This window comes from Pyrus communis, chromosome 1, assembly GCF_963583255.1.
Source record: "Pyrus communis chromosome 1, drPyrComm1.1, whole genome shotgun sequence".
NCBI classification, from domain to species: domain Eukaryota; kingdom Viridiplantae; phylum Streptophyta; class Magnoliopsida; order Rosales; family Rosaceae; genus Pyrus; species Pyrus communis.
Genome location: NC_084803.1, coordinates 8,694,690 through 8,817,559, shown reverse-complemented (window position 1 = coordinate 8,817,559; position 122,870 = coordinate 8,694,690). Strand labels below are relative to the sequence as shown.

The window sequence follows — 122,870 nt, the reverse complement described above, 5'->3', positions numbered from 1 at the left end:
GTCAAGTACTTGTGCCAAAAGCATTTCCTCCCCGCCTGGCGCTTGTCAGTCTATCGGCGAGCTCTATCTTTGCCTCGAGGTTTTCCACACGCTCTTCTTTTTCAGGTATACGATTTTGGCTTATGGCTTTTGGCTTTTCAGTTGCATTCAATCTTCACATATTTTCAGTTATTGAGTTGGGAATTTTGTGGTGGTTTGCGTGCTAAGAAATATGGGGAAACAGAAATGTTTTTAAGATCTTGTAGAGCAGCAAAGAGCGAGTACTCAACTAGGTCGAACCTGTCATAAAATGTTTTTAAGATCTGAGGATGGTCATTACTATGTTCACATCAACGCTCAAATTTATTCTTCATGTTTAACTGCAAATTTATTACCATGAAATATAACTGTATTCTTCATATATAATTAAATTTGTTCCTGCCCTTATTGTGAATTTATTTTTTAGCTCTGTGAGTTTGCAAACATGAAGAAGATAATAGCAAGTGAACTTGATGACAAAGAAAGGGTCAGCGATTCTGGTTAATGGAGAAGCATACGAGAAGCTAAGAGAGTTCGAGAAAGCGCTTGAGTGGTACAGAATGAGTTGGAGAGTACCGGTTAATTGGCGACTTGGAGGTACGTTGGCATTTTCGATAACATTGTACAACACGCCTTGTGTTTTGTTCTTTTTAACAAAGAAATATCATAGGTAGGTTTAACAAAAATGCTTTTATAATTTTCTTAATGTGAATTAACATGAATTGTACTCTTTTCTGTTTGGTAGATGCTTACACTTACGCATAATCGCTAATCCTCAGGGGGCAATCATTAGCTAAAATTAATATAGGTAATGTTCTTGACAACACAGCCAATTGGTGAGGAGCGTTAGAGGTGTACAAAGAAAGCTGCAGGTATGGTTTTTCTAAAGAGTTACTGCATTCATGCTTGTGGCTGTGCATATTTGAAATTGTAAAATACAAGTTGGTGTCTTTCTTTTTTGTATCTGACCTTAGATGTTTATTGTATCAAAAGCTTGTATTTTACACTTTCAAATACGTACAACCACGAGCACGAATGCAGCAGCTCTTTAGAGAAAACATACCTACAACTTTCTTCGTATGCTTCTAACGTTCTTTGCCAATTGTCAGCGTTGTTTAGAACATTACCTGCATCAATTTTAGCTAATGTCTGCCCTAAGAATTAGCGATTATGCATAAGCGTAAGCATCTACCAAACAGAAAATAGTACATATCACGTTAATTTACACTTAAGAAATTATAAAAGCATTTTGTTAATTCTACCTATGCTATTTCTTTGTTAAAAAGAACAAAACACAAGGCGTGTTGTATAATGTTATCGAAAATACCAACGTACCTCCAAGTCATCAATTAACCGGTACTTTCCAACTCCTTGTGTACCAGTCACAGGCTTTCTCGAACTCTGGTAGGTTATCATACATTTCTCTAATAACCAGAATGAATCACTCAACTTTTCTTTGTTGTCAAGTTCACTTGCTATTATCTTCTCTAATGAACAGCTTGATTCAGGCACAATGTCTCCTCTGTCAGATTTCGAACACCAATCCTCTGGCACATTTTCTTTTTGAAGCTCTTTATTTTTTTGCCGTTTCAATTTGTCAATTAGCAGCTTCACTCTCCCACATGGAGTTACTTTCATTAATGGTAACAAATACTTACATCTTATCGAAAATGAGTATTAACCGTTCGTATTTAGTTTCCTTGGAAGTTAGAACATAATTCCGCTTTAATTTATATGATCAAACGCATGCATCAAGGAATCTTCAACTTTATCAAATCTTATCATGTAGCTATGGTGCGTATTATCTAGACTGGTGATGTTGCTGCTGTAACCTGTTGTTGTGGGCACAATGGTCTCTCGACTTCCTTCATTTCCACACTTCATCACATTCACTGTTTTACAGCGAGATGGTGTCTAGATTGGTGACGTTGCAGCCCGTGTTGCAGGGAGATTTGATAGCAGGCTACTGCAATTCAAGTTGGGCTGTTTCTTGCCATCTGTGAGAGCTCTCTCGGGTCATCAACTATGGCGTTCCTTTCTGCTGCTCTGAAAACGATTCTCTTCAAGTCAAGAAGAGAGGTAACATGTGCTTATTGAAACCTCCAGTTAAAGAAGTCACCATACTAGCCGACCTGAAGCTCCACAGTGACGTGTGGATGACAGAGCGAGCTGAGTTTTACCATCACATGATATTTAAATACTTGAGCCTTAAGAATATGCATTTTTTCTCTATATTTTCAACCAGTCTCTGCTCAATTGAAAACGGTGGTCTCTATTCGGAATATGGACTAACAACTTACATGCAAGAACTAAAACGAAATTAAAATAGTGGAAGCGTTGCATGCACTCCACTTTTGGCCAAGCGAGGTGCTTGGCATGTGTTGGCCCAGGAAATCTTGTAACTAGCTCCGAGCAATTGTTACTTTATCTCCATGGATCAATTGAATAATGGAGTAGCCAGCAAGTGGTGTCTACGTATTTAATTCATTTAATGCTAAAGCGGTAAAGGAGATGAAATCTCAGGATTTTTGGAGTTCACTAAGAGGTTACATAAGAGGGATGAGTATCTTATATAAGCGATCAGACACACAAAAGTAAATTTACATCACACTGTTGTGGAGCATTTTTGCAATCCACGTCAAATGTATACAATTGATGCAACTCAATTTTTAAGATGAACCACTTAAACTTTGTTGTTTCTTATTTATTTAACCTTTACCCCGAGTTCCATTGAGGGTTGACTGTACTGGTCTTTTGACTTCCCAATTTTGAGTATTACCAAGAGTACAAAAATTTGTGAATTAACATATTGTATATAGGAAATTTTTTTATAACTATAATCATAGGTTCAATCTAGAATTTCAGAATTTGATCCTAATTTTTGGTAGCAAACATATCAATATGATAGAAGCAAAATCTGTAGACAATGACATTTTAGAATGAACTTACCGGACACTACATAATTTACAAGTAAAATAAAATAAACAACTAAATAAAACACAAATTTATAACACTCACTCAAGAGAAGCAACATTTAGATTTAGTAATTATAAACAAGTTAATTTAGAAGATGATGAGAGTGAATTTCATTAAAGTGTTAGAATGCCTTTTGATAATCTAGACATTAACATGGTTAAGCAAAATTTTGGTCAAAGTTTATAGAAGATATTGATAAACTGTTAGGATTACGTAAAATATCAAATGAAAAAAATAATTTGAACAAAAGTATGGAACATACAGTAGGAGGAGAAAAAGTATAACAATATTTAGAATTAAAAATAGAATATAACACAACACATGAAAGTTTTGTAAACAGTGTCCCGATCTAATGAAACTTGTTAATGAGAACTCTTAAATTAAATTTTTATGAATAACGAGTTCGATAAAACGTTATTAAGGCAAGTTTATAATGTGGAATAGCCTAAATTTCTATACAATTTAGTGTAAAATATCATTATGTGAGAGGAATTACAAAAAAAATCATTAATAGTTGAAAGCGGTACGTCTATGTAGTTACAAATAAGATGTTTTAAGTTTGAACCTAAAGAGAAATGCATTTTGGTTTTATGTTTTACGGAATAAAGATCAATTTGGTGTGTCGTGTGAGCGTTTGGGGTCGGCAATCAAAAGAGGGAGTGGAATTAGAGATTCGCCGAAGCACTATTTCCATGCCCACTTTTTCGGCAGATCAAATAATAAACAACTACAAATATCTCTCTCGCACTCCTTCACGCCTCTACTTCGATCTCACCGATCTCTCTCCCCTCTCCGAAACCTAAACCTCCAACTGAGAAGGAGAAGAAGGAGAAGAAGAAGATGGCGCCGCCAGTGGCAGCGGCAGCGGATGGTCAAGTCCAAGGAGGACAGCAGCAAGGAAGAGGCGGAGGGTTTGGTCAGAGCATCACTGGAATCATACGGATGGCTGTGTTTTGGTACTTCGCTTCCAAATTCTTTTCTCCCAAGAAGGCTCCTTCTGACCCCTCTCAGCTCAGCTCCAATCTCTTCCAAAAGGCTGAACCCCTGGTCTGCATCTCTCTCTCCATCTCTCTTTGTTTTCACCCATCAATTTCAAGTTCCGGCTTTGTTTCCTCAAGAAATTTACAAATTGAAGTTAATATTCATTACTTGCCGGTTGTATCAGATGCATATTTGTAGCAGCTAGAGATATGTGTGTGTGTGTGTGTGTGTGGACGTTGAAGTGGAAAGGAAATGAACACATACGTTATGATTGTAGAACCAAAGTGGATATACAGGGAAAGATATACACCGAATGAAAAGTTTTAGTCTTGGTGATTGGTTATGGAAAAGAGAGCATTTTGGGTTTAAATCTTTGACAGTTAAAAGGGTTAAGTCAATACTGCTGCTAAGTGTTATTCTTTTCTGGAGTATGCCTGATTTTGCCTTAATACTATTGTTACTTTTCTTATTATTAGAATTATATTTATTGTAATTTATGTATTCTCCTCAGGATATGTGGTTGTATATTTCCGAACGCGAAAAGTTCAATGAATTCGGCAGTGAACGTGAACTTGTGTGGCATGAAACTAATATCCCGTATGCTGTCTGGGGGCCAGAGAGTACCCGGACTCTGTCTACGAAGTACTATCCATCTGAGGTATTACTTTTAAACTTCTGTAAATTTGACATGGTCCATGTGTTTTCTCGTGTACTAGTGTTTGGTAGGCTGCCAAATTCAAAGGTATAAGTAGAAATATTTATTCTTTCAGGCCTTAAAGCACAATGGAAGTCTCTATGCTCATGTTTTCTTTGCACGCTCTGGATACCCTCCAGACCCAACTGATCCCGAATATCAGCCTCTTGCTGCATTTGGAAAGACACACTGTAAGATTGTCTCCTAGAGTTCATTTGTTCATTTTCTTTTCAAATTCTTCCATCTCATCATGAATACTGGAGTTAATTTCTCTTTTTGTTGCTGTCAGCTATTGTGACACACCTGCCAAAGTCAAAAGCTGATAAAAAGAGGAGTTTGCTGGGGGGCTCGAAAGATTCTGATGAGAAGGAACCACTTGTTGAGGTACGTTGTATTCTTTTCTATTTGCTATTTACAGAAATTGTTTAGATTACTACGTAGCACCAGTTGCTTCTCTTCTTGACCATTTTTTTATTTTTATTTTTTGCTCCCTCTAGTGCTATTGTTTGTTAGCAATAAAATTGTCTGTATCTCAAATAAAAAGAAACAAAAAGATTACTATTAATAAATGAAATTTGAATACTAGAATCTCTATCTATATGTTTGGTCTTTTTCTTGGGAGAAGAAACAGTAGTTTTATAAAGAATTACACCCTGAACAAGGGGTTGGGTGGGCTAGAAGAGTCCACCTGAAAGGGTCGAAAGTGATATTTGCTGATTTTTAATGGGAACTATGGATACGGATGTAGATATGGACTATTGAGTTCTAGACTTAATGGACCTAGAAAGAGCTTCAACTGTTGGCTTTATCTCATGGTTGGTTGCTAATTTAAAAGTTTTTTGGTATGGGTCACTGTCCGAGTCCTCTTTCTCACTTAAAAGTGGTTATATTGAACTATGGAGATTGGAACATTGTGGACCCAGGGGGTCCCCTGTTGGGGGGGGGGGGGGGGGGGTGGGAGGAATATTTTTTAGTAGTTCAAGGCTAGAAGGTTGGTGATATTCGATCAAGGGAGTCGGATACTGTGGCTGTTGGTGGGGTGATTGGGAGAATGAAGAATAGCCTAATTTGTTTCTGAACTCTTACAATTACTTTAAGTTTGGTGTCGATTGGTCCTTGACCAAGTTCTTTGTATCTTTGTCTTGGTTTTCAATATATTTGTATTTAAAAAAAAAAAAAAGATATAGAGAAGTTAGAACAGCAACTTCAAATTCTCATGATAAGAAACATGAGTTTCCGTCCTTTTTTTATTCTTCTATAGTGCTATGGTTATTTATCCTGATGAAATTTATCTTGGTTACTCTAGGTAGTTGATGATACTCAAGGTGATTCTGAAGATGATGGTCCTGTGGAGTGGGTATCATATTGGAAACCAAATATTACTATTAATTTGGTCGATGATTTTACACGGTATGCTTTCTGAGTATGATGCAACTGTAAGGTTTTGCAAGTTCTTGACAGAATATCTTATTTAGCAGAACTTGCTTCCGAATTCGAAAGTTAAGATATTGTAGGCTAATTTCAATTGTATTTCATTTTGCCAAGTTCCCAAAATAAACTATTTATAAAATTGCAATTGGTGTATTATATTTTAAAGAGAAAATGTGCCTATTTCATATTGCTAGCATTTCTTTCTCCCACGTACAAGCATATTTTTCTCAAATGAATTTTCCATTTTCCATTTTTTGATTCTATTTTTTCTGTTGTAGGTACCCTCATAATGCTGTTCCACCTAATGTTGCCCCTTGTATCCTTCTAATTTGCCATACTGTCTTTCACAGCCATACTTTATGGTCTTTCATGAAATTTGTTTGGCAAAATATCTGTATTGGAATGTTTGTTAATGCAACAGTTCGTTGCATTACATGTTTCTGTGGCGTATACTAATTTGACTGTGAAGTACGTTGTGTTTGTCTATGTGCATGTAAGTACACTCACCAACAAATATTGGCATATTATAGAATCTAGTGCTGTACACTTTTCCCTATTAATTTGGTTGCTGGTGATGGGGATCGATTGGACTACACCATATCATTGAAATTTCTGCATGATTGGTTTCATGATAACACATCTTAGTTCTGGACATTGGCTGAGTAACATGTTTCCCTTATTCATTGTGTCTAACTACATGCTACAACAAAGTTATGCCTGGTGGTTAACAGATACCAGTTAAAAACATCTTAGTTTTCTGCCACTGCACAAAAACTAGACACGTACCAACATTATAATTTTCTTCTGTTTTTTTATTCATTCATTTCTATTTTTGGTTTGCTTTCTGAGTTTCATGTTTTTATGACAAATTACAGCTCCCAATATATATTAAATCCCTGCAGGGGGATGAGGGTTTTAGCTGTGAAATAAAAATTGTATTCTTGGTGGTTGTATGCATAGGTATGGTGCTTTTCAGTATGGAAAAAAATAATTTGGAATTTTTGTTTTTATTGTTAACATCGTCGATTGAAAATATGTGATCTTCATAAGTTCTTTGATTTATGTTTGTCACCTTTGTCTTTTGGTTGTATCAAGCATTAACTTGACTAAAATGTGGGGTGTCTGAGGTAAAACATCCTAAGACTGGAGCTTTGGTTTTCTTAACTTTAGATTGGCAGACTTGAATGTTGAGCCTAGTTCAGGGGACTACTTTCCAACTATTTTCTTCAATGAATTTTGGTTACTTCGAGATAAGTTGATACCAATTAATGAGACGGTGAAAGAATTGCCTCTAAATCTGGAGATAGGTCCCATAAGCATGACCAAATGGCAACTATTCCTGCAGATTGATCAGTCTTTCCAGATTCACCGTAGTTATGGAAGCATGCTCGAGGGTGAGGCTGATGAACTGAAGGTATTGCTTATTTTTGTTACTGTAGGAGATTTCTGGCATTTGCCTTTAATAAATTCAGTTATCATATTTTGATATACTTCCTACAGTGCTTGAAAAATGGTAAATCAGATTATTGTTTTGGTCGATAAAAAAATTGGGGAGTTCAAAAAATAAACAAAAGATATGCAATGTATTGTAATATAAGCATTGTATGAGTCTTCATCCTCTTTCCTATGCACTGATGTGGAATTCTGGGTTTCATATGGATCTTAGTGATGAGGAAATGGGGGAGTTTCCTTTTTTTATTATTTTTATTTTTTATCACAATTAGTGTTAAACTGCGTCCTTCTAGGCAATCTCGGAAGAACTGGAAGTCGGATTTTTCAGGGACATTTCTTGTAAATCTTACTTATGAAGGTTCTTTGCTAAGGGAGGGTGCTGAGAGTGAAGATAATTTGTTTCTGCACTGCCTTGGCTGTTTTGTGCTTATGGTTTAGGCGGTTTTGGTAGCCAAATTTGAGCTGGGTTGTTCCAGGATTGTGTGGCTTTGTAATGCAAGATGCATAAGTTATTTTGGAGGGAGGGGTGTGGTTCTGGGGATATGTGCTGTAGTGTTATTCTTTTTCATGAATCTTGCTGCTTGAGGATGAATTTGTGATATTTATTGGTTTTCTTGTTTTTTTCAAATGCTAATTGATTTATTATGCATTCCAGAGAGTATTCTTGGAAGGAAACCCCTACCTCCTTGTAATCACAATGGTTGTTTCTTTACTTCATTCAGTGTTTGACTTCTTGGCATTCAAGAATGGTAAGTATTGTTCTCTTTTGTTTTTGCTTGCTTAAAAACATATATTGAGGATATGTCATGGATTTTTAGTCTAATTTTTCTTTCTCTGCAGATATTCAATTTTGGAACAAAAATAAATCTATGGAAGGACTATCTGCAAAGTCTGTTATTGTGAGCTTCATATGTCAGCTCATTGTCTTCCTCTATCTACTTGATAATGATACTTCATGGATGATACTTGCAAGTTCTGGAATTGGCTGCTGCATTGAGTTTTGGAAAATTGGGAAGGCCATGCACATAGAGGTATCGGATTAAATTTGCATAATGTCACAGAAATGATTAGGCCAAATAAATCACCTCACTTTGTTTTTTGTATTGTTTCTCCTCATTTTTTGACATTCTAGCTACTCTTTTGGAGTTAGGCTCATGAGTTTGGAATGAGTGTGTAGAACGTTTGTTTGCATCTTCTTTTAAATTTATTCCTGCAAAAGATCAGGAATCCTCTATACGTTTGAAACTCTGCAGATTTGAAACTCAGTGACATAACAAAGCTATTTTAAATAATGATCCTGATCTCTAGCTTATAAGCTTAATATTTGTCTTTTCCATCTCCAGATTGATAGAACCGGGAGGATACCTAAGTTGAGGTTCCGAGACCGTGAGTCATATGCAGGGAATAGAACAAAAGAATATGATGATATGGCAATGAAGTATTTGTCATATGTGCTCTTCTTCCTTGTTGCATGCTCTGCTATTTACTCGCTTAAGTACGAGCGTCACAAGAGCTGGTATTCTTGGATTCTGTCTTCTCTCACAAGCTGTGTCTACATGTTTGGTAAGTTCTCGGTTCCCCCCATTGTTTTTATATGCTAATATTTCTCCTTACTGTAGTCGAAAATTGCACAACTTGGTCATCAGTTTAAACCATTTCAGTACTCTGTATGATTGTATCAAAGACGGTATGAGGGACCTCATATTGAGGCTGCACTAATCACTATAATTTATAACTGTATTTCGGGATAGCTTTATATTTTTCACTCTCCAGTGAGAATTAAGTTAGTACTACCATTTTCATTAACTTTGGTAACCCTGGTTTAATTGACTTTGAAAAGAGTCTGCACTTCATAATAATGAGTTGACGACGTAAATGTCAATCTTCCTATATTGCATATATTGGTCGTTAGTCTTATTTGTGGTTAAAAATTGATGATTGCTGGTGTCACACTTGTTTTTAATACATTGTCACTGCAGGTTTTATTATGATGTGCCCTCAATTGTTCATTAACTATAAGCTGAAGTCAGTGGCTCATATGCCATGGAGGCAGATGACATACAAGTTCCTCAACACCATCATTGATGATCTATTTGCCTTCGTCATAAAAATGCCAATGTTACATCGCCTTTCGGTCTTCCGTGATGGTGAGTTGTGGTTTATTTTCTGCAGTAGTCATATACCATAAAATCTGTGATCTTTTTTGGTCCATAACCTGTGTTTGGGATTAGATTGTTACCTTGTTGAAATTTGAGTGAGCTAGTAAACGTTGGTTGCAGTATCCTGTTTAGGTTACCATCATGTTGATATGTCAATCAGTGTGACGTAGCTCATAAAAAATAGTTCATCCTTAAAAGCTCTGTGTTGGACTGAAAACCCAAACAACCCGTAATCTTCTTGTTTGGGAAGCAGTGTGCAGATGCTTAGTTATGATATTTGAAATGCTGTTAAGATTAATCTTTGGAGGGTAAATTGTCAGTGATTTGCATTTGTGTTCTGGATTCTCCTTTTGTAAAACACTGCTACTAAGCTAGAAATTTGTGTCTAGCTTTTTCTTTCTCAAGTTTGAGTGCCGGGAACACGGTGCGGTAATACCCATTGTAATAATAAAATTAGTTGAACACTTGAAAAAAAAAAAAAAGTTTTCCAACCAATTGTATGATTACACTTGGTGGACCGGGCTGTATTCCCGGCACACTGAAAAATTTCTCCTCAAGTTCGCCCATTCTTGCGCCTAGGTTAGCGTGTTACATTTAAGCGACTATCTTATTCTGAATGCTTATTTGAAAGTAGTACGAGAGTAGCTGATTCTGTGTTTGTTTGAATGCTGGTTGGACTTTGGTTCGTATATTTATCTCCCCGTTTTACTGATTTTCATTCTTGGCTGGCAGATGTCATATTTCTGATATACGTATACCAGAGATGGGTCTACCCAGTCGACAAGAAGCGTGTCAATGAATTTGGTTTCAGTGGTGACGATGAGGTCACGGGTGGTGCAGAGGTCACGGATGGTGCAGATGTCACTGCTGTTAAGGAGGAAGAAGAGAAGAAAACCAAATAAGCTGTGATGTTTTATAGATGATTTCGGTTTTGTACAACGAATTGTAACTCAATTAGGGTAAACATTATTCTCAAAATCTTGTTTTCTCCTTTTTGGTTTACGTATTTAAGTTGGGTCTTGTTTTAGTAAAGGTTTGGTTGCAGGCCTTGGCCGGTAGGGTAAGCTTTTCCGAGTAGGTGATCATATTTTGGTCTGGTTGGAGGGAGTGTTCTAACTTGGTCCTTTGTTTGAGCATGTTCACTTTTCTGTCCTATTGATAATGCCACATTTTGAAATTTCATTTTTTTCTGTAATATTTTTCTTACTGGCTCTGCATAGAGTAGTGGAGCATGAAATATTTCATCAATTGTGTGGCATGACTATTAGGTTGATAGGCAAGTTGAATTATTCGATTTTAGTTGTACTTTTTGCCGTTTAGTACATTAGTCTAGTGATATTCCTCTTAATTTGTAAGTGAAAGGTTTTAGGTTCGATTCTCATTGAAGGTGAATTTGAACCACATTATTGCTAGCTCTATGTGAGGCTAAGCCCACCTTCTCGATAATATTGTTTGTTAAAAAAAAAAAAATATTGTACGTTTCAAATCCTTTAGGGTTGCTTATTTTTATGCCATCTTCAACCAAGGGCTAGTTAGAGGGTTTGTTTTAGCCCTCTGGTCCTATAAGATATTAATATTTTAATAAACAGTATAATGTCATATTTGTCTCCATCTCCAACTGAGGGCCAAAACACCATAGGGTCCGTTTTAGTCCTGTCACAAAAAATCGTATTCAATCGAGGGTCATAGGGCTAAACATAATTTATTATTGAAAAAATATTGAAGGAAATTTTTGAAAATTTGAAAGAAATATTGCAAATGAAGGAAATATTGAAAAAAATATTGAAGGAAATTATTGAAAAATTGATAGAAACATTGTAGATGAAGGAAATATTGCAGATGAAGTGAAGAATTGAAAGAGCTTCACCATATATATAGAAGAAAAAAAAAGGTTTAAATTCAAAAAAAAAAAAAAAAAAAAAGAATAAAACGGCTAGCTGCAGTCAGCTAGCCGTTGTATTCAATTTTTTTCATACTATTTGTGTCGGTTATAACCAACACTATTGCAATTCAAATTACTATTCATGTCGGTTATAATCGACATGAATAGTAATTAATAAAAAATATTCATGTCTAGCCGTAATATTTAAATCACTATTCGTGTTGGTTATAATCGACACTATTGAAATAATCTAAATTATTCTTATCAATTATAACCAACAGGAAATCCGACACATTTAAGGCCATCTCCAATCGAGGACTGGCCAGAGGGCTCGTTTTAGCCATCTGGCCCTCCAAGATTCTCCAAGATATTAATATTTTAATGAACAGTACAGGACCATATTTGCCTTTGTCTCCAACTGAGGCCCAGAGGGCTTGTTTTAGCCATGTCATAAAAAACCGTCTCCAACCAAGGGGCAAAGGGCCACAAGGCCAAACATAGTTTATTATTTAAAAACTACAACTTAAATGTTGTTTAAGTTTCATGTTGTTAAATGTTTTTTTTTTATATTGTATAATTTTTATGTTGGTTAATGTTATTAATATTGTTTAATGTTGTTTCACTTTACTTAATTTAATTTAATGTTGTATAATGGCTTAGGAGGTTATAGAAAAAAATACGAAACAAATTTTGTGAAATGGAAGTTATAGGAAAAAAAATAGAATTTAAAATAAAAAGGAAACAAATTTTGTGAAATAGAAGTTATAGGAAAAAATGAAATTTAAAAAAAAAATGAAACAAATTTGTAAAATAAATGTTATAGGAAAAAAAAATAGAATTTAAAAAAAATATATGAAAAATAGAAGTTATAGGAAAATTTTTGTAAATAAAAAATAATAATAAAACTGTTAAAAAAAATATTCAAAGAATTCCTATCGGTTATAACCGACAGGAAATCCAACATAAGCAAAAAAAAGATAGCCAACCCTCTAGCCCTTTCCGATTCCATGGGGCCCTCTCAGATTCCAGAGCCCTCTGGCCTAGCCCTCGGTTTGAGACGGTTTTCGGGCTATTTTCAACCATTTGGCCTTCTGAACCCTTCGGTTGGAGATGGCCTAAAAAAATTATGGCCAGCCTGGGGCTGGCTGGAAAGGGCCAACCCTCTAGCCCTTGGGCCCTTTCAGATTCCATGGGGCCCGCGAGCCCTCTGCCCTAGCCCTTGGTTGTAGACGGTTTTCAGGCTATTTTTGACCCTCTGACCCTCTAGACCCTTCAGTTGAAGATGACCTTATCTGCTGTCAGACTACCATGTATCGGTTTTTAGAGCATCGTCGGCGTGTCGTGTTGGGAACTCCAATTATTATTTTTATCCAATCTGAAAATTTTGAAAACCATTCCTAGGGGGAAAAAAAAACAATTTTAGACAATTTTGAATGTCCATGAAACCGTTTCTGTAAGTTCTTAATCCAAACTTTCTTTTTCACAGTTGTAATTTATATTTTCCATTTTCAAATTGCTAACAAATATAAATCAAAATTCCCTTTCTTGGAACCTAAAAACCCCTTCATCTTTGGAAAGGTTTCCCGTCGGATCCTTTTCCTGGGGATCCTAAGGATTCTATGATCGTGATCGTTCATCGTACATGGTCAGTTTTCGTTAGGTACTATTTATATTTAACTTTAAATTTTAAATTTTGAAATGATTTTTTACCGTACGATATATGATGAACGATCACGAACCGAACGAAATTCCTTGGATCCACCAAAAACCCCCATCTTTAACCCCTTCATTTCCTACTCCCATCCCATCACTAGTAAATTCCTTGGATCCACCAAAAACCCCCATCCAAAGTACAAGGAAATAACAAGATTATGATTTATATGATGCGTATGCGACACTTATCATATTTTTCATATCGTATTTCTACCTATTCTCTAGTAAGAGTATAACTTACCGACACATATAAATCTCATCTTTACTAGAGAGGTGTGATGCAAACATGGTGTGAAAAATGGGATAAGAGTAGCATTTTTGTTGCACAATTAGACAAGGAAAAAAAAAACAACATAGAGAATAAAAAACGAAACCACAACAAACAAACCTAGTCAATTAACTCATCCAATTCAAATATCCAAATATCACCACAAAGACAAGTTCAATCTACTTAACAAAAGAATAAAGAAGAATTTACATAGGAAGTTACATATTACAAAATAAATTATGTACAACCAAACCCAAACTCGACAAACATTCCAACAGAATCCCTGCCCTCCATCTAAGAGATGCGAATACGAACATCCGAGTATGTGCCAGACGAGCCTTCAGTAGTTATCTTGCATCTCTTCATCAGGCAAAATCATGGTCAGCAGAGAATACTTGACTCGTAGAGATATTTTACCATTCTCAGCGATAAGCCTTGCCCCCGACACAACCCAATACCCAGGTGAATCCTGCGGTCCTCTTGTCATTTCGGTCGTATCCACAAACCTCAATAGTTTAGGTGTCTGTGTTGGCACTGGAGGGCCCCCAGGATACACAGCCGAGTTTATGTTCACATCAGCAGGCTGAGGAGGTGGCTTCTTAGCACTCGAGAAACGGGTGCTAATAAGGGTTGAAATTAATCCAGATTTCTGCGCCAAGCCAGGGGAACCATCCCACTCAGCCTGTCTAACATTAGTCGCACCTATTACTTTAGAAAAATGAAGCCGTAAAAATAAAACTTTCTTCAGGCCAGAGTCTCCAACTTCAAAGTGAGCGCCAGTGACAACGGACAAATCATCATTAGCCTCAACAGGAGCTGTGCAGACATGAGAGAAGCTCTTCCATTGAACCTTTTCGAAGTATCTACGGTCTGATGAAAGTCGAGAGATATTTCCATTCACTGCATCCTGGAGCTGGAAGGTCTTTGGCAGCGTAGAGAGATGCTGCAGATGAATTGCCAAGCAGTTGCTTCTTTTTCCCTCCAAATACAACCGGAGGCCAGTCACCGGCTTCTTACCCACATCAACCTATTATGTAATTCATCAAAAATCAATCACCATGATGCTAACTAAATGCATAATAAACCATAATCTACCAACATAAGAACTCTGCAATGTCATTTCCTGTAAATTATTTAAACACATTTTCCCGTATCATAAGGAGATAGGGAGCGGGGAAGAGACTAACCGCAACACTCAAGTTTTTGGTATTTTAACTATGAATATGCATTGTTGAGAGAGTGAGGGTTTAGGACTAAATAGCTGCTAATAATGTAGAGGAATCACCAGTAAAATATCATAATCAAGCTTATGCTAACAGAAAATAATGATCATACATTCCCTAAATTGTTTGTGAATGCTTAATGCTTAATCTATCATCTTTTCGGTCAACTTTAACTAATGGAAAATCCAGGACAATACATCCATTTTTACATGCATTATTAGGACAAAGATCCAAAGAAAACACAGAAAGCTTTTCTATCTTTAAGAAAACACAATACTAATACCATTACCGGATTTTTGTTAACATAAAGCTTAGGACCCATGAAGCTAAACTGTAAAGATGCACCGCTTTGCTGCTGCCTCTGAGGACCAAGAGCAAGCTCACCAAACACCGGTGCCCATTGCCTTGGAAGTTGAAACTCCAAAAATTGATGCAGCTCTTCAATTGGCGGTTTATCTGTGCTTGATGAAAATTGGAAAAGGTAAAACACTTGTACTACATTTTCCTTTATTTCTCGTAAGTTTGTACAAAAAATTAAACAGAAATTTGAGAGAAATTTGGATTAGTATGAAAATGGTAGATTGTCGATTTGCTACTAAGAACCAGGAGAAAATATAAGATAAAGAATCTACCTCTACAGAATTGGATGTTTATACATTTCTGGGATGGAGTCACTAACATAGGTTTAACCTTTATTCTGAAGAAACTCAGCAAATCACAGGAATAAAAATCCAAACACTCGGACTATTATTTATGTCATTCTCTAGAAAGTGCATTCACTAAGATAGATAGTCTTATGTAAATGCTGTTGACAAAATTATGAATACAAAAGCTATTCTGTTATCACAGCTATCCAAGCTTAAGCTGTCAGGAGGAGAACCCGACAAAGCACATGGAGATTACCACAAAACAGGACACCTACATACTTGCCCTCCAATGAGTGTTGGATTCAGATGTAACTCACAAAAAAGGACACCTTCATCGCCCTCAAATGAGTACTGGATTCAGATACAACTCACAAAAATGGGCATTATAAAAGCTAAGCATAACTAGGAGAATTTTGAAACTGTAGGGCACAAGTAAATTTCATAAAAAGCCTGTTGTGTTGTGTCATATTGGATATTATTTTTAGAGGATATTAGTTCCCTCGGCAAGCAATTAGAACTTTATAAATAAATTAATTTGCTAAGGAAAGTAGGATTCAGCTTACAACGAAGATAGAGATTAATAGCATGGCTCAAAAATCCACTCCCATGTATCCCACTCAGTAAGGATTGGATAGGAACTAATGACATAGAGATCACATCAGGTTCAGTCTGAACTGTTTGACACCAATCATTGTGAGGCAGATTTTTATACAAGCTTCCACCCTTCCGCTTGCACATGAATTTAATATCCTGAAACTGAATCACAAACCCAAGATTTAAGACATTAAACAAATGAGGCTAGAAGGACATCCCCTGCATAACTGCATACAGTTTTAACCTCTGCACGCTCCAAGATTTAAGATGCTGATGGTATTTGAATTTTATGGTTCTATAACCAGAAGCCGTTACCAACTAGAAGCAAGAAATTATATCAAAAAGCTTACAGCAAGAAAAGATAAGGACATATAACATGTTATGGGTAAACCCAATATGAAAAATATGATTTTGGTAAGCACCACAACATGATGACAATGACAGCATTGTTACTGATACAGATGGTTACAGGAGTGTTCAATAACAATCAGAACCTGCAATGTACACTTGGTCTAAGTTGTACCAAGAAGGATCTTTGACCCAACAAAAGTCCAATTTAAAAAGAGATCTTTCTTATCTTTTCTCACCTCTACAGTAGCATAAGAACTGGATGGGATATTATCCATGATAGCCCTTGACTCCTTGACTAACTGAAACAAATTAAAACAGAGATTAAGTAAGCTATAGAATATGACATGATATAAATCTGGCATTATTTTCATTGTATGAAGGCACGGTAGCAAAAGAAATGCATCTGCTAAATCAAACCAATTCCATTATACATTCAATAGTGTTCTATATTGAGTCTCAGTAACATAATATGTTTGAAACTGTACTCAAATTTAAATTAAAACTTTAGTTTTAAGAAAATTATAATGAACCACCATAAAGAACCATCACAAAGTGACAAGAAACGACCTCTATAGTGAAATCACACATGAAAGCTATTAAAAAGAGAAATGGACAAAATTCACGAATGCAATTTGACAGGTTTGAGCAGATATCAACTTAATTAAGTCCAGGCACATAGACATGGTCCAAAATAAATTTCAAGAACCTTCTTACTGTTACAGGTGAAAAAAACAAAGGATGCACAAAACAATAGTCTGCATCTAAATTGATAAACAAAATGTAAATAGTACATCTTCCTCAACAGTGAAACACGAAAACCTGTAGCAATCCAATGATAGGAACAATCCTTTATTCCGGTTCTTCTTCAAGGATCATAGTTTCCACTAGGGTTTCTGACAAAATGGTTTACATGACCTGCAGAAGCATTACTAGTAAAAGTGCTAGGTTTGCTCCTGAGTAAAACCTTCTGGCACAGAAACACTCCCTAAGTGGTTTCTTAGGAAGCACTTCCAAGAGAGTATGTAAAGGCATGTGCGGTTTTAAAAGAAGTTTCTATGTACTACAACCAAAAGCACGTTTGTTTGAATTGAGTGGTATTAACCGTAGCATATGATCAAATTGTTCAAACCTTGTCTCTCTCATTCAACTTTGCGGAAGTGAGACTAGAGTGAGCAGTTGCATCTATATACATTTTATCAGCCATGTCCTTCAATTTTTTCTGAACATCAGCAGGTTGGAGAGGCGAGGAGTGCTGCTGCTTGGCATATATGGTATCCTTTCCACCCATTTTGATCCCAACAATGACATGTGTGCCATACTTGTCAATAAACCTGGAAAGAAAGAAAGAAAGAAAGAATGATGAAATGTTAAATGAGTTTGTTTGTTTGTTTTGTAAAGTCGTGTGGTATGAGCATTCGATGGGAATGGGAGGATTAAGCAATAACCTAGCAAGTGCGGCGGGATCCCAGGAGGAGGGGACAGCGTGTTTGATATGGTCACACAAGGCAACCTGGGATTTATCGAGAGCAACGCTGTAGAGGGTGATGGAGACTCCATCAAAAGCAAGTGTTTTGGTGTTGGCAGCGTCCTTTTGCCATCCTCCTGTAAACTCAAAAGCTGTATTGAACTGCCCTGTTGGTATTTTACCTGACACACCCACTTCCTGGTTGAATTGCTCCGACATCTACAATCAATTAACAACTAATTAATTCTCACAAATTCTTATCAAGGGGGTGTATTTAATTGGATTTATAAATCCATGAATTTTGACGGAGTTTAATTGATTTGTAGAGTCCATGTAAAATTTTAGTAATCTTGGGGGAGATGTGAGATTTGTGAAAGCTTAACCTACACCACAAAATCTCTCCAATTTCCTCAAATTCCTAGACCTTTTAAAATTGAATACACCGGAATGTTATAAATTTCTTCAAAATACTAATGGAATACAGGATTTTAATAAACTATCTTATAATCATGATTGAATACACGTTAAATTTCAGAAAATCACTTAAAATACTAATTGAATACCCCATATTTATTAAAAAAAAAATCACCAAAATTTCTAAGAATTTTAATAAACTGCCTTAAAATCATGATTGAATAACCGTTAAATTTCATAAAATCACTGATTGAGTACCCTTATATTTATTAAAAAAATTAAAACACCTCATAACCCCAACTGAATACACACCCATTTTCGATTTTCAATTTCTAATTAAATCTCAAGTAAAATGGTGAATCAAACCTGTTGGAAGGAGAGGACATCAGAGGCGAACCGCATGCGCTCGCCTTTGTCGCATTTGATGGACTTTGGGACATTGGGTATGCAAACGCCGCCTGCGCCCGGAACCGCAATCTCTCGAACTTGATCATCATCGATGACGATCAACCGACTATCAAGCCCTGACTGCTGCCTCTTGCAGTACTTGAGCTTCAAGTCCACGGTCAAATCATACCCCAACCCTATCGACTGTATTGCAAGCTCCGCCTCCGCCGCCGCCCTTCTCTTCCCACTCGTCCGACCGCTCATCTCTCTCTGTGTATTTTTCCCTCACTTTCTCATCAACCAAACACCTTTAGCAGGATGGATGGATGGATTGCCAAGCGAACCGGCGGCCGTCTTGTTCGTTTTTCTTCTCTTGGTTGCCTTTGTTTTATCAAAGACTGGTCAACACAGATACAAATATTATTACAGCAATATAAAAATGCATTAGTTATTTATTGGTGGTGTTGTGCATTTGTGTTCATGCATACAGGGTGGGCCCGGTGGGGGCCGGGGTGGGTGGCGTTTGATTAGGTGGAGGCTAGACTAGAGACACCGGTGTGGCTTTCGAGAGAGCAAGTCAAATGTTTTGTGCTGGCGTCTGCTTCTGGGAAGATGCTGCTGCAGCCCAATTAGCTGCCTTTGGAGTTTTCGAGCAGGTCTATCGTTTTGGTAGAAGGAAAGACCATTCATATGTCAAATCTTGGTAAATCAAATTTGAAGGTAATCAAATTTCTCAAAAGAGAATAATTGAAGGTAGAAAAAAGTTTCAACTGGTATATCAATCTTACGTGAATTGACATATGAAAGCATCTTTAAAGTAGATGTTAAATTTTTTTTTTAAATTTTTGTCAAACAATAAATTTTGTTAGATTAGGTGTTAGATTAGTCACCGATAAAGTTCAAACCTATGATGTCATGCAAGAGCGCAACACCTTTCCACTATTGTGGTAAAGGGCCACTTGCTAAGTAGATGTCAAATTTAAATATTAATATGATATTTGATGGCTTATGTAGCAATTTAACATTTTTTACAATTTTTTGCTCCACCCGATATATTAAATAATAATGTCATTCTATATTTTATTTTTATCTTTTTTTAGGGTTTAATTATTGAGATAACCAATCAAATACTTATAACACACAAAATTTAGGTCCAAATCATCTCTAATGAATGTATTTTGGGATGAGAAAAATAGAATTTTGGGTTTAGGGTAGGTATTTATGTCTTTTACCCATCCATTTGTTCTCTAATCCATAAAAATTTAATTTTCTCAACAATTTTTTTGTTCAAATTTTGAATTTTTACATCGAAATGTTTGTAAAAATAAAACAAGATAGATTTTACAAAAAAAACTAAATTCAAAATTATTAGAAAAAAAAAATCAACAAAATGCAAAATCTAACAAATTATAAAGTTGAGGGTGGGAATTATAGGTCCCATCCTGTTAGAGGTAAATACAAGACTAAAATTTGGAATTTCCCACTCTTAGCTTCGAGATAGCCTTGTCCTGGACTCTTGTCTTTTTCCTGCCATGCTTCCACCCTTTTCCCCCCATATTTTTCTCATGGCTCCTCACCTGCTTTCTATGCTCTAGGAGACTTATTTGTTATCCCACTTGCGACTAACGAACATTTATCATTTAAATGAAAATTGTTTGTTCTCTTTATCATCAACTAAAATTTTTTGAATTTGGAAGTCATTTAGTCATTTATGTGTGTTAAACCAATAAATTATTTTGGTAACAAGTAGCATTTTCATGATAAACCGTCAATTTGTTTTTATGCATATGAATAGATAAAAGATCTCTAAATTAAATAATTTTTGGATATATGATCTTTATATAATAATAAAGATAATAAATGATTGTTGGGATGGAGGACATAAGCATTATCCTTCACTTAGACCATCTCTAACCTTTGACTTAAAACCTAAAATTTTTAACTCATAAAATTTAGGTTTTAACTCACAAACAGTTTTTATGTTCCAACTCTTTTGGATTAAATTTTTAGCCCAAGATTATTAAATAATGAATTTAGGATAATATTTTTTTTCTTAAAGTAACTTTAAAAAAAAAAAATTATGTAGACCATCCAAATTTAATTTTATGAACATTTTAACCTAAAAATATTTAGATTCCAATAATACCAAAAAAATCATTAAATTGACACCATAAAACTCGTGGAACACAATGAAAGAATATGAAACACATGAAAGATTTTTTTTTATATAATTATTTTAGCAGTTGATTTTAAATTTGGACTGTTAGATCTTTTTTATTACCATTGGATTTGATAATATTAGACCTTAACCGTTGGATTCAGTAAATTTATAAATATAAAAAAAAATACACATATATAATGACCCAACCCACTAATCCAGGGAGAATCTTGGCCTAAATTTGTCCCTAATGAGTTTTAATTTTGGATTAAAACTCATATTTGATCCAATGGTTAACAAATTGAGTAGGTTTACAACCTAAAATTTGAGTTTTACTTCAATGATTAGAGTTAGGTATGACTCAATAAAAAAATGAAGCCCAAGAAAAGTTAAATAGCACCATTATTTTTTAAAACAGAAAAAACATAAACATGTGTTAAATTCCATTGGACAAAATCTAAAAGTGAGTAATCACTAATCAGTGTTCAAGTATTATCATAACTTTCTTTGCAGAAGCATGTTCAAGAAATTTGTATGTGTAAATTGTCTTATTTGCAATGCTAGTAGTTTTTTTTTTTTTGAAGATTTATGAAACTCAAGTGGAGTATCCAGAAGTCTACTCACTTAATCGTAGTGTACTTTTTTCTCAACGATCAGGATTATTTTGTCTCATTAGATTTTTGTTGCCTTCTAGTGCGTTCTAAATACGTTTAGTTTTTATTTGGGTGATGCTTTCCACACACTTATTTTTATCTTACACATACTCCTATCAATTTCTACCCTTCAAATCTAATGAATTCAAGAAGATTAATAGACAAAAATTAACCACTACTCTTTTTACTTAATTCATCTTCTCACTTTTTTCCTTAGTTTATGAGTTTTGTCTTGCCTTGAGTTTTACCACATTCAGGTTTTGTGAAGTTTACTTCTATATGCATTTTTTCGGTTTGTTTTGAGACTCACCTTTACTCAATGTGCTAATTAGATGAGATGACTTCATCAATTGCGTATAAATTATTCAAGAAAATCTGATGCTAAAACTACTTAAGTAATTACACATTCAAAATAAATGTTATGGTATTAGTGCGATCTCTTCCTTCAGCAAAATAGCCCATAGCAGTAATAGTAGTATTACTTTGATAAGATTCTAGGGATCCTCAAATCAAGTTCGTTTATTGTATATCGTACGATTAGTTATTTATATTAAATGTTAAATAAAAAAAATTAACAATAATTTCTAATTTTTCGATATACGATAAACTGACGTGATTGGAGGATGTTCTTTCTTACTTTGACAAGTGAAAGAAGAGTAACTTAAATGACAAGATCGTAATAATAAAATAAGAAGGTGGATAAAACCTTCCACATGGCAATGAACGTGGTCAGCGTTCCAAGTTTGACTATTGACCATTTCTCTGTCTGACCGAAGTTTCACAAGTCTGAGAGCGAGAGAGAGAGAGAGAGGGGACTAGACGGCTGCTGAAATTCGTCTCCTATGATGAATTTGAGTGCGCTGCTGTACCAAATTCTTATGCATTTATTTAATCTTGTTATTTCAAACTCTAAATATAATAAATTAAAACAACAGCCAAGGCTCGGCCTGCTTCTTTGGCTGCAGCCGCTGCTTCTACTTCTGGGCTTCGGCTTCTGCTTTTGCTTTTGCTTCTGCTGGCGGTGGTGGACTTTTTCTGAATTGGGGTTTCATCATCATCAATCACTTGTTCATCTATCAAAGTCCCAATCTCTGTCGTTGCGGTGGTGATCATTAGGAAATTAAGAAGATGGGAGCGGTTTGTTCCAAGAAGTCGAGGAGTACGAGCGTGAAGAGCGCCGGTTGGGATATCAATCGGCAACAAGTTCAAGTTGATCAGCCCAAGTCAAGCTTGAAGACCAGTGGCGGCGTCACACCGTCCTCGCCTCAGACTCCGCGCACGGATGTGCATTTGCAGAAAGACAAAGAGGAACAGTTATCAGACAAGGAAGACAATGAGATTCAGATTGATAGAATTAATCCTCTTGCGTATGAGTCTGACGATGAATTCTACGACGGAATTCCGCGCTATCCCGCCTCCTTGTCTCAGAAATCCAGCTCCTTTCGCTCTAAGCAGGCCGCCACTAAGGTTACTTGTTCTTCCATTTCTCACACTCTGATATAATACTTACTATTTGTACTGTGTGTGCGAGTTGTAATATTGATTGCTTGCGTCTCTGCTGCCCCTTTTTCGGTATATAGTGAGTAGGGGTTAAATTTCCACTTGAAAATGGTGTTAATGCAAAAAATGCTGCAGGTTTCTGAGGTGAGTTCGCGTTTGGGCAGAGCTGGCAGTGCTGGCCTTGGAAAGGCAGTCCAGGTCCTGGACACACTCGGGAGCAGCATGACAAATTTGAATTCCGGCCCTGGTTTCGCTTCCGCAGCACCTGCCAAAGGCAATGAAATTGCAATCATTTCGTTTGAGATTGCCAACACTATTGTTAAGGGTTCCAATCTAATGCAATCCCTTTCCAAGCGATCTATGCGCCAGTTGAAAGAAATGGTGCTTGTTTCACAAGGTGTGCAGCATTTGGTGTCCAAAGATATGGATGAATTATTAAGGATTGTTGCAGCTGACAAAAGGTGGAAGCTCAATCTAGTGCCAAATTCTTACCATCTTTTTTTTTTTCTGCCGATAAGTGAGCTTTATTTTATAACTCATTTGTACAACTTTACCTTTGGTTTATAGGGAAGAACTACAAATTTTTTCGGGGGAGGTTGTTCGTTTTGGAAATCGATGCAAGGAGTCTCAGTGGCACAACTTGGACCGATATTTTGACAAGTACTATAGACTTGCCTTGCATTACTTATTTTAGGAATGCCGTTTTCATTTTTTGTATACCATGTCTTTACTTGGTGACGTCTTATTTTGCTCTACAGAATCAGCAGGGAACTTACCCCTCTGAAGTATCTGAAGGAGGATGCAGGTTCGATGATGCAGCAACTGATGACTTTGGTCGTGTTTACTGCTGTAAGTATCGTCTTGTTTGAATTTGAGTGGAACAGAGTTCTAAGAATATTCAGATTCGTATATTGTTTCTTTGAGTGATCTTTCTTCAACTAGTTAATTGGATCCACGCTTTGACCCATATAAGTTGTTCTGCGAGTTTGGTTCCCCAAATAAAATGCCACTTTTCATCTGGTTGGTGGTTCATGGGAAAATATTTACTTGTGACTTCCTCCATGAGAAGACCTGTTGTATGTTGTCTTCACAATGGTGTGAGTTGTATAAATAGGAGGGGAAGAGCTGTGACCGTACATTTTTACAGTGCAATTTACTAGGAAAATTTGGGCTGCATTCTTGGAGGTTTTGGATTGTTTGGTAGGAAATGCATAAGGATCTTTGAGGAAATGGAGTAACTTTGGGATGTGAATAGGATTAAATATTTTATCTTTGCATTGGCTTAAGCATTTTAAAGACAATCTTTCTGATGCGATTCTTCTTGATTTGGGAGTATTGTACTGAGTCTAATATATTTTCTTGTTTGGGGATCTTAAATTAGATTTGACTAAATTCTTTTCCATCTTACCAGTATATTCTTCTTCTTTTGTTGTACAGTTGCGGTCTTACATGGAAAAATAATTAAATAGATGTTGCCATTTTTTCCTAGAAGTGTTTGTTTCCTTTCTCTTGAAAGATGGTCTTCTTTGATTTAGTTATCTTGTCAGAAACTAGTTCCTCATTACTATTCATCATTTGTAAGAGATCTGTTGTGAGTGTTGACTGCTAATCATCTAATTTTTTAAATTAAGCAATCTGATTATTTGTAATTACTAATTACCAATTAGCATAAAATAACAGAAACCATATTTAGTTGTTTGACTGACTAGTAGTAATATTTAGAGCATCAGCTTTGATTATAGTTGACCCATAAAAGCTTAGGAGAGTCCCTTATGAAAGTTTCTTCCGTTGTGTCCTCAAATACTGTATCCAACACTGAGCTCAGTGTTCAATTTAAAGTGATCTGACTTGAAAATCAAAACATTTATATTCATCTCTCCGCAGGAATTATACAATGAGTTTCATGCGTTGGACCGATTGGAACAAATCTATGCACGCAAGCGTCAGGAAGAAGGTAATTCAGTTTCCACACAAAGAGGGTGATGAAATGATTTGTTTTCTTTTTTAGGACATTTCTTTATACAGGTTGAACTGTAGGCAGAACCAACTAGATATATAGACCATTTGAGGAGTGAACACTATACAGGCATTCCAAAATAATAGAATCCCGAAAATGACAAAATATTGCAAGGCATTATAATTGAACCTTGAAAACTAAGTCCCCAAAATACTAAATAAGAAATGAAATTTTTATCCTTATAATTATATGCATGCCTAAAATAAGTATAAATTTCTGCATGCCTAAAATAAGTATAAATTTCTTTGTTGTGTCCATCACAAATAGGATATTGAACGGACATAAAATCTCCTTTTCACATAATTTATCGTCTTGTAGTTCTGTCTTTCCATTTATTTATTATTTGACCACAAAAGTGACTGTAATAGATTTTTTTTTTTTTTTTGTATTACGTGTATAGTGATGAACCTTGAGACCCTAGAGTCTATCACCATGTGCTACTTTGTGCATTCATGTGAAAAAGTCGTGATTTATGGTCTGATGTAGAGTAGTCATTATTTTTGCATATTCATTAACATTGCATTAAGTAATGCATGTTAAATAAAGGAGCTTTCATGAAAAGGACTTGGGTTAAGTTTAAACTTTAATAAAAAGGACAAAAAACTTAAAATTTTAATGAAAAGGACATAATTTTAATATAAAAAAAAAAAAATGACTCGTGGGACCCGCTCGTCATCACACATACCGTTTATGAAACTTAACGGTACTACACTGTTTATGAAATTTACTACATTGTTTATGAAACTTAACAGTGCTACATTGTTTATAAAACTTAACGATACTGCATTGTTTATGAAACTTAACGGTACTACATTGTTTATGAGACTTAATGTGCGCTGGGCACACATATTTATATTTTATGTTTTTTTCTTTTTGTCTTTATCATTAAATAAAGTTATTAGATGGTTTTTGGTTAAAATGCAAAGTTTTGAAGCCCTTTTCATTCATTTTCCTGGTAAATAATTCAGTGTTGCTGTTCATCTCATAGGTGACAGCCTTGGAAGCTTGAGGTCAGGATTAAAAAGCCAAAGGAAAATAGTTAAATCTTTAAAGAAAAAGTCGCTTTGGTCCAAAAGTATGGAAGAGGTAAGAGGTAACCATAGGAAAACTTCATCAAGTTTTATTTTTAGGCATTTGTCTTTTCCTGTTACTGCATTTATATATGGCTGCTTTCCTATTATGTGCTGTCTACCTTTAAAAGTTTAAGTCTGTGCAATAGGCAAGATAAATGATATTGCTAATCCATCCAGTGCTAATTAATGTGTAATATTACGAAATTTTAAGTTTACTTTGTAAAATATGTTCTTTTGTTTGTCAGAAATTAATAAGTTATTCAGTACTCTAATCCCCAAAATACAGAGGATGAGCTGGGGCGCATTTTGTAAATGAAAACAAAATAATCTTTTGTTTTTGAATTTGGTTTTTAAGTAAATATAGAAGACATTGATGAAGTTGTCCTTGAACAAAAACTAACATGTGAGGTACGTGACTTAGTTAACAAACAGGAAATGATATCCACACTCTCTTTTTATCCCCTTGCATTCCCCCTCTTGTTTCTTGCAACATGATTGAATATATCAACAGTCAACAGTGAATGAAGGGACAAAAACAAGCACAGGAGTGCAGGAGAAGAAAAGAGTAGTGTTAAAATCATTTCCCCTAACAAAAATGTTGATAGGAACGGGAACTAGGTGACATGTTGCAACAAATTTTGGGTCTGACATTGTTATTTTCTTTTCGGTGGGTGGTTGGCAATCACATACCCCTCATATTTCAGGTGGTATACGTGCAACTTTCGCAAAAGAGAGTATTACTTATCTATTAACATTTCTTGTTTTAAACTATGCCCTCTTTTAGGTAAACTCTGATATGTTTTGCACCGTAACTTTAGACTGCTTGTTGCATTCCAGAGCGCAGAAGAAATGTGGAAAAGCTACTAAGGACAGTGAAATAAGTATAAAATTGAAAATCTTAACACATCCAAACAATCTGTCTTCCTGAAAGATCAATTACATGGCCTAGGTTTTTTGTTTCATCTTTTTGGCACTGTATTGTTAATAATATGTTTGCTATATTATGTATCTTTTTTTTGCTATAGATAAATAATTAAATATAAACCTGAAAGTTCCTTAAAAAAGGAAGGGCATTTTGTAATTTGGAAAATTTGACATTTTGGAATACAGGTGATGGAGAAGCTTGTTGATATTGTCCACTTTTTACATCTAGAAATACATTCGGCCTTTGGTGGTGCTGGTACGTATCTGTTATGGTTTTTAAACTATGCATATGCCTGCCTTGGTTAATGATTCATCTTCATCTTTAAAGAGCCTAGTGTTTCAGGCTCAAAAGGTTTTCTAATTAATGAAATTCATGATCACATCTAAAAATCTAGAGTGTGTGAAGCGCCACTACAATTTCTCTTTTATCTTGTTTAGAAAATATATTTCACATCGGGTACTTTGCACCATGATATACACTATCCTGGACCTATCTACCCAATTACAATTAGGCGTGCTGAGAATATAAATGCCACTTCGAGTATGTCAAGTGTTGCACCAAATATGTTATATCTTGGGTGTCCCTACCTATATCCAATTCGTCTGGAGTTGCACAAAGAACTATTAATCACTCTTGCTTTAATAGTTGAGTTTGTGGTTCAACTTAATCTTATTTTGCATATAATTAATCACTTTCTTACTACTTAAAGAGCCATTTTCTTTTTAACTTAAATAAATTAGCTTAAACAGCCTTTAGTTTAGTTAATAGCATTTCATGCTTGGTGTACTTACAAAATAAGAAAGATATTGATACAAAGAATAGATGACTGTTCAACAAGCTTGTTCAGAAGTCTTATTAATAGATTAGTTTGTAGGGTTTAGTCCATTAGCCTATAGATAGGTGCTTAATCCCTTACCCATGCTACTTTTGAAGCTATTTAGAAGGTAGTTTTCTGCCATCCCATAAATTCTCAAATACTCTCTCCCAAATTATTTTCTTCAACTCTGTTCTTTGCCGCTGATAGTCATCGCAGAGATGTTTTATTAAACTGTAGGAATAGTTCTTCAATGAAAGTGAATTTTCTTTAAAGTGTTCTATATAATTCCTCTTCCTTTGAAGAGAGCTGATGGAAACGATGCTTCTTCATTACATATGCAGATAGTCATGAAGCAGTGGAGGGACCTACAAGCAATCATCAAAGACTAGGACCAGCTGGACTTTCTTTACACTATGCAAATATAATCCTCCAAATTGATAGTCTTGTGAGTGTACTACTCTATTCTGTCCTTTTCTTGCATTTCACATGATACTGATGAAAATAAAGAGTTTTACCGTTGCATCATTTACTTGTCTGTTTTTACTCTTTCAGACTTTATCTGGGTGTATTAAACTAATATGAACAATGTTTAGGGTAGCAAATCATAGAGATTGGGGGGATTGTTGATGATTCCACAAAACTCAAGCATGAGATGGCCTGAACTTCCGAATAAAAGGATATGCTTTCAATATGAATGTTGAGGGAGGAAATTATCTTTATTATTGTTTGTTCGGGGGCTTTGGCCCTCCTTAGCAATGAGAGAAAACAAAATGTTTCATCATGTTTTGGAGGGAGGTACGATAATTTGGTGCCATATTACTTAGAAAGGTAGGTTGCTTAATCAAAGTTGGTAAGTTGAACAAGGAGACTTTTCTCTTTCTCGTTCTTTCCTCTTTCTTTCAAAAAAAAAAAATAAAAAAAAAAATTCCATTTTGGTCCTTTTTGTGCATGAAATTTGATGGAGTACATTTAGAAACTTGCTTCAGCTTTTCAAAGGCATGTGGAAACATAGAATGGTGGTGCCTGTTACAAACAAAATGGTAGATACCCAGTAGTCTTGACTTTGTCTTTGTCATCAAATTTGGTACATACACCAAGGTCATTAGGTCTATACCATTTTGTCTGTATAACTTTTGTCAAAACTTATGCATGACTCTCTAACATATAGAAACATTATCGGTCTAACAGAATATATAATACATTGTAAAGTCAAGATAATATGAAGAGATACTCTGAAGTTCAAACCATAATGTAGATGTTGTTTTTGTTGTTAAAATTTAAATATAGTACACCATAAAGTCAAAATAATATAAAGAGGTACTCTGAAGTTCAAACCATAATATCGACGGCATTTTTTTTTTGTTACGCCTTATATAGTTGTCTTTACGGACCATTATTGGAGATATTTGGTGCAGTCCTAACTCAGCATTCACGCTCCAAGTGGCTTCTTTATCAGGGGTCGAGCGTTGCACTTTCTCATGGTGACCCTAGATGTTTCTCATTGCACTAATGACATATGCATAATCAAACAAATAGATTATGGGGGTTTTATAATCAAGTTATTTAGTTTGGCACGCACTGACATTACGCAATTTATGTAGATTAAATTATGGTATTCTAACAGGTAACTTCAGATCTTTGGGCTCAGCTGCTCAGGGATAAAATTATGGGTATTATCTATTGCAAAAGATATGTATGTTTTTCTGAGTCTGCTTCGGTGTATATAGGTAGCCAAGTCAAGTTCTATGCCTCAAAATACAAAGGATACATTATACCAGAACTTGCCGCCTAATATAAAATCATCCTTGCGCTCCAAATTACAGTCTTTTCATGTTAAAGAAGAGGTAATATCTCATTTCTTTATCTTTAGCTATAAAATATATTCCTAGGCCAATGTTCTCTTGCCTATCAGGTTGGTTCTTGTTTGAATGTGCGGTTCAAATTCAGTTAGGTAAATATGTAATTGTATGGCAAGAGAACTTTACTCTATTTCTATATATATAATTATAATAATGCACCTTGAATATGCATAACATAACTTTTGACTGCTTTTGGTGGACAGCGTTTTGGTACTTTGGTTCTTTTGTTGTTGCAAATCATTCTTGGGAGAGATTTGTGTCCACTAAATTGTTCGACTGAATTTTCTTCTGCAGCTTAGTATTACAGATATCAAAGCTGAGATGGAGAAAACTCTACACTGGCTTGTTCCAGTTGCTACAAACACAGCAAAGTAAGATGGCCCGCTGTTCTGCAAAACATTCATATCTTTTGTATTTGTGAAACTCTTTTTGTAGCTGTAAGCTGTAATGTTTCTATGTTATTGATCATGGTTTTGTTGGTTTGGATGCAAAAACTAATAACAGAGCGCATCATGGTTTTGGCTGGGTAGGAGAGTGGGCGAGTTCTGGGTGAGCAACAATATACTGCTTGTTTCGAAGTTTGGCTTTTACAATTTTTTTCATTTTTGTGTGTTTTGAAGGCTTTCACTGTTTCCTTAGTAATTTATACTTCTGCTTTTATAGTTCCCAGTCAAACCGAAAGCCATTGTTGCAGACTGAAGCGATTCGAATTGAGACATTCCATCATGCAGACAAGGAAAAAACAGAAGCCTGTATACTCGATCTAATCTTATGGCTTCACCATTTGGCTTGTCAAACCAAGTCTAGTGCCGATAACGGGGGCATGAAGTCACCTGTCAAGTCTACAACCAGTACAACCCTCGTGAAGACAAATAAACAGCTGCCCACCGGTGTTCAACCAAGCATGCTAACAACTGAAGACGCGGAGATGCTGCAGGCTGTGAACAAGAGCAAACGGATTCCAGGTAATAGTAAGAGTCAGGACTTTGACAGTGCCAGCTCCAGTTCAACAGAGGGCCGAAAATTGAGTAAGAGTAACAGCTACTCACACGGGCAAGGAAGTGACAAATTGTTACATTTGAGTAGGCCCTCTTCTGGCGTTGATTTTGGTATCGATAAGGAAAAAGCACTGGATGTTATAGATAGAGTGGACGGACTCACAATCACATAGCTTACAGAATGTTATGTGTTATAGACGTCATTTGGCGGAGACAAGTCAAGTGGTACGTGCGGCAAAGGGGGAGAAATTTACTGTGCATATTTTCACCATGCTTATACATCGTGAATGTTTCGACCAAACATGAAAAAAAAAAGGGGAAGGAAAATGTACAGTGTGGATGTAGTGAGTGGTGAGTGACTGATTTTCTGAATGAGGGTGTATAGAGCTCAAGGATGGGTGCTTTTGGGCACAAACATTTATATTTGTTTTGTAGATTTTATTTGTTTATTTTTAAATTCTCTGGATATCGATGTATCTGTGTGTGTTATATTGCACTATTACTAGTACAGTAATTCTAATAGGTGCCATGTTGTTGGGTGGTTTTCAGTATAACGGCAAATTAAACTATTGCGCAAAAAATCCTCAACCGGCTTTAATAAAAACCCAATTAATTCATATCACGATTTAAAGTGGAAGCGAAAAATGATATGTGATATTTATATTCACTTGTAAACCCCGACTATGTTAAGTGAAGGCGAAAAATGAAATGTGATATTTATATTCACTTGTAAATGTCGAGTTGGATATTGTAGCCTAGACTGAAGGAAGGAGAGAGGGTTTGAGAGTAAGTCCACCGGTTGTGCCTTTGGAAGACATGGGCTTTGGAACTGCCCCTTAATCCAAAAACATGCTTCTAGTAGGTCATTTTGTGGAGGGCAATTGGTGGGCCAACACATGCCCGAGCAATTTGAGTCTGGCCTTGTGTCAGTGGGCAAAGCTGACGTCAACATGACATCTGTCACGTTTTGTTGGCACATGTAAATGTAATACATGCGCGAATTGGGTGAGTAGGCTGACAACTTTTGCTGTTGTGGCTCCATTGCTAGAGCTTCAAGAGAATTCCTAACGGTTGCATGACGTGACACGAGGAGCTATTGGACTTCCAATGGTCTGAACCATTGGAAAAATTTTGAAAAAGTTATGATTATGCCATGTGACGCGTTCTGGAATGTCAGATTCAATAATAAGAAAAATCAAACGGTCAAATTAATTCAATCGTTAAAAATGAAAAAAAAGGGTAAAAATAGGAAAGAAATTTAATTTGTTTATTCTATAAATATCCATCTTCTTCATTCGCCGTTTATTTTTAATTAATTATGCTTTTATAATGCTATGTTTTTCTTAACTTTTAATTTACATGCTATTGCATTTGCCTTGTTTTTGTTTTGCCCTTACCCTCCTAAAACGGGGGGATTTACTCTTAGTTACACAAAGAATAAAAGAGGGTTTAAACATGAGAAGTAATGGGCCAACGAGGAAGAATGTGTATAATTTTTTGGTTCAAGTAAGGAAGAACATGCACCAATTGCTAATGGTTGATATTTGATTTGAATAAAAAGGACGAGAAGAAGAGGTAGTAGAAGATAATGATCTTGTCTTTGTCTTGCCTTTGCCTTATCTTAGCTCTCGCCCTCTTAAAATTGATGGACTTGCTCTAAGTTACAAGAAAAATAAAAGAGCGTTTGGACCCGACAGCAGTGGATTAACCAGGAAGAATAATATTATACAATAAAAGTATAATTTTTTAGTTCAAAAAAGGAAGAACATGCATGCACCACTTTCTAATGGTTGATATTTGACTTGAATAAAAGAAAGACGAGAAGATGATGCAGCAGAAGATAATGGTTGTTGTTATCAGGTTAAAGCACGCAATAATAACGATTAGTGGGATATGGGATGGGATGCCATGATTTTGATTTGACGGATTCGAATTCTCATTCCACACCCACATCCACACACCCACACCCCCACACAGCCAGCAAGCGACCAGTAGCGCACAACTTCATATTCTCTCTACTCTCCAGTCTCCTCTACTCAACCAAATCCCCCTCTTCTTTTTCTGATCGATCGATATATTTTCCTTTTTTACTCCAGTGGGAAGGTTGTGGACCAACCTTTGCACTAACAATCATGATAAGTTATTTTAATTATTGCTGTTACTGGATTATTGGATTATTTAACTTAAAGGAGTACTTCCTCGTCCTTGTCCTTTGGTGTTTCCTGTGGTCTCCTGGTGTGCCACGCCCACGCCCATGCCTGCCTGAAACTAGCAAGTTCTTGTCTTTCCCTCCATTTGTTTTAGTTTTTTATATTCTCTTTTCTTTTATTTATTCATGTTTTGTGTGTGCCATGCCTCTCTTGTTGTTTTATTTCTCAGGTTTTTAGTGGTTGTGTTTGTATTGGGAGGACTACTAAACTACTCTCTCATACATATATTTCTGCCTTTTCTTTTCACCCAAGGGATGATTAATTGGCATTATCATCCGATTCTTCTCACCTTAGACAAGGAGGAATGTTTTTTACTTTCTCGATTCTTGTTGGCTCGGTTCGGTTTGGTTGAGTTCTTACTTAGCTAAATGAATTTTGATTCTGGTAAACTAGTTGGAAACGTACATGAATTTGAAGGAGAATTATCTAACTCGGAAGAAAAAACGATCAAATTAGACCTGGGAAGTGGGAACACATACATAATCCTTAAACACAGTTGATTGCAGAGCAAGCAAGTGTCAAATTAGTATCACAACATAATAAGGAAAATTAATGAAAAATGCTTGAAACTTTGAGTTTTAACGATAAGGACAAAATAAAGGGTAAAGTGAATAGTACCATGATTGACTTTTAAGTGTAAAAATGTGATTTTTGAACAATACCGGGAGCTTTTCGTTCAAGTTAAGTTTCTACTGATTCTGGTGGATTTTGATTTTCCCTCTCTGATTGATTTGAACTCTAGTCTGCTCAAAAGGAGGAGGCTAGAGCCTGGAGGTGAAGTCGGAGACATGTCTCGTGTATTTTCTCGCTCGCATCCTTTCAAGCCAATCATAAAATGGTTAATCTTACTCCTTTTGCCAACAATCGGGTTTGCATCTACGGAGCCAGATGTGGAAGGTATATATACAATGCTAGTGATATACTCTTTAAGCAAGATTTTTTGGTCGTCGGTACATGTTCTGACATTATCGATATGCATGGATGTAGTTTATATTTAAGAACTGCATTCTTCACTTTGATAATGTACAGTTGAAGCATTGACCGATCTGCTCACCGCGTTGAAAGATTCGAGTGGCCGAATAACAGATTGGAATGATAATTTCGTGAGCCCCTGTTTTAGCTGGTCTCATGTCACTTGTAGAAATGGAAATGTCATATCCCTGTAAGTGCATCTAAATGTGACACATGATTTCCAGGTCTTTAATTTTTGTGATCATTGCTGTATTTGAAAGTGATTTGTCTTTGCAGGAGCCTGGCTTCAAATGGATTTTCTGGAACACTTTCTCCTTCGATTACTAAGCTGAAATATTTGGCTAGCCTGTAAGTAAACTTGTCGACGCACATGTATGATTTTCAGAAATTAAGCTTCCGAAACTTTAAGGCATCTGGACCTCACTCAAATTTGGGATGGTATACTTTTTTGGAAACATCCTCGACTACTATAAATCTGAGTTATGTTCCTCGCCACCACAGAATACATTGCCTATACATCCGAGCAGCAACTGTTCATATCTCCTTTTTTTTGTGTCCCCTGTAAATAAACCTTTCCTAATTCTCGTCACACCGAGTTCTAAGCCAAGACATAATCACTGACTGTCAATATCCTATTTCCCCTAAATGGTGTCGTCCAGAGTGTGCTAGTTTCTCTTAAATAATCTTGCAATACCAACACCTTTATTATTTAGTTGTTTGCTTAGTTCTGAAGATAGTGTTTTTGCATCCGAGTCATGAATTTTGATAAAACAATTTCGTTTATGCAGGGACTTCCAGAATAATAATCTAACGGGCCTGTTACCCGTTTATCTTGCAAACTTGACACACCTACAGAATCTAAATCTTGCAAATAATAATTTCAGAGGTCCTATACCAAATGCTTGGGGTCAGCTTTCCAATTTGAAGCATTTGTAAGAGCTGCAATTTCTGTTCCTAGTGAGCTTGTATATCATATGTGCGACATTACGTTCTTGTATGTATTCTGTTATATCCGAGTGTTGCACATTCCTGTGTTTGACTCAACTGTAAGCAATTCTTGGTTTAGAACCCTGCTGTTGGTCTTATTCTTTACCGATTCTAAATCTTCTTTTGGCAGGGATCTTTCATCGAATGAGTTGACAGGAAGAATTCCAATGCAATTCTTTACCATTGCAAATTTCAAGTACGATTCCTATCACCAACTCTGATTCTCGATTCCCGCTGCTGCATTATACATTGTTAATGCCTCGTTATTAACTGTTTATTTTTTTTTTTCCCATACAGTTTCACAGGATCACATCTTGATTGTGGTTCTAGCTTGAAGCAGCCTTGTGTTTCTGGCTCTTCTCTCCGAGGTTTATGCTTTGTTCAACTCTACTGTTTCGGTTTACCAATTATGTTTGAATTGCCTAGGAGTAACCTAATACTTCAAAATTTGGCAGCTTCAAACAGGAAATCAAAACTTGGAACAGTTATAACTTCGGCAAGTTGCAGTGTATCAGTAATTCTGTTGATTGGGGCTCTTTTCGCATATCGATACTATCGCATGCACAAACTAAAATATGATGTCTTTGTTGACGTTGCAGGTAAATTTTCCTTGCCTTTTAACTTTTGCGATCACTTTTACTCTCTACTAAGCATCGTTATGGAAAATTAAATTGAAATCATCTCATCCGAATTAAGTTAGAACCTATCATGTCCCTCTCACAAGGTAAGAATTGATTTGTACGAGGTTAGTAAATCAGATGAATAAATATTTCTTACCGGTAAACTGCATTGAACGTTCCAAATGCATGAAATTCAGGTGAAGATGAGTGCAAAATTTCCTTTGGCCAGTTGAAAAGATTCTCTTGGCGTGAAATTCAGCTCGCCACGGATAACTTTGATGAAAGCAACATAATTGGACAAGGAGGCTTTGGCAGAGTTTACAAAGGTGTCCTCTCAAACGATGTACATGTTGCAGTGAAACGCCTTACTGATTATAACAGTCCTGGTGGAGAGGCTGCATTCCTTAGAGAAGTACAACTCATTAGTGTTGCAGTTCACAGGAATCTTTTACGGTTGATTGGATTTTGTACAACCCCATCTGAGAGAATCCTTGTTTATCCGTTCATGAAAAATCTTAGTGTTGCATATCGCTTGAGAGGTATGTCCCCAAATGAGCACTGCGTGAGTTCAATTTTCTATTTCCTTGTTTCATAAATGAGTGGCTTGGAACACAAGCATGTTTTCAGCCATAATTTGAACTTCTATTTGTGCTTGACTGTTTAATATTTTGATTATACATTTTATCCCTGATATATGTTTCAGATCTAAAACCTGGTGAGAAAGGGTTGGACTGGTCGACAAGGAAGCATATTGCTTTCGGTGCAGCCCATGGTTTGGAGTATTTACACGATCATTGCAATCCAAAGATAATACACCGTGACTTGAAGGCTGCAAACATTCTTCTAGATGATAAATTTGAGCCTGTTCTTGGAGATTTTGGGCTAGCAAAGCTGGTTGATACAAAATCAACTCATGTTACCACTCAAGTACGCGGAACCATGGGGCATATTGCCCCGGAGTATTTGTCCACCGGAAAATCGTCAGAAAAGACTGATGTTTTTGGATACGGTATCACACTTCTCGAACTTGTCACTGGTCAGCGTGCAATAGATTTTGCTCGGCTGGAAGAAGAGGAGGATGTTCTTCTGCTTGATCATGTAAGATTTATAGTCTCTTTTTATAATTTCTCGAACTCTTTTGCCATATGTACAAATACTTCAATGGGATTTTTTTTCCTGTTAAAGTGGTACGTTTTATGGTTTAGGGTTTAGGGTAAATTGTCGTTTTAACTTCAAACTTATTCGGGTTCCAATGCAGCTCTCGATATTTTGGGAACAAGTTTCAACCACATTGAACTCTTTTTTCATATTTAGTGCTTTAATTGTTGCTACTTTCTGTTTGTTGTGTTGAATGACCTAAATACGATGTCGACAGATCAAGAAGTTGCTGAGAGAAAATAGGCTTGACGACATTGTGGACAGAAACATGAAGATGCATGATCCAAAAGAAGTTGAGACCGTCATTCAGGTTGCGTTGCTGTGCACTCAAAGCTCACCAGAGGACCGTCCAAAAATGGCAGAAGTTGTTAGATTGCTACAAGGAGTGGATCTAGCAGAGAGATGGGCCGAGTGGGAGCAGCTTGAAGGTGTAAGGAATCGTGAATTCTCACTCTTGTCTCACCAGTTTGCTTGGGCTGAAGAGTCTACACATGATCAAGAAGCTATACAGTTGTCCAAGGCAAGATAGTGTTCCTTAATAATTAGATGCTCTAATCTAAATTAATCCAAAAACTTCACTTCATATCTCGAATATTACAAATTATTAATTGTCTCATATCTTAGTAATAATTATATAAATCTGTGTGCAAAGATATATAAGAGAGGAGAAAGGAAAAGAAAGGTGTGGGATATCATATATGCGTTTGGAACATGTTCTTATGGATATGGTCTGTATATGCATGAGATATTTCTTTAGGTGTTGAGTCGGATTGAACCAAGAAACTTGATCATCAATTCATCTTTCCAATAACATCCATTATTCGATTCGATTTGGAGGCAGTTGTTTCGGAAAATTCACTTTTGTGTGTTCGGAATCGGAAACAAAGTAAAGTTTCCCCAAATTGGCATTTGAAAGAAGATAAATGCTAGTTTATTGACAGTACTAGCTTCAGTTGAACACCTTGTAGTTAGCCACACTTAAAAAGTTTCGATTCGTTTAGGATTATTTATAAGAATATATTTGTTGTAATCCAACTTTTTTCTTCTGACTTTTAGCCAAACAGATCAAGTTGGCAAACCATCATCACCTTCAATTCTCTGTCAGACTCTTATCTCTTACATGAAACGCATAAAACGAATTTGTCGTTGTAACGCTTGATCCTAATTGAAACCCATAGATTGGGCCGTGTCGCTCTATATTGCGCCAAGGCGCCATATTGCCCCATATCGCTATTTCTGCCATGCAAAATCTTGAAAGCTCCCTTGGTCTATAGGAAAACCCTATGCCCAAAATGACAATGAGCCAGAGTTGATTAAAGAGGAAATCTTTTTAGGGAGACTGAATTCGGATCCTAGAATCTTGTGACTAAAATCTTAATGGTTTTCAATTTTTTGATCAAAGCAATGTCATCATTAAGGATGTGAGCCTAATTTCCTCTTTTTTTTATCAACACATAACAAATTTCGTTTCCGAAAGAGGTGGATAATTGTGGCTTGCCACTCGTTGTCCCCCTTAAAAAAAAAAAAAAAATTTCAACACAACAATTGATTTAGTTACATCCATACCATAGGTGATGCCAATGCAAATCGAGAAAGCAATATACAATTACAAACAATTTATGGGGACTGGCTATAGTACTTACAAGTACTTAGTACCATCGTACAAGGGGTGATAAGTTGTGAAACATAATTGTAATTCCCTTCAAAAGAGAGAGAAGATATACATAAGGGAAATGTTCGAAACTATTACAATAATTTAAGAGATGAAAGAGTTTCAAATCACGGATACATGAGTAGAAACTCAACACACCATTCACCAGTATAATGCCCCACATGCAATCTAGACCACCTGAGTGGCACCACTTGATGGATGGTTATGAGGGTGTGACGTATCATCGGAGTAAAGCTCATGCTTAGTAGCATCATACTTCTCACCGTCACCCCACAATGCGTACGCCTCTTCCCCATGCACTGCGTCGTCCCCGATCAGCAATTGTTCCTCCGGCATGCGCAACGGAACTACAAACCTTAAGACGACGCAAATAATGGAGGTGACCACAAGGTTCCATCCAATGACAAACAGCCCTCCTACAATCTGCTTGAGGATTTGCATGCCTCCTCCGTAAACCCCTCCGCGTGAGTTTGTGACCGGTAAAAAGAGTGCACACAGTTGGGGCTCTGCGAAGAGACCCGTTAAGATGCCGCCAAGAAAGCCGGCCACAGCGTGGGTGTGAACTACGCCGAGGGTGTCGTCAACTGCGGATAACATTTTCCACCTCTTGTCTACGATCATCATTGTGAACCATGGCACACTGCCTGACATAATTCCCATCACTATAGCGGCCCATCCTTGAACAAGACCTAATTCCATAGCATATACATGCGACAATTTTCTATCAGTACTCTATGATAAAAAAATAAAATAAGAAAAGAGTATATAAGTCATGGATGCAGGGGGATAACAATCCTAAGGTATGCTTGGACGAGGGACTTCTAAATTCTAAGACATTTAGGCAAAATGAACAAGAAACAAATCACAAACACTTATGTAGAAGGAATTAGAAAATGCATAATATGAGTATTACAAAGGGACCGCCTTCTTTGCCCTTCCAGTTCCTATACACTCCCATCTCTTTCTATTTTGTACAATCACGATTAAGTCACGTCAATATTTTATATTAATTTTTTTTATAGAGATAATAAGACAAAAAACAATAGTGATATAAAATGTTGACGTGGCTTAACCGTGACCGTACAAATAGGAGAGGATGAGAGCGTATGAGAACTCGGAAGGCAGAGAAGTCCGGTCCATTACAAAGACATGTAAGAAGAATTTGTAAATGACTCATTCTAAATAGTCATATGCAAATCCCTCTCATGTACCTATTGTAATGCTCATATGGTGTATTTCTAATTTTTCTATCATCTAATTTTTTGTGATCTATTTTTTCATCACTATACTTATATCTATTAGAATTTGGAACTTCCTCACCAAAACATTGTACATTATAATCATGATTTTCTTTTTCTGTCTTTCCGCACACACTAACGTAATAACTTTTTAATTTAATTACATTGTGGACTCTTGTAAATAGCTCCAAACCCATAGAAGTGCAAAGTATAAATAGGAAATATTTTAGTTTAAATATTAAATTCAAAGAAAACTTTTAATTAAAATATCATATTTTTAGTTTAAGTACAGTTGGAAAAGTCAACCAAAACAATTCTATACATATTACTATAATGCAAAATAATTACAATGATTGCCACTCAATCCTATTACATTTTCCGACTGCTCAAATATTTTTAGCAACTGAACGATCAAATTTTTCAATCTCAAGGTCACGGTCCAAAAATGACTTTAAAAAAAAATTTAAAATGATGAGTTTTCTAATAAGTTATGTAATTTTATTATATATACATGTGAAATACTAATAAATTCACACAACAAACGTAATTGAAGATGAAACAGTTGCACATATTGTTATTTTTTATACCACTATTGCACAATGACTTAAAATTTTCCGCCAATTGGAAATTTTGTCAACACCAATGACGGTGACTTGCAACAATTTCCGTCATTTGTGCTGGTGGCATATGTGCCATGTGCAATGGGGAAAAATGTATATATTCATATGCATAGGTGTTGGTCTACAAATTGTGACGTATATAATCCAAATAGAATGAGTTGGACTTGATAATTTCATTTTTCCTTAAAACCTATACAATGAATTGATATTTAATCTGAATATTTTTTTTAACAAAGGATGTAGGCATGTATGAAATTAGACGAAAAATAAGTGTCAACTTTGCTTAACTTGTTTTTAAGGTGCCTCGCTAGTTATATAAGACATACCTGCACCAGGAGTAATGCAGACGAGGCCAGTGATCATTCCCTGGACAGCTCCGATGACGGAGGGCTTGTCGAAGAAAATGACATCAAGCATAGTCCAGACCAAGAGGCTCGTTGCAGCGCAGATGTTGGTGTTGAGGACGGCCATCGACGAGTCCGTGTTTGCCGCGTACGGATCTCCGCCGTTAAAACCCGCCCATCCCATCCACAGCAACCCGGCTCCTGCCAACACCAGCAGTACATTGTTTGGTGGAAATCTCTCCCTGTCCTTCTTCACTCTTGGTCCTACCTGCATGTCAATTCATACAATACAACCTTATATTGTCAACTCTTACAATACAAACTTACATGTCCGTCCACATCTCACAATACTATATTACACATAAATATAAAAAAATTATGACCACGTCCAGGGTCCACCCTTATAATGCTGGTATTAATCTAAACCCTAATTAAGATTCAAAATTAGCACGCAACATCTTAAGCACAAAGCTTGCAACTACGACATATAATACTAATTCATATAGAAATATTTTCTTTTTGTTTATTTGCAATTAGATGTGTTTTTATTATTTTGATGTCCACGTCCACGGTCCAGCAGGGTTAAGTAATTTTTAATCTAAACCCTAATTAAGATTCAAATACTGACATCCAAGCACAAAGCATGCGGCTACAACTTCAAATTAACGCAGCATGATCTGGCCTTCATTCTTTAAGCTCCTAGTCAAATCAACTTTGTCCTTCCAACACGTTATACCATCCATATAGACAACTGTTTTTTTATGAAGAGAAAGAACAATTTGTATGATGGAGTTTTGAACACATACTCATTAATTCTTTTTTTTTTTTTTTTTTCCATGGTTACAGGAACATAGTTAGAATGGAAAAACTTTTTTGTAATGGAACAGTCTGTATATCTCTAGAGAGTTTGACCCGGGCCATTTTCTTGAAACAGTCTGTATATCTCATCGCCATTAAGATAAACTTGTTGTAATGGAAAAAATGGTTTTATTCTTATTAAGTGCGTAATGATTTTTGAATTTGATGAATTTTTGCAAAGATTAATGAATTAAGAAACAAATATTCAACAGTTGAATTGTCAAAATTCATTATAAATTAGGCCCCATAAGAAATCCCTCAAATAAATTTATTTGCTGAATCCTTCAACGACCCACGTATGTACAGGAGTCTGACATGTGAAATGACAAGCTGTTAATGTGATTACATCAACTATCACTATTAAAATTAATTCTTATTTGAATACAGTGCATAATTGCATGTATGAGAAAGGGAATAAGATTCTCTCTCCCTCCTCTTTCCTTCATCTTTCATTTCCTTCTCTTACATTCTCTTATTTTGTCTTTCTTTTGTTATCTTTACTAATTAATGAAACATTCTTTGTCAACCAAAATATGGTAAAAAGACAAATTAGTTTTCTATCACATAAAAAAAATGATGGGTAATAATATAATTTCACAGGTCCAAATTTTACTTTTTTTATTAAAGCATCACTACAGATGATGTTAAAATACATCTAATATTAAAAAAAAAACAAAAACCTCCCGCTCCCCCATGTTCTCTCTCTCATTCTCATTTAAAAAAATAAACATGTTCATACACATAAAGTGTTTAGACAAATACTAATAAAAAATAATATAAGATATTGATGTAAATTAACTGTGATTGTTCAAATAGAAAGAGAGGAAAAAAAAGAGAAAAAAGAAGAAGAGTGAGAATCCTATTTCATGTCAAAGAACTAGTGTGATTGATAGCTATCTAGTGCAACAAAACCTAAAAGACACCGAACGTCAAATCAAATAATTAATAATTTTTGGAAGATACAAAAAGAAATGAACATTTAAGTTTCAACTCAATCATGCAAATTAAAGAGTAATGTTAAGAAGAATAAAATTTTAAATCAAATAATTTGTCATTAATAGGAGATAAATACGTTAATTAATATTTAAGTAATAATTCAATCATCAATAATTACATCATTTGATTTACAAATTTAATTTAAAATTTTCATCTTCCTAACATTAGTCAAAATTAAAATAAGAAAACAAGTTAAAGGAAAGCCACTAAATGAGATTCTCTTCGGATTCTCTTTGTAAGGATCCTAAAGACCCTTTAATTATATTTATTCATCGTATATCGTGTGATAAAAAATTATTTTAAATGTTATATTTAAAATTAAATACAAATAGTATCCGATAAAAATTAATCACATAATTTATGATTAAAAGATTCCCTATTCGAAAAAGATCCTCGTTCCTTTTTCCTAACTGAGGGAAGGATTAATGGACAAATAATTAATTTAAATAAAGGACAGCTAGACTTTGACTAAATGGGAAGAAATTGGTAAGTTGTGGAAATTTGGTTTTTACAGTATCAAATTAACGTACCCAGTACGCAGTGGTGAAGCCGGCAATCCCGGACGAAAGATGAATGACGTAACCCCCGGAGTAGTCCATGACACCCCATTGGAACAAAAATCCGCCACCCCACAAGCTGAAAGCACCCACCGTGTACGAAAACGTCAGCCACAGAGGCACGAACATCATCCACGCCTTGAAGTTCATCCTCCCAAGCACGGACCCCGCCAGCAGAATCAGTGTGATGGCCGCGAACACACACTGAAACCACACCATCGTAGCCATCGGATACCACGGCTCGACCTCAGCGGTTTCGACGCTGTCGTTGCTGAAGTAGTGGGTGCTGGCGGGGAGAGCTGCCTGGTTGATGAGGAACTTCTGACCCAAAGCCGCGCCAGCTTTGCCCCAGAACGGGAGGAGTTTGTGCCCGAAGGACATCTTGTAGGCCCAGCATACCCAGCAGAGGACCACAGCGGCAAAAGCGTAGAGAGCCATGAAGGCTGAGTTAACCGCCCATTTCTTTTTAACGATGCTGCCGTAGAGGATGACAAGACCCGGCACACTCTGCAGACCAACGAGGGTGGCAGATACCATTTGCCATGCGTTGTCCCCTTTGTTCAACCATACTGGCACTGCCCCCATGCCTCCCTGGTATGCAATCGGCACTGGGTTGTATGGAGGAGGACTAGCCATCATGCACCAACTGGATAAATCGAGACTACTCCAGTATTTTTGTGTGTGGAGACTGAAGGGGTTTCGATTATTCAAGATAACACTACAGCACAAGGAAAAGGCGGTTTATATAAATGTAGATACCGCAGATTCTAGTACAGTTCGACAAATAAAAAGAATAAATAAAACTTGTAGATAAAGAAGTGGAGATGGGGTTATAAATCAATTTCATAATCGGTGGATCATAATGATATGAGGAAAAGTCAGGCAGTGTAATTTCGCACAGAAGTTTAAGGTTCTAATTTAAGATACCAAATAGGACGGTTTTTGTCGTATTATTGGGCCATTTGAATTTCTTTCTTTATTATAAATCAAAATAAATTAAGGACAACTGGTATTGAAGATGCAAGTCGTCCCGTGAATCTTTGCTCAAAAGTAGCAGAATCTCGTCGCCTGTATCATGAGCTGACACCTGAATATTCAATGAGATATCCCCTTTGCTCTCGCTATGTTAGCACAAACTAAGATCGCCTACCATGTTCTCACGTGAAGCATCCTATATGATGCTTCCCATTCTACAATTCTATTTCACATTTTTAAAAGAGCCAATACATTCTTAAAGCAAATAATTAAAGTTTGAAAGAGCTTGAAATTAACTCAATGTATCTACGAAATTTTCTTGATGAACATTATTTGAATTGTCTTGATGAGTAGTTTGATTATGTAAAAATATGACTCCTTGTATTAATTTGTGTAAAGTATTACAATATGTATATATGTGTGTGTGGTTATGTCAATCCCTATTTAGTATTGAAGTAGGAATCTTACACTAATTCTCAAAAATAATAGGTTGTAAGTTTCTCTTCATTTTATTACATCGGCTTTGTAAGGAGCCCTTTATGTCACAAACTATACAACTAATATCTAAAACCATTAACTACATGTTTCCACCTCACTGGACAACATTTCTTGTGAGCAATAATTAACATTGACAATTGCCATGTCCATGTTGACAGACAGCCAGTGGCGGAGCCACTTTAGGACTAGGAGAGTTCCTGGCCTATCCTGGAATTTTTTATTTTGTAGTTTATGTTTGTATGCTTTTAGTTGGATACTTTGTATTCTTCTATTTATGTGTGTTTGCTCTCAGCTAGCTTTATTGTGTTTCTCTATTTAACAAAAAAAAAAAAATTGTTTTTACAAGTATTGTTATGAAACCAAAGACATATATCAACTAGCATTACTTAGTTAGTTCCTTATTTTGCATGATAGAGTGATGTTTTACAGTGAAACCACGCATATTTAGAATAGAGGAAGAATTTGTCTTGAAAGACAATTTTCATAGCTGGTTTTTTGACCCATGGTTATTAATTTTTGTTCAACTTCATTAGGAACTTATAAAGAAGTTCGGTGCTTATGATATAATTATTTCTCAAAAAAAAAAAGTTTGTGACTTTATTACTCTCTTTTGATTAAAATTTTTTATTCCACTACAAAAAAATGAACCTTTTCCCCCGTTAGTTATATTATAATTTTTTTCAGTTTCTTTCATATGGCTTAGAGGCCCTTCTTAGCTTCAATTTCTGGCTCCACCATTGCAGACAACAGCTTCTTTTGTTGACAATAACAGCAGCTCTTGTTGACACTCCCCCTCAAGTTGGTGCATAGATATCATGAATGCCCAACTTGCTTAGCGAGCTGTGAAATACTGTACTTGTGATTGCTTTGGTGAAATGTCTGCTAATTGATCTTCAGATTTTACGAATGGTACTTCAATGAGTCTTGCCTAAGGTTTTTCTTTAATAAAATTTAAATGTCTATCCACCTCCACATGTTTGGTTCGATCATGTTGAACTGGATTGTGAGCAATGTCAATAGTAGCCTTGTTGTCACAATGTAGATGCATAGCATGCTTGGTCCTAAATCCCGAATCTCTCAGTAAGTTCCTTACCCAAAGCAATTCACATACTCCATGTGCCATGCTCCGGTATTCTGCTTCAGGACTTGATCTAGCAACGACCTTTTGTTTCTTACTACGCCAAGAGACTATATTTCCTCCAACAATAACAAAGTATCCTGATGTTGATCATCTGTTAGTTACACCACCAACCCAATCAACATCAATGTAGCCTTCAACGTCTAGATGATCATGTTTTGAAAACATTAATCCCTTCCCAGAAGCTGACTTTAAATATCTCAAGATATAGTTTACAGCATCCATGTATGTTTCACTTGGTGCATGCATAAACTGGCTCACCATGCTAACTGCATATGTTATATCTGGTCTAGTATGTGCAAGATATATTAATTTACCAACAAGTCGTTGATATCTCTCTTTGTTGGTAGGTATATGTGGTTTGATGAACAATACCATGCTCCTACAAATAATTGTGCAAAGCATGATTGACATATTCTCCTCCATTATCAAATCTGAGTGTCTGAACTTTTTTGTCAAACTGAGTTGCAACATATTGATGAAAAATAGTGAACTTGTTAGGAACTTTACTCTTGTGCTTCATTGGAAACACCTAGGTCATTCTAGTACAATCATCTATAAATGTCACAAACCATCCAAAGCCAGAGGTGGTAGGAATTCTGGCAAGACCCTAAACATGATAATGAACAACCATGAATGGCACATAACTTTTATTTAATCTTAATGGATAAGAAACACGATGACTTTTGGTTAAAATGCAAATTTCACAATGAAAATCCAATTCTTTGAATTGGGAAAAAAGTTAAGGAAATAAAAGTTTAAGATAACCCAATGAGGGATGTCCTAATCGCCTGTGCCATAACCAAATCTTCTTCATCTGGGTTGATTCACTCTACTTACATGATGCACTTGACTCAATCTATTGTTGCATTCTTCCTAAGGTTCTAAAAAACGCTAGGCGCTAGTCGGGCAACGGCCTAGCGCCTAACGCCTAGGTGGCCTAGACGGATTTAGGTAAATTTCTTGTATATCTTATAAATAAGTGCATATTGACACTTACAAAAAAATTATACTTGTATGAAATCCATGGATAAGATAATATAAGAATAATAAAATGCAAAAAGAGTATCCAACAAGTCCAAAATTTAAAAACACATTTAGCAGATATGCCATATAACCATAGTGAGGAGTATTGTAGGATGACAAATGTACAACAAGTTCACAATTTAAAACAACATAAAATGGAAAATAGGAGGAAAATAAGAAAATTTAGTAATATAAAAAGGCCACCTAGCCGCCTAGGGCGTTTTTTAGAAAATTGATTCTTCCGTTAAGTCCAAATAATATAGTTTGCCTCTTTTAATACCATAACCAATCACCACCCTGGTGAGCAGATCCTGGAAAAGACAATATAGTGGCAAAAAAGAAACAGAGCTGTTGAGATCTGATGATGTGAGGAAAAGTTTGTCCCACATCGGTGAGGGACATGCCTTGTTATGGGCTTATATGATCTTGTGCTACTCTCCATATTGCTAATTGGTTTTATGGTGGAACCCCAATTTCAATATGGTATCAGAGTATGTTGTCCTACGTGTGAAGCCAAACGGCCACATATGCTTCACATCACCCCGTTGTGTTGTCCACGTGTTAGGCTTGAAAATTCACCATATATGAGGGGGTGTGTTGAGAATGAGTCCCACATTGATGGGAAGAGGGACCTTGCATGGGCTTATAAGAGGTTAAGCTACTCCCCATATTGCTAATTGGTTTTATGGTGGAACCTCAACTTTCTTCATGGTATCAAAGCAGGTTGTCCCTTGTGTGAAAGCCCAAGGGCCACACGTGCTCACACATCCCCAGTTGTTGTCTATGTGTAGGCTTGAATAGCAGCCTCACGTGCGGGAGCGTGTTGAGATTTGATGATGTGAGGAAAAGATTGTCGCACATCGGTGAAGGACATACCTTGCTATGGGCTTAAATGGTATTGAACTACTTCTCATATTGCCAATTGGTTTTACGATGGAATCCAATTTCATCAAGAGCAATTAAAGGAGTTAATAATTTGAGAAACAAATAAAAGATCATAATCTAGGGATGGTACAACTAAGACATGAACAAGATTGAGTGAGGAAGTTAGTGAAAGAGAGTCGTCTCCGGTAACCGGAGAGATTAAACCAATGGCATTGGTAATAAACGTCTGGTTGCTTGTTTTTAATGAGTGAAGAATGTTAGCATCAGACATCATGTGATCTATGGCACCTATATCAATAATCCACGATCTATTAAAAGTATTACCGGATGTAGAATTAGATATACCTGAGGTGTTCAAGGCTTTTGGGACATGGCTAGGTGAGCTAACATCCTGAGAAGACTCAGAGGTAGTGAATGATGCTCTGCTGGATTCCTTCTTTCGTCCTTTGTGAACCCACCCTTCTGGATAGCCAATAATCTCATAATAGCCTTGAATAGTATGATTTTTCAGTCCGCATTTGGTGCACTGCATAGGTGGTCGATTACGAAATCGATCAGCTGTTGATGAGTTTATTTTCTGAAGTTGAGGTCCTTGTGGAGATCGAGAATTTGTGGTAAAGAGCACGGTAGCTTCAGGCATGATGGCACTTTCTGACATGGTTCTTTGTCGGTTGATTTCACGTTTGACATGAGAGTAGGCTCCTTCAAGACCAGGTTTGGGCTCCATCCTCAAAATCTCACCACAAATTTGATCAAACTTGCTACCTAATCCTGCAAGAAAAATATAGACTCGAAGTTGCTCAATTTCTTGTTGCCTTGATGAGATATCATCTGGGTCCTTCATGTTTGTGGGACTAAGTTGATCAAGTTCTTGAAAATCTCGGTGAGATTGATGTAATAGCAAGCAATAGGAGCTCCATTTTGCTTCATGGTTGTTGAGTGTTTTTATGTATATTTCATATCTGAAACCATTACACAATGCAACATATATGGGAGAACCGAAAGCAACAAAATGATGACCTCCAACATAATGATGACCTCCAACATAATGATGACACATCCAATCCCACTAATCTTAATCTATTATCTATATGGGAGAACCGAAAGCAACAAAATGATGACCTTCAACATAATGATGACCTCCAACATAATGATGACACATCCAATACTCCCCCTCAAGCTGGATCCAAAAGCTTGATAGATCCAAGCTTGCCAAGAAGAAGCTGAAACTGATGAGAGGCCAATGATTTTGTGAATAGGTCCGTAAGTTGATCCGAGCTCCTTACAAAATGCGTTTGGATAACCTGAGATTGAACTTGTGTACGAACATAGTGACAATCGACTTCAATGTGCTTGGTTCTCTCATGAAAAACTGGGTTGGAAGCAATGTGCATTGCAGCCTGATTGTCACAGAAAAGGGACATGGATTGATGATTGAAAACACCTAAGTCACACAGTAAACCTTTGAGCCAGATTAGTTCACACGCAGTAGATGCCATTGCCCGATATTCTGCCTCAGCACTGGATCTTGCAACGACAGTTTGTTTTTTGCTTTTCCATGATACAAGGTTGCCTCCCACAAACGTGCAAAATCCCGTTGTAGACTTACGATCAATGGAATTGCCAGCCCAATCTGCATCACAATAACCTGTAATCTGAGTGCTTGCATTTTTCTTCATGATTATACCACGTCCCACAGAACCTTTTAGATACCGAAGTATCCTTTTGACTAGGTTAAAGTGCTCCATCGTGGGAGAGTGCATAAATTGGCTAACAATACTGACAGCATAGGTAATGTCGGGCCTTGTGATGGTCAGGTATATCAACTTACCAACCAACCGCTGATAATAACTTATGTTTGGAAGAGATTGACCCTCTAAGCTGACTTTAAGTTTAATGTCAAGAGGTGTAGGGACCGGTTTAGCATCACTCATGTTTGCTTCCTTAAGGAGATCCAGAACATATTTGCGCTGGTTAAGGAAGAAGCCCTTGTGAGATGTAGCCATTTCGATGCCAAGGAAGTATCTCAGAACACCAAGATCTTTTATTGCAAAGCGTTGCTGAAGGGAGTGCTTGAGTTCTTTGATTTCTTCAGGGTTATCTCCGGTGATAATCAAGTCATCAACATACACAAGAACAACCAATGTACCAGCGGTGCCTGAGCGTACAAATAAAGAGGAGTCCGCATTGCTTCTTCCAAAACCAACACTGATAAGGACTGAACTGAGCTTAGCATACCAGGCTCTCGGTGATTGTTTAAAACCATAAATTGATTTGTGCAGTTTACACACAACATCCTGTTTATGACTTTGAGAGTGACCCGGTGGTAATCTTATGTAGACGTCTTCTTCAAGCTCACCATGTAAGAAGGCGTTTTTTACATCCATTTGATACATAGGCCATCCTTTGTTGACAGCCACAGACAAGAGTACGCGCACTGTGTTCATCTTTGCAACGGGGGCAAAGGTTTCCTTGTAATCCACATCAAATGTTTGAGTGAAGCCACGGGCCACTAATCGTGCCTTGTGTCTTTCAATAGACCCATCCGAGTTGAATTTAATCTTGTATATCCACCTGCAGCCTACTATCTTCTTTCCTTTGGGCAGTGGCACAATGCTCCAGGTTTTATGTTGATCTAGTGCATGCAGTTCATCCTGCATTGCTTGCTGCCACACTTGGAATTGGTTAGCTTCTTGAAATGATTGAGGCTCTTCATGCGCAAATATATTACTCAAATAGGCAGTGTAATTATGTGACAACTTTTGATAAGAACAGTAGTTGGATAAGGGGTGATTGAGCTTGTACGTAACAAAGTCTTGCAGTCTTGCTGGTGGGTGCCTCTCACGAGTTGGATTTCGTCGAGGTATGGTAGGAAGAGACTATTCTGAAGGTTCTTCAGGACCAATACTACGTAGAGTTTCATCTTCTACAGGCATGTTGCTGTCGTCATATGAATCCGGTTGATTTGGAGCCACAAGATCCATTGTGTGAGTTTGATCACCCGCATTGTTGAGTATCTCAGTCCTTGGCAGTGGAAACATGTCCAAGATAATCTCCCCCTGACTTGTACTATCCAGAGACTTACTGTAATAAGAGTTAGTTTCATGAAATTGAACATCCTTTGAAACAATTAATCTCTTAAGTTGTGGATTATAACACTTATACCCTTTTTGTGTGGATGAGTAGCCAAGGAAAATGCATTTAGTTGCCCTAGGATCAAGTTTGTCTCGATGTAATGATTGAACATGAACAAAACAGATGCATCCAAAGACTTTAAGGTGAGACAAGTCCACCTTTCTGTTCTTGACTATCTCCATTGGGGATTTGAACCCCAAAACCCTACTAGGTAATCTGTTGATCAGGTAAGCTGCTGTCATGACGCTTTGAGACCAAAAACGTTTTGGTACATTCATTTGTAACATCAATGCCCTAGTTTTTTCAAGGAGATCTCGGTTTTTTCTCTCGGCAACACCATTTTGTTGGGGTGTGCCAACACAGCTAGTTTGATGTATGATGCCATTGTTGCTCAAATATTGAGTCATGACTTGGGACATGTATTCTGTGCCATTATCAGACCTTAGGGTTTTGATTTGAGAAGAAAAATGATTTTTGACAAGGTTGTGAAAGTCCTTAAACACTTCCATCACCTCATTTTTTGATTTTAACAAATATAACCAGGTGGCTCTTGAATAATCATCAACAAAAGTTATGAAATATTTATAACCATCAAAAGATTCATTTGTTGGTCCCCATATATCAGAGTGTACAAGCTCAAAAAGATGAGAAACTCTAGACATCGAAGACCCTAGAGGTAGTCTTGTTGCCTTTGACAAATGACAAGTTTCACAGTGGGTTGATTCTTTGCCTAAGTCAGGAAATAAGGTGGATAAGATAGGTTGAGATGGATGAGCTAGTCGTTGGTGCCATAAGGTGGAAGCTTGAATGGAGGTATGTATGGACTTTGACTTGGCATGGAACCCACAGGAAGAGCTTTTTGATATGTAATAGAGACCATCAAGGTAAAACCCCTCACCAATCGTCCTCTTGGTTATACAATCCTGAAAAATGACAGTTTTTGGTGAAAAAATGGCCAAACAATTTAAGGAATTTGTGATTCTTCCCACTGAGAGAAGTTGAAATGGAAATGATGGGACATATAGGGCCATAGACTCTATTTGATCAGATATCAGGTGGATTTTTCCCTTTCCTACAATCCTAGCACCTTCACCATTAGCAACAGATACATGTGAAGGATTATGTAGTTTCTCAAATCTATGTAACTTTGACATTTGATTAGTCATATGGTCTGTGGCACCAGAATCTACAACCCAAAAATCATGTAACTCATTTATTTTAAGAGCAGTTTGGAAAGCAGTTACGATACCTTTCAAGTCTGTCTGAGGTACATAATCAGCATCAGCTAAAAAACCTGCAAATTTGCCCATCAATGCAGTAGTACTTCCATCTTCATGATCAACCGATCCATCCTCTTTTCCCTTCTTTTTTTGGAGATACGCTGCGAACTCATTTAAAAGGATGGCAGGATTTGCAGTGAACTGTTGATAGGTATCAACATTGTTGATAGATGAAGATGTTGCAGTGTTGGCACGAGGGTGTGCTCGACTTGTCTTTGGTGCGGATTTATCCTTCATGAAGTCAGGTTTGAGTTCTGGATGTAGGATCCAGCACTTGTCTCTCACATGCCCGATGTTGTCACAATGTAGGCACTTTAAATGAGGGTTTTTTCCTTTATATCTTTTTTCATTTGTCAGGTAAGCCCTAGCTTCTGTCACGTTGGTTTTTATACCATTGTTCATGACTTTTCTCCTTACTTCCTCACGTTGGATAGTTGCACAGATACTAGTGAAGGATGGTAGCTCCGAGTTCATGAGAATGTGACTTCTCAAATCCTCATATTCTGAGCTCAAGCTAGACAATAATTGAAAATTTTTATCTTCTTCAGTTCTTTTAAGGAGCACAGAGAGATCAGTTGTGTGAGGTCTGTACACATCTAACTCATTCCACATGCTTCTCAAAGAACCAAGATGTTGAACAAAGCTTTTACCTTCTTGCTGTATGTTGGAGATATCCTTCTTGAGTTGAAAGATGCGAGCTGCATTGTTTTGATTTCCATACATCTCCTTCACGGTGGTCCAAAGGATGAGAGACGACTCGGAATAGCTGAAGATTTCAGCAATATTCCTTTCCATAGAATTTAACAACCATGACATGACCAGTTGATCTTTACATAGCCACCCTCCATATTCTGGAGAAGAAGCATCTGGTGCAGGTTGACTGCCATTGATGAAACCGAGTTTGGATCTTCCACCGAGAGCAAGACTAACAGCCCTTGCCCATGGCAAATAATTAAACTCATTCAATAATACTGAACTGAGTCGTTGGTTTGGATTGATATCCATTTCAGAAGCGCTTCCAGATGAAGAAGCAATGATACTTCCATCTGCCATTGTTTTTGAAAAATAAACACAGCAGATTCGATATACAGAACTGGCTCAGGATGATGCCCGCTCTGATACCATGTTGAGTGTTTTTATGTATATTTCATATCTGAAACCATTACACAATGCAACATATATGGGAGAACCGAAAGCAACAAAATGATGACCTCCAACATAATGATGACACATCCAATCCCACTAATCTTAATCTATTATCTATATGGGAGAACCGAAAGCAACAAAATGATGACCTTCAACATAATGATGACCTCCAACATAATGATGACACATCCAATAATGGTAAATGACCTTTTATGAAGATCATAAATTTTGGCTTCATCAGAGCCATTTGAGCAAGTCTTTTTTATGGCATCTCATGAAAAATTTTTAGTTGTGACGGGAATACGGATGGTACACCATGTGTTTTTATGTAAGTGGTGGAAAATTTTAATTTTTAAATTATTAATTTTTTAACACATATAACTCATCATTTATATAAGAACACGTGATGTACCACCTCGTGTGACGGTCACATTAAAATATCTCTCGGCATCCCATACTTACGTGGCGGTGTCATAATGGATGAACCGCTTCATCTGATTGAGTGTCATAGCATCAAATAACCAACTTTTGACTTGGCAATTTTCAGCTCGCCACTTGTTATACAGTGGGTCTGTTACTGCAGGGTGTTTGGTATCACCGCAAAGATGCCCATATTTTTCTCGACCAGCAATTTTCATCTCTATGACTTGATGCCATAGAGAATAGTCGTCATCATCAAGTTTAATTCCTGCAGAGAAATTGGAATTATCACTTTGAATGGTGACAACTTGTGTGGTGGAGTTTGATTCACCTAGTGTGAAGGACTGATTTGGTGGGTTTGATACTTCATCATCACTAGCCATTGTGTAGGCTTAGGATCAGTGAAGTTGAAATAACAGATAAAACTGATATGAGAAAAATGAAGAATAACTTGCTTATGATGGTGATCGAGATATGACTATGGCGGAAGCTTTTTCTGGTTTTGAGGTTAGGGTCAGTCATGATCGACTGCTCTGATACCATCTCAGAAATAATGGGTTGTTAGTTTGTTTTCATTTTATTACATTGGCTCCGTAAGGAGCTCTTTATATTACAACCTACACATTTAATATCTGAAATCATTAACTACATGTTCCCACCTCACTTGACAGCATTTATGTGAATAGTAATTAACATTGACAATTGCCATGTCCATGTTGACAGACATCAGTTTTTTCTGTTGACAATAGCAGCTCTAGCAGCTCTTGTTGACACTAATTACAATTAAAAATTACATTCCTATAAAACAAACCATAATTACAGAGAAGATTTTGAATTATTTAATTTTTATTTAACACACACAACTTGATCAGACAGGTGTAACAAAATTCATCATGCCGAGGCTGATTGATGGAAGAAATATAACAAATTCACCATGACGAGGTTGATTGGTGGAAGAAATATAATTAACTCGATGACTGCCATAAGAAAGTTAAGGTTCCATCGTAAAATTAATTAGCAATATGAAAAGTAGCCCAATTACTTATAAGCACATTCAAAGTCCCTTGTTTCTTCGATACAGAATTCATACTCTGAACACGTCATCTCACATGTGAAGAGTTTTCAATCCTAACACGTGGACAACACAAACAGAATAACGTGGAGCTCGTATGAATGTTGGGCTTCACACGAGAGATAACTTGTTTTATAACCATGTAGAAATATGACTCTTTATGAATTTTGGTAAAGTATTACCATATATAGGAATCTCTACTTAAGTAGGAATCATACATTAATTACAATTACAAATTGGATTACTATAATACAAACAATGATTGCGAAGAAGATTCCGAATCAATTAACTTTAGTTTAAAAGATTACATCGAGTAATTAATATAGAGTACAAGTTCAATACAGCGTATTCAAATTTATAAAGGAAAACTACTGAAAATGACTTGAAAACTTTAAATATTAGTGAAAATTTATCTAATAATTTTATTTAATGGTGAGAACAAAATTCAATACTAAACCAGTCTAATTAAAATAGTCCCAACACTAAGTTCCCAATTTTACCTTGACGGCAAACTTTTGTCCGATTAATATCCCTCTTCATTTATGCATTTCTCTGTTATTCTGTCTCCTCCATTTCTTACGAAACAATAAGGAAACTGAAATCCCGCCGGCCCTCCCCTTCCTCTCGTCGACTAAGGATCAAGGTGGAGATTCTGATTCTTCTTATTCTTAGTTAATCTATCAGTAAATAGAAGTTTGTTTCGACCGTTGATTTTAGCAGCAGCTACTAGTTGGGCGTCATGGGCAAGCTAAGCTGGGATTCGATGAGATCGATGGTGATAGGGCTGATAACTGACGGGGACTTAGAGATCAACCATCGCATCTTAGCCACGACGAAGAGATACGTTAGCTACGGTGATGAAAATTAGAGAAAATAATAATTTTCAAAAATTCAGATTCTAGAAAACGTGGTTGTAAAGGGTATTTGCTGGATGTGACTTTTGGAAAGCATATTTATGTTGCATACCAGCTTGTAAGTTCATCTCCAACTGAGGGCTGGCTAGAAGCCAGAGGACTCGTTTTAGCCTTTTGGCCCTCAGGATATTAATATTTTAATGAACAGTATAGGATCATATTTGCCTCCATCTCCAACCAAGGGCTAAATGGCCATAGGGCTCGTTTTAGTCCTGTCACAAAAAACCGTCTCCAACCAAGGGCCAAAGGGTCAAACGTAATTTATTATTTAAAAACTACAACTTAAATTCAAATCCAACGGCTAAGTGACGTCAGCTAGCTGTTGGATTTGAATATTTTTTCTATAAATAGGGTGGATACCGGGTTATAATTCACACAACTTTGAATTCAATCTATTTCAATCTCTTTCAATTCAAGTTTGTAATGAATTCCAACTGGGGGTCCTCATCTAATTCCAAATTGGAAGAAAAATGGGCGCAAATGAGACAAGAAGATGAGGAGTCTGATGAAGAAGTTCAAATAAAGCGCAACAAACAAAACAGAGCAGCAGCCATGGCTGCGGTCATGGTGTGTCAGCCAACTGAAGAACAACCTCAATGGGGTGGCTTTGTTGTTGGTCGCTCTTACAAACCACGAAACAGAGCGATCACGCATGCCAATATGATGAACAACTACTTGAACCCCAACTCGGTGTACACATAAAAGGATTTCAGACGTCGCTTCCGGATGAGGCGTCATGTCTTTGAGCGTTTACTTCGTGATGTCCAGCAGGTCAATCCATACTTTCGACAGAAGCAGGACAGAGCAAGCCGCCCTGATTTCTCACCTCATCAGAAGGTTACTGTTGCATTCTGAATGATGGCCTATGGCTCCCCAGCTGATTCGATGGATGAAACCCATGGTATGTCTGAGTCTACATGCCTTGATACTCTTGAACAATTATGTGACACAATTGTTCAGGTTTACAAAGACGAGTACCTTTGCGAGCCAAATCAAGAAGATCTAAATCGGCTCATTCGCAAAGCTGAAGACAGTGAGTTTTCAGGCATGATAAGGTCATTAGACTGCATGTATTAGGATTGGAAGAATTGTCCCACCGAATCACAATGAGGCTTTAGCGGAAGGTCGAGAAAGCCAACTGTTGTGTCAGAGGCAGTTGCCTCATATGACACATGAATCTGACATGCTTTCTTTGGAGTCCCTGGATCCCAAATGACATTATAGTTCTTGGACGTTCACCTCTCTTTAATTGCCTGACAGAAGATAAAGCACCTCAACTTGACTACTATCAATACAATATGGGGTATTACTTGGCAGATGGCATCTACCCAAAGTGAGCGACACTTGTCCAAGCAATTCCAAATCCTAGGAATGACGCGGAAAAGTTGTTTACCTTACACCAAGAGGCATACCGGAAAGATGTTGAGATAGCTTCCGGTATTTTACAAGCACGGTGGAAAATCATCAGCGAATCGGTAAGAGGGTGAAGTCGAGAAAATTTGAACTCCATCATGATGTCTTGCATCATATTACACAATATGATAGTGGAGGATGAGTGAGATGGGTATATTGATGGAGAGTCCGATGACGACCAAGAAGATCCAAATAGGTCAAGAAGAGCTCGTGCAAAAATATATGATGGGCCTAATTTGCCCTTCAATCCAAGAACTGGTAGTATCTCTATAAATGAGTACATGAGGCGCTATAGAATGATACGTTCTCGTGCCACAAACAACTACCTACAACAAGATCTTGTTGCACATCTTTGGGCCAAAAGAAGCATGGAGTAGGCGTTTAAGTTTTGTGTTGTTAAATGTTTTTAAAAATGTTGTTTAAGTTTTATGTTGTATAATTTTTATGTTGGTTAATGTTATTTAATGTTGCTTCATATTGTTTAATGTTGTTTCATGTTACTTAATTTAATTTAATGTTGTATAATGGCTTTAAAAGTTATGGGAAAAAATTGAACTAAAAAAAAATGAAACAAATTTTGTAAAATAGAAGTTATAGGAAAAAAAAAAAGAATTTAAAAAAAATATGAAACAAATTTTGTAAAATATAAGTTATAGGAAAAAATTAGAATCTAAAAAAAATATGAAACAAATTTTGTGAAATAGAAATTATAGAAAAAAAAAATAGAATTTAAAAAAAATATGAAACAAATTTTGTGAAATAGAAGTTATAGGAAAAAATGGAATTTAAAAAAAATAGGAAACAAATTTTGTAAAATAGAAGTTATAGGAAAAAAATAGAATTTAAAAAATATGATTTTTTTTTTTTTTTGGTCAAATAGAAGTTATAGAAAAAAATAGAAGTTATAGGAAAAATTTTGTAAATAAAAAAAAAAAAATAAAACTGTTAAAAAAAAATTCAAAAATAACGGCTAGCTGACGTCAGCTAGCCGTTATATTCAAAATTTTCCATGCTATTTGTGTTAGTTATAACCGACATTATTTCTTTTATTAAAAAAAATTCCAACCAACCCTTTGGCACTTTCAAATTCCATGGGGCCCACAAGCCCTCTGGCCTAGCCCTCGGTTGGAGATGGATTTCGGGCTATTTTCGACCCTCTGGCCCTTTGGACCATTCGGTTGGAGATGGCCTAACTTTTTGCACACACACATTGATTTCCACATATATGATCGATGTATTTAGTGTGTGTGGCATGGTTGATGTATGCAGAATCTTAGTTACTAGCTAGGCCATCTCCAACTGAATGAGGATCAGATGGTTCTTTTTGTCCTTATAGCCCTCCAATAAATTAATATTTTAATGAAAAATGTAGGACTATATTTCTTACCATCTTCAACCGAGGGGTCATAAGCCAAATATAGCCCTATGAAAAAAAATCATCTCCAACCGAGGGCCAAACATAATTTATTATTTTAATTGAATTACTATGATTACTTAAATTAAATTACCTCAATCATTAAGGAACCAACAATAGGGTGGAGTTAAGAAAATTTGGACTCCATCATGATGTCTTGCATCATATTACACAACATGATTGTGGAGGATGATCGAGATGGGTATATTGATGGAGAGTCTGATGACGACCCAGAGAATCCAAATAGGTAAAGAAGGGCTCGTGCAAAAATATATGATGAGCCTAATTTGCCTTTCAATCTAAGAACTGATACTATCTCTTTGAATGAGTACATGAAGCTGTAACAACCCAAAATTTATTTCGAAAGATAATTACTAAGATATGCCTAAAATTAAACCCTTGTTTATTTGCTACCAGTCACAACAATTCTTTTATTTGAATTTGATTATTCACAAAATCTTTAACCAAATTTATTTACCAATAACATAAGATTTATTTTTAAATTAATCACCAAATTTCTTTTCTTAGACAAATTTTCAATAAAAGATTACTCTCAATTATTTTATGGCTGCATCTAACCTTCTTGTTAGACTGCCTACGTACCTTATGAAGGGATCAAGCCAATAGTAGTTCACAATTCATTTTTAATCCATTTCCGAAAATATTCAAATAACAAAAATATCCAACATTAGTTTTAATAATCGAAACACATAAAATGGATACCAAATACATATTTAGAATATCAAAATTTGCATAAAAAGGCAGCATTGGCCTATTGGCCACGCGCCACCACAGGTGGCGGTTTCCGGAGAACGGAAATCTAGTTTTCCGACGAACTCCAAAAATTACCAAATTTTATAGGGTTATAGAACACAACAAGGGGAAGAGTTTTTATACCTAGGCCGAAGGATAATTCGACCAGGAATTACTTGAAATCTAGTAGGGATCACTAGAAACCCTCGAAATGGGTTCTTTTCGATTCGACAATTTCTAAGCTCTGACACCTTAAATCTCGGTTGGGATTTGTTACTGAGTTCGAGGTGAGTGAACTGATGATGATGGTCAATGATGGAAAGCACGGAAACGGCAGAATCGACGCTGTGGCTTTAGGACACCCACGACGTAAGTTTGTCGTGAAATAAGACCAAATCAACTTGATTTTAGGTGGAAATTTGAATAGGGAGTAACGTCGTGATGATTGGTGGTGGTAAATCATCTCAATTCGTTGAAAAATCGACGAATTTCACGGGAAAATATACCATGTCGCAATGGGGAAAATAGGTCGCCCGATCGCCTAGTTTCCCCTTCCTCCTTTCCCTCATTTCTCCCTTCCTGATTGGCCCGTCCAATCCCTCATTTCTCTCCCTCTCTCTTCATCACAGATACACATATGGCATCTTAGATTTTGTTGGATCTGTAACACCACACCCCCGAGATACTTATTTTCGGGAAATAATTTCGATGATAGGCCCAATTTAAACTCTTGTCTAATTTACTACCCTTAATCGTTATTCTTTACTTCAATTCCTTAATTCCTCACAAAACTATATCCCTATTTTAATTATCAAAACATATGATTAAATTATCAACTGAATCCCCAAATTTCTTCTATTAAAACAACTTCTCAACAAAATATTATTTCTCGATTATTTAGGGCTGCATCTAACCTCTATTAGACTACCTACGTACCCTTAAACGGGATTAAGCCATTCATAGTTCACCATTCACTTCCAAACTCATTTCCGAAAAACATTCAAGTGACTAACAATCACTAACTAGGTTCAAACAAGGGAGTCACATCAAATGCATATCAAATATGGATTCAAAATATCGAAATTAGCTTAAAAAGATGGCATCAGCTCACTGGCCACGCACCGCCGCGAGTGGCGGTCGACTGCCCCGATTCTCCGAAAATTTTTACTATTTCTAAAAATTTCTAAAATTTACAGAAATATAGAGAAAGTGAAGGGGAACAACTTTTATACTTGGGCCAAAGTCCAATTCAACTGGAAAACACCTTAAATTGCCCATGAACCACTGGAAACCCTTAATTTTGGGTGTTCTTAATTCGACTCCAAAACAGCTCTTACGCCTCAACCAATGCTTGGGCCTTGCTTACGGGGTTAAGGAAAGTCTATTGGTGGTGGGGATCGATGATAATCGTTATCGGAATCACCGAAAAATGGTGAAACTCGCCAAACAAACCGGAAATTTGTGGCTTCGAATTTTAAAATTGGGTTAGAAATTTAGAAATATAACACCACAGAGACGTTGGGCTCGTCAAGATCTTTCCATGGACACCAAGATCATCCAAAACGGAGGTCAGATGAGAGAGATACAGCTGGGTCAAAATTGATGGTTCACGGGTCGAAAACGACCCGTCTCCTCCCTCATTTCCCTCCTTTCTCTCATTTCCTGATTGGCTCTCTCCCCCTCCTTTTTCTCTCCCGCACTTTCCTTTCCTCCCTCTCCATTGCTGCCATCTGGAAGCTTCTAGAGCTTCTTTTTTTTTTTTTTTTTTAAACCTTCTTTCTTCTCTCATTTTCTTCTTTTCTAATTGGTACCTTTCCCAAAGTAATGGGAACCCCTAAAGTATCAAATTCCTATTTTATTTAAGAAACTTCTAACGTCCATAACTTTTTCTTTCTCGTCTCGATTCACGAACGGCCTTCGTCTACGCGTTCGTGGTGTCGAGCTCAATTCGAAAACATTAAGAGTGACACCCGAAGGTCTACGGATTTTAAATCTAATTTCAAATAAATTAATATAAATTCTCAAACCAAAACTTTAAAATTTCTCAATTCAATTTTTTTTTCATAACCATAAATCGATTATTTTCGATTTTCTTCACATATTCATATATTTAAATTTTCAGGGTATTATAAGATCCTTCCATATAAGTGGTCAAATGACCATTTTGCCCTTAATTTTGCTCGTTTATATCTTCTTTGTTGTAACTCCGTTTCATGAACGGTTTTTGCCTACACGCTCATGAGATCGAGCTCTATCCAAATATGCCAAGAAATACGACAAAACCTATAAAGATAAAATACATCCTTGTATAATTAAGTTTAGCCAACTAGGGACATCTAGGAATGAGATTTCACATTTTCCCCCCATTTAAATTTCAATAACCAATTACATACTTCAAATAATCAAGATGTTACAGAGGCGTCATAGGATGATACGTTCCCATGCCACAAACAAATACCTACAATAGGATCTTGTTGCACATCTTTGGGCCAAAAGAAGCATGGAGTAGTCATTTAAGTTTTATGTTGTTAAATGTTTTTAAAAATGTTGTTTAAGTTTATGTTGTTAAATGTTTTTTTTTTATGTTGTATAATTTTTATGTTGTTTAATGTTACTTAATGTTATTTAATGTTGTTTAATATTGTTTAATGTTCTTTCATGTTACTTAACGTTACTTAATGTTGTTTAATGGCTTAGGAAGTTATACAAAAAAAAAATAGAATCTTTAAGAAAAAAATTTGTAAATAAAAAAAAAATCAAATATAATGGCTAGCTAACGTCAGCAGGTTACCGTTGTATTCAAGTGTGTTTTGGTTCGGTGGGGTCCACAAGCCCTTTGGCCTAGCCATCGGTTGGAGATGGTTTTCGTGTCTTTTCGACCTTCTAGCCCTCTGGCCGGATCGGTTGGAGATGACCTTAGTCTTTCAAGTGTGTCTTATGCTGAATCAATTTTGACTTGAGTTGCTGCTGGCCGTTTCATAAACTTTATACATTTAACTAGTGATAATGGGTCTTATTCTAACACTATAACTTATGGCATTAAGGCACCTAAATTAGGTCTTTATCTTGCCTTGCCCCAGTTACTGGCCTTATTACCTTGCTTTGTTTCTCCACTTGAATAACGGATACAACAATGCATTTATTCTACGAGTAAAGAGATTTGGGCTAAGCATATGAGTGCAAATGAGCATGGTCACGTATAGGGCTGGAAAAAAAAACCGAATTTTCCGAACCCAACCCGAAAAAAAACCGAACTCGAAAATCCCGAAACTTCGGTAACCCAAACCGAAATAGTCCGAAACTTTCGGTATGAGATTCGGTTTCAATAAACCTTTAGTTCGGTAATCCTAAACTGAACAACTATATTAATATATAATATGTATTTAATTTAAATTAGAAATTATAAACTATCTGGACCGTTGGTTTGATTGAGATTTAATCTCAACCGTCCAATCTAAGTTATAGGGTTTCACACTTTCACTCTCTCAAATTTCTCACCGAAGCCTCAACAGTCAACCCTCAACCCTCTCATCTCTCTCGAGTTCTCACTTCTTCACCTCTGTTCTCTTCTCTGCCTCTACATTTCTAAGGTCAGTGGTTACGACTATTGCCATAACAGTTGCCTCTTCATGTCCTGCTGTTGTTGCCCTTTCTTCCCTATCTTCTTCCTCCTCATTTGTATCTTTTCGATTCCCAAAACCCCAAAATAGCTATTCTTTCATCTGCGTCGTCTCTGCTCAACCCAAATCCTCTGTTCCTCGTTACAAGCTTCGCCCACCTGCCATCGCCGCATCGAAGCAAAAACCATCCTTCCAGGTCTTCATGATTAATTATGTGGTTTTTTTTAATGGGTTGTAGTCTTTTCTCAAAAAAATAATAATAATAATAATAATAATAATGGGTTGTAATTTGATTCTTTATTTGATTTGAATTTTGTTTTGGGATCTGTTTGTTTGATCATTTTGAGCTTTTTACAGAATTTTTATTTTTAGTTTTGTTTTGAATTGCAGAGTGATGGTGCAATTTGGCTTCGTATGAATTGGATTTGGGCATGAAGGATCAATCTCGATCCGTCTCGATATCCTGAAAAAAATTTTGGGCATCCCGAAGTTCGGGAATCTCAGAAATTTGGTTCAGTTTCGGGATTTGAAATCCCGTTCCAAAATATTTCAGTTTGGAAATCAGGATGGTGGTTTCGGTTCAGTATCTCATACTGAACCAGCCCTAGTCACGTACAATGTCAAACAAAACTCATAAAACTATGGTTTTGTAAAATATAAAATAAAATGAAATATTTTCTTTCTAACGAATACTACTTTAAAAGGTTCCCACAAATTACAGCATCAACTTAAGAATCTTGCTGGCAATTTTGTCATGGGAGAAAAGATAGCAAGCAAGAAACTTGATGTGTAGTTTAAACTTTAAGGTCTGGCTTTCCTTATTAACGTTGTAATTGTACCGCACATGTTCAAATTAGTTTTAGGACATACTTTGCAAAAATGGTTGCTATTGTTGGAAATTTCACATCAAGGTTGTGGCACATCATCTCAAAGGTTTGTTCATGCATATGTATTTCATGTTTAACATTTGATGCATTTTGACTAGTGATCTTGTCGCATCAAAATTTCTCGTTGTTGTTCAGCTAACTGAGCACGTAATTTAAGATAGTCCACATGGGTTGACTGACACATTTTATACGGGATTGAGATTTTCACCATTGATTTGTTCAGATTGCTTGTACATTTAACAAGTGTCTCTTTGTACCTTGTTTGTAGAAATCAAAGGTTTTGTTTAATAGGGTTAGAGGATTTCATTTCCTTTTTAAAGAGAAAGTTTATAATTTTGTGAGGGTTTGTTTTTCCTCTGCATCTCAGATCTCCTTAGGAGCATCAAGCATTCTTTCTAGGCAATATTCTTCTTTGAATATTTATACTTCTTTGAAAATGCTTGTTTAAATCTTCTTATATGCTCAATTGTTTTGGCTAGGAAATTTTACATTTTCAAAGAGTTTTTAAAACCTTGGGTTGCCTCTTGTATTCTTCATCAGAAACCCTAGCCACAAAACCATCTTCATGCATTAAACACCCAATCATTGCAGAATAGGGTTGCATTGTCATTCATGGTTTTGTTTTAATTTTGTGGTCAAGTTCTTCAAGTTTCATCTTTAAACTAACCCGTTTTTGGATTCTTGTCAGTTTCTTCTTTCAATTGTTTGGCTGGAGAAACTGACTGGTCATTGAATCCAGATTTGATTAGATTATTATCATCATATCATTTTGCATTTGTTGGTATTGGTCTCGGTGCCATAAGGTGAAGAGTTCAGGATGAACTGTCATCTTGTGAAGGCTAGAGACGACTCCATTTCGGTGCCACAAGGTGATGGCCTCATGAGGAGCAACCACTTCGTAAAGACCGAAGGAATCCTCAACTCGTGCAAAGTAAGGTTGCACAAAGGTAAAGCTGATCTGTCAATTAGATCTAGAAATTGAGCTTTGTGTGGATTTTTGTATAAACGTTATTTGCATTAGTGTATTTGACTCAATGGAGGATCCCCCATTTTTTTTACCTTCCATCTGGTACCAAATTCACATGGTTAGGTTTTATCATAAACCAAATGAAATTTAGATGCAAAAGTTTAATTGAGAATGTGGGTTTTTTAGACATGAACATGAACATGAACCGTTGGATTTTATGTTGGAAATATTGGCGATACGGATGCTACTTCTCCAACAACAAATCACATAAGATAAATATTAGTTTATGATACTTTTCGTAGCCACAGTTAATTACTTAAAATAAATTAATACAATAAAATACTCATCTTTTATAGGGTAGAAACCGTTCTTTGTCAATCCTTGATTAGAACAAGATTTTAGGTTCAGAAGTGTAAATTCATTGTCTTTAAGAGTAGATTTTGCTCCCCTAAGACAATGTCTCGGTGTAACAGGTTATGGTGCCCATCCCTTCAAGATACAACAACCTATGATCCTCACAATACTTGGATCAAGTGAACGACTTGATTCTTTCCTTTGGCATATAAGAGGTGAAAATTATAATAGCATTTAAGAGAGTACAAGAGATTAGGAAATGAGAGGATGGTAGGATTCTTTTCAACTTGGTGAGGTTTGTAGGAAAGAAAAAAGATTACTCCACACTAATTCTTAGCTTAAGCTTCAGAGAGAGGATTACATTATATAGGACAAAGTAGGCTATAATTAACAAGGTCACGTTGGCCAATAATAGGAATTCTAAGAGCATATCGCACAATCAAATGCCAACATTATAAGCCCCTTTAAATGCATCAGTTTTGATTTTACAAATAAAAACTGAAATTAGGACTTTAAAACAAATTGAATAATATTAAAGTGACCAATGACAATGAAGAGTTGTATTTGAAATACCCAGTAAAAAAATTCCAACATTTTATCCTCACCACGTACTATGAGTTTTGTTTCCAGTGATGAACATGAACCTTTTTTTTTAGATTGGAATTTGTGATATTACTAAATTTGGATATATGGGTTTTGTTTTCTAAGTAAAAAATTAATGTGAAGTTTAGTTTTATTTGACTTTTTGAGCATATATCAAATGATTTTTTGGTTTTTCGAGATTGCATGACAGATTAATCAATGAAGTTTTGGAATTTTTTTTGTTGATATGTTAGTCCCTTGCAACTGTTATTACATTGCTTGTACTCGTTTTTAGGTGAGTGAAAATATCTGCAGGTTGGTTCATTGGAACTGATTATTTTGGTTCTGGCACAATCTGAAATTTAATTTAGTAGCATGTGATACTAATAACTCACACTATTTTTGAAACTAAATCAAAATAATCTACTTTATTTTTAGAACTAACAAAATAACTCACAATATTTATAAAACTGAACCAAAATAATTTACATTATTTTTTAAGTTAAAGCAAAATAACACACACTATTTTTTAAATTGAATCAAAATAAACCACACTATTTTTGGAAGGAAACAAAATAAACATTATTTCTGAAACTATAACAAAATAACAAACACTAATTCTAAAACTGAATCAAAATAACTTATAATATTTATGAAATTATAACAAAATTACCTACTATTTTTAAAAACTGTACCAAAATAACTCAAATTATTTCTAAAAACTGAATCAAACTAACTTATACTATTTTTGAAATTGAACCAAAATAACTTATATTATTTCTGAAATTATAGCAAAATTACCCACACTATATCTAAAAATTGAATTAAAATATCTCACAATATTTATGAAATTATAGCAAAATTACCTACATTATTTCTAAAAATTGACCAAAATAGCTCACATTATTTCTAATATGAACAAAATAAATAATATTTCTGGAACCACATCAAAATAACAAATATTATTTTTGAAACTAAATCAAAATAATCCACACTATTTCTAGAACTACAACAACATTACACTATTTTTGAAACAAAATAACCCAAAATATTTCTAGAACTACATCAAAATAATCCACACTATATGTGAAACTAAACCAAAATAACTCACACTAATCTGAAAGGGAACAAAATAAATATTGTTTCTAAAACTACAACAAAATAACAAATACTATTTTTAAAATAAAACCAAAATAACTTGCCCTATTTCTAATGAAATAACCGGTCTTCGATCATGAAAAGCAAAATGAAGTAAAAGCAGAAACTGGTCTTTCGGCCTAACAAAACCTCTCCACACGTAGAACAGCATGAAGGGAAAGCATCTAAATTCCAATCCCGACTGGATGCAAGTGTATCTTAGCAAGCATGAAAGCATACAATGGGAACATACTACCACAATTCTCCCTTTTGGTAGGCCACCACCTAAGGCAAGGTCTAATGTCAAGCAGCTACTAGGAAAAATTTCACAGAATCATTCCTCTTAATTCATAAAATTTAGAGATCTGGATCAGTAAAATTTGATCCAACAGTTAAAATTATTATAATTTTTAAAATGATCTCATTTTTGTAACCATTTAATTAAACTTCAATGATTTAGATCTCTGTACTTAATGAATTAAAAAGAAGGAATGCGGATATGATCATTTTCCAATTTCACTGCAAAACCACAGAGTTTGAAATAATCTCCGTTAATAGCGATGTGTTATGACCAGGAGATAAAGAAGCACATAGACCACAGCTCCACCAACACTTCCTTATCCTGTAACCAAATAAACCAAATAAGCTATTTATAAGGAAAACTAATGAGAAAGACTTAAAAATTTTAAGTTTTAACGATAAAGATAAAATAAAAAGTAAAATGAATAGTACTAGGATTGACTTTTTAGTGTAAAAATATGGTTTCTCGTTATAGTAAACAATACCGTGAACTTTTCGTTAAAACTTCTCAATTTATATGATATGACATGATGAATAATTAATGAAGAAATTTTCAATTTTCAATTTTATTTGATATTTAGGTTTTGATGAGGTAGTCACATAATTATAAACTAGACTTCACGCATGTGCTCATGCGCGTGCATAATGTATTTTTTGAATCACAACGTGTTATGCACGATTTACACGTTTTAAATGTATTTATATATGTAAATTGACAAAGGGAAAATTAAATATTTGAAGTAAATGAATAATTTTCGATCATGCTAGAACAAATCCCTCATAAACCAATTAAAGTCGTTGAATTAACATAATAAAATCGGTTTGTATAAAATTTACATTAGGAATAGATAAAATAATATTTAATACACAATTGATTGAATTACATTATTGTTAGCCCATTGTGAGGCTAAACGCACTCCCTCATCCTTAGTATAGATAATATTATTTGTTAAAAAAAAATCATTTGACAATTAATTTAATCACATTATTATCCTCGTGTGAAAGATTTTTTTTATAAAGAAAAAAATAATCATTTGACAACTAATTAAATCACATTATTATACGCGTGCCAGAAACTTTTTTATAACCGGCACTATGCATCTCTTAATTAAAAATTAAGAAATAATATTTAGGGTTAATCTCTGTTTACTACCCTAAAATTCCGTAATTTTCAACATTTAGTACATGAAATTTTTTCATCTTAGAGTCATACCTCAAGTCTTAATTTTGGAATAGTTTCATACATCTGTTAAGTTTTTCGTTAGAAATTATGTTAACTGATGACGTGGTGTCGATATAAATAATAATTAGGAACCACGTGCCAATATGAGCCTATTTCAATATTAAAAAATTCAAAAAAAAAAAAAAGATGAAAAACCATCGTCTCCTCCCTCATCCTCCTGGACCCTCTCCCTCCCTTACCACCACCACCCCATCCTTCTGCCTCATTTTTTTTCTTGAACTCGACGCCGCCGATTTGCAGTCGGGTGAAGAGGTGAAGCGCAAATCCCTTTATCCGACCCAGGAGCTGGGTGGGACAAAACGATGGCATTTGACTAGTGGAGGACTCCAGATCTGAGAAGCAAATCGAGGTCGCGAAGCTGATTGGAGAGGGAAGACGAAGCCATATCGAGGTTGCTCTGCATCAGGAGCTTCCCGCCGACGACTCGGCGTCTGTACATTGGTCAGCGACGGCAGTGAGGCGCTGGAGAGGAATTGAGGTAAGAGGGTGCGGAGGAGGGGGTTCTGGGCCCGTTGGGGGGAGTCGGAGATGTCAGCTTGGAGTGGAGGGCGGTCCAGCGGCTGACAAAGGAGCGAACGGTAAGGGAGGAGCAGAGGAGGAGGGACAGCGTGGAGTTGATGAGGTCGAGGAGGGTTTGGAGTGGGTTTGCGTGGCGGGGCGCGATGCATTTGGGAAATAGGGGGCCAGATTAGAACCGGGTCGGGAGGGTGAGTGCGGGGGGATGAGGGAGGAGACGATGGGTTTTTTCCTTTTTTTTTTTTGAATTTTTGAATTTTTTAATATTGAAATGGGCTCATATTGACACATAGTGCCCAATTATCTAATTATTATTCACGTGGGTATCATATCATCAGTTAACAAAAGTTTTAACAGAAAACTTAACGAATGTACGAAACTGTCCCAAAATTAAGACTTGAGGTATGACTTTGGGATGAAAAAACATTCATGTATCAAATGTTGAAAACCACAAAACTTCAGTATAGTAAATTGAGATTAACCCTAATATTTAATAAACAATGGTGTGCAAAATGCATTTTTTCAATCGCAGCGCGTTACCCGTGAATTATACATTTTAAATGTTTTTGTCATTTGCTTTTTTTTTTTTGTCTCTTTCCTTTCATTTTTTTATTCTTTTCTCTCTTCCCACTTGTATTTATATTATATTTTATGATAGCCAAATTATCAAATTACCCTTACTGCATTCAATTTTGCTGTTGTATTTTTTTGTGGCTGAGGGGCATTTGGGTCCAACCATGTGTGACGCCAAAATTTTGGCTGCATGTGCACTGTTCATCCCAGTTAAGACAAAATTATTTAAAAACAAATTTACCAAATTACCCTTGAATTATTTTATGCATTTATATTTCATGCTTTGAAATTTTTTTGGCCAAGGTGTATTTTCGTTCAATTTTTTTTGGTCGAAGCCGGTGACACCAAAGTTTTCGTCCGCATGTGCACTGTTTTGCACTGTGCGTTTTTCCATTGGCTTTCTATATATATGAGATAAGATAAGATAACTGCAGGTTTATTTCTAACGGGATGAGGTTTCTGTCAGGGATATGGGTTGGAGAAAAAAATTAGGTAGTACTGTTTATTTTAAAGAAAAATCATATTTTTACACTAAAAAGTCAATAATGATACTATTCACTTTATCCTTTATTTTGTCCTTATCGTTAAAACTCAAAGTTTTCAAACTTTTTTCATTAATTTTCCTAAAAAATTATTGATTGTTAGGCTTTTAATTCAGCTCGTGTCTTTTAATGTTTGTTGGGCATATGACATATGAATAGTTTTGTTCTTATGATTAAATATTACATTTTTTTTTGTTAAATAATAGTTTATGGTGATTTTTGGTTAAATTTAACTTAGTCCAATTTTTTTTTATTAAAGCTCCCAATTTAAAGAACTAATGTGAATGTTTACTATAATAGGGATGTGCTATTCACACACCCCTTTTTTATTTCTCATACACTTCTTATTAATTTATGTCCTTTAATATTCTTCAATTCACTCAATCCGATGAATAAAAATTAAAAGAATTTGTGAGAAGTAAAAAGGGATGTGTAAATATCACACTCCAATTAATATTAGTCAAAATAACATTATGAAAACCTAAATATATATACAGATGGATGACTTTGTGTTACTAGCTCTAACTTTATCTAGTATGCAAATGACTGAAAACAAGAATACATCATTTCGTGATACTATTCTAGTATTTTCCTTAATTATCTATAGGCTAGAGTAAATTAGGATATATCAACGTTGACCAGGCAAAATGAGGACTATGTTTGTGGGCTGGCACCAAATTTTAGTTAGGACTTAGGAGTCAGACAAACCTATTGAATTAATTGTATGCATGAGAACCCCAAAAGTGGTCTATCCTGGATTAAGAAGAATATGGCAACCAAATTAAGCGGAAAATCATACGTTACGGCTAGCTTAGCTGCAGCTAAACAACTAATCAACTAACTGAACTAGTTGCTAAACTCCCGAAACTACAATATTATCATTCAAGTATCTTCGATGCTTTTTCTTTTTTCTTTCGTTAGTTCTCTGTGTTTGCTTTTGCCTTGGACCAGTTGCAAAGGATGAAACCCTAGCTAGCTAATTAATCTCTTGAATTTAATTAGAGAACAGATTTCATAGTAATTAATAATGGATTCTCCGGTTCAAGAACATGGGAATGGTTGGGTGGTACTGGAGGCAAATCTAGAAACTATAAGGGTCTGTTTTAATAAAACGTTAATACACACCACTAGATTGTGGAAGGCTGAAAAAATGCCTTGCTTTCAACTCTTCCTCTCTTCTTCATCCAACAATCTGTCATCATGTCCGTTTGTTACCTCGTCAAGCTTCTCCTTCCTCCTTTCCACCAACCTCGTATCATTTCTCACATTATTGTAAGTTGTAATTCTCTCTTCTTCTCAATATATTATCTCTACACATGTATGTGTGTGTGTGTTTATCTCTCCTCGAATTATTTTTATTTTTTTCTACTGATCTGCATTCACTCTAGATCTGTGGCAACCGCAAGCTACCAATCTGCATCATTACGTATTCATGCATGCACTTTTCATAATGTTAGAGAGATTAAATTTGGAAACTAAATTTGCAAATTAAATAATATGTCACTAATAAGAATAAGCATGTTTATCAACATTTAAGTAATCAACTAATCATCAACTTCTATGTCCTTTAATTTTCAAAATTTTATCCCCAAATCTAATCTTCCTAGCATTACCCCTTTTTTTTTATGTGACATGCTGATGCAGGTATTATTATTGGTGCTACCACGTACTTACGCTATCAAAAGAGTTAAATTCCTTTCGATAGAAAATTAGCATGTATATAATTTAATGAAAATGAATGAATATACTAAGCACTCATTAATCATATTGAAAGGGTGGTGTGATTTTGGGTCCATCTGTGTTTGAGGAAACGACGTTCTAATGCGACTGTGTATTTCCATTCAAATGCACGATGACCACATATATACTTTTATTTTACGGCGTGCCATGTGGCACATTTTAAGGACTTAAATATAGTATTCCTAGCATTACAAAAAAATCGATTACGAAGAACCGCATCTGTTTAATTTAGTAAGTTTCACAACAAAGATAGGTTAGGACAGATCAACGTCTTCGTTGACTTGGTAAAAGGAGGAATGTACTATGTGTACTTGCCTCTTTAATTAATTTGTATTAAGCTTTCATTAGCTGTCTTTTTGTTTGCTTTTCTCTTCGATCCCAACTAATAAGGAGCTTGCTACGATGAGGAAATAATATTATGGTTATGGTTGGGGTATATGTCTATACCAGTTTCAAATGATGAAAACCTAGCTAGCCGTACGTAGGTAATGGCTGCTCGGGGTCAACGACGGGGCAATGGTTGGGTAGTACTGGAGGCGAATGTAGAAACTATAAGGGTGTGTTTTAATAAAACTTTGACACACACCACTGGCTTGTGGAAGGCTGAAAATGCCTTGCTTTCAACTCTTCCTCTCTTCTTCATCCAACAAGCTGTGATCATGTCCCTTTGTTACCTTCTCAAGCTGCTTCTTACACCTTTTCACATTCCTCGCGTTATTTCTCACATTATTGTAAGTTGTAATTCTCTCTCCTTTTTAATTATCTCTAAACGTGTGTGTATTTATATATGTCATATATATATATATATATATATATATTATGCGTGAGGCAACATAGATATCCTGAAGAAAGTTGAGTTTTCACCATAAAATCAATTGACAATATAGGGAGTAGTCCAACGTCTTATAAGTATTTGCAAGGTTTCTCCTTTCACCAACATGTGGATTCTTTTACTTTCACATCTTCATATATCCTACATTAATATGTCATGCATGCACACACTTTTCATTATTTTATTTTTCTACATGCTGGCAGTTTGTATTGTTGGTTCTAGTTGTACGTACACTATCAAGAGAAAGTCCTTAATTTAAATAGAAAATTATCGTTTTATTTATAAATTTAATGTAAATGAATGAATACTAATTGAAGCACTCATTAATCATATTGAAAGGGTGGCGTGATATTGGGTCCATCTGCGTTTGGGGGCACGGCGTTCGCTCGCAACTACGTATTTCCATTCAAAAGCACGTTGACCATAGAGACAATGGCCAATCTGGGGTTGATTTACTACATGTTCGTCCTGGGTTTACAAGTGGATTTCAAGCCAATATTCCACGCTAGAAAAAAAGTTTTGAGCATTGCCGCTGCTGGTATTCTTTTTCCCCTACCTTTTGGCTATGCCTTGTGCAGAGTCCTAACACGACAGGAGGATGGTCTTACTACTGCTACTAAACTAAAGGCTCGTACGTACGGTCCTATATTCTGGGGCATCATTCTTGCCTCCACCAACTTCGGGGAACTCGCCGGAGTACTTGCACACGTGAAGCTCCTTCACTCTGACGTTGGACGAACGGCCTTGTCTGTAAGTGTTATCAGCGACCTCATCTGTTGGATTCTTCTTGTGGGCACAGTGGCCTCAACAAGTGACGGTTATCAAGTTTATACGGTCTTATCCACCTCCGCATTAATAATATTTTTAGTTTTTGTGGTTCGTCCTACCTTGTCATGGATGTTTTCTAACACCAACAACGCTTCTAACGACAACAGTACTTCATTCTACGACATGGATCCCCAAATAAGCTTCATTCTAGCCGGGGTTTTATTTTTTGGGTACTTAAGTGATGCATGCGGGGCACACTCCATTCTCGGGGCTTTCACAATGGGAGCCATAGTGCCAAAGGGAGAGCTCAAAAACGCAATTATACAGAAGGTTGACGACTTTGTGTCAAACATTATGATGTCCCTCTTCTTTTTAGTGCTTGGGATGAGAACGCATGTCCAAGCAATCATCCTTGACCAAAAAGACATACTATTTGTCTTGCCAGTTATTGTTTTGGCTTCGCTCGCTAAACTTGTTGTAACCTTCGTCGCTGCTATCATTAACAAAATGCCAATGCGCGATAGTTTCGCCCTCGGACTTGTCATGAACACCAAAGGCGTACTCTCACTAATAATCCTCAATTCTGGCAGGGACTTAAAGGTATGTACATGCATTCGCGCATATATATAACTGGTTATCCTCAATTCTGGCAGCCACTAATTTTAGATTTTTCCTCTTGAGCAGAACTCTTTTTCAACAGGTTTTGATTGTTTACATTAATGCAAGTGTATGGGATTTGATTAATTCCTCTTGTTCATAGAATTTTTATCAATATATTTTTCATATATATGTAGCAATTTGATTTTTGTGACTGGTTTATAGATTATACGTATAGTGTTTGATTAACGTTGGTACATATATAATCCATTTAATAGGAGTCAAACTCATGAGATGTATTACCCATGTAATACATTTAATAATTCAACTGACCCTTATTATTAGACTCAAATTTTCCGGCTCACTATTTGAATCTTTTAGTTCAATTAACAAGAATCAAACTCAAAATTTCCATACAATTGATGAAGACCTCAAAAAAGACTATACAAGTCTCTATTTTCTTATAAAAAACCTAGGATTTAGTTTAATATGTGAGAAATAAAAAGGGCTATATCATAAACACTTGAGGTCCAACAACATTGGTGATTGGCGACAATTGTTGATTTGAATTCCTTTTGTGCATTATTTATCAAATTGTAATGTTTGTCCCAGTCAATCTTATATGGCTGTATATTTGAATTTTAGGTTTTGGACCACCACACATTTTCAGTCATGATGGCTGCGGTTTTTGTAATGACTGCTGCGGTTGGACCCATTTTGAACCTGATCTACAAGCGCAATGGGACATCTAAGCAGTACAAGCATAGAAGCATAAGAAGCATTCAACCAAACTCGGAGTTTCGAGTCCTTACTTGCATCCATTCGACAAGCAATGTTTCCGGCGTCATCAACCTCTTGGAGGCTTCAAATCCCACGAAGCAATCCCCAATTTCTGTATTTGCCGTCCACCTGGTGGAGCTAAGAAGTCATGCTTCGGCCATGCTCATAGTGCACGACACATGCAACTTGAATAGGACAACCAGTGCGAGCAGTACAACTAAAAATCAAAATCACGCAAAGCATGCGCACTTTTCGACATCGTCTAACAACATTGTTGCTGCCTTTGAAAAATTTGAGAGTGAGAGTGAAGAAGGCAGTGTGTCTGTCGAGGCACTAACGACGGTGTCTTCTTACACCACTATACACGAGGACATTTGCAACCTTGCCGAGGAAAAACAGGCAGACCTTATAATTGTTCCTTTTCATAAGCAATCCACCATTGACGGAGGAATGGACAGTGGAAACGCTAGTGTTAGAGACGTCAACAGGAACCTTTTAGAGAATGTACCCTGTTCTGTGGCTGTCTTTGTGGATCGTGGCCTCGGCGATTTATCTGAAACTAAAAATGGAAATAACGGTCAAGGGCACCGTCACCACCGCTGTTCCATGCTTTTTATTGGCGGCCCAGACGACCGCGAGGCATTGGCTTATGCGTGGAGGCTGGCTAGCAATCATATTCCAAACCCTAATATCAGGTTAACTATTGTACGATTCATTGTCGGTAAGGATGCAACAGTTGGTTCCGATCTCCTTCTCAATAACGATAAGAATAACGGTGACCATCACGAGGAAGAAGACAATAAGATTTTGCAGGACGTAAAGGGAAACGAGAAAGAGAAGCAATTGGATGACCAATGTATAGAGGGCTTTATGCTCAATGCTAAGAATCATCCTTACATAAAACTAATTGCGGAGGTAGTGAAAAATGGAGAGGAAACTCTCCAACTATTAAGCGACATGGCAAGTGACTATGATCTTTATATTGTGGGAAGAGGGCAAGGAGTTTCCTCACCACTCATCACTTTTGGGCTATCTGAGTGGGGTGACTGTCCAGAGCTAGGACCTTTGGGAGATACGTTGGTGTCGTCTAGATTTGTTGCCAATGCGTCGATTATCATTGTGCATCGAGGTGCTTCTCTTGTGGATGAATCCACTGATCAACATCTTACCCAGCAGTCTATGCATGCATGACACGGCATTTTCTAAAATATACAGTGCATCAAATTGCTTTATCTCAAGTCTTTTGTAAACCCTAAAAGTCGTTGAGTTGGTGATATGAAGATGATGGTTTCGACTTTCGAGTGTGTGTATATATAGCATAAAGGAAGTTTTAATGCAAAGTACTTCAGACAATTAATAATAAGGAAAAAAATAATGGAACGTAACAAATTATTAAGTTGAATTTTGGGGACACAATGATAGTATAGTTATTAAGTTAAAGTTTCTTCATAATCAAAAATTTATGAAGAAATAGTTTTTGGTGCCACCAAACTTCAATGTATTTACAATACTGCCAATATTTCTTGTCCTTGTGATTAAAGAAAGTTCTTTTTTTTTAGCAATAATGTGGTTCAAATTCGTCTTTGGCGACTTACAAGTGAAGAGGAATACCACTAGACTATAATACTAAGTGACATTAAAGAAAGTTTCTCACACCCCAAACCGGGGGACATGAAATACTATAACTTTTTATATCTATGGATGCATCCAACTTCTCCTCACTGTCTAAGAGTTTGAATCATACATACAACATCCCCTACTAAACACGTCTAACAAGAATGGTGATTTTATTCCAGCAAATCACCCTCTAATCTTACAAATACAAGTGTAGTATAATCTTGAAATTTACTTGTGTGTTTGTTTTATGCCATGGAAAAACTCCCTCCTTCTGCGATTGTTCTCTGCAAAGTTTTTTTAATACAAGTATCACAAAGAACATACGAAATTCAAATAGAAACCCTTTATTGCATAATAACACAAAATGGGAACAATTCGGGTTTCAGGAATTGAAAATTGAAAGGTCAAGAGGTGGGAGAGACCCGGTGTTTGGGGGGGTGGGGGGGAAGAATTACCATTTAATAGATACGTTGAGAGTAGAGTTTAAGATCGGAGAACCTAGCTGTTGGCGTGTGGGGGTTCTTTCCAACTTGGGGGACCGGCTGATGGCTTCACCACAGCAATTCACATTTTCAGGGGTCGGAAAGACTTATAAAAGCATTTCAACCTTTCGTTGGCCATCCCAGGAATCAAACCCAGGACGTGTAATTCTCACTTCAAATGACATTGTGTTATTGGATCGGGACGTTACAGTGATGGTTGTAGCTGGTCCGTCTAAATCCTTAAGTGTAGGTGGATCTATATGGAAGTTTAGCCTTTTTTATTAAACACAAATTTTATCCAAACTTTTTTAATTTATGATAATTGTAACTAAAGTACTAATGTTGGTTCTAAAATCTGACGAGGTCCAATTTTACCATTGTGTGATTTATTCCTAGTGTTTCTTTCGGTCTAGAAGACTTGGAGAAAAACGTCTGTAGACGTGTCTGCATGGCCGTTGGATTAAGGAAGAGAGCTTAGACGAGCGTGGAAGGGAAAAGATAGAAAAGAAATGGGACTTCCGTATCAACTTTTGGCTCAAATGATCATTCATATGTTGGCTACAATTTCTATACAAGAATAGTATTTTGGCTATTCTTACAAATTTTCCAATGTACAATTGTCTACAGAATAATATCCTCAACTAGTATTATACACAAGGTCAAAGCTGATACAAACGTTTAATGCAGCTTTTGCATTGGTCTCGTGGTTTTAAAATGATCATTTAGAAGGAACATCAAGCTGCTACTTCAACCATCAAGCCGCTATGTTGGCCAATACAATCAAATTACACGCTATAAACTGGAGATGGATCTGTCTGGCTCTCTACAAGGACTGAAACTAAAATCTCGTGCGGCGAGAGAATGAATGAATGAAGAAGTCGCTCCTAAAACTATGGCTATTGACAACTGCACAACACACTGCTCAAAATTTGAATGGAAAGCCGAAAAAATATTGGCAAAACATCTCTGCTTGATTTTGCATGCACAAGCTACTTTACAGTCATGCCAGAGCATTTTTTACAATCCCAGCATACCTACGGTTTTCAAGCTGGAAAAAAGTGATGAACTGAGGTGACCATTTCACACTCAAGTCATGAGATGCAACCAAGAACTCAATGTCGGAAGTTTATTCCATTACTTGAAGTAGTCTTGCCGAAGAACTGTGAGGAAATTAGGGGTTGAGCCATCCTCATCCTTCTGCTTCCATTCCCCGTTGCTTTGTATGTACCATGATACTTTCGGAGATAATGGTGTGTACAAATCTGCAAGTTTCAAGAGAAATGCAAACATTTTTTTACAAAATGCAGACTACTGCATATGGAATTGAAGCCTGCAAAATTTCAATTTAAATGCAAAGAATTCATCCATGACTCATATTCTTGCATGATGGTGCCACACCGCATATTTTACTTTAAAGATGTGCGTGAGAATCCTAACCATTTCACCATCACAATCAAAATCATTGCTGGTAAACCACTACACATTGGCCTTCCCATTTGAACTACTAGACCCTGCTGGATGTATACTACCATCTTATAAATAATAGTTAACAAACTGTATATATTAAGACCTGTATTATTGAGTCAATAACCCAATAAATATTTTTTGATAAGAAACAAAATTAACAAAAAGATAAAGAATGTGCACACAGGTGACAAGGAATACCATGACCATTTACCTACCGAAAGAAACAACGGAATAGAAGCCAACTAAAAGTATAAAACACCAAAAGAACAAAACTGAATAACAACAGCATCCCAATTAGAGGAAATAGCAAAAGTATAAAACACCAAAAGAACAAAACTGAATAACAACAGCATCCCAATTAGAGGAAATAGCATGGAAGGACCATTCCTTAAAATCTAAAGAAACTACCCCACAGGATGCCAATAACCCCATGGACTTGTGGTATAGTCCTGCAAACATAAGTCTCTCAACTCTGAAACACTGGGGAAAACGAATCCTGACCCTGAGTATGGATCTTATTGAGTACTAGTCCCATATTGGTTGGGATAAGCATTTAACAAAGCTATACATAGCTATTTGGTCTCTCCGCTTAACAGCTTAAGCTTTTAGGTTGAACACTTCAATAGATCTTACACTATTTGGTTCCAGATTTCAACAATTAAACTCAGACAGAAAATAAAGGGGAAAATCTTCGGAGGTAAATGTCAACTAATAGGATAAGGCTCTGCATCATACGTTAAGCAATAGCAGTACTGCACTAAGCTTCCAAATTACAGGTCAGTGCCTATTTAACACTTAAGAATCTCCAAATAGACATGCAATCAGATACACAAGATACAAACCTGTAATTAAAGGTGGATCTGGCTCTCTTGTACTATGCAATATAGCAGTCCCAGATAACACAGTGATGAAACCGCAAAGTTCTGATGCTATGCTGCTCACACTTTGACCCGAATAATCCTACCAAAAGGGTATACGTTTTAGATTTATAACATAATGGTTACTCTCTCTCTCTCTCTCTCTCTCTCTCTTGCTCACACACACACAATTACAAAAACACACCATGTTGACATGATGATACCTTAAACATTATTGCACTGGCAAATATTGTGAAAGATGTGAACATAGCATAATAGATGGGAGAAACAATTGCTGTGTTGAAAGTATCCAACGCCTGCAACCACAAGAGAGTGAAAACCAGCTAAAAAGTTACACATTTATGACCAAAACAGATAAGATAAGCAAGTGGTTTATACAGGTGATGAATGCAGCACTTCATGCATTCACATGCTTACACAAAAAGAAAATATTAGATAAAATTCATGTATAGTTGGAGGGGGGCAGATTTCATTTATTACCAATCTGATGCAGATAATTTCTGCTCAGATTACCTTTCTTTTATGAGAATGTGAAACAAAGATTTTATTGAATTCATATGTAAAAGTTCAATGCAGAGAACGAGTTGTGCACTGTACACAGAGCCAAAATTCTAGCATTCTTCTGGTGAAATCACACAAGAATAACATAACCTCCCCCTCTTAAAAGAACTCTTCAATTTGTACAAAGGGATGTTCAAAAACAAAATTTATCCCACATCATCTCATCCTCTCCCCTTAACTATCAAATATCCTCCTAATTCTTTCCAATCAAACTACCCAAAACATATTCTGTAACTGACATTGGTTAACTAACAGTATGTTAACAGGGGATGTTTGTGTTATAAAATTCAAGCATCAAGCAGTTGTACTTTGACTTATGAAGGTGCAAAGTTTATTCTAAATGCATTAAACCTCAGGGTGATCTTCCGTTATTCTAGTTCATGTACAATGGTAGCTTAAGATCCAAAACCCTCATCCTTCGACAATCTATAAATACACAGTTTGCATCCCAAGGTTTAGTAAAAATTAAAAAACCCATTGATTAAGGGCCAAAACATGATAAATAGTCCACACAAAGACTAACAAATTACAAGCGTGCAACCACATTTAGAAGCACTCACAATGGCCCACTTTTTTCACGAAAAAAAAAACCCCAATTAAAAAGTAATAATTGCATTGGGTTAATCCTTATAGCCCAGGGTTTAGCTCACAAATTTTGGGCTCAACCCAAAACCCAAGTTCTAAACCCTAAGCCACAAGCTCTGCCTACCCCCACCCCACCCCCAGGTCCCCAACAACCCCCCACCTTATAGCCCACGGTTTACCTCACAAATTTTGGGCTCAACAACCCAACCACACCACACCACCCACCCCCGTCCAAAAAAAGAAAAAAAAAACCTTATTCATTATAAAAGAAACACAGATACATACATACATACATATATATATATATATATATCCAAGACATAATCATTAAAAAAACAAAAAAAAAAAGAAACAGAAATGAAAAGGACACAAAGCTGTCATGATGCAATGTAATAGAGCATACCAAGACAAGACCATGTTTAGATAATTCAATTGAGTGATGATACAGGTAACTGAAACCATTCCAAAAATCCATGTTTGGAAGTATATTAGCTGGTTTGTGCCCTCTAATGTGAGTTTTATAGAATGATAATATAGGTAACTGCAACCATTCCAAAAATAGAAATGACAAGGACACAAAGCTGCCATGATGCAATGTAATAGAGCATAACAAGATACGGACCATGTTTAAATAATTTAATTGAGTGATGATACAGGTAACTGCAACCATTCCAAAAATCCATGTTTGGAAGTATTTTAGCTGGTTTGTGCCCTCTAATGTGAGTTTTATTGCAATCCCAATTGCTTTTACACTCATAACCTGCAATAGGGATAATTAATCAAATGGGCAAGCCAATGTTACTTTAGAAGTGAAGTAATGTAATTTTTTGTGCATGATGAAGAAACCAAAAATTGATGAAATCATTATATCTGAACTAAAATTTGGCAAGAATGGTAGAATAACTCACTGTTAATGATCCTATTATAGAGCAGATTCCTATATAAATCAGTATATTAGTTTGGCCATAGCGGGGAGCGCAGTACAACATCAGTACTAACATCACAGCTACCACTGAGGCTGTATACAAAAGAAATGCTGAAGGCAAGAAAGCGAACAATTAGAAGAGAAGAAGAAGGAGACGAAATAAGCAGCCATTAGTTAGTAACCTTTTAGGAGCATACCAGGTTGTATTGCTAATTCCCAGATTTCTTGGACCGAACTGAGAGATTGCTCTTCAGGTGAATGGAGTACAATCACAGTTGAACCCACTATACATAAAAGACACCCCAACATTCCCATTTTCTGGAGTTTCTCCTTTAACAAAAAATGCGCTAAAACAGCACTACACATATTCATCCATGGTTGAAATTGTCAGAAATATGGTTTGACAATTGAAATGTACAAAAACATAGGTACAATCAGATATGCAATAGAATTGGGAAATAAGGAATGTACCTAACAATAATACTCAATGCACCTAGTGGTGTTACAAGGACAGCAGGTGCGTAAACGTATGCTACAAAATTGGCTAGCTCTCCAATAACCACTGTCAATTGTCCAAAATTACGATGATCATCAACATGCAATATTCAACATCCAACCCCGTCAAGCAGCGGAGAAATGAATTGAATAAAAGAAAGGGTCAAAATTTCCAACTGAAATGAAATAGTGGGAATAAAACTTAACCGCAATCTAAATGAAATTTCGAATAGCATAGCATATCCCAGGTCATAAAAATCTTGAATTTCTTCAAATCATCATAACAGAGCCCTAGAATTAATTAAATTAAGCAGAACAACTGAACAAGGAACAAGGAAAACTTACTTGTTACCATTCCTATCCACCATAGAGGCTCCTTCAGATACCCATATCCTCCCACACCTTTCATACATTAGCAACGAAAGCGAAAAAACAAGGAAAATTAACAATCAGACACAGTCAAATCATCATAAATATAAAAAAGAAAATGCCTTGAGAAAAAAAAAATTGAAAGAACATACTGGCAGCAGGGCCGTTGACGCTGGCCCGGATGAGACCCTTCTTCTTGAAGATGAAGCTGGAGCCAATGAAGGCGCTCGAGACGACGGCCAAGGTGAAGCCTTTCAAATTGCTCGAGTACATTGGCTTGGTAAATATTTTTTTTTTTTTTTTTTTGGAGGGGGAGGGTGATAATTTGGAGCTATGAATTCAGAGGAGGAGTAGGGAGTGGAAGGAGTAGTAGGCGGAAGGCAAAATTGCCAAATGGGTGGGGTTGCGAGTGGAAGAGGGAGCCGGAGCCGGAGCGACACTCATTCTACATACAAGAATTCCCAATTACCTAAATCGAAACCCAAAACCTCGAAATTTCTTTCTTTTTTATTCGCCTCGGAACAAGAAGAATTGGGAATTGGGAATTGGGAATTGAATGATGGAATTGCTACACTACTCCTCCATTATTTTTTGATGAGAAAAATACATTTGGATTTTGAATAAAAATTAAAATTTATAAATTAACACATACTAATTCTCTTGTTTGAATTCTTAAATATAAAAATTTAAAATTTTCAAATGAAAAAAAATTTGGAATTTAAGACCTCTAATTTCTAAGTTTAAATTCTATGTAAATAGATGTTATTTACCAAGTTCTATGATCAAGAGCTTAAAAATAACAAATTAAGTATTTAATTCTATTATTTTTTTAGGTTAACCAAACAAGAAAATTCACAAATTCTAGAAAATTCACAAATTCTAGAAAATAAAATCTAGTCAATTCAATTTTCGTCATTTTAAAATTCTTTAATAATTTTAAATTTTTTCGTCTAAACATAATGCTAATGTGGGGTTTGATGCTTTGACAAGACGAGATGCATCTGATTTGTGGGAAATTGTCTCTCTCAAATTTGAAACAAAGAAAGATGGTGTGCTTTCTCAGCTGCAAGTCCTCAGCCCCTCCTTCCCGAATCCCGCCCTGTCAATTGTCATTTCTCAACCGGGCTATATGCCATTGTCGTACCCATTTTATTATTCGGGAGCAATGGTGGTTGAATTTTAGTTTAATTAGAGATTTAGAGAATGTATTCAATTGGGATTTTGAGGGATTTTAATTCTTTTAATAAACCTAGGAGTATTCAATTAGGATTTTAAATAATTCTCTAAAATTTAATGTGTATTCAATTAGAATTTTAAGATAATTTATTAAAATCTTTAGAAATCCGGATGTATTCAATTAGAATTTTAAAGAAGTTTATAGCATTTCAGGTGTATTCAATTAGAAATTGATTTTAAAGAATTTGAGAAAGTTGAGGAATTAGAGGGAGATTTCGTAGTGTATTTTAAGCATCCACAAATCTCATCTCTCTCCATAAGATTTCGAGGGAATTGAATCAAAATTTTATATGGAATCTTTACAAATCTATTAAACTCCATAAAAATCCGTGGATTTATAAATCCATTAAAGTCTCTCAAATTCTCAATTGAATACATCCCCTTAGGGTGCGTTTGTTGTACTAGACTATCTCGGACTGGACTAGCTTCAGGGACTAAGTTAGATTGATTTAGTAAAGCGTTTGGTGCTGTGTCGAACTAAAAAGCAAGACTCATATATTATATTATTATATTTATATTTACAATATTTTATCATTAATTTAATCTATATATACTAATATTTTATTATTAAATTATCATTTTCCTTTCTATAACCATCTTCTGTCTTTTTATTTTGGTCAAGCTTTTAAGAGAAATTTTATTTGAACTCATATAACTTTTTTTTACACCAACTTAAACTTTAAAAGTTAATTGTCTTTTTTACCCTAGTACATAATTATCATCAAGTACAAGATGAATTTAATAATACAACTAAAATTTATCAATAAACCCAGACAAACACCAAAACGCAAACAAATCTACAACAACAGCAATGGGATATGCCATGGTGCTGAGATCGTCCAGGGGAGATGCCATAGTGTTGAGGTCAAACAAATCAAATGACATGCAAAAGAGGATTCTATGGCTCGTTCCTTTGTCTCCCCATGCACTTGTACTAGTATATTTCCTATGACATATCGGACGGAACAACCATGAATCGTTTAAGTTGAAAATGCCGAAGGCTTGGAAATCTTGGGGCAGTTAGAGTTTCGAAGAGAATAATTATCTCTTTATCCAACTCACCATCACAAACATATATGAGATATCCTCCTACCTTTATTTTCATCCATGAATGCATGTGGTAAATCAAGCTCAAAGATATGAAATTTCATCCAACAAAATACATCCTAAAGATAAATATTCATATCTAAAAATAGTCAGTTAAATCCTGTACTTAATTGATAGATAGTCACAACCAAGAAGGGACTTCAACTTAAACAAAAAGGGAAGAAAAATAAGAATAAAGAAATAATAGCATTTAGAATTTAGATTCAGACTATTTGAAACAAACAAAAAAGCCTTAAACTAGTGCGACAAGCTCTTTTGCAATATGATTGCAAGGACGATCATATTGTTTTGTATTAAGAATTTGTCCACTTTTTCATAGTCCCAACTTGAAATGGACTTCTCTTTGCAAATTTTGGGTTTTTATTTCTAAATGAGTGTACGGATAAATCTACAAATTGAATTGGGTTTGTGAGGGTAATTTAGGTAGTAAATATGGGTTTAAAGAGGTATTGATAGTTTAATTAAAGTTAATATGGGTGAAAGTTGTAAGTTGGGTGTAGAAAGAGGTTATATGGGTTCAAATAAAATTTCACAACTCTTAATCATCTTCCTTTCTCATTTTTTTTTGTCCGCCCACTGCATCCTTCCCCTCTCCCCTTTCTTTGCCATTTTATATGTGCCACTGTCTCTTTCCCTTTTCTGTCCTGTTTCACCTCCAATCACTTACTCTTGTCCTCCCTATGTTTCCCCAAGTTGCGTTGCTCTTCAAGTTCCCGATTCCCCCAGAAAACCCCAACTCCTCCCTATGAAGCTTAGGATCGCCAATTCGAATGGCGGCCATGGCAAGTTTTCCCGTTCAACTCCCTCTCTCTGTCCCCTTTGATTTTCCGTCCAAATCCCTCTCTCTCTTCCCTCTGCCTCTTTTCCTATCCAACTCCCTAGGTGATAATCTGATTTTGGATGGTCTCAGATTCAAAGATTTTAGGTCGTTGGTGATGCGGTCACTGAAGATGGCTACTTGAGATGGATTTGGGAAAGACAAGAGGACAACGACAACGTCGACAAGTAGTCATAGCTAATACCATGCTTTTGGACTAGATTAGCTAACGACAGTTAACGAGGTCCTGAGTCGAACGCTGGACTACACTAAATGCTAGTCCAGTCCAGTCCAGTAAGAGTTAGGGATGTCAAACAAACACACCCTTAGTCTCTTCTATATGGTTCGAAATATGCTAAAGGATTTACACGCATATAAAGCAATAAAGAATATGTATGAAGGAGCAAGGAATGTAGCAATAACTCATGAGGGATAAATTGAAAGCTTTCCCATAACTATATGGTTACACAATTAGGCTCAACTTTAAGTCCTTACCTATCTCTACTGGTAATAGATGAGTTAACATGACTATTCAAGATGACATCTCTTAGTGTATGCTTTTTGCAGATGATATAGTGCCTATAAATGAAACGTAAGGGAATAAATGTGAAACTTAATATTTGGCGGGAAGTGTTAGAATCTAAAGATCTTAAGTAGGCTAGAGACAGAATAAACGGAGAGCAAGTTCAGTGGGAATAGGAGTCCAAATGAGATGAGAGTGAGCATAGTAGATTAAGAAGTACTAAAGAGTATATGCTGCTTTCATTCTCTTAAATTTATCTTGCAAAAGAACAGAGAATCAAATGAAGATCTCAACCATAAAGTACAAGTTGGATGGATGAAATGGAAAAGTGCATTAGGTATGTTGTACAATCATTGTCACCTAAAGCTTAAGAATTTTTTTTATAGGACAGCAATAAGATTGTCAATGTTTTATGGCACGTAATGTTAAGGGGTGGGGTCAAAAATCAACGTGTGCAAAAAATGAGTGTAGCATAGATGAGAATGCTTCGTTGGATGTGTGGGCAAACGAGGTAGGATGTGATTAAGAACAATGAGGATATCCGAGGTAATATAGGAGTGGCCGCAATTGAAGATAAGATGAAAGAAAATCGATTAAGGTGGTTTGGACACGTGAATTGAAGACCTACGGATACTCTGGTTAGAAGATGGGACTATAAGAGTAAGACTTAGAGCAAAAGGAGTAGAGGAAGACATAGGAAGACTTGGAAAGAGACTTTTAGAAAAGATGTGGAGTACCTAAGAACTAACGGAAGACTTGATGCAAAACCAAACGTTGTGAAGATCTAAGATTCATACAACTGACCTCACTTAGAGAGATAAGGCTCAGTTGTTATTGTTGTTTTTAGAGCTTTGGTCTTTAAATTTGGGACTAATTGATTGTTTATTATTAGCACTTCAAAAATCTCATTTTGCACTCCTCATAAGTATATTTTTTTACATATTTGCAAAAAACTCTACATCGTGTTCCGCCCTCATTGATTGGTGTTTTAGAAGAGAAAACTCTTGTAATAGTATTGTGACTCTATTCATCTACAAAGAGAGAGCTAATTTACAAGATGTTGCAAGGAGAGAGCTAATTTACATGAAATCATACTAAACTAAGAATCCCAAGATTATATGAATATACTCAAAAGTCAATACTACCCCTCAAGTTGATGCATGTACGGCACATGCCCAAATCGTGTAAGAAACTTGAGAAGTTATAACTTGAAACAGTCTTTGTGAGAATATCTACCAACTGATCTTCCGTGAGGATATCTATCAACTGATCTTCCGTTACTATTGCAAGTACTTCAATTATAAAACAAAAGGCATCATAGAAATGCAGAAAAATGGAGTTTCAACCAAATGTCAGTTATTATCATATCACAACGTTACAAACAAAAATCTCGCTGTCTCTCTCTGGGTTTACAAAAAAATCTGTTTCTACAAAAGAAGCAATTCCAAAAATATGTAGGCCACTGAATCAGCCCAAAATACAGGTATGGAAACCGATGAGGACAAAAGAATTGTTAACAAAACTAGAAGACCGGCGAAGAGAAGCAGAGTGAATTAAGTGAGCTGGAGGGCCATCTGCTGGAGAAGTATTTTCTTCTGGGATGCATTGATGATGCCTTTGCACTCGGCATCTAGTAAAACGTCGGTCATAATTGCAGCCGCATGCCCTCTGGGCTCTTCTGAAGCTCTCCTCAACATGAACATCTGAAAATAGAACGACACAGAAGAAGATAACCAGTTCAATGTCCGTCTAATTATAAAGAAAATATAAAGGACAGATATGGGTGTGTATCCGTTGAGATTCAGCGTTTTCTAGCAATTTAAGGGTTCTGGAATCGATCTTTCTTTCATACACCAGTGTTGAACAAACCCCCTAAGTTCAGACCACAACCACCAAACAAAAAAGCATTCTTTAGTATCCATTAGGGTTCGATTGTGTGCATAACCAAACATTTGGGGTTTGGTATCATTCCCTGGCTATGGTTGGCTGAGAATAACACGAAAAACCCTATCACCCCACCAAAATCTGCTAATATTTTGGCGAACCACCTCATGTTGGTAGAATATGGTTACGGCCCATTGATCATGTTCAATTCTTGCCCGAATGTGTGATAGATGTTCCAAACATAATAACACATAGTATACATCTCTAACCAGTCCTACATGATGAGGTATATTTGAGTGTACCACAAGACATGATCACAGGGAGCTTCAAATTGTACCTGTCCGTGATGTGTAATCTCTAAGCAGCCAGGTTGTTGTATATATGGTTCTCCATCTATTTGGACTGGGAAAGGACTAGAGGCATGTATTCTTATGACTTTCCCTTGGGCTAGTCTTCTAGCTTGTGAAAGTCCAACCTGTACAGAAAAACAACAAACATTAGCTTCTTCCATTCATTCAATCCACTAGGTTATTCTACTTGTTCAAAAAAGAAACATGACCTCTAGCCCAAAGCCTGAGCCGAAGTGCCCCCTCCCCCGGGCGCCACTTTTGGTGGAAGAACACCACCTTATAACGAAAAGGGAGTAGGTAAAGGATCAACTGCGGACACTCCTAAGAATTGGGCTGCTAGATTTTTTACTTTCTTACTTGAAACCCAGTTTACACCATGCAAAGTTTTTGGTTTTCTCTTTTTTTTCTCCGCTGGTTTTTTTTTATTTGTTTTAATTAAATAGAAATTCAGATTACTTCAAATGATGTGGCCGTCCACATCAGCTGCCACCTAAGGTTGTATAAAATTGTTGTACAATAGATAGTAAGAATAGAATTTCCGATGTAAATATACGATGACATCTCAAAGAAAGAATTATGTAAATATACTTGTGCTTTTGATAGTTTAGATTTAAATTATTCTGCAATGGAGGGTGTATGTGTTGAGAATATAAATCCCACATCAGGGAGGGGAGACATTATGAATGAAAAACAGAAAATTGACATACTATACAAACCTGAAGTTTTCCAAGGTGCCAAGCTCCACAAACACATACAACTTCAAGCATTTTATCGTGCATCAACTGAAGACTGAATTCATCATCATGCTCAATATCGTTTTGCCAAAGATTTACTCCACCCATGTAGCTGCCAATGTTGAGCACAATTAGACCCTCAGAATCCTGGGAAAAGAAGAGAAAAATATGAAAAAGGAGTCAGTTCAAAAGTAATGAAAACAGCTTGAAACATAATAACAAAAATTTCATAAATGTAAACCTTTGGAATATCTATGTCTTTCCCATCAACTTCAAGCCAAACTTGCCATGGTAGGTCAGCACAGGTTCGGTCCATTATATCTCTGGCCCCTTCTTTGGCATATCGTAATTTATTTACAAACTGTTCATAAAAGCAACCATCAGTGAAGCCAAATCATGGAAATGAACGATGACAAATCTTTCTCTAAAATTTTGTTGCTTAGGAAAGCATAAATAATGGGTGATAATGAAACATCACACCAAATACGAAGGTACCTGACTACTGAACTTCTCAGGATTTATTTCTCGGGTCACATGAAATTCATATGCAACCTTCGCATCACATCCAATACCTTTCAAAGAAATGAGAAAATGTCAAACAGATCCCACAACCATAACTAGGTAATAGTAAATGTAGAGAAATACCTAAATAGTTCATCATATACTTGGACTGAACTTTATTCGGATCAGCTTCTGATTTGATGTTTACCTTCCAGCGATCTAGCATGGTAACTGCAGCATGGTTAATGTCATGCAACAGCGCGGTTAAGCCACCTTGTCCATCAACCATAGAGAAGCCTTTTCCCCATTGCAACACCCTTGACAAATCATTTCCCGTACCTAGGGGAAGAATAGCAACAGGTGGGGGTGATTCAAAATTATGCCTCTCGATCGCATCAAGAACCCATGCAACAGTACCATCTCCACCACATACCAAAACTCTAAAATATTGCACATCATTGAACAATTCCAAACCTGCCTCAGGCCCTTGGGAAGAACTCAGTTCAAAAACCTGCAATTTGGAAATATAGCTTGGCTAGTTACTCCTAAATACCATGATATGAAAAATGCAAAAAAAAAAAAAAATAATAATAATTATAACACACATATCAATCACTGAATTAAAAAACATTGGCAATTTAATAATGGAATACATACTACTAATATTATGATCTCAAACTAGAAGATCCAAACAACTGAATTAAAAAAAAATTAACCAGAATCCAGCATGGGAAAAGTACAAAAACTTTGAATGCAACTCAGACTCTGAGCAACAAGAGAAATTTTATTGTTCTGCATTTTCCTCCTTATGACCATTCTAAGCCTCACATCAAGCTATTAATATCATTTCTTATTTGTTTCATTGTATGAGGGAAAATAAAGACAAAAGAAGAGAGAAGGTGGTCAAGGGTAAACCCCGTCACAATTCTCCTAGGAGAAAGATGCAATGCTGTATCAATATGCTTATATTTCTGGACAAGCAATAGAAGTTACACAAGTGATAATAATGACAATGCAAACTATAGCCCCAAATATCAAACCAACTACATACATTCAAATGAACGCGTACGAAGCATGTGACCAACTACACTCATTGTTCCCTTAACTGTACCACAAAACCCACAGCTACTACATTTGGGCAACCTTGTGCCCAGAAAACCATGATGCAACCATGGCATCATATATAATTCGAAAAAGGAAGGGAAACAAAGGCAGACATAATGAATTTTCTCAAGGTCACTAAGTATCAAGTTTCATTCAGAAAACAAAAATATGGATATGAATTACAGCAGACTGTAAGCTATCTGGAGCAAATTAAGAGCTACAACACAGCAAGGGAACATTAGACGTCAAAGATCACATTTTGTTGCCCGTCTAAAACAATGTAAAGTTATAATCCATCACAGTGAATGATGCTAAAAAGGCACAACATTACCTGTACAGGATTCAACAGCATGTTCAGCCTTCTCCTTAGAGAAGCCCCACGTTGACCTCCACTTCTGGAATTGATAAAGACCAAAAGAGGTCTTGCATCATGTGGCAAATCAACTACTTTATATCTCTTAATTTGACCATAGGTGACAGTGTCCCCCTTATTCTGAAAAAACCCATTATGGTTGCCCTTCAAACTCAGTGTCCTATCATTCTTCTTTAAGTAGTCAAAACTCTTCTCACTACGGGATCTCTTCATACCAGTAAATCCATTGAACAGATAATCTGGAGATGCATCAGTGGCAGAGTCACCATTAGTTGCCTGACTACCATGCTTACAGTGGTGGCGCTTTCTTCTATACTGGCCACAAACAGATGAGGTTATTATTTCATCTGTGAATGAACTCAGCATTCCACGTCCATTATATTGGCCAACTTCTTTCACACACAGAGGGGATATGATAATCCTCCGAAGACTACCCAAATCGCAAGCATCGCCATATTCTTTTGCCATTTTGTTGTGACATCTGACATGTATGAGGCGCTGACACCATAGGCAATGCCATGTAGGAGAAGCATCGAGGAAAGGAACACCACATGGCTCATCACAATAAAAACAAATGGCCGATATCTCAGGATTATCATGCATATTAACCCATCTTTCTGACCAGTGGTGTCGAACATTGGTAAAACCAGCTTGTGCCATACACTTGCAATCCTTTACTGCGTACTGGGAACAATAGAAATGAGCTGCTACACCACAAACAGAGCAACGATGGACAGGAGTACGCGATGAGGCTTTTGTACCTAGGTATTGAAGAAACACCAAAGAAGTCAAGCAAACACAACATGTGGATGGCTGTTCACCGTTAGTAATATCTTCGATCCACGTATGATGTGATAAAGGAACTTTTAGCTTCTTCCAGACTTTCTTTTTTGCTCTAGCTGCAGCTTTAACCCATTTTAGAGATGTCCTTTTCTGCCATTTAAGAAAAGCAAAGATGATAGCTACAAGCCCGAATGACCCAGTGACCAGCCACCCTAAGAGAAATGGACCATAACCATCCGCAGCGGTCACAAACCTAGCAAGTGAAAGGCCCAAATCAACCATCATGACTTAACTCTCCACTTCCAATATCGTTCCTTGTCCCAGATTATAATACAGCTCCTTGTCCAGAACTAAAAACATGAAATTCCTCGGCAACATATAGATTATGTATAGGAAACCTGATTGTGAAAGGAATTGATTTACAAGAAACGAAATGATTAGCAAGCACAGAGAACATCAAGTAAACAAAGCAAGATTAAACTTGGATTTAAGAGTCTAAATGATTGAAGTACAAAACGGTTAGCATACAAGATACAATAGAAGCCACCAGTTCTCCATGATTATGTGATGCACGAGAATAATATGAAAATTACAATAAGAACAGCAATAATCCTATTAATCTATCTTTTAAGTTGCCCTATAAGTTATATCTATCTTGTGGGAATGTAGCATCCTTGTAAACAGCGGAACCGGAAAATGTACGTGAACCCAAATGATCCATCAATATGAAAAAACTGGTAACTAAACAATGATCACCAGGTAGATGCTATACCAGATTTAATGATGAGTGTTAAAATTCTCCACCTATATTGTATTCAAATTTTCCCACAAATAAAGGGCGGCCCCAAGCCAACAAGGCTCCATGCAAAAAACAAGGCTCCACGCTTTGCAGGGGTCGGACAAAATGTCCATCTACCCTTGCATTGCAAATAAGCTGTTTTCACGACTCAAAATGGTGACCTTTCGGTCACAAAGAATCATAATATTGCAATAATAATTACAAATACACAATTCAAACAAAAAGTTGATGAAAAACCACCACACCTCCTTCAAGCAGAACGAAAATATGAAACAATGTATTTGCAGGCCACAAATAAACAATTCCAAAAGAAATAAATACATGCTGAGAAATCAACTATCAAACAAAAAATCGATAGAAAAAGAGTGGGATCTAGAAATGGAGGATGCAATTCAAAGAAATCCAATTTAGATCTACAAGGTGAAAGTACCTGAAGAAGGAGACGATGAAACCCTAGCGATTCAGAAAGTGAATTTTTTTTTTTTAGAGAGAGAGAGATAGAGAGAGGAGAGAGATAGAGGACTTTCGAGGGTGCGGGAATTGTGGTCGACAACGATCACCTGAGATATCAGAATTGGAGTTGAGAAAGGGAATTGAATTCAGATGTCATATATTATTATTGTAATTTTCACAAAATTATAATATAAAAGTATTAATTTTCTTACGAGATTGGAGGAAAGGAAGTAAATAAATAAATATATTATATTTTTTTCACAAAAAAAAAATAAGGAAAAAAAGGAACGGACGAAAAGGGGAAAGAAAACGGCGCGCATTTTCATTTTCGCCTACTGAAAGCAAAGAATGCGGCTTTGCTCTTTTGCCTTTTCGGAATTCAACGCGAACGCACGTAACCCGTTGGAGATGGAGCGTATGCCCCCACCCCAATTACAAAAAATGTTTTTTAGCTTTTGAATTCTTTTTTGAAAGTTTGAAACAACCACTTCCGTTACTGTTTATTTTTAACGAAAACGATATTTTTACTTTAAAAATTCACTTATGGTACTATTTACTTATAACATCTTTATGTGATTTTGATTAAAATTTAAAACTCAAAGTTTTCAAGCCATTTTCATTTTTTTTTTTTTCCTTTTTGGAACTTGGAATTCACCCATCCCTTTTTCTTTTTTTTTTTACATTTTTTATTTCAATTCCAAACAATTAGTAACTAGATTTTTGCTTACTTCGATTCTTAGTTTGTAAACGCCTTTGAGATTCAAAAGTTCTCCACTTTTTTTTTTAACAAACAATATTATTTACACTAAGGAGATGAGGAAGTTTGCTAAATCTCACAATAGGTTAACAATAATGTAGTTCAAATTCGCTTTTGGCGATAATTGAACATAAGATCTCTCACTTATAAGTGAAAAGTTATATCACTAACCAAAGTTCTCAACCTTACACTTTTGCATTTGATTTTTAAAATTTTCTTTTTGGATCAATATTTTAAAACTAAAGAGTGAGAGATTTAGACTAAAACACATAATGAATCAATCATAATAAATTATATCAAACACACCGTTCGTAAAAGTTAAATGTAATAACTGTGACTTAAATGTGGATTGAAATATAACTAGACCAAAATATTAAGTGACTGCATTTGCTTTTATTTTATGTTTTTAATGTAAGGAATATTACTGTATTAATTCACACTTAGCATGTGAAACCCCGTCCCCGAAACTATTTAAAATTAGGTATTTTGTATTCTTAGTTTTGACACGTTTATATGTGCGCTGTTTATTTTTTTCTTGAAATGGTTAAAAGACGAAAATGCCTCTCTTGTGCTAAACGGGATTTTACATAGGCGTATTTGATTCTTTCATATTTTTCTACTGTTCTTGGCATATTTTGATATTACCATTAACGCATAAACGCAATCGGATTGAAGTTTGAAATTCAAACAAGAAAATTACAAATTTTCTAAATAAAAGGACATTTTGATCAATTCAAGTGGAACTTTCTGGAAGCCATGGCTTCCTTTTTCTTCTTCCCAGCGTGCAAAACCAGCAGCTCTGCTGCTGTGTTCTTCTCCTCTTTAATTCTCCTTCACTCCAAAAAACTTCATTTAATCATAGCTTTCTCGTCCGGCAACGAAATTACGCAAGGTCAAAGTCTATGTATTCGCAGCGAAGCCCTCTTCAATTTGATACCAAGCCCATATGCTGGAACCAAGCGTGCCCATATATTGAAGCCCAGAAGCTTCGACGGTTTTCGTGGTTTTTTTCGCCGCCGGAGATAGGTCTCGAACCAAGAGAAAAAAATACTCCTCTCTTCATGCGCTTCCAGGATATGTAAGCGGATCTTTCGAATTTCAGGTTTCATTTTCGAATAAGTTTGAGATTTATGTGTTTAACTCGAAATTCTGGGCTTCTTGTTGAGGAGTTGTGGTGGTGACGTTGATTTAAGAGCTTAGTAGCTAAGTGGTAGATGGATGAACAACTTTGGAGGAGTTTGGAGGGCAGGACAAGAACAAGGAAAGGTACATACTTTAATTTTATTGAATTGTTTGTAGTCTTTGGCTAAAAGAGGAAGAATTAAGCATGATATAGGTAAGCTAACACATTGAAATAGAAGTTAAATATGATTCCTGGATAGTTTGGGATTGCCCTGAAATTGTGAATTGGATTAAACGAGTACGGGTTTTACATTGCAGAAAACTAACCATTTTGCAGAGAGAAACTATGTTTCAAGTAGCCTACTTTGGCTCTTGATTTCTCTGTCCTTGTGAGCTCCTTTTGATCTAATATTGTGTGTTTTGAAAATAGACATGTCCATGATCAAAACCCATCTGATTTCTCTTAATTCCGTTGAGTTTTGGTTGACCAAAAACTAAGTTCAAATTTGAGTCACAAAGCTGCCAGACAGCAAGTTCTGCATTTCTAGTCTTGGGATCCATTTTATAGTTGGCATTACTTCCAATTTAGAGCTCCGTTTTCTACCAACATTATGTGGTTATAAATTACACAAAACAAGTCTCCAAAAAACATTTAAGTTTGTACCATTTAGTTCAGGATTGAGCGTTCAAAAGGGAGTTTAAATTTTGTTGATCAAAGCAATTTTTATGCAGCTTTTGTGGAGGAGTATTGTTTCTATAGTACTCAATCATTCTCCTGTTTTACTTTAAATTACTTTTGTTTTATATTAGTGTTGTTATTTGAAGTATAAGTTGTACCAAAATAATGTCTATGCTACACAAGTTGATAATTTGTAATTACTCACTTCCATGCTTGCTAATATGCGTTTACTTGTGTTTGTTTTCATTTGTTCATGCGTTTGTAAATTGGTTTAGATTCGGGTGTTGTGCTATAAAGTTTGGAGGACTTGTGTTGACAAAGGTAGTCGAACACGAGGTAGGAGGTTCTAGGGAAACTCCATTATAAGTATTATTCTTTATTATTCGTATTATTATGGGATATAAATATTGTTTGATAATTATTTGGATATGATTGCCAACTGAATGCGTATCTGAACTTAGCATTACTACTTAGCGTGAGATAGAGATGAAAGTCAGAAGATGAGTTAGGTACTTTATTAGATTTTTAGTAGAAATAGTAATTAAGGGAATTCCTTGTTTTGTGCTTCATATGACTAGATTCTTGGTTGATACGTGGAATCGATAGCGTGTATGCGTACAATTATGTATAATGTGTGATGAATTTACTGCACCATGTAGCAGTGGTACATGGATGGTCCTGCTTGGTATATCCGCGATGGGGGATCATATGTATTTCAGGGGTAATCATGCTTGGTATATCTGCGATGGGTGATCACCGCTTGCACGATTAGACTATGCTTATCGTTCTGCTTGGTATATCCGCGATGGGGACAATACGCATTCTAAGAGTGATCATGCTTGGTATATCCGCGACGGGTGATCACTACCTAGAGCTATAGGATACAGTCCTGCTTGGTATATCCGCGATGGGGACTGTTAGGGGTGATCATGCTTGGTATATAATATCTACGATAGGTGATCACTGCCTACGTTATTAGACTATGCATATGGTTCTGCTTGGTTTATCCATGATAGGTGACCATACGCATTATAAGAGTGATAATGCTTGGTATATCCGCAATGGGTGATCACTACCTAGAGTTAGGATGTGGTCCTGCTTGGTATATTCGCGATGGGGGACCATACGTATTACATGGTGATCATGGTTGGTATATCTGCGATGGGTGATCGCTGCCTGCATGCTTAGATTATGCTTATGGTTTTGCTTGATATATCCATAATGAAGGACCATACGCATACCAGAGGTGATGAGGATTTAGTGGTACTTGGAACATTTCGTTAGGTGCCATATTTTAGTTGGATTCCGTTGAGTGGTTCGGAATCCTTGCTCTTACTCATTTTCATAAGTTAGTTTGGAATCCTAGATTTGAGTGAATGGGGATTAACCACACTAGATCTTGTGAATATAAATGAAATTTACCATGTTATTACTTATAATCTAAATAGGGAATTACGTAGAGTTCTTTAATTAAATTCATGAAATGATATGTTATTTCATTGATTGATTAATGTAATCAAATGTTAATATCGTGCATCTTTGATTCTTGGAATTGATTCATTGACGTGATTGTGGAGTGTTGTTGGATATGATTGTTATTATTATGAATAGATTAGTAGATCAATATGGTTTGAGAATAATAATGTGCTTCATTGGTTCTTTGATATGTTACATGTTGTGGATTGAGGTATCATGTTGAAAACTTAGTGATTTATATGATGGATGGAATGGAAATCTTGAATGTCATGTGGGTTTGTTATGCAGCTCTGGACCTAGTAATTTCATGCTTGTCAAGTTCTAATAAATGATTGTGGAATGCTATGCTTTGAATGCCACGTGGGTCTGTTATGCAGCTCTAGACCTAGTAATTTCGTGCTTGTCAAGTTATAACAAATGATTGAGGAATGCTATGCTTTTCTATTTGAACGTACTGTGATAAACGTCGGAGTGTAGTGAATGGTGAACTACGAATGTCTTGATCCTTTTTCAGGGTACGTAGGCAGTCTAACGAGGAGATTAGATGCAGCCATAAAGTATACAAAAAATACTACGCAATTCGAATCTTGAATTATGCTTTGTACATATCCCGGAGGTGGAGTCTGTTGGATTTACGAATACTTGGTGACATCACTTGTCGATCTTAGACGTATGTTGGGATCGGGGTGTGACATAACAGATGTGAGGATCTGAGCTTGACAAGCTTTGGGTTGAAGATGAAGACTCTAACCACCTGGGACGCAGTGCTTTCATTGTAAAGCAAGTATATTTTTTTTCCGTTGGTGTTGGATTGAAATTTCTTACAAGAAGCAATACCTCCACATGTGTATGGACTAAAATCTGCACACTTATAAATCACCCATCACAAAGAACTTTGAATGCACATTTTGAAATTTTGTGTAAGCAGGGGGTGGTTTGTGAATATTGTGGTAGCGAAAATCCATCGTCTTTAGTTTTGATGAAATTGTACCTACAAAACAATTAAGCACATTTGATCAAAGACCAAAACTACGCACCTAAGAAGTGTTGTGGGGTTGGTCAATGGATCTCTAATGCTCAAGTCAGTTTATATGAAAATAAAGAGTTTAAAGCTGAATTGAGTAGCTAAAGCTTACCAAAAATTAGTGTAGAATTGGGTATTTATAGAAGCTAGGGCCAACCATGGTGTAAGGGCACCTCGTATCAACATCCGGTTAACTAAGGTGTGTTATCTATTGGATGGAGTAAGAAATTATCTTGGATAAATATTAAATTAATCATATGTTAGAATTATCTTGTAGAATCCTTGGTTGAATTTGATTCTAATTCCTTGCTTAAAGGAATTAGTCTTCGATGAAGAAAACTTAAAGATATGAATTAATTATTAATTCTCCCCTTAATTCATTTGTCTTTTCTCCTTGCCATGTGCAATGGAGCTTGAAGAAACTGTTAAGCATCACAATTCTTCTTGAAGGTTGAACTACGCGTGAAAGAATGTGAGTCTCGCCAGATTAATGAGGGTCATTCTCAACAATTTGTGTAGATAAAAATCATGTGTCAGCTCTAGGAATTTTTGAATTATTTTCAGTTCCACAAATATTTTGTTTAAGAATGGGAAAACGAAACAGACTCATAAATTAAAAACAAATAATCAAGACAAATAATACCAAAAAATTTATGTGATTCAGCTATGTGCCTATGTACGTCCACAAAGCAACAACAACAAACATTCACTGTTTCAATAATAAGTACAACAAATAATTTTGACAAGCCTACATTCAATCTTAGGCTCTTCGATTCTAGTTTTGACTTTCGATCTTAGGTCTTAGGCCTTAATTCGTTATTGAGTTTGCGATCTTAATTTGACCTTGGATATTGGTCATGGATATTATTTTTCATTTGTAAGTGAGATGTATTAGGTTTAATTCTCGTCAAAGATGAATTTAAACTACATCATTGTGAAGTTAAACTCATCCTCACAAGTACGTCCTTACCAATTAAACCAAATCATCCCCACACGTTCTTACCAACTGAATCAACTCTCGTTGACAGAGGAATACAGTCTTTTAACATGCGAGGGAAACAGAAAGTTAAAAAATGCGAAATATAAACATGTGAAATCAAATGTGATATTTCTGAAATGAATTGCATTTCATGGGAGTGTCGGCACGTACCGACCTGTTAAGCTCTGCGCCCATGCATTTCTGCATTCAGATGTTTCGTGTTCTATATCGGAGATGATGCTTTAACGTGTCTACCCATTTGAAGCCGAGTAACGGGTGTTTGGACAGTCTTGGCTCTAAATGGTGCGTGTCATTTTCTCTTTGAACCGCACCCCTCCTTTGGATGCCATCCAAAGTTTCAATCACCTTCATATACGATTGCGACACCGAATCAGAAGCCGACGCACCGACTCCTTCCCCACTCTCTCTCTCTCCTCAACCGAAAACTCTAGGGAGTCTAGACTCTAAACCGCCATTCATCATCCAAATTGTAGAAAGAAATCACATCAAAGCAATGGAGGAAGAAGATCCCGTAAAACTCTTCATGTCCCTCGATCAGTGGCAAGACCCTCCGCCCGACGCCGATGACTTTGCCGCTCTTTCTTCCCAGGACCAAGACTCGCAGTCTCTCTCTTCTTCCTCGGACACCTACATGCTCGGCTTCGTCATCGCCAGCATCGTCGGAATTCAATACTATTCAGGCACCATCAGTGGCCGAGAAATGGTGGGTCTTGTCCGCGAACCCCTCAATCCCTACGATTCCAACGCCATCAAAGTCCTTAATACCGAAACGCGTCAGGTGGGTCACATCGAACGCTCCGTTGCCGCCGTCCTTGCCCCCCTGATCGACTCGAATTTGATTTCCGTCGAAGGCATTGTGCCCAATATGCGCTCTAAGCCCAACAGGTTCAAGATTCCTTGCCAAGTTCACATCTTTGCAAGGTTTGAAGCCTTTTCCTCTGCGAAATCAGCAATTTTGCAATCTGGGTTGCAGCTGATTTCCGATTCCGATGCGTCTTTCACTCTATCCGAGTCAGTGGTTGTCAAGGAGAAGAAGGCTGAGAGGGGTTCCAAGAGTGTAGATGAGATTTTCAAGCTGGTGGAGGAGAGTGCGAGCAGAAAGGGTGCCTTACAAGCATTGGAACCTCCAAAACAAGTGATCAAATCAGAGCTGTTTGTTCACCAGAAAGAAGGCTTGGGTTGGTTGGTGCATAGAGAAAATTCTGGTGACTTGCCTCCCTTTTGGGAAGAGAAAGGTGGTTCTTTTTTGAATGTCTTGACCAATTACCACACTGATAAGCGACCGGAGCCTCTAAGAGGTGGGATTTTCGCGGACGATATGGGGTTGGGTAAGACTTTAACTTTGCTGTCTTTGATTGCGTTTGATAAATATGGTAGTTCAGATGTAAGCGTACTAGATGATAACAAAATGGGTGAGGATGAGTCTTTGTCTGTTTCTTTTGGTAAGAAGGGTAAGAGGGGTGCCCCAAGTAAAAAAGGTACCGGGTCATTGAAAAAACGCAAAACTGAGGATGCCAGTGCTGGCAGCAACGTGGAAGAAAAATGTTTAAGTGTAGATGATAAGTCTTTGGGGTATTGTAGTACCAAGACAACATTAGTTGTGTGCCCACCTTCTGTATTTTCGACTTGGGTAACACAACTAGGAGAACACACTAGGCCGGGTAGACTGAAGGTGTATATGTACTACGGAGAGCGGACTAGCAATGCTGAGGAGCTTAAGGAGTATGATATGGTGTTGACTACATATAGTATTTTGGCTACTGAAAATTCTTGGACGGAATCCCCTGTTAAAGAGATTGAGTGGTGGAGGGTGATTTTGGATGAGGCACACATGATTAAGAATGTTAATGCTCAACAAAGTCAAGCTGTTACTAGTTTGAAGGCTAAGCGAAGGTGGGCGGTTACTGGAACACCCATCCAGAATAGCTCATTTGATTTGTTTTCTTTGATGGCATTTTTGCGGTTTGAGCCTTTTTCAATTAAGAGCTACTGGCAAAGCTTGGTGCAGCGCCCACTTGCTCATGGCAACCAAAAAGGGCTCTTACGGCTGCAGGTAATTCCATTCTACCTTTATTTTCTATTTGTTTTTTGTTATAGACTATAAACAGATGCAGGCAATGGAAGTTTGCATTACATGCGGTTCTCTCCTTGTGCTGGGACAAGATTTGAACATAATAGATAATTATTATTATTTTCTTTCTACTTGAGACTCATCCTTACGTTATTTATGTTCTCTTCCCACATATTATACAAGGTCTAATGTGGATGTGTATCTGACTTCTGAAGTGTGCCTGGGTTCTGTTTTGAATGTTCTTGACATTGTATTTTATTTCACTTTTTGTTTTAATTTTTATTAAAAGCTTTTGGTAAGATTTGGTTTCGCTCTAGACCCCAAAATATGGCATCCAGATTGAAGTCAAGATGAGTTACTTGAATTGTTCTTTAGCAAATGAACTTTAGTATCTCATTAACTAATATAACCAAACTTCATTAGGCCGCTCACCCGCATACCTTCAATTTGTTATTAGGGGTCTGGGATAGCAAATTTCTTTCCTTTGAAATAAGTACTAGATGATCAGAAAGATATGTTTGATGACATGGTTGATCCATGATTTACCTCCAAGACTTTGTTTTCTTTATAAAGGTAATCAAATACCTTAATAGTCCTTGGATTTAATTTTTATACATAACTTTTGGTGCTTTATTTCTTACTTTTTTTTCCCCCTATTATTTAACAGTTGACCGAAAATTAGTTAGACAGAATCAATCATGTTATCTGTCTTATTTTTTATTTTTTTTCCAAAAATCCAAGTTCCTAATACGTTTTGTGATAGTTCAGGTTCTAATGGAAACCATTTCTTTGCGAAGAATAAAAGACAAAGGGCTGATTGGATTACCTCCTAAAACTTTAGAGACTTGTTACGTGGAACTCTCTGGTGAAGAACGTGAACTGTATGATCAGATGGAAGGAGAAGCAAAGAGTGTTGTGAGGAGTTACATTGATGCTGATAGTGTAATGCGCAACTATTCCACTGTACTTAGCATCATCTTACGACTTCGGCAGATCTGTACTGATGTGGCATTGTGCCCTTCTGATCTCAAATCACTTCTCCCTTCGAACAATATTGAAGGTATTTGAAAGGGTGTTATAATTGTGCATCTTGTTTATATTTGCTCTATGCAACTTCACTCACATGCGTAGTATCTTTGGCTCAATGGAACCCTTTCACTGCTATATTTATTTACAGTTCTCTCAGTCATAATTTTTTTTTCATCAGTCAACCTTATTTAAGTTTGTCAGGATTCTGTTCTACTTATTTACCTTCTTGGATTCACCCTCTGTTCAGTACTTGTACACTCGCTTTCCCAAATTGGTAGCTACTGAATTTCACGTCCAACTCTCTTCTTAGGATTATGTTTCCGCCATACCCTTTGGAAACTGGTGTCTGTGTTTGATTTTTAGATTTATTATTCAAATTTATTAGTACTTTGAGCTGCTGCTGCTCAATTTTTATAGTGTCATGTGACTTAGTAAATTTTTATTGTAATGAATGACGCTCACCTGTGCATATGCCACCATATTATTTGTTTCCTGTAATCCTATTAGATATCATATACCTTTCAGATATAAGTATGTATGACGAGTTCGAATAGGAGCTCAATGTTGATATGTTCAGCTACTAATCAAGTATCTTGGGAATATGCATTTTGGTATCAAGTAACATAATTCTTTTAGTGCAATGTTCTGAGTTAATATCAAATTTCTGTTTCACATGTTATGTTATTCTGTACTTAATTCTACGCAGATGCGTCCAAGAACCCTGAGCTGCTGAAAAAGATTGTTGAGGTGCTGCAAGACGGTGAAGATTTTGATTGTCCTATTTGCATTTCTCCGCCAACGGATATTGTTATTACTTGTTGTGCTCACATTTTTTGCCAAGCTTGTATTCTGAAAACCCTTCAGCGCACAAAGCCCTGCTGTCCCCTTTGCCGCCATGCTTTATCACATTCCGATCTGTTCTCAGCCCCTCAAACAGCTTCTGACAGTGACAACACAGCATCCTCGAAAACAACCGTGTCTTCAAAAGTAAATGCTCTCTTAAAACTTCTTGTTGCATCGAGGGAGCAAAACCCACTTACGAAATCAGTAGTGTTTTCCCAGTTCCGAAAGATGCTGATATATCTTGAAGAGCCACTCAAATCAGCTGGTTTTAAGACTTTGCGGTTAGATGGGTCCATGAATGCAAAGAAAAGGGCACAAGTAATCAAAGAATTTAGGATGACGGGACAAGATGCGCCCACGATTTTGCTTGCAAGTCTCAGGGCTTCAGGAACAGGTATAAACCTTACAGCTGCAAGTAGAGTGTATTTGTTGGAGCCATGGTGGAACCCAGCAGTTGAGGAACAGGCTATGGATCGCGTTCACCGGATTGGGCAGAAGGAAGATGTGAAGATTGTGAGGATTGTTGCTCGAGACAGCATTGAAGAGAGGATACTAGAGTTGCAAGACAAAAAGAAGAAACTTGCAAAGGAAGCTTTCCGGGGGAAGGCTGCAAAGGATCGGAGGGACGTAGGGGCCGAGGATCTTCTTGTCCTCATGGGCATGTGAGTTGGTACAAGTGTGCAGGCAAGGCATGGTACATCTTCTCTTTGCACATGTTTTTGCAGTTGTCATTGCGCACAATGTACATATTTATGAAGCTAGTTCCTTTTGTTATGCACTCAATGTGAGCGAGCCCGAAAACGGGCTTTGTGCTTTGCTTTCTGAAGCATGAAACTTCATTAAAAAGGGTACAGATGAAGTACGAACGCTAGCCGAAGCAAACTAAAGAAAAACTACTGCAGATAGTAAAAAGGCTGAAACAATTTCTGGGAAAACCAACGAAAAAAAAAAAACAAACTTGCAGCAAGTGAAGCAGGGAGACCATCTGGAGAGAACAGAAAACCAGTCCGGTAACCGACTCTTTGCTTCAAGACGAATGCGAAGCCCAGGTCACCACCAAAGGGTGAAGCAAAATCACCATAAAAGTGAAGCCATATCTGGTCTAAGACCATCTCAAATCATTGGGATAGAACTTAATTTAGATATTAAACCAACCCAATTTTTCTCTAAAAGTTAGACATAAAATAAGTTAAGGGTTAAAACTTAAAATTTGGGCTAATTTAACCTACAATTTAGGTCAAGGTTAAAAGGCCTGCCTATCAAAATTTAGGTTTTAAACTAACTTTCCATTTAATACTATGGTCTACTGGTAAGTAAGGGTTTTAGGTTCGATTCTCGCCAAAAACGAATTTAAACTAGATTATTGCTAACCTATTGCGAGACAAAGTCAACCCCTCTCCCTTAAGGTAGATAATATTGTTCATTAAAATAAAAAAAATAAAAAACAAACTAATTCAATTATTTTTCAATAGTTGGGTTTAAAATAAGTTTTAAATTAAAACTTAAAATTTAAATTATTTTAATATTTTAACTACATTAAATTTAAAAGCTAAGATTGAATATAATTAAATGGAACATATCTTAATTAAAATTTAAATTATCTCAGTTAAAAATTAAAAAATTTAATTCAAATATTGAAAATGACCAAAATCGCGTAGTGCGATTAATTAAAAAAACTAAAAATATAAAACTCAAATTTCAAACCCCAAATCCTTCTGCGCTCTTGGGCTCGCCTCTCAAACGCTGCCAAGCCAACTAACGCTAAAAAGCACAATCCGTGCCATACCAAAGTCTAACCGCTCTCAACCGTAGATTTACACACCATCAACGACAGAAATCCACTTTCACAACATGACGCGGATCGATGCTCTCAAGCCCTCGATGAGCACCTGCATCCAACGGCCAACATCAACCCCGCCAACCTTTCAAAGTTCCAAAACCCCAACCCCCCAACAATTTAAATACCCAAAACCGCAACCACCCCACCAAAGATCAAACTTTCTCAACCAAAATATTTTCCCGAGAAAATGACAGGCCGAGGGAAGGGAGGCAAGGGCTTAGGCAAGGGAGGGGCGAAACGACATCGGAAGGTTCTGAGGGACAACATCCAGGGTATCACCAAGCCTGCGATTCGGCGTCTCGCTCGTAGAGGTGGCGTGAAGCGTATCAGCGGTCTGATCTACGAGGAGACCAGAGGAGTGCTCAAGATCTTTCTGGAGAACGTGATTCGTGATGCCGTGACTTACACCGAGCACGCCAGGAGGAAGACTGTGACCGCCATGGATGTGGTGTATGCTCTCAAGAGGCAAGGAAGGACCCTCTACGGTTTCGGGGGTTAAATCGGGAATTTCATGTCGATATTTTGGGAATTAGGGTTAATTGTTTCTCATTGTAGCATTTAGTATTGATGTAATTTGTACCTTTACTTTCAAGTAATATAAGTTCGATTTGTTAGTAAGGCTTTGTCTTCAATTCTATTTTATGGATCCCTTTTTGTTTTCCTGGTAATTTTTTGTTATGTGATTTCTGTTTGGTTGCTGGGAAAATTGTTCCAGCAGTGGGAAAACACTGTACACTGATGATTATTACGATTACTTGTGTTAAATTCGTAGTCCAAAATAATTGAAATCACCTCGCGTCTAGAACTTGGATTTGAATATTGGTATATAATCGTTAGGTAAACAGTTGGAGAAGTATGTTCTAGCTGATCGGTTTCTTAAATTTGGAGACTGAAGGCAACCACCTCCACCAAATCAGTTGGGCCGCCATTGCAAGGCCACGGTTAAAGAAAACGAATCAACAGAACGATTGGATGAGAGGGAGAGCTACTTGTGCGGTCATAATCTTATCAAATAGTGCAAAATGCACTTTAAAACCACATGACACTCAAGCAAGGCCACCGTTAAGAAAGGTGCTGTTTGGTACGCATACAGGATGAGACGGGAAAGGACGGAATGTTTGGTACGCGCAAGACGGAACATAATGGTTGTTTCGTTTTGCGTTTGGTACGCGTTGGACGAAACGGAATCAAAAGATTAAATGACTACGGAGCCATAGCCGAAGGTGCAGAGACTACGAGGCTTTCACCGACATTGTAAGTGTTCATCACGGTCAGCAAACTCTTTGGCACCTACAAAAAACAGAAAAACCCAAATTCAAATCAGACAAATAAGAAATCTTTCAAACCGATTTTGAACAAATCGTCAGGAAAAACCAAGCAGGTACCTCTCGAATCAGCGATTTGGCGATGAGGGATGAAGCTTCGGTTTTGAAAAGAGAGCGGGTTACCAAGTAGTTGTTGTCGCAGAGGTATCGGTCAACGATGAAGGCGATTTGGACAGGGGTGACCATTCCCTTCCCCAAATTCTTAGATTTCTTGCCTTTGGATGGCTTCCCCATTTTTTGAATATTGAGAGATGCCGTGGAAAACTAGGGCTCGGATGGAAGCGAGGAGGAAAGAGACGGAGAGGTTAAGATCTGAGGAAAGAGACAATGGGAGAGGGGCATTTTGGTCTTAAAATGTTATAATTTTGTGTTCCACGGATGTGAAACGAGTCGTTCCAGGGGGTGACGCAGAACGAAAATTCACCCAAAAATCGTTTTGTGAACAGCGCGTTCCACCCGTTTTAGACGCACCAAATATGGGACGGAACTCCTCGTCCCACTCTATTCCATCCCGTCCCATGTACCAAACGATACAAAACGAACCAACAGAATAACTGGATGAACGAAAAATAGAAGTGAGGGAGCTACTTGTGCAGTCATAATCTTATCAAATAGTACAAAATGCGACTTTAAAACCGCAACACTATAGTGTGCAGCTGAGGAGAGACGTGATGGGCCAAAGTTAGGGGGTCATAGTTGAAGACTTTGAGACAAGAATTGACAACTGAGTAAAAAAGGGTATAAAGCATGGATTTGTGACGAGCTCGTGATTAAGGTGTGACAAAAGCTCAGATAAGGGCACCAAAATGTCAAAGCAAAGAAGATAGATAAAGACTAAAGAAATATAAAGGAACCACCCATCATAGTTAGGGAGTTGCTGAGATTAGCGTCAGCGACAAAAGCTAGGGTTTTTTCTTTCGGAGAGAGAGAGATGTTATACCATAAACTCAATGAATTTATACATCGGAATGTATCAAATGCCATGATATTCAAATACTTGTAAAATATATGAATTTTGGAATTAAGTTTTAAAATTTTCAAGAATTATTCAGATTCCAAATTGAAAAGTAATCTGATTTTAAAATTTGAAACAAAAATTGAAAGCGCTATTTCGCTATTTTTTATCCAATTTTTTGAAAATCACCCCTAATTCCTTTTTTTTTTTTTTTTTTTTGGGTCAAATCACCCCTAATTTCTAATTATGATGGGTGGGAAACGAACCAACACTATTTCAGTTATCAATATTCTTGATATAAGGGTAATAAGTAACATCCTTGCTCCTCAACATCAAACCGACCTTAGCTCAGTTGGTAGAGCGGAGGACTGTAGTTGTAATATAACAGAAATCCTTAGGTCACTGGTTCGAATCCGGTAGGTCGGACTATCTTTTTTCCTTTCCTTCTTTTTTACCATGTTTTAACATATATGTCGTCCCTCGACGGTAAAATAAACTTGAAATTTCATATATTTTGTAAAGACTTCAAACAAAGAAAATATAGAATTTCTTCCACCTTTTTCTTCGAAACACACACGAATGGTTCTCATTTTATTAACTTAATTCATAATTATAAACACACAAACACTCACTATTTATCAATACGATTTGGTCTTGGTGTCAATGGTGTGTAAATTACCATTACAAATTGAACAATCTGCTGCTAATTACCTGCCAACTCTTCCTTAATTACAAAACTTAATTATTTTTGTTGGTTCAGCACATCGTAGTAAACTTCCGGCTCTCTGTACTCAGAGACATACAGTTCCTGCAGCGCAAAGGCTATGTGAATAAGCGTTGCCTCAGACCATGGCTTCCCTATCAGTTGCAGACCAATTGGCAGCCCTGCTCTGTCGTATCCAACCTATCAAGGAAACAAAACACAAACACACAAAAATTATCTACTTAATATTAATCTCAAGTAATTAAAAGCTTGGGTATGGTAATGACGAGATGATGCGTGCATGCATGCATACCGGAACACTCACTGCCGGTAGCCCCAGAAAGTTTCCTGCTATCGAGTATCGAACAAGCGCAGCTGCGTAAATGAAAACTGATTAGATTCCGTTGTAAGCGTTTTTGTAATCACATCACTCCACTGATGTTATCAAAACATGAAAGCAGTTGATCGATGGTGCTGATTTAAGTAGCGGATCTGTGACTCTGGGCGTGTAGATTCGTTCATACCTCCATTTATGTAGTCAAGCTCGCCGGTTTGTAGAGCATCATCGAAAATCGAGTAGGCAGTTACCCTGTTATGTCCGTAATTAGATTCAATCGAAAACACATGTTTCAAAATGTCATCTGATGTTTCATGTGTTATCTCATAAAATCAGTCTGTTACCCTGTTGTCGGAGAAACAATCACATCTGCATGAGCAAATATATTCATGTGAAACTGCATCTGCCGGTTCCTGTGGATATACAGAACACTTCTTAAATGAATATATGGGACGTAAATTACGCGTTTGAGGTTTGATTTAGCAGTTCACGATATATTCCAAAGATTACCTGATTCTTTGAGCCTTTATATACTCTTTACTGCTGAAGGAACCGTAGACCGCAAGTGCTACCCTTACATCCCATCCCAACTCTTTGTAATCCCTATTTTTATGAGTTTGTTATGTCAGCATTTTGGATTTCTTGTCTGTTAGAAAAGGAGAGTTGAGAGAAAACCATGGTGGTCAACAACGTACAGATTTTCCAGAGAATTACTAAGCGAAGCGGTACACTCAGATCCGATTGTTGTATAATGTGCCAGGCGCATCACCTCTATCTCTGGTACGGTCACCTCTACAGTCTACAGATGAAGAAGAAGAAAATCAAAAAAATTAGAAAGTAATCGATAGCAGCTCCTGTATTGACTATGTAGTAATCATGGAACAAGTTTTCACAGTGCTTCTGAAGCAAGCAATTGACAGCGAGTACCTTCCATCCGTATTGCTTGTGAAGCCTGTCCAGGGCATTAGAACAGCATTCTCTGATATCATCACTGCAATCATTAAACCACTAATTGAGCCAATTAGTGGTTTTGACAATCAAATAACTGAATGTTAGCGAGAACTCATTTAATACATAAAAACGAGCTATCATTTATCTTTGAAATGTAATTTTTCATCATATATGTGATAAGGTAGAGAAACTGCTGGTCACTTACCTCTCCGTACTTTGCCAATTTTATACCGGATATAGGCTTTGTTGGGTTCAACAGCGGAAAATATACTTTGGGCTGCCGGAACATTTTCAATCAAAAATCACAAGCATGGAAAGAAAAACAACTAAGGTAAGCAAAGGTGAATGCTAAGACTGCTGCGAAAACAATGAGTCTGAAATTGGATACTTAAAGCAAATGCCAATTATCCGATACTAAGTTCACAACAGGAAAAGACGTATATGGTAACGAATAGCTTTAATCAATATGCAGAACATCATTCTTACAGATACAGTAGGTTGATGTGGCGGAAGTCGCGCACTAATAGCTGCATAGCTGCAGATCGTGAAATGAAAGAGCTGTAACCTCAATATCATAAAAGGCCTCTACAAACACATAGAAAAAGAGCATTACTTACACTATAAATGCATCCTCAATAGTGCCTGCTAGTATTCCAACCATCCCAACCGTCCAATTTAGAGGAAGAACGCTAAAAAAAAATAAAAAAACCAAATCAGTATGGAATGATGGTAATAAACCTTCAAACAAATGAAACAAGAGAGAGTACTAGATGAATGTTGAACAACTAATTTACCCCGAATGAAGTACTCGCCCAAAGGTTGGTTTAAAACCAACAACACCGCAAAGAGATGCAGGCAGCCGTACAGATCCTAATCATATGTTACAAATGAAATACACTGTTCAGTTCCTGCACGATACGTATTTATCTCCAACACACACACACACACACATGCAGGCATGAGGACATAAGTTTTCCAAATTTCCCTACTCCATTGTGTTAACTCTGCTCTCCTTTCACCTTCTGGTTCTACCTAAAAATGGACCCTTTTGCTCTTCTCTCACAACGTTATTAAAATGACGTTATCGATGATAATTAATGTGATAAATGAAAATTATATTACAACATGAACTTCTTCCATGAGAGAAATAAGTTACCTCCTCCATCAACACCAAGAGCAACTGGGCATAATCCGGAAGCCACCACTGCAGCAGATCCACTAGAAGAGCCTCCAGCTATCTTGCTGCGATCATATGGATTTCTGGTCGCCCTACAGTACAGCAGACTTCAAATAAACATGCTGATAACAGTTGAGAGATCACAGAACTAACTGAGAAAAGAAAATGACAGCAATATTTTTCCGGCAATTAGGGCATGGAGTCTAGTATCTCAGTTGATATTGACTCAGAACAAAACAGATATTTTGATAAATTTGGAAGACCTCTATAGGATAGGAAGAATTCTCTCTGGTAATATAATGTGGAGTATTAGATCGATCTTACCCGTAGTGGGGATTTATTCCACTTGTTCCAGCTCCAAGTTCATGCATATTGGTTTTCCCAACAATTATTGCACCACATAATCTGAGGCACTTAACACAGCATGCATCATCTGTGCAAGGTCTTAGTTTGTGCAGCCATTTTGTACCTCCTAGTAATCGGTTTTCAGATTGTGAAACTGTTATTTAAATTTGAACTAAGGAGACCATGATTATAGTGTGTACAATATGAATGTTGGCTGACATGAATTGTCCTGTCAACGGAAAACCTGAAACGTAAGTTACCTGTAGTGGGATACGGTAAGCAATCTATTTCATCCTTGATTGCAATTGGTACCCCATCCAGAGCTGAAATAGGCACTCCTGGAAAGGAAGCGTAATACGGATGATATAAGAGTGTGTAGCAGGATTTGGCAGGGAATAAGAAACAATAGTTGGCCCATACGACTTGGAAAAACCACCAAAGTTTAACATGCTTTCAAAACCGAGGAGTCTTGATTTTTAAGTATCTGCGACTGAAACTTCCCAGTTTGAGAGAGAGAGAGAGAGAGAGAGAGAGAGAGAGAGAGATGAAAATCAGTGTAGAAATGCATTTCATTACAAGGTGAGTAGTAAAAAAATTCTCAATTCGACCGCAAATGCTGGTGTATTACCATGTCCTCAAGAATACAATTAAGTCTCCACAAGTACCTCGTTCATACCGAAGAGTGGATTCAGTTGCTTGCTTTAAAATATCTTCAGCATCGTAGTTGATAAAAAATGACATCTGAAATGACGGAGTAGAAGATTCACGGATGGCAGCTATAAGGCGCTCCACAACCTGAAGAAATAGCAGACAAAAGGCCTATGAGGGTATGGAAGTACAGAATACGTTTTATTTTTCATTGTAGTTGGGGATTTATAACTAGGAAACATAAACACTGAGTCGAAACAAAAGAAAAAGTGAATAAGCGCTAATCTCTTTGGCCTTTGGCTCTGATCAACACAAATAACTATGAAAACAGTATATGAAGTATGCAGAGAGTATTGAAAGAAGAAAAGAACAGTGGCAAAAATATTACGTACTGTTCGAGGAGTTACATCTCCAGAGGTATAGGCTCTTGAATAATCCGATATTGTCCAATAACGAAAAGAGGTGTTTAAACCATTAAATGTCTTTTGACTCTTTCCTAAGGACTGAGGCAGACATTCCGTTGCCTGCTGAACTAGTTCGGGTGGAGACAAATCAGCCCCTACTTGTTTGACATCTTGTTCTTCTTCATCTGCATTAACAAGATTTTAAAACTAATCTCATTACAAATTGCAAAATGAGACGAAATTCATCACTGTGTAAAAATCATATCTAAGACAACAGAGGGTGAAGTTGAAATGGATGCAAGTGCTATTTTCCACAAAAAAATCAATTTCCGCTCAGCGGGATTAGGTCAGTAACTCCATTGCCAACCAGCTTTAGCTTATGTAACAGCTGATTAAAATTTCATTTGTAAGAGTAAGTAGTAATTTGGTACCTTAACATTAGATTATGTACATAATACATATAATTAAAGTCCCATTTGATGCAAAGTGACAGACTACTTCAGAGGGATTTAGTGGCATAGATAAAGTCAAGAGTACATACCGTCAAATGGATGTATGGGAACATACACAGGTGCCTCCTCCATCTCAGCATTTGAGACCAGCTGCAAAGTTCAGAGAGATCGTCAGCAACTGAGAACGGATGATGGGCGTGCAGTGATCAACTAGATATAGTGGCTCCTTCGTTACAAAAATGTTGTGCAAATTCCTTTTAGGGAGTTGCATATAATGAGCAAGCATTTCGGTGGAAACAGAAGAACCTTAATACTGAAGTACAACGGTGACACATCCAACCCGCCCAAACTGACTGATCCAATCCAATTTTAATCGGTTTATTGGATAGGAGGGCGGATTTGCTTGTGACAACAGAACGCTTTCATGTTTTTTCCCCTACCAGGCCACCAGATAAATGGAAAAAACAAGAGACATATAAAAAGTGGGTGTGTACCTTATGAATTAGGTTATCTCTTTTGAGTATGTACAAGATCAAGGTTCCAAAGATCCGGGACTCCAAAAACCATGCGAACACCTTGACCAGAAATCCAGCCACACGAGGAGCTACAGAGCAAATGAGATTTACATTACACAAATCGAAAATTTCTAAATTTCACTAAAGCACATGCTTTGAACCAGTAGATTAAGGCAAATCAAGCACAGAAAATCATTGGAGATTTTCTTCAGTGTTAATCCAGTGATTACCAAATTTGAGAAGACTGATAATTAATAGACAACCTGCAGCTTCTTTGACAGTCTAAAACGATATATCGAGTCGATGATCATATACAAATTATAAAAAAAAAAATTAAAAGTAAAAAGAAACAACATAATTAAAGTAGCTAGAAAAGAAAAGAAAGAAGATATATACAAGTAGAAGGGGTAGGGAAGGGAAGGGACCTTTGACATTGGCTCGCAAGTAGGTTTGGGAGCTTCCTGCGCTAAGATCAACTTCCTTTGCAGCCTGGTAAACCACTCTACTCTCCTTCTTCATCATATTCATATTAATTCCTCTGTTTTAATTCCCACAATCAATATACCCAAACTATATATATATATATATATATATATATATATATATTTTTTTTTACAAACACACTTGAAGAATCAAAACACCAACACAACCAGTATATTCCCCAGTTATATACGTATGTGTGTGTGTGTATATATATTACTGGGGAGGAGAAAAGGAGGAAGAGATGGCGGAGAAGGCAAGAAACTCTAACAACTGGAAAAGAAGATCCCTATGAACTATGAGCCTATGATGATGATGATAATACTTATTAATACGGAGAGGAAAATTGTTTGTAATTATTTATTAATATATAGCGGAGAGGGACAGACGCCAGACTAAAATTGAAAGAGCCTAACTGCCTAACATACAACTACCCTCTTGCTTGCTTTTGTTCATGGATGGATGATTGCATGATTGCTTGAAAAGGGAGAGGGAAAGTTAAGTGTTAGTTAGAGAGAGAGGGGGAGAGAGAGAGAGGGGCAAGGAGAGAGCGTGGAGTTAGTAGTACGGAGTTGGAATTATTTATTTCTCCGTCGATGCAATCGAAGACGATCCGACGTTTTTTACAGTAAAAAGCACATTTTCTCCTCCACCTGCTGTGAACAACTCTTCTATGTGACATTGTGGCGTGGTATTTTATGTCAAAATTAAAAATAAAAACGTCAATAAAAACTTACACGTTATTATTTTATTGGTATGAGACGCTACTGAAACTAAGTAGTTGTCACTGAGAATGAATATCACATTGATGAAATGAGGGATCTTGCATGAGCTTAAGTTGGGTTACTCCTCATATTGGTAATTAGTTTTATGGCAGAACCCCAACTTTCTTCATAGTATCAGATTGTCCCACGTGTGAAGCCAAATAGCCACACATGCTTCACATCATCCCGTTGAGAATGAATTCCACATTAATAAGAATAAAGATCTTGCATACGCTTATAAATAAATTAAATTACTTCATATATTACAATGATTTTATGACGGAACCCAACTTTCTGTATCATACCAATCATTGTCTTACTCTCACCTGCTGCCTCCTTTATTTTTTAATTCTTACGTTGATAAAACAATTTAATAATTTTACGTTTGGTTGTCAAGTAAGTACGCAAATTTCCACTTATTAACAATTTTACGTTTGGTTGTCCGGTCAAGTACGCAAACTGCAAAGTCGAAGTACTGATCATAGTGCCTTTTGTGGGAACCTGGCTATTTGAGGTGGAATCTCGGCTTCACATGAGCATTTCAAATTTAATGCCTGGTTCGTTTTCTTATTTAATGTTCGTGTTTATTTATTGGTGCTCAAAATAATACACATCAACGTCCCAACAAGAAGGTTGTTTCCTTAATTCAGGTCGCGTATACACGCTACTGCGAAATCATGTATTAGTGTCGTTATGATAACCAACAAGAAATGTATATTACCATCGGATATTAAGTAAAATCCGACAGAAAATAGATGCAGTGGCGGATACAATAAGTGACAGAATTGCCAAAGTCAGGAAATAAATTTTCGGACATAAAATATTCTAAAACCAATAGGAATTGTGTTGGATATAACTAACAGAGAATGTATTAATAATGAATAAATAAGACCATTCTCTGTCAGATAAAACCGACAGAAAATATATAAAACCAACATAACTTGTGTCAGCTATAACCGACAGTGAATATATTAATAATAAGTAAGAACATTCTCTGTCGGATAAAACCGACAACAAATATATTAATAATAATAAAAATATAAAAAGGACATGAGAGCATTCTCCCTTCTCCTCCTCGTTGAGCATTCTTCTCCTCTTGTGTTACTATGAACTTCACATCTTGCACAATCTGTATTCGAGGCAAAGAGCAGATTCAGAACCCAAACTAAAAAAGCCTACACCATGACCCACAATCAACAGGTTTCATGTAGATACCGACTATCTTTCAGTTCAAAAGATGGTTGGACATATTGAAACATATTAGAGAAGGGAAAAAAAAAAATAGTTTCAATCTGAAACATTTGCATCTGTTCTTTTCCGCAAACAGTTATCACCTAACCATAGACATCAATTAGCAGCCTTTGCAATTTACACATGTTTTCAATGTCTTATAGTGCACATCCAATATCAACATCAATCTGCAAATCTTATCGGCTATACCAAAGTGTAACACTAGTTGTTTTAATATATATCAAAATAACCCTTTCAACAGAAGCTATGTTCCAATGTTTTTTGACATAATGTACAACTAAATAGATACTTACATATCCCCCACCACCAATGAAAACGTCCTGAACACTCTCTGATGGTCATGCCGCTCTTGACATCAATGTTAGGAGTGGGGAGGCGTAGCTTTGTGGGGCATTCATTGTCCCTAACCTCCTCCGGATCCAAAGGACAGTCAGCCGATGCATAGTCTTCAAGAACAGAGACAGTTCCAGGGAAACATCTCCCATCATCTCATAAGGTTTGGCAAGAAAAACATATAGGTGAACAACAGAAGCAATGCCCATCTGTGCAGGGTGAAAACGCATAACTGTCAAACTAAAATATGTTGCATACAGATGGTAAAATGAATAAATCTTTTGTCGCGTAACCTATGTAACATTATTGAGAAATGTAAGACAGTGTAATTCAGAATACTAATAGCAGAATAAAACGAGAATTGAGAAGAAAAAAACTATTAGTGACGCTTTTGTCGACCAATTAACCCTTAATTTTATAGCAACACCTTTAGATGAGAAATAATAATCTCTCAAGACCACATCAACTCATAAAGTAAATTACCATTTAAAAGACTACGACAGTAAAAATTGAGTGAAAAGACACAATTACGGCATGCAAACTGTGTTACCCAATGAAAGATTCTAATGAGCAAAAGGGAGGAGAAAGAACAGATGAAGCAACGACACAAAGAATCAGAGAAAGAAAAAATCCAAAAACCACATAACGGGAGAAGGGAGAATGCTCAACAAAAAATATAAAAAGGAGAAGGAAATGAGGAAAGGAGAAAGGGGGGAAGGAAGGGGGAAGGGAGAAGGCACCGACACAAGGAAGAGATGGAGGGGTTTTATTTTGGAAATTTTTCATTATTGTCGGTTTTAAAATTTTCATTACTGTTGGTTAAAACTAACGATAACATTTTTTAAAATAAAAACCGACAGAAAATTTTCATTAATATTGGTTATAAACGACAGAAAAAAAAATGGCGACAAAAATCCCCCCAAAATTCCCTCCCAAAATTTTAAATTCCCCCCCATAATTTTGTTACGATTTAAAAAAAATAAAATAATAATTGTTTGGTTTAATAAATAAATAAATAAAATATATTTAAATAGAATACATTTTAAAATTTAAATAAATAATTGTTTGGTTTAATAGATAATAACTCATGTAAAATATGCGATAAAGAAACAAAAAAATAATTGTACAATGAAAATGCTATCACACAAACTAAATAGTGTCTAATCAATACTTTAAAAGCATAAATAAAAATTTAGCACAAATTACTTTTCCCACTTAAAAATTTAGGCAAATTTAACGGAGATATGCATTTTACAAAACTAGTTTTAATGATCAAACCGTAAAACTTATTTGTAAATACTATAAGATCGCATACGTAAAAAATCACAAAAAAAAAAAAATTCAGAGATTAGGTAACAGAACAAAAGTTTTCGACGGTTATAAACGAAAAATTACAATTTAACGGTTATTTTAGCTCTAATTTTTTTGATTTTTTACAGCTACACTCCTCGACCCTATAAGAATGCATTGAACGAATTCGATCTTCAATTTAAAATATTTACACTAGTGGATACCATAAAATCTTATTTTATACTTGATGGAAGTATAATATTAACTCTAAGTGTTTGTTTAACCTACCGTTTTGATGCGATATGTATTCTACGAAACTTTTTCCAACAATCCAAAAACTTATTTTTACACACTCCGAGATTGCATACGTAAAAAATCGTAAAAACAAACATTCAGAGATTACGTAATAGAACAAAAGTTTTCAACGGTTATAAACGAAAAATCATAATTTAACGGTTATTTTAGCTTCGATTTTAATGATTTTTTACAGTTACACTCCTTGACCTTATAAGAATGTAATGAATAAATTTGATCTTCAATTTAAAATATTTACACTAGTAGATACCACAAAATCTTATTTTATACTTAATGGAAGCATAACATTAACTCTTAAGGGTTTATTTAATATACCGCTTTGACGCGATACACATTATACGAAACTTTTTTCAATGATCTAACTGTCAAACTTGTTTGTACACACTCCGATATCGCATACGTAAAAAATCACAAAAAACAAACATTCATATATTAGGTAACAAAACAAAAGTTTTCGACAGTTATAAATGAAAAATCACAATTTAACGGTTAGTTTAGCTATGATTTTGATGATTTTTTACAGCTACACTCCTCGACCCCATAAGAATGCATTGAACGAATTTGATCTTCAATTTAAAATATTTACACTAGTGGATATTACAAAATCTTATTTTATAATTGATGGGGAAGTATAATATTAACTCTTAAGTGTTTGTTTAATCTACCGTTTTGATGCGATACACATTCTACGAAATGTTTTTCAACGATCCAACCGTCAAACTTGTTTGTACATACTCCAAGATCGCATACGTACAAAATCTCAAAAAACAAACATTCAGAGATTAGGTAATGGAACAAAAGTTTTCGACGGTTATAAACAAAAAATCACAATTTAACAGTCATTTTAACTCTGATTTTGATGATTTTTTTACAACTACATTCCTCGACCCTATAAGAATGCAATGAATGAATTCAATCTTCAATTTAAGATATTTACAATAGTGGATACCACAAAATCTTATTTTATACTTAATGAAAGTATAACATTAACTCTTAAGTGTTTATTTAATCTACCATTTTGATGTGATACACATTTTACGAAACTTTTTCAATGATCTAACTGTCAAACTTGTTTGTACACAATCCAAGATCGCATACGTAACAAATCACAAAAAACAAACATTCAGAGATTAGGTAACAAAACAAAAGTTTTCAACAGTTATAAATGAAAAATCACAATTTAACGGTTACTTTAGCTCCGATTTTGATGATTTTTTACAACTACACTCCTCTACCCTACAAGAATGCATTGAATGAATTCGATCTTCAATTAAAATATTTACACTTATTTTGTACTTGATGGGGAAGTATAACATTAACTTTAAGTGTTTGTTTAATATACCGTTTTGATACGATACGCATTCTACGAAACGTTTTTCAATGATCCAACCGTCAAAATTGTTTGTATACACTCTAAGATCGCATACGTAAAAAATCGCAAAAAAAAACAAACATTCAGAGATTAGCTAACAGAACAAAAGTTTTCGATGGTTATAAACGAAAAATCACAGTTTAACAGTTATTTTAGCTCCGATTTGAACTACACTCCTCGACCCTATAAGAATGCAATGAATGAATTCGATCTTCAATTTAAAATATTTACATTAGTGGATAAATCTTATGTTATACTTAATGGAAGTGTAACATTAACTCTTTAAGTGTTTGTTAAAATATTTAAATCATGTGTTTATTTATTTATAATCAACATAACATTTTAAAATAATAAAATAGCCAATTTATATTGGTTATAACCGTCATAATACTAAAATAATAAACGCCAGAAACTAAAATAATAAAATAGTCAATTTATGTCGGTTATAATCGCCACAATTAACTAAAAACTGCCAAAATATGTTAAAAATAAATTTATGTTGGTTATAACCGCTAGAATACTAAAATAATAACATTTAGAAACTAAAATAATAAAATAGTCAATTTATATTGGTTATAACCGTTACCATTAACTAAAAACCGCCAGAATATGTTAAAAATATTTATTTAAAAAAAATTCAAAAATACTGGCGGATATAACCTACAAGATTTTATTGTTATCTGACATTAACTGAATGATGTGTCAGATATCTTTTATCCGACATAATGGCTTATTAAACCGACACCATCATCCGACACCTAAAACTAATATTGTAGTAGTGCGAACTTATCAAGCATGTATAATAATAATAATAATAATAATAATAATAATAATAATAATAATAATAATAATATTGTGATTGTATTCATGCGATTACAAGTAATGATGGTACAAGAAATCTAAGGATAATAACATTAAGAACTAGGAATTAACAATCTAAAAGTTATAGTCACTTTAGTATTACGATATAGTGGTATTCCTCTTTACTTATAAGATAGATTAATTCTCGCCAAAGATAAATTTAAACAACATTATTGCTGGCTCATTATGAGATTAAGTCCACCTCTTCTCTCTTAATGTAAATGATATTGTTTGTTAAAAAAAATAAACATCACATACCACAATTAAAATTGGCCCAATTTTCCCGCCTCTACCCAGTAACCCAGTAATTCTTTATCCTTTCTCATAAGCCCAAATAAGAGAGCAAGCACATCTGCCCTCTCGACCCTATGGTTCACCATTTGCTTGGCGCATATATTTTGCCCTCTTGAAAACCTTCTCATATATATATGTAGGGTGTGAGGAATTTGGCTAGCCACACAAAATCGCCCACTTACAAGTAGAGATAGATATCATCTGATTGTAATACAAGTAGATAAAAACATTCTTTTAATTTTATCAAGAGGCTTGTATCTTGAAGTTACAAACGACCATTATAAATGCACATAGAAACAGTCTACAACTTTAGACCGCGATCGACATGTCTCTTTTAATATTGTCCAATGCCTTATGAAAGCATGCTTGGTCCCTTATTGTTTGCTCTCAACACGTCATCACACGTGTGACAAAGTTTCATACCTAATACACATATACAAATAGGATGGCGAAAAGCACGTGTGATTCACACATGGACCAACATGCACCTCATGCAAAGTACTTTTCCTGGAGTGAGAAACAATGTATTTGGCCTTTATTCAATTCCTTGAAGTTACAGCCTTGAGAGTAAATTTATTATAAAATGTCCCACAATCTAATACTTTTTGCAAACAACCATTTAGTGTTATGATCTAGTGGTACTTTTAGGTTCCATTTTAGCTAAAAGTGAATTCAAATCGAATTAATATCGAATGTATTAAAAAAAATCCATAAACAATGTGCCTTACAATGTATTATTGTACTGTACCTTGTTTCAACATTACCACCACGTATGTAAATACAAACTGTAGATTGAGGGGCATTGATTCCACAGTTATTGCTATACAATGAATCTTAAAAGACCTAACTACAATTTTCCTCTTACAATTCTCGTTTGCTGCTTTCAAAATCTAGCAAAAAGCTCACTAAATCCATTAAACCCACCAATATTTGAAGGATTTGGCTAATCATCTGCTGTTTTCAAAATTTATACTAGCCTCAGATTTGGGTGTAAATCATGTTGTTCCACACTGTATGCCCGTGCCGATGAGCTCCGATGGCCTTTCAGAGTCCACCAGGAAGTCCTCCAGTGTTGCAAGTGACTTCAACTGTTGGCCAAGAGATGCAATTGTTTTCTGGCACTCTGCATATTTGTTCGCAGCCAATGCTAGCTCTTTCTCCTGCCACAAACAAGAATACAACGTCAAAAACCAACATATGTGAATGATAATCTCTAATCTCTTTTATTGTTCTTACTTTGATTAGATCGCATACCACCTAAGCTTAATTTTATTCTTAAACTGTACCTACACCATATATTGTTTCCCGATGAGTCCATAATGTTTAGCTCTCTTTTCTACTCAATCCTACCATCCATCTACCATTCTCATTTCCACTACATATGTATTCCCCTCACTTTTCCTTCTATTCCAACATGCATAGTTTCATTTACTATAATTTGAAAATTGGGTTTAGCGTGTTCAAGAAAACCGACCTGCTTTATCTTCAATTCACCATTAGTACTGCGCAATCGTTGGAGCTCAACCTCACGCTGGAGCTCAGCTTCATGTTTCATACTTAATAGCTCAGTCTCCAGTTTTTGGCATTTGGCTACATTTTCAGCTGATAAATCTCGCTCCTTAGAAACCTCTTCTTCCAGTGAACTAGCCTTTAAAAGCAAGGAGTTGTATTCCTTTTGAACAGCTCTTAGTTGTGACTCTGCAACTTCTCTCATTGTTTGATAGGACTTTACTTCTTCCTGTGCATCATACATCGAGTCATTTGCATGAGCCAACTGTCTTTTAAGATCTTCCAACTTCGTATCAGCCTCCATAAGTTGACTCTGTGATGTCTCAAGCTGCTTTTGACACTCGGTCAGAGTCATCTCGAGTTCCACTTTTTCTGCTGCCATCTTCTCTAACTTCCCCTCAAGTTCCACAGTCCTTTGTATCATGGTTTCAGGTTCAGTTCTTAAAGGGTTTTCCCTAACGCTAGGTTGACGACAGTTGTCATTTTCTGTATCTGGAGTTGCGGCAAGCCTTTCCATTTCAAGAAAATCATCCATGAGATTGATTTCTACTGAAGGGACGTATTTTCCAAACCTCTTCTTGTTCTTAAACTGGCCAGGTTCTGTTATTTGAGCAGGAGCCCGTGAATCTGAATGGCTTGGATCATGCTCCAAGCCACTCACTTTGTGTGTATCCAGATCAATTGCCACTATCCTCTCCCAACTATCTGACTGGCTATCTGTAAAAGATTCTGCACAAACTGAGGATGCAGAAAAGGATTTGTGATCATTAGCCGGTAATGCTTTGCGAGTCAAGACTTTTAGCTTACGGCACTCAGCTTCAAGCTTAGCCACTTTTTTTATGCTCTCTAAATATTGCTTGCTGGCTGTTTCAGCAGCTTGGGTGCTCAAATCTCTCTCAATAGTCCTGACTTCTAGCTCCTTCACTCGAGAAAGAAGCTTAAGTTGAAGATCAGAGTTCTCTTTTTCAGTAGCATCAAGCTTTGAAAGCAAATCAAAATCAATTGAGGCAGCAGCTCCCGATTTAGCAGTTTGAAGTTGTGCTTCGAGCTCAACAATCTGACTCTCAAGCATGGACTTTGAACTTTCCCACTCACGAGTTCTTTTGGCAACAACATCATTGGTATTCTTGTCTTGCTCTTCTCGTGCCTGTCGAAGCTGCCTCACGCATTCTTTCAGTGCTCCATCGAGATGACCAACTCGGTCTTCAAGAGCTGATTTTTTCTTATTTGCAGCCTCAAGTTGCTGTCTTAAACCAACCGCTTCATTTTCAGCCTTCTCCCAGCCTACCATTATAATGGAATAGAGGAACAACTAATAAGACCCTTTTTAAAACGGGGAAATGCAATATAATGTAAAAGTATCGACGACACCCATTGTACAAATACTTGAATATGACTTTTCATGAAATTCTTGTTCTTGTTCTTGGAAAACGAAAACTGTTTCAGCAAAATCCAGTAATGGCAGATTGCACAAGTATGCGAACAATGCGGATATATAGTCATTAAATACCATTCATAATAAAATGTGCCTTAAAATAGGAAGAAATCGCAGTTGAGAAACACTTTAGCTTTCTATTTATATCATTTACATGTTTTCTCTAATTTCGGTTATTAATTTTGAGATTCGCATCCTTAGAGTTTCTTTTTTCAGAGTAAAGAATACAGATTATGCACAACAAGATTCAAGAAAGTAGCCTAAATTTCAAACTGCAGTAAAATATAGTGGGAGCAAATGGAAAGCAGAAAAGTTAAAACCTGAGACAGCTTCTTCTGCAACTTTAGCATGCTGCTTTACCAAATCATCTTTGGCACTACAGTTAAGAAGAGCAGCGGATAATTTCTCCGTCAAAGCCTCAACACTCCCATTAACTTGTCGATCATCGGGTGGAGCTTTAGAAGTGACTTCTGGCGATAGAATGCTATGAGTTGGATTTGCCTTTGATATCAAAGTAAGAAACATTGGAGTTTGGTCAATAACATCACTTGAACAGAGAAATAATCATGCACTTAGAGGACAAATATTCAGGTGAAACTCAACAACACAGGACAGCTTTTAACTTTTTGACAATGAATTCACTTGCTTTTTTTTTTTCACCTTGTTAGAGAGAGAAAGAGAGATGAAAAAATAGTTTTGTGCAACCGAAAGAAACAATGATTTAAGTAACAAAATGTTAAGTAGAAACATTCACATCTGCAACATTCATGCAATTCGACTATCCAATCAGTAATCATACTTCAAAATGCAAACTGAACTGTACGAGAACAATTATTGCGAAAGCCATCAACCTGATCATCAGAAAATCTTTCAGAG

At 36.3% G+C, this 122,870-nt stretch overlaps 12 protein-coding genes and 1 non-coding gene across 14 annotated transcripts in view; 7 read left to right on the top strand and 6 right to left on the bottom strand.

Moving 5' to 3' along the window:
• The first annotated feature begins 3,704 nt into the window (after positions 1 to 3,704).
• Positions 3,705 to 10,906, top strand: LOC137733564 (uncharacterized). Its single transcript, XM_068472703.1, has 12 exons — positions 3,705 to 4,041; positions 4,487 to 4,633; positions 4,746 to 4,860; positions 4,959 to 5,053; positions 5,976 to 6,079; positions 6,379 to 6,416; positions 7,279 to 7,514; positions 8,208 to 8,301; positions 8,393 to 8,583; positions 8,896 to 9,115; positions 9,532 to 9,699; positions 10,444 to 10,906. Exons 1-12 carry the CDS (start codon positions 3,835 to 3,837, stop codon positions 10,611 to 10,613), a joined length of 1,785 nt encoding a protein of 594 aa, XP_068328804.1. The 5' UTR covers positions 3,705 to 3,834; the 3' UTR covers positions 10,614 to 10,906.
• Positions 10,907 to 13,669: 2,763 nt separating this feature from the next.
• Positions 13,670 to 19,155, bottom strand: LOC137735520 (MACPF domain-containing protein At4g24290-like). Its single transcript, XM_068474951.1, has 7 exons — positions 18,635 to 19,155; positions 17,835 to 18,073; positions 17,519 to 17,720; positions 16,626 to 16,688; positions 16,008 to 16,200; positions 15,087 to 15,253; positions 13,670 to 14,601 (listed from the first exon to the last, which is right to left on the bottom strand). The coding sequence occupies exons 1-7, from the start codon at positions 18,917 to 18,919 to the stop codon at positions 13,915 to 13,917; spliced, it is 1,836 nt and encodes a 611-aa protein (XP_068331052.1). The 5' UTR covers positions 18,920 to 19,155; the 3' UTR covers positions 13,670 to 13,914.
• Positions 19,156 to 22,337: 3,182 nt separating this feature from the next.
• LOC137741551 (protein PSK SIMULATOR 1-like) lies at positions 22,338 to 31,177 on the top strand. Its single transcript, XM_068481250.1, has 12 exons — positions 22,338 to 22,933; positions 23,102 to 23,427; positions 23,534 to 23,626; positions 23,725 to 23,815; positions 24,851 to 24,920; positions 25,972 to 26,069; positions 27,167 to 27,236; positions 28,140 to 28,243; positions 29,526 to 29,642; positions 29,952 to 30,028; positions 30,162 to 30,206; positions 30,321 to 31,177. The coding sequence occupies exons 1-12, from the start codon at positions 22,595 to 22,597 to the stop codon at positions 30,826 to 30,828; spliced, it is 1,938 nt and encodes a 645-aa protein (XP_068337351.1). The 5' UTR covers positions 22,338 to 22,594; the 3' UTR covers positions 30,829 to 31,177.
• Positions 31,178 to 32,580: 1,403 nt separating this feature from the next.
• Positions 32,581 to 37,314, top strand: LOC137743177 (probable LRR receptor-like serine/threonine-protein kinase At5g63710). Its single transcript, XM_068483070.1, has 11 exons — positions 32,581 to 32,930; positions 33,608 to 33,762; positions 33,895 to 34,027; positions 34,114 to 34,185; positions 34,626 to 34,769; positions 34,955 to 35,020; positions 35,122 to 35,192; positions 35,280 to 35,423; positions 35,642 to 35,983; positions 36,148 to 36,542; positions 36,820 to 37,314. The coding sequence occupies exons 1-11, from the start codon at positions 32,788 to 32,790 to the stop codon at positions 37,129 to 37,131; spliced, it is 1,977 nt and encodes a 658-aa protein (XP_068339171.1). The 5' UTR covers positions 32,581 to 32,787; the 3' UTR covers positions 37,132 to 37,314.
• Positions 37,315 to 38,003: 689 nt separating this feature from the next.
• LOC137714215 (ammonium transporter 3 member 1-like) lies at positions 38,004 to 43,672 on the bottom strand. Its single transcript, XM_068453484.1, has 3 exons — positions 42,861 to 43,672; positions 40,459 to 40,744; positions 38,004 to 38,963 (listed from the first exon to the last, which is right to left on the bottom strand). Exons 1-3 carry the CDS (start codon positions 43,524 to 43,526, stop codon positions 38,443 to 38,445), a joined length of 1,473 nt encoding a protein of 490 aa, XP_068309585.1. The 5' UTR covers positions 43,527 to 43,672; the 3' UTR covers positions 38,004 to 38,442.
• A 29,009-nt stretch (positions 43,673 to 72,681) lies between these two features.
• LOC137736733 (cation/H(+) antiporter 15-like) lies at positions 72,682 to 75,585 on the top strand. The gene is made up of 2 exons (XM_068476017.1): positions 72,682 to 73,617; positions 74,260 to 75,585. Exons 1-2 carry the CDS (start codon positions 72,682 to 72,684, stop codon positions 75,583 to 75,585), a joined length of 2,262 nt encoding a protein of 753 aa, XP_068332118.1.
• Positions 75,586 to 77,405: 1,820 nt separating this feature from the next.
• LOC137742379 (probable magnesium transporter NIPA6) lies at positions 77,406 to 82,360 on the bottom strand. Its single transcript, XM_068482235.1, has 9 exons — positions 81,926 to 82,360; positions 81,750 to 81,806; positions 81,381 to 81,471; positions 81,107 to 81,267; positions 80,893 to 81,020; positions 80,607 to 80,744; positions 79,042 to 79,134; positions 78,803 to 78,920; positions 77,406 to 77,755 (listed from the first exon to the last, which is right to left on the bottom strand). The coding sequence occupies exons 1-9, from the start codon at positions 82,044 to 82,046 to the stop codon at positions 77,628 to 77,630; spliced, it is 1,035 nt and encodes a 344-aa protein (XP_068338336.1). The 5' UTR covers positions 82,047 to 82,360; the 3' UTR covers positions 77,406 to 77,627.
• A 4,420-nt stretch (positions 82,361 to 86,780) lies between these two features.
• On the bottom strand, positions 86,781 to 92,650 carry LOC137745335 (diacylglycerol kinase 2). Its single transcript, XM_068485282.1, has 8 exons — positions 92,415 to 92,650; positions 90,361 to 91,583; positions 89,070 to 89,436; positions 88,920 to 88,996; positions 88,666 to 88,785; positions 88,407 to 88,571; positions 87,678 to 87,815; positions 86,781 to 87,159 (listed from the first exon to the last, which is right to left on the bottom strand). The coding sequence occupies exons 2-8, from the start codon at positions 91,468 to 91,470 to the stop codon at positions 87,010 to 87,012; spliced, it is 2,127 nt and encodes a 708-aa protein (XP_068341383.1). The 5' UTR covers positions 91,471 to 91,583; positions 92,415 to 92,650; the 3' UTR covers positions 86,781 to 87,009.
• Positions 92,651 to 98,449: 5,799 nt separating this feature from the next.
• On the top strand, positions 98,450 to 103,235 carry LOC137715984 (putative SWI/SNF-related matrix-associated actin-dependent regulator of chromatin subfamily A member 3-like 1). The gene is made up of 3 exons (XM_068455371.1): positions 98,450 to 100,548; positions 101,335 to 101,626; positions 102,302 to 103,235. The coding sequence occupies exons 1-3, from the start codon at positions 98,818 to 98,820 to the stop codon at positions 103,102 to 103,104; spliced, it is 2,826 nt and encodes a 941-aa protein (XP_068311472.1). The 5' UTR covers positions 98,450 to 98,817; the 3' UTR covers positions 103,105 to 103,235.
• Positions 103,236 to 104,423: 1,188 nt separating this feature from the next.
• LOC137715976 (histone H4-like) lies at positions 104,424 to 104,892 on the top strand. Its single transcript, XM_068455358.1, has one exon. It carries the CDS (start codon positions 104,466 to 104,468, stop codon positions 104,775 to 104,777), a length of 312 nt encoding a protein of 103 aa, XP_068311459.1. The 5' UTR covers positions 104,424 to 104,465; the 3' UTR covers positions 104,778 to 104,892.
• Positions 104,893 to 106,895: 2,003 nt separating this feature from the next.
• On the top strand, positions 106,896 to 106,984 carry TRNAY-GUA (transfer RNA tyrosine (anticodon GUA)). The gene is given in 2 exon segments: positions 106,896 to 106,932; positions 106,949 to 106,984. It is a non-coding gene; the product is annotated as a tRNA-Tyr (tRNA).
• Positions 106,985 to 107,130: 146 nt separating this feature from the next.
• Positions 107,131 to 113,037, bottom strand: LOC137715965 (fatty acid amide hydrolase-like). 2 transcript variants are annotated; one of them, XM_068455337.1, is made up of 19 exons: positions 112,516 to 113,037; positions 112,070 to 112,179; positions 111,665 to 111,725; positions 111,112 to 111,308; positions 110,737 to 110,866; positions 110,332 to 110,409; positions 110,051 to 110,225; positions 109,706 to 109,818; positions 109,344 to 109,419; positions 109,167 to 109,238; positions 109,036 to 109,084; positions 108,755 to 108,826; positions 108,526 to 108,606; positions 108,294 to 108,397; positions 108,109 to 108,201; positions 107,943 to 108,011; positions 107,786 to 107,850; positions 107,575 to 107,636; positions 107,131 to 107,462 (listed from the first exon to the last, which is right to left on the bottom strand). In XM_068455337.1, the coding sequence occupies exons 1-19, from the start codon at positions 112,616 to 112,618 to the stop codon at positions 107,301 to 107,303; spliced, it is 1,872 nt and encodes a 623-aa protein (XP_068311438.1). In that variant the 5' UTR covers positions 112,619 to 113,037; the 3' UTR covers positions 107,131 to 107,300. The 2 variants fall into 2 exon arrangements, with proteins under 2 accessions (XP_068311438.1, XP_068311448.1); XM_068455347.1 differs by having other exon boundaries at positions 110,051 to 110,198; positions 112,516 to 113,034.
• A 6,718-nt stretch (positions 113,038 to 119,755) lies between these two features.
• Positions 119,756 to 122,870, bottom strand: part of LOC137715955 (filament-like plant protein 3) — a 4,198-nt gene continuing 1,083 nt past the window's right edge. Inside the window, exons 2-5 of the mRNA XM_068455326.1 lie at positions 122,846 to 122,870; positions 122,315 to 122,495; positions 120,525 to 121,843; positions 119,756 to 120,210 (exon numbers count right to left, since the gene is read on the bottom strand). The exon at positions 122,846 to 122,870 is cut by the window's right edge and continues 130 nt beyond it. Coding sequence (XP_068311427.1) covers positions 120,046 to 120,210; positions 120,525 to 121,843; positions 122,315 to 122,495; positions 122,846 to 122,870 — 1,690 coding nt within the window. The 3' untranslated portion in view covers positions 119,756 to 120,045. The remainder of the gene's footprint in view (positions 120,211 to 120,524; positions 121,844 to 122,314; positions 122,496 to 122,845) is intronic.

Bases quoted from the DNA above. Each gene is read 5' to 3' on its own strand.
- LOC137735520 (XM_068474951.1), bottom strand. From the start codon at position 18,919: ATGAGCGGTCGGACGAGTGGGAAGAGAAGGGCGGCGGCGGAGGCGGAG. The intron at 18,074-18,634 runs GTTTGATTCACC...AATTGATTGTAG, and splicing joins ATGTCCTCTCCTTCCAACAG to ATGTCGGAGCAATTCAACCA. The intron at 16,689-17,518 runs GTTTGAACAATT...AATTTGTTTCAG, and splicing joins AGTTGAATGAGAGAGACAAG to TTAGTCAAGGAGTCAAGGGC.
- LOC137736733 (XM_068476017.1), top strand. From the start codon at position 72,682: ATGGCCAATCTGGGGTTGATTTACTACATGTTCGTCCTGGGTTTACAA. The intron at 73,618-74,259 runs GTATGTACATGC...TTTGAATTTTAG, and splicing joins ATTCTGGCAGGGACTTAAAG to GTTTTGGACCACCACACATT.
- LOC137741551 (XM_068481250.1), top strand. From the start codon at position 22,595: ATGGGAGCGGTTTGTTCCAAGAAGTCGAGGAGTACGAGCGTGAAGAGC. The intron at 22,934-23,101 runs GTTACTTGTTCT...AAAATGCTGCAG, and splicing joins CTAAGCAGGCCGCCACTAAG to GTTTCTGAGGTGAGTTCGCG. The intron at 30,029-30,161 runs GTAAGATGGCCC...AACTAATAACAG, and splicing joins GTTGCTACAAACACAGCAAA to AGCGCATCATGGTTTTGGCT.
- LOC137742379 (XM_068482235.1), bottom strand. From the start codon at position 82,046: ATGTACTCGAGCAATTTGAAAGGCTTCACCTTGGCCGTCGTCTCGAGC. The intron at 81,021-81,106 runs GTATGCTCCTAA...TCTTGCCTTCAG, and splicing joins GGAATTAGCAATACAACCTG to CATTTCTTTTGTATACAGCC. The intron at 78,921-79,041 runs GTATCATCATGT...CCCTTTTGGTAG, and splicing joins CCAGTGCAATAATGTTTAAG to GATTATTCGGGTCAAAGTGT.
- LOC137715976 (XM_068455358.1), top strand. From the start codon at position 104,466: ATGACAGGCCGAGGGAAGGGAGGCAAGGGCTTAGGCAAGGGAGGGGCG.
- LOC137715984 (XM_068455371.1), top strand. From the start codon at position 98,818: ATGCCATCCAAAGTTTCAATCACCTTCATATACGATTGCGACACCGAA. The intron at 100,549-101,334 runs GTAATTCCATTC...GTGATAGTTCAG, and splicing joins AAGGGCTCTTACGGCTGCAG to GTTCTAATGGAAACCATTTC. The intron at 101,627-102,301 runs GTATTTGAAAGG...AATTCTACGCAG, and splicing joins CCCTTCGAACAATATTGAAG to ATGCGTCCAAGAACCCTGAG.
- LOC137743177 (XM_068483070.1), top strand. From the start codon at position 32,788: ATGATAAGTTATTTTAATTATTGCTGTTACTGGATTATTGGATTATTT. The intron at 34,186-34,625 runs GTAAGTAAACTT...TCGTTTATGCAG, and splicing joins CTGAAATATTTGGCTAGCCT to GGACTTCCAGAATAATAATC. The intron at 35,193-35,279 runs GTTTATGCTTTG...AAAATTTGGCAG, and splicing joins TTCTGGCTCTTCTCTCCGAG to CTTCAAACAGGAAATCAAAA.
- LOC137715965 (XM_068455337.1), bottom strand. From the start codon at position 112,618: ATGAATATGATGAAGAAGGAGAGTAGAGTGGTTTACCAGGCTGCAAAG. The intron at 108,398-108,525 runs GTACTCGCTGTC...CTTCATCTGTAG, and splicing joins ACAAGCAATACGGATGGAAG to ACTGTAGAGGTGACCGTACC. The intron at 108,012-108,108 runs GTAATCTTTGGA...GTATATCCACAG, and splicing joins ATAAAGGCTCAAAGAATCAG to GAACCGGCAGATGCAGTTTC.
- LOC137733564 (XM_068472703.1), top strand. From the start codon at position 3,835: ATGGCGCCGCCAGTGGCAGCGGCAGCGGATGGTCAAGTCCAAGGAGGA. The intron at 8,584-8,895 runs GTATCGGATTAA...TTCCATCTCCAG, and splicing joins GGAAGGCCATGCACATAGAG to ATTGATAGAACCGGGAGGAT. The intron at 9,116-9,531 runs GTAAGTTCTCGG...TTGTCACTGCAG, and splicing joins AAGCTGTGTCTACATGTTTG to GTTTTATTATGATGTGCCCT.
- LOC137714215 (XM_068453484.1), bottom strand. From the start codon at position 43,526: ATGATGGCTAGTCCTCCTCCATACAACCCAGTGCCGATTGCATACCAG. The intron at 40,745-42,860 runs GTACGTTAATTT...ATTGACATGCAG, and splicing joins GCTTCACCACTGCGTACTGG to GTAGGACCAAGAGTGAAGAA. The intron at 38,964-40,458 runs GTATGTCTTATA...CTATGGAATTAG, and splicing joins CTGCATTACTCCTGGTGCAG to GTCTTGTTCAAGGATGGGCC.
- LOC137745335 (XM_068485282.1), bottom strand. From the start codon at position 91,470: ATGATGGTTGATTTGGGCCTTTCACTTGCTAGGTTTGTGACCGCTGCG. The intron at 89,437-90,360 runs GTAATGTTGTGC...TCCAAATTGCAG, and splicing joins TGCTGTTGAATCCTGTACAG to GTTTTTGAACTGAGTTCTTC. The intron at 88,786-88,919 runs GTACCTTCGTAT...TTTTATGAACAG, and splicing joins CTGAGAAGTTCAGTAGTCAG to TTTGTAAATAAATTACGATA.